Source organism: Pantherophis guttatus, chromosome 1, assembly GCF_059756535.1.
Source record: "Pantherophis guttatus breed Tessera chromosome 1, ASM5975653v1, whole genome shotgun sequence".
Lineage (NCBI taxonomy): Eukaryota > Metazoa > Chordata > Lepidosauria > Squamata > Colubridae > Pantherophis > Pantherophis guttatus.
In genome coordinates this window covers 44,788,006-44,909,901 of record NC_142063.1, presented here as the reverse complement: position 1 = coordinate 44,909,901, position 121,896 = coordinate 44,788,006, and the positions used below count along the sequence as shown (strand labels likewise).

Below are 121,896 nucleotides of genomic sequence, written 5' to 3'. Positions count from 1 at the left end.
TCTTGTCAGCGTCTCTTGAACTTTGTGGGGCTTTTGCCAAGAAAAGCCTTTGGCAGGTTGTCAAAGACATCAAAGGTTGGTGATAAGGCCAACGGACTAGTTATTAAGAATTTTGTTTTGGACTAAACTGAGAATGAATTAATTCTCAGTTGTTTTAATAAAATAAGTTTGTTGAGGACTGAATTGTGTTTGGTAATCACTACTTGGGCCTTCGTCACAAGAGGGCTGAGCAGACCCTTGGAGGGCTAGATCTATCCCCCAGAGGCTCCATTTTGGCCTGCAATGGGCCTGAGGAGACCCCTGGATGCCTGAAGGGGCTTCTGAGGGCTAGATCCGCCCCTCAGAAGCTCCATTTTGGCCGGCAACGTGCAGGACAAATGTTGCAGATCCTCTATGGTTGTTCGTAAGGGCGAACAACTGCTGTGGTGTTGCAAGATTCATAGTTTCGGGCCTTGTTTGCAAACGCTAGGGGGCACTTATCGCTTAGGTTTGAACCAGCAGTGAAATCTCCCCAGTTCTATCTGGCTCACCGAACTGGTAGCGCTGGTGGTGGGAGGCTCCGGCCATCTGCCAGCACGTCATTACTCCTGTTTTTTTACCATCTGCGCATGCGCAGAAGATTCTCTGCATATGCAGAAGAGGTGCGCGTGTGTTCCCATTCCCGAACTGGTAGCGAAAGTAAGTGGATTTCACCACTGGTTCAAAAATTCACTAAGGGAACAGTTGTAACCCAGGGATTACCTGTAGTGACTTTTGGTTCTACAGCAGTGGTGGGTTGCTACCGGTTCTCCCTGGTTCAGGAGAGCCGGTAGCGGAAATCTTGATGTGAGAGCGAACCAGATAGCTCCGACCATCAGCTGGGCCCTCCTGCCCGCCCCTGCGCTATACCTACCTTTATTCCTTCATTTTTAGCCCAGCTGTAAGGCACGGCGGAGTGGATTGCCATGCCTCAGATGCATTTTTATTCAATGTGCTTGCGCAAAGCACAAGTTCGGCGCACGTGCGAGTGAAACGAGCATGCACGCAGCGATCGCATGCAAAGCATGTGCACGAAGCGAACTGGTGGTAACACCGGTTAGAACCCACCACTGTTCTACAGGTACAGATAACTTAACATGGCCTGCTAAAGTAGTTTAGTCTTGTTCAGACTAATAATCAGGCTGATTATCTGATACTCTAATCAGCTGATAATCAGAGCATAGCAGTATGTAAGAAATTGTTCAGCATCAATTGGAAATCACTTACTTTATGTATCAGGAATGCACAATCATTAGCAAAGAGGGTTTCTTGAGTGACTCTATAGAAGCACTTTGTGCATTCAAGTGGTGAAGATCAAAGAGAGGGCCTCCAATTGGTACCTGATATACAGTACCACCTAGACAAAATGTGATAACATGCAAGTGAAGAACAGGTTGAATAGAACTGGGTTTAACACACAATCCTGTTTAACTCCATTGGAAATGATAAATGCAGCTGTTGTAGAGTAGCTGAATCAACCTCACAAATTTCCTTGGACATCCATAACATCTTAGGAAGATCCAGAGAGACTCCCTCTTTACAGTGTTTAATGCCTTTGTCAGATCAAGGAAAGCAGTAAAAAGGCGTGTTCTGCTCAGTGCATTTCTGGACACACCTCATGTCAAATATCATGCCTGCTGTACTCCATTCCTGCCGAAAGCCACACTGTACCTCTGGGATGTTCCTTTCCAAGACAATGACAAGTCCATACAAACAAATGTAGGCAAAGATCTTGCCTTGGTCGTATAGCAGTGAGATACCTCTGTAGTTTTCACAATCTGATTTACTTCCCCACCTCTGCCATCTCTCATTTTTCATGCTAACTGGTACATATAACTTTCCCTTCCCTTCTGCTGCTAAGTAGAGCATCCCCCTTGCAATAAGTGCAAAGTTCTTATTGTGAATCTGTACACTTCAAGCAAGACCAAGCTGATCAGAATAAACTCATGAAGGAGTTGAAATAGCTTTGATTGATTGCTTTCAGCAATTCCTCTGCCAGGCTGAAATAGTTAGATAAGCTCCAGAATGGATCATGATACCAGTGGTAACTATTCTCTCATGCTAATAAATATTTTTGATAGCAGCATTATCTTGTAGTACTATGCTGTGGCCTCAATTCTGATCAGCTCGCAGAAAACATTTGTAATTTCTTTATGTTGAGAAGCGGGCTCAACTACTTTTTAACAGCAATAAAGAAAAGTGCAGTAATTTGCAGCTATATTTAAAATGTAGTTCTCATGACCATAACATCTGAACAAATGATATTTTTTGTCTTCCTGCTCTCCCCAAAATCAGGTCCCTGCTTTTTATATATCTTGGATTAATAATTCTGGAGAACATGCCCATTATTTTTGACATATTGCTTTGTCTGAATGAAGATATTTCCTACACAATGGATGTGGGAGTTTCCCTTTTGACTATCCTCCTTTTTGCTATTTAGTGTTGAGTACTTTGGGAAAAGGAATTGTGTGAATGTAATTTCTTCCATTACATTTTTATTCTAATTCATTTTCCTGAAAGATACTGCTTGCTATATTTAACAGCATAAGAGAAAAACATTGTTTTGAGGAGGGAATTTTAAAATATTTTAAGAAGGAAAGTGTTTAGCTGCTTTCCACATACCTATCCTTTTCTCCTGAAAATTAAGAAGTGAGTGTGAAAGCATATTTAAAATGTGTTCTTAGTATAACATGAAGTTTGCTTGTGGTGTCACTAAAATAGGGTGAATAAAAAAGAAATTACTAGGTTTTGTTTATTTCACAGTTCTTTGGGGTTAGTTACTCTACCCAAAAACAATAAAACCTTGGTAATTTCTTCATATATCATAAAAATGAATGGTCGATTTATCCGCATAGTATTAGGCAAAGAGTATGCCATGATTTCTGATCCACTGACAGCTGCAGCTTCTGTTCCTTTCTCATTCACTTCAATGCTTGCTCTTTGAAGAATCTAAAAAGAGTTGAAATGTAGGGAGATTTTTAGCAAGATGCTCACATTTCCTATCAACCGGTCTGCATCTTCAATGCAGATTTCCACTTAACTTACTGAAAATTGAGCATGCATACATTTTTTTTCATTTATATGGAAGCAGCATTCTAAATCCACAGCTACAAACACTTTGTCTCAATAAGAACATATTGGGGATACATCAGCATTGAACTTCAAAAGATAAACATTCTGTAGAAGGGAGATTAGGAAAGGGGAAATTAAAAGGGGTAGTCAAAAAGATCAAATCTCTCCAGACTTCTGGAGATGACTGAGTCCCAAAAATCACTAGGCTAGTTAATGAACGCAGTCAAGGAAGTTATTAGCATGAAGTAGGTTTTCTCTAGGACAGAAGTCCCCAACCCTTGCGGTTGGTAGCCTGGCTGTGGGGGGTGGGGATGGGGGAGAGGAGATCTGGGCTGCATGAGTGGTGGGCTTGCACACGAGCATGTAGCTCAGTTTGCATAAATTGAGGGGTGTGTGTGTGTGTGTGTGTGTGCACAAGTGCATCCCAACCCACTGCTTGTGTGAGTCACGAGGGGAGAGGAGAACTGGGCTTGCATCCCCATCTGTGGGGATCTTCACGCCCAGAGGGGGCGTGGTTTCACGCCCCCTCCAGTCTGCAGAAAAACCTTTCCACAGAACCAGTCCCTGGTGCCCAAAAGATTGGGGGGGGGGGCTGTCACTGAACTATAAGATCCTGTTTCTTTTTTCTATTGCCTCCAGTTAAAGTAGCTAGCATGATGAAATTGAGAAACAAACTGTTTAGCAAGTGGGTCTCCAGTAAATGAATGGGTCTTCATGCTATTTGTTAAATATGTTTGGTTGAACAATATAGTAGAATTAACAAGTTATTTTTTTTACCTGTGATATTTTTACAAATTTATGATCTGTGAGATGGCTTAGGTCTGCTTTATAAGAGAAAAGATCTTTAATTCCCAAATCCTGAAGCAGCTGATCCATGTGATACGTCTGATCTAGTTTGAATCTTGGAAAGTAAATATCCATTTTCCTGTAATGTAAACAAATACAAATGCAAGTTGAAGGTAAATGAACATACACTGCCCTTTGCATAAACAAAATAATTGTGAAAATAAATAGCAGGCAGCAGAACATTTACATATTGTTCCTTTCTTTCTGGATGCTATGAAAATTTGAGCACCAATGATGCAAAGGCAATGCATGTGACAAGTCTTACTTGAATTAATTGGATAAGTATAACTTGTGGAAGAGGAAGCTATACGAAAATTTCAGACATCTGGAAGGCTTTCACAAAAACAGATGCAGAAGATCTTACAGAAGATATAGACCTTTCTAAATAAGTAAATAAGTCACTGGAGAAGAGCCTAATGCTGGGAACGATTGAGGGCAAAAGATGAAGGGGACGACAGAGAATGAGGTGGCTGGATGGAGTCACTGAAGTAGTAGGCATGAGCTTAAATGGACTCCAGAGGATGCTAGAGGACAGGAAGGCCTGGAGGAACATTGTCCATGGGGGTCACGATGGGTTGGACACGACTTCGTGACTAACAACAACAACTAAGTAAAAGCCAATTCTTTTTTCTTAGTAAACTCAGTAATAGGGAACTCAATGGCTTTTCTTTATTTTTGATGAATATTGTAAAGATCAAAAGGCTGTCTTTGGCAAATTTCAATGGCCTATTCCCAGTTACTCCCTTTTCTTCCTCTTGTCATTTCTCTTGCCATTTTTCTGTTTGGCCGTTTTAATTTGTACTACAGGATTTTGTATCCAGGATTTTAGGAATCAAAAATGTGATGTGATTGCTATGACTTGTACCTTGTCTTCATGGTCTGAAGCCAAGATTCCACAAGTTCATTGGTTAGATCGTCTTCAACAAACATGTAATCAGCTTCCTTCACAGGCATAACAATCACCATCTGCACACTTCCTTTGTATGGCAGCTTTAGCACATAACACTGCAAGGTCTGATCAAATGTGGAGGCAATCCTGTCTGTTTTGAACATCATTGGCACTTGAACAGTCCTGTAATTGTCTATGTAGAAAGTTTCCAGCTCTGTAAGTTTAGCAGAAAATGGATGTAGCCATTTGCCTGAGAATATAAAGACATGCAACATGTTATTTTATATTGTGATATAATCCAGAATTATTGAGGGAAAATTTAGTAATCAAATCAGCCTGATTTACTTCAATTTAAAGATTAATTTCTATTCTTCCATAGTATGGCTGAAACTTTAAATCTATATTGCACTCCTATGTTTGAATCTCTGATTCCAATCCAATTACAGGGGCTAATTTGACCATTTCAAATGAGATCCCTTTTCATGAATAGGAGCTGCACATTAACCAAATCTCTTGTTAGAGAAGTTGTGATTAATTATATGAATCACCAGTTCAATCTAGTCCCATGCCATTTTGAAAAGCCGATAAATGCTACTACTTACTTTTTCATACTGATTGGCTCCATGCATCAGTGTGCAGTTCTGCTTCACTGTCACAGATTAATACTGTAGTGTGAGTGAGCTCCATGATCAAATGGAGACTTAAATCTGGTCTTCCTACCACTTGAGAATAATCTTAGTACATTTAATCCAAAATTAATTCAGGGTAGGGTAGGGCTGAGGACAGTGGTGGGATTCAATTTTTTTAACAACCGGTTGTGTGGGCGTGGCTTAGTTGGGGGCGTGTGGCTTGGTGGTCATGTGACTGGGTGGGCGTGGCTAGCGGATCATGTGACCGGTGGGTGTGGCTATCTGCATAGGGACTACAGAGGGCTGAAAAAAGTCATTTCTGACTGGTCCTCGCACTTTTGACCGGTCCTCGCACTTATGACAATCCTCACATTTATGCCCGTTGCGGCATTCTTAACAACCATGTCACTCATTTCACAACTGCTTCTCTTCACCATGGTGACAAGATAGGGCAAAAACGTAAAATGTGAGGACAGTCGTAAGTTCGAGGACTGGTCAAAAGTGTGAGGACCAGTCAAAAATAACTTTTTCAGCCCTCTGAGTAGTCCATATGCACAAAAGGACTATCTAGAGGGCTGAAAAAAATGATTTCTGACAGGTCCTCGCACTTTTGACCGGTCTTCGCGCTTATGACTGGTCATCATTTATGCCCATTGTAGCATTCTTAACAACCGTGTCATTCATTTCACAACTGCTTCTCTTCACCAAGGTGACAAGATAGGGCAAAAACGTAAAATGTGAGGACAGTCGTAAGTTCGAGGACTGGTCAAAAGTGCGAGGACCAGTCAGAAATAACTTTTTCAGCCCTCTGAGTAGTCCATATGCATAAAAGGATACAGCAATAGAGAGGGATGAAGGAAGGGAAGGGAAATTAGAGTAGGAGTGAGGGTAAGAGAGGGAGGAAGAGAGGAGGAGAAGAAAGGAAGAGGAAGTAGGGAGGAGAAGAAGAGGGGGAGGAAGAGAAAGTAAGAAGGAAAGAAAAGAGAAAGGTGGTAGGTTTGAGGAGAAAGATTGCTGTACAATAAAAAAGATGAAAGGGAAGAAAGGCAACCCCAAACAAATATAAAGATATTAAGATAAAGAATGAATTGTTAAACTTTAAAGAATAAAAGAGAACAAATATGAATAAAAAACAATAATTAGAAACACACATACAAACATACAATGTATTTTCTTTGAACAGAATATTTGGCCAGTTCACAAATTTAAACAGTGTTTAGTCATTTCAATTAAATTTACAATTTCTATATTTCCTTTTTGCCATATTTATTCCTCATCTATTTTTTTAAAAAAACAATATTACCCTTCATCCTCATCTCTAATCTTAATCAAATTCAATTTTTCCCTTCTATTCTATATTTTACCCCTTCCCATTGTCATCTATTTTTATATCCATCCTCACATTGGTTAATTATGTAATATTACAGTTGTTTAATATAAATTCAACATTTTAATATAAATCAATTAGTTATATAACTACCTTTTTTGTATATTAATCATTATGAAGATGAATATACAAAAGTATGAAGGCTATTGCTTAACGCATTGTAAGCCGCCCTGAGTCTCCGGAGAAGGGCGGCATATAAATCAAATTTTTTTAAAAATAAAATATTCCAATTATTTCCATGCAATCCAATTTCTTACAAATCAATTAATTATATTTACCAATAATAATAAACCAAATAATTTCCCCCATATATTCCTCCAAACCACAACTTAACCATTTCTGCTTTCAACACAATATACAATTAATAGTATCTCAATTATTACAATTCCCTAGTTAAATAGAGCTTTTTTTCTTTTGTGTTTTAAAATCTTGAACTTTCCTCTTTTTCCCTAAATTTCCCATTGTTGGTATATTGGTATATTGCTTTCAACACAATATACAATTAATAGTATCTCAATTATTACAATTCCCTAGTTAAATAGAGCATTTTTTCTTTTGTGTTTTAAAATCTTGAACTCTCCTCTTTTTCCCTAAATTTCCCATTGTTTGCACCTACCTTTTTTTGGTGAGGAAAAAGAAAAAGAAATCTCTCTCTGCCTCATTTTGCCACGTTGCAGCAACAGCAAAGCCAACAGCCTGCTTTACTTTCAGTTTCGTTTTTCAGCATAGCTAGGGAAAAAAAAAATCTGCTCCAGCAAGCAGCAGAGCCCTGAGCAAAACAGCTGAGAGCAAATTAGCTGAGAGTCGGGAGCCGATCTAATCAAGGGCTAATTAGCGTATGCTGAAGCTCCGCGGGCCAATAAAATTACAAAAAAACACCGAACCGTTTGTTAAATTGCTGGCTCGCCCTCCCCTCACCCACCACTATTTATTGGCAATAAATAGTGGTGTGGAGGGGTGGGGCAAGGGGCGGGGTGAGCCAGCAATTTAACAAACGGTTCGGCCGAATCCCCCTAGAACCGGCAGAATCCCACCACTGGCTGAGGATTTTGTGCAATACCTGCATGACAAAATTGCTCAGATTCGGGAAGGCTTGGACTCCGACTGGGTAGGTTCAGATGGGATGACGGAGGTGGGTCTTGAGAGTGTTATCTGGGAGGAGTTTGATCCTGTGACCCCTGAGGACGTGGACAGGATTCTGGGTAGACTGAACGTGACCACTTGTTTATTGGACCCGTGTCCCTCCTGGTTGGTGCTGGCCTCCCAGGCGGTCACACCAGTCTGGCTCCAGGTGATTATTAATGCTTCTTTGAGTGAGGGTTTCTTCCGCTCCGCCCTGAAAAAGGCGGTGGTGAGGCCCCTCCTCAAGAAGGCTTCCCTGGACCCAGCTGTATTAGTGAACTATCATCCAGTCTCCAATCTTCGCTTTGTAGCGAAGGTTGTTGAGAGTGTGGTGGCGCGACAACTTCCCCAGTATCTGGATGAAGCTGTCTATCTAGATCTGTACCAGTCGGTCTTCAGGCCGGGGTACAGCACGGAAACGGCATTGGTCGCATTGGTTGATGATCTCTAGAGGGCTCAGGACAGGGGCTGTTCCTCTGTCCTGGTCCTATTAGATCTCTCAGCGGCTTTTGATACCATCGACTATGGTATCATGCTGTGCCGGTTGGAGGGGTTAGGAATGGGGGGCACTGTGTTGCGGTGGTTCTCCTCAGCTGTACATCTCCACCCCGGACCACCCCAATGATGCCCTTGACGTGATGTCCCAGTGCCTGGAGGCCGTGCGGATCTGGATGGGAAGAAACAAGCTCAGACTCAACCCTTCCAAGACCGAGTGGCTGTGGTTTCTGGTGTCCCGATATAGCCAGCTGGTTCCATCGCTGACTATTGGGGGTGAGATCTTGGCCCCCTCAGAGAGGGCTCACAACTTGGGTGTCCTCCTGGATGCATGGCTGTCTTTAGAGGATCATGTGACGGCTGTGGCCAGGGGGGCTCTTTATCAGGTTTGCCTGATTCACCAGTTGCATCCCTTTCTGGACTGGGATGCCTTGCGCACGGTCACTCATGCCCTTGTCACTTCCCATCTGGACTACTGTAAAGGTCTCTACATGGGGCTCCCCTTGAAGAGCACTCGGAGGCTCCAACTGGTCCATAATCACCCCGCGTGGGTGATTATGGGAGCAACATGGCGCACCCATGTAACACCTCTCCTGCGCAAGCTGCACTGACTCCTAGTGGTCTTCCAGATGCGATTCAAGGTGCTGGTTACCATCTTTAAAGCGCTCCATGGTTTAGGACCTGGGTACTTACAAGATCGCCTTCTGCCACCGATAGCCTCCCACCGGCCAATACGCTCCCACAGAGGGTGCCGTCGGTCGAACAATGTCGACTGGTGACCCCCAGGGGGAGAGCCTTCTCTGTGGGGGCACCTGCCCTCTGGAATGAATTGCCCCCGGAGATACGTATGATCCCTGACCTACGTACCTTTTGCCATGCCCTAAAGACTTTACTGTTTCAACAGGCTGGGCTGGCTTAAGAATGAATTTTAATGGGTGTTTTAGTTTTTTTTTTAATATAAGGGCCAAATTATTTAATATGTTTTAAACTGTTTTTAAACTTTATGGATATATGTGTTTTATAGTGGCTGTGCACTCTGAGTCTCTCGGGAGAAGGGCGGTATAAAAATTTAAATAATAAATAAAATAAATAAATAAATTCATATCTAACTACTCTGCTCTAACCATTTCTTAGTTCTGGCATCACCTATTTTGCTTGCAATGCCAAGGCAGAACATGGCCTCAAGTGAGAATTTTCCTTCCCTATTGGGGATTCAAAGGTCTCCCATTCCACTATCATTCCCAGCACAACTTTGTGGGATCAATAAGACTTATTTGAACAGCTATGGAGGCTGAACCAGAGGCTCCATCACAATACATTTTTGACTTTTAAAAGCTATTGCCTTACTATTCAATGTGATCATGCCAATTCTCGCCACCCCCATCCACCAAGAAATGTTTAGTTATCTCCTTGTAACCTCCCACTACAATGGGTGCCATCCTGCATGTTTTCCAATTGCTTAAAACTCACCGAACCCTCTAGGATTTAAACCGCCCCTTTATGTTCAAGATAGCAGATGTACTCATCCTCCCTCATCTCTCAGCAACACACTTTATTGCAACTTTGCAATTAAAAAAGAATCAGAGCAAGAGCTAAAAATAGAGAAGTGAAATTAGCAATATTTAATTGCAATACGCTTTTTAGTTGCCATGGTGCTCTTTTCAAATATTTGACAGGCAACAGCCTATGCTGGAAATATCTTTCTGGTCCCATTCACTCCCCGCTTTTTTGGCTATGAAAGTGATAGATAAATTAAATTCATGATATTCATTTAAAAAATTAGCAATTCAACAATGTACAGCCCATGTAAGGCAATACTTAATTAACCCTCCCATAAAAATTGCAAGAAGAGGCATAATGTATCTGCACATCTGTATGAAGCCTGGCCTTCCTTCAAAATCATATTCATTGAATATTTGGTAGGGGGAGAGAATTCACTTGGTAGTCTCACTACGTTCAGCGCAAAGTATATACAGAACTCTGTACATAGAACTTCTTCTGGAGTTACCATTGCATTCATAAAGATCAAAAATGGCATCAGGAGGCATTATCTCATTTCACTTTCACATATAATATTCTTCATCCCTACTATAGGTCTCTTAATACATTAGGGTGAGAGAAGGTGCCATTTGAATTTCTCTTAAATACTATTAAAAAAATAATTATTAACTGGAATTTTCCTTTCGCTATGACCTGGGTTTAGACATATAGGATAAGAAATATGGTCATGTGCTAAATGATTATGCAGCAATATTTGCAGATCCATATTTCCAGATCACTCCTTCCCCATCTGATGTCTTCTACTTCTGCTAGATTTCAGGTCACAAAAACCAGGAGCCATGCTGGCTGGAGGTTCTAGCAATCAATATCTTAAACAATTAGGAATCACCAGGTAGGGAATATTGTGCTCTATTTTATTATTGTAGAACTGTAGAAAATTTAATTTCTCAATCCTGGTTTATACAATAATTGTTTATTAAAACTTGGGGGATCTTTTATGTGTGCAGGGTCAACTTCAAAGAACTTTTGAAGAGTCATTTAGGTGAAATGGGTCATGTAAAAATGGTATCAATCAAATAATCAATCAATCAATCAACTTCCCCTTGAAATGATAACTTGGTATTCTGGTCCAATTAAAAAATAGAGTTCTGAATATTTCATGGGGTCATTCAGGGGCTTTGGTAATTTGAGGTTTTTCCAGCGACAAGTTCTATAAAACCATGAGGAATGATAAAGTAGTTCTCAATCATAAAGGTAGTCCTCAACTTATAACCAGTGGCCATTCAAAGTTATGACAAGACCCCCTATGCTGTGGTGGCACTGTGCTTAGAATGCAGTTTTGCAGGCTAACTCTGCCCACAATATGCAGTTCGATCCTAATGGGGTTCAAGGTTGACTCAGCCTTCCATCCTTCCGAGGTTGGTAAAGTGAGGACCCAGAATGTTGGGGGCAATATGCTGACATTGTAAATTGCCCAGAGAGGTCTGAAAAGCACTATGGAGCAGTAAGTCTAAGTACTCTTGCTATTGCTATTGCACCCCCTCTGTCATTCACCCTTAGGAACACTGCAGTACCCACCTGCCTCCCCACCCCCATCACCCTCTGTTGATCCCCCTGGGTCTCTGCAGGCCTTGGGCCTGCTTCCCAATCCACTAGGCCTCATATACTCTTGCTCGAGCTGCGGTGGCACAGTGGTTAGAATGCAGTACTGCAGGCTACTTCTGCTGATCACCAGCTGCCAGCAGTTTGGCAGATTGAATCTCATCAGGTTCAAGGTTGACTTAGCTTTCCATTCTTCTGAGGTGGGTAAAATGAGGACCCAGATTGTTGGGGGCAATATGCTGACTCTGTAAACTGCTTAGAGAGTGCTGTAAAGCACTGTGAAGCGGTATATAAGTCTAAGTGCTATTGCTATTGCTCACTTACCTTTGAACAAAAGGTAGAAAGCCACTTTGTTGTTGGGTCACGTGGTGTGATCCTGGTAGTGGCTGCCATTTTCTGAGTGGCTGCATTGAATTGTGGTTGCTCAGAAAATGGTGACCACATCCAGATTCATGTTACATCTCCCAGCAACGAAGTGAGGACCCCAAGGAATGGGAAGCAGATCATGGGATGTTTCAGAGGGTGGGTGATGGCTTAGGAGGCCTGTGATAGGCAGACATAGGCCTGTGGTAGACCTCCTAGGGCCTCCTAGGGCCTCCCCTCATCCCTGAGGCACCTATAGTTTGCTTAAGGACCCACATAGTCATTTAATGACTGCATCAAGGAGAACAGAGGGTAGTGGTCATTAAGCAAGGCTATCTCAGTAAATGGCTGTCATAACATGCAAGCATAATGGGCAGGTTCCATTATGGTTGTAGGTCAGGTACCTACTGTACCACTATATCTTGGATTTTTCACCTGTTATGAAGGCAGTGAATTGCCTTAAATTTTACATGAAATAGCTCTGTACATTCCTGAAGGTAAGTAATTTTCATAATGTATACACATTTCTCCCACCTAAATACCACTGGCAACATTTGCACTGCAAGTTCAAAATAAGAAAAGAGGATCAGAAATGATAATAGCCTTTACTGCGTGGAAATATCAGTGAAGTATGTCACATGAGAAGGATAATTGATGCGAACCAATTGGCCTTTCCACCCATAAACAAAACATATAGGACATATAGGAAAAGGAATAACAGCTTTGAGAATGGATCCTTCTGTTGGGATCACATTTTGGGAGACTATGTTAAGGACAGGTTCCCCACATTTTTACAGAGACACTCTTATAAAGCTACTGTAGCTGTTGACCTGAGCTCTTCTCTTTAAAACCATGAAAGAATCAATGAAAAAAACACTTACCTTGAAATAGTATGTAATTCAGTAGAATGATTTTAGCATGCTCATCAAAAGTGTGAAACAGTGTAGGGATCGCCCCTCTTGTGTTCTTTTTAATGTGCTCATTGACAATATTTTTGGCAAGAGTAGAGTTGCGGAAATCAACTGACAAAAATTCCATGTCAAAGTATTTCTTGGACAAGTTATGGAAAGCATCCTTGATCTGAAATTCTTCCTGGATGAAAGAGAAGCTATTCTGCGAAAGAGTGAACTCTTCATTTTGGGTGATGTTAAGCCTTAGTTGTTGGAACAAAGTCAGAAACTGTTCATCTTTTTCTTTCATAAATGGCAAATTTAAAGATTGACTTATTTGGTGGTGGGTTTCCCCTTCTGAAGCCAACATGAATATTGCTAGAGCAAAAGATAATGATAGTGGGGAGAAGAAGATATTGTTGTCATGCTGCAGTGCTATTTTCCTGTAGAGATTGAATCCAAAATTGTTAATCTTTTCTGTGAAATTGTGCAAAGAGACTAATGGTGAGGGGCTTTCTCTAGATGACTCTTGAGTAGTATCATCTGGATATTGTTTATCAGAATCATTGAAAGGGAAGAGATTTAACACTAAGTTCTGTGGTACCTCCACTCCTGAATTTTCTGCTATTCCATTCGATATGTACATTTCAGTAATCAGTCCAAAGAAGACCAGCAAAAAGTTAGTTTTCATTTTGCACTCCAGTTACTTCTTTCTGGTGAACAGAGTAAACATAAATTGATGACACAAGTTGATACTGTAATTAAAAAAGAGAGGATGTTTTGGCATTTGGGGGATGTAATAGAATCCCATCCAATTCATTTATCCCATTTATGCCAATATCTTTTCTAAAGGTAACATCAATGGGATTATCTCATGTTATTTTATTACTTTCACATTAAGCTAAACTAAGATTAGAGATCTTCCCAAATTCACTTAGTGATCATTCTTACACTGAAACAACACAACACAATAATGAAAATACTAAAGACGTTTCTACATTATTTCATATCTGAAAGGCCTTAATAAAGATGTAAACATTTATTAACAGAGTCCCCATTAAACATGGAGCTGATGGCAAGACAATTTTATGTAATTTAATAACTACATAAGCAACGGAAACTCCCTTGACCAGAAAGAAAGAGATTCTAGGCAAATTGACTTAGTCTTTCCAGTCTGATTAGATCATATTTTAAAAGAAGGACACTTTGAATGCATTTTAAAAAACCCTGATAACAATATATAAATCAATTCCACTTTGCAAGCCATAATACTTTTCATTATAATTTTAAATTAAATGCAAATGCTTCTATCTTACCTGCAGGACAGTTTCTTTTTTACCTTTCTGAAGCCTGAAAAAGGAAACAAGTTACAACATTAAGTGGAACGGTGAGGTAAATATTTGCTATTCCAAAGTGTAGCTCCATAATTTTGTCTGTTGTAGATTAACTGGATGACAAACAGGGATGCCTTTGTTTTGCCACAGAACAGAGTTAAAGATGAAATAACCAGATTCCAGTAAGTAGGGTCTCTTGAGTAGCTGGATTTAAAATTAAAGAAATAAACAATCATAAACAGAAGGATACTTGTCATATTAAAGGGCTGTTCACAAACTCTAATTGATATTAATCAATCATTGATTGCATTGTACCAAGTGCTGCAGGGGTGAAATCCAGCAGGTTCTGACAGGTTCTGGAGAACCAGTAGCGGAAATTTTGAGCAGTTCGGAGAACCAGTAGTAGAAATTTTGAGTAGTTCAGAGAACCGGCAAATTCCACCTTTGGCTGGCCCCAGAGTGGGGTGGGAATGAGGATTTTGCAGTATCCTTCCCCTGCCACGCCCACCAAGCCACGCCCACCAAGCCAAACCATGCCCAACAAGCCACGCCCACAGAACCGGTAGTAAAAAAAATTGGATTTCACCACTGAAGTGCTGCCCTTATTATATCCCTCCTAATTAAGAAAACAGCACTGTTTCTTCTTTGTTTTTCAAATGCTGAGTGGTCTTCTGACTGAAATTGTGTACTTTCAATCCATTTCAATGCACCGATGCCAAGATGTCAATATTTATATATTTGTTAAATTCATTTGCTGCCTATCTGGCTAAGAGGCTACTCTAGGTGGCAATATATAGTTGCTCCATTTCCTCTTTTGCTGTGCTGAGCTTTCCTGTGTTCAATGTTTCTTATGTTTCAGATTCCCACCGTAATTCTGTCTTTGTAGCTTCAAGTTTTCTTTCGATGTATGGAAACATCAGCAACTAAACATCCCAAAGATTTTAACCTAGTCACATCCTAAACACCATTAGTATTCCAAATATCCTCATCAATTATTCAATAGGATGTTGAATGCCATCCATTCTGAGACTACCATCATGGAGCAGGGATTAATACTAGACAAACCATCAGATAGAAAAAAAAATACTCTAATCAAGGAAAAGGGGGAAACCAGTAGTGAAATCCAATTTTTTTTACTATCGATTCTGTGGGCGTGGCTTGGTGGGCATGTCAGAGGAAGGATACTGCAAAATCTCCATTCCCACCCTATTCTGGGGCCAGCCAGAGGTATTTGCCGGTTCTCCGAACTACTCAAAATTTCCGCTACCGGTTCTCCAGAACCTGTCAGAACACACACACACACACACACACACACACACACACACACACACACCAAAACTGGCAGAGCAAACTACTGTAAGCAGACAGCAAACCCCATGCTCACTCATGTTCAATATTATCGAGTTGGGAAATGAAATGCCTGCAAGTAAATAATCAAGTTCAGAGGTGATCATGAACCCTAGTTTAATACACAGCTGAATTCTTAAGGCAGAGGAGACATAATCTAATTGCTCTGTTTTCATTAAATCTCTAGCAGCTTTATGTGGGGTGGAACTTAGCATATATACAACAGTGTGGCACTGTGAATATTGCCACTGGTACAAAAGAACATGCTGCCTTGGATGTATAATTGCTCTAGAAATATATTCCAATAGTAGGTTTTTGATATCTGAAAGAAAGAAAAAAATACAAGTATGCACTTGGAAGCTGAAGGTTTATGTATTAGAATTCCACACATTGAACTTTCCCTAATTTAAAAGTTTAAAATATGGGTGGGGGAGTATTTCTTTCAAAATAATGGCCTGAATAGTTCATAAAACAAATGGAGTGCAATGTCTCCCTGTGATTAAGAGTCTACAACAGCTAGTATCAAGAATATTTATTTATTTAGTGTTTGATGAGAACATGGCAGAAGATAGGTAAACATATACACACAATCCACATAATTATATATAAAACTTCTATGGGGATATGGCAGATGTCCAATTCAGCTATCCAGGTGATAAACCTCTGATGTTTCATGCAGATCTTCTATAGAACTAGAGAATGCACATTATGGGCAATGTTGCATAGTATGTTTAACAGTTTACATATCATCACCACAATCGTGATAAGGAGAATCTTTCCATTCACATTGATGAAGGGCAGAGGAACTTCTTCCAGTATCACACCTACCGTAATTCTGTTCAATTTCATCCAGACAGAGTGAGGCAGATCAAAACCAGGCGGTTTGGTAGAGCGATCATTAATGGTCAGGCCACAAGAAGATACTTTGGACCATTGCCCTCTGCAGGAATTCTCAAGGTGAAACTGGGAAGAAGTTAAATGAATAGCTGTTTTCCATGTTAGCCTACATGATTTCAATCTTGTGATGGACTGTGTATTGTTCTGGTGAATAGGGAGGGCCTTGTTGTTCAGCATCTTTGACCAAAGCTGAACAAGAACTTGTGGTCTTCTAATGTGGGGGATGATATTGCTAAGTACTAGTAATCAGGGCATAGGAGTGGGCTGCAATGTGCCAGAGATGGTATGCATTGTCTGGCAAAGTTGGACATGGACCATTTGGGCATGGGTGCTCTTAAACGAAATGCTAGCTCAATATTCAGCTCTGGAATAAACCAAAGCCAAGCCGTAGGGTGTTAGCATCAGCACCCAAGGATGCTTCAGCCAATCTGTTCAGTAAACATTTGTGGTTTTTCCATTTTGCAGCTGTTTTTTCCAGGTGCTGTCAGAAGGTGATCTGTCCAGTGTTACCCCTGAGTACTTTGTAGACTTGCTACATTGAAAAATATGGTTCCGGAACTTCACTGAAGGCTGGTAATCTTCATACCTATTGATGAGGTGGAATATGGCTACTTCTGTTTTTGTTAGGCTTAGTTGGAGGTGCCATTTTTTGAAGTAGTCATCCAGCTTCTGGAGATCTTGAGAAAGGATGCTCTCTGCATCACTGAAGTTGGTTCTTTGGGCTGTGGGAGTCATATCACTGGCATAAATAAATTTCTGAGAAACATTTCAGGCAGGTCGTAGATGTAAAGTTACAAAGAGCAGGGGATAGCACTGATCCTTGTGATAGTCCGTTGTTCATCTTATGATACCTGCTTTTATTGAATTAGACTTAGAATAACTTCATTGTCACTTTGAATGTACACTAATCGGCATACATTAAAATGAAATTTTGTTGCATACAGCTCTCAAAGGGTCACCACCTCCACTATACACTACCTAAACAGTAATAAATACGGTAAATAGATAAATACAAAATTATGCATATACCCATATATATTATATGACACAGAGAAACAACACAGTCTAGTCCGGATGTATACATGTACATGGCAAGAAAGATGAATCTTGCGAATTTACCAGACAGATGGCATAGGGAATAAAGCTATTACAGAGTCTGGTAGAAAACTTGAAATAACAAAATGTTGCTAATCAAGCAGAGGTGGTATTCAGTAGGTTCTGTCCAACTGGAGAACCGGTAGCGAAAATTTTGAGTAGTTCAGAGAACAGGTAAATACCACTTCTGACTGGCCCCACCCCTATCTATTCTCTGCCTCCCGAGTCCCAACTGATTGGGAGGGAATGGAGATTTTACAGCATCCTTCCCCTGGAGGTGGGTGGGAATGGAGATTTTACAGTATTCTTCCCCTGCCATGTCCACCAAGCCATGCCATGCCATGCCATGCCATGCCATGCCACGCCCACCAAGCCACGCCCACAGAACTGGTAGTAAAAAAATTTGAATCCCACCATTGGAATCAAGGCAATGGTGTTATGACAAGGTATAACCTTGATTAGTTGGAGGAGAAGTCCTTCTGTCCAGATTGTTTTGTAGGTCATCAAGAGATCAAGAAAAACAGAGACATTTTAAAATTTTCCTTTGGAATCCATTCTCCAGATAAGAAATTAGTGCAAGGACTTGATCATTGCAATCATGTTTGGGGCGAAATCCAGCTTGTTCTATTTGGAGTATAGATTTTACTGCTAGGGCTATTCTGTTTAACATAAGTCTTTCTAAAAGTTTGTAGGTGACACATAGAAGAGCAATTGGCTTGTAACTTCGGGGAAGGTTTGGAACTTTCCCTGGTTTCAAAATTGCAAGAATATAATGGCCCCAGATATTGGAAGCAATATGTAGTTATCAGGATCAGTGACACTTGTCAGGGAGAACATGATCCTATACAAGATGTTTGTATATTCTTGAATGTACCGCTACCAATTCTCCTCTTCTGACAACACTTAAATTTTTGCTCCCCTTTCTCAGGTTTTAAATTAACATAGGTATATTTTGTTCAACCAAACCCAGCTAGGCTGCAGAACCTGACTGACCTTGAAGTGATCTTGAAAGCTAAATACGTTCAGCCTAGGTGAAGTTAAGAAAAATCTCCCAGAAGAAGACAGTGAAAGGTCACATCTACATTATTACTAAGGAAAGGATATGGATATGTGCAGAATTTGGGCTCAACTCAGAAGCAACATTTTCCCCCCACCCTTTATTTAGCTAGTGATCTCTGGGACAGAGAAGCCAGGGACAGTGGTTGGATTGTCAACATCTTTGGACAAGTAGTGAAGAATTTGGGGTTCTTCCATGTCGCACATTCATAATCAGCATTTTGGAGTCAGTTTAGATACTAGAAACAAAAAGCAGCAGCATTTTTCCATAACCACTAGATGTCACAACAACCCTTTTTCTGTCAGTGGAAAGACAGTTTTGAAGCAAGCTCATTTTTTTTTTTTTCCTCTGCTCTTAATATTTTTATTAACTCGGCCTAACTATTAATCGATTTTGGATTCAGTAATGAAGAAATGAAACATCTGTCTTGGTCCTGGACATCCATTTTTCACAGACAGGGTATTTTGTTCCTCCCATTTTTAAAATGATTTTTCTTCTTCTTCTTTTTTTTTTAATTGCAAAAGTTTTACAATTACATTTTCACCCCCTTTTTCCCCCCCCCACCACCCACCCCAAACTTCCCAACCTCCCAAACCCTCCCTAACCCTCCCCTCCCCCCAGACTTCCCTATATTATACTCATAAAGAAAGAGAAAAAGAAAGAGAAAAAAAACCCCTTAATATAAAACTTGTGTAAAAACTTGAACCCCTCCCTCCCCTTTATAATTTTTCTTTTTACCCTCGTTCCATTAAAATATTTCTAATACATTATTTTCAAATAAAAGCTATTTGATACTTTCTAGTTTGATATTTGTTCTGAACATATTCTATCCACCTTTTCCATTCCCATTCATAAGTCTCTTGTGAACAGTCTTTTAAGTATGCTGAAATCTTCGCCATCTCTGCAAAACTGGCCATCTTCAAAGTCCATTCCTCAATAGTGGGCAAAGCTTCATTTTTCCAATATTTACCTATCAACAATCTTGCTGCTGTTATCATATACAATATCAGTTTTGTTTCTCCCGATGTAAAACCCTTAACTATACCCAATAAAAACAATTGTGGAGAGAATTGAATTTTTTTCTTCAAAACATTCTGCATGACCCACCAAATTTTTATCCAAAAAGCCTTAACTTTCCTACCACCAAACATGATAATACGTAGCATCCAAACATTCACATCTCCAACATTTTGGCTGAACATTAGGGTACATACATGACAACTTTTTGGGATCTAAATGCCATCTATAAAACATTTTATAAAAATTTTCCCTCAGGTTCTGCGACTGTGTAAATTTAACATTCTGAACCCAAATTTTTTCCCATGTTTCCAACATCACTGGTTCTTCAAAATTTTGTGCCCACTTAATCATACAATCTTTAACTAATTCAGTTTCTAATCCCTTTCTAGCAAAACATTATAAAGCCTTTTGATATGCATTGGACCTTTCTCTTTTATATGTCTAACCAATTCTTCCTCATGCAACATAATACCAGTTTTTTGGTCCTCTTTCCATCTCAATTGTAATTGATTATATTGTAACCAAGTTAAATTAATCCCTTCGTCCAACAGTGTCTGCAATGTCTTCAGCTGCCATCTGCCCGCATCTGTAAAAAGAACCTCTTTGTATAAAAACCCCCCGAGTGACATTATATTTGTATTCCACAAAATATGACCAAGATCCAGCCATAGCGGTATTTTATAATCCCATTTGAATCAGTGCTTCTTCCAAACTCTCATCAAAGAGTCTCTAAGTATATGACTTTTAAATACTTTATCAACTTTGTCATCATAAAATAAATAAGCATGCCATCCAAATTCAAGATCAAAACTTTCTGCATTCAATATTCCAGTCTTTTTCCTTCCAAACCAATCACTTATTAAAGTTAAAGCTGCTGCATCATAATATAACTGTAGGTTTGGAAGTTTAAGACCTCCTCTTTCTGGAACATCTTGCATAATTTTCAATTTCACTCTCGGCTTTTTCTCGTTCCAGACAAACTTATTCACTCCAGTTTGCCAGACTTTCAATTGTTTATCACTTTTGAGCACCGGAATCATTTGAAACAAAAAAAGAAATCTTGGCAAAATGTTCATCTTAACTGCTGCTATTCTTCCAAGTAGAGACAGCTGCAGGTTTTTCCAAGTCTCCATATCTTTCTGCACCTCTCGCCACAACACCTCATAATTATTTTGAAACAATTTCATGTTTGATTCTGCAACCTGAACTCCTAGATATTTTACCTTAGGTACAATCTCAAAACCTGCCCTCCTTTCAAGCTCATGTTTACGATCTTGTGTCATGTTTTTAGCTATCATTTTAGTCTTTTTTGGATTCAGTCTAAAACCTGAAACTTTACCATAGTCTTGTATAATGTCCTTCATCAGGATTATTGATTCCATTGGTTGTGATAGGGTAACAACCAGATCGTCTGCAAATGCCTTTATTCTGTAATCCTCTTGCCTAATCATTATACCTTTCAAGATATTAGAATCCCGTATTGTATTTAGCAAGACTTCTAGTGTTAAAATAAATAAAAGTGGGGACAACGGACATCCCTGTCTTGTTCCTTTTTCAATTTTGAACTCTGTTGTCAGACTTCCATTAATAATAATCTGTGCCTTTTGCTCTTGGTAAATTGCTGAAATCGCCTGTATAAATTGATCCCCAAAATCCATCTTTTTTAAAGTCTTTAGTAAAAAATTCCAATCCACTCTATCAAAGGCCTTCTCTGCATCCAAAAAGACCAGCACTGCAGGAATCTGTTTATTCTTCTCAAGATATTCCAATAAATCTATTACTTGCCTTACATTGTCCTTCATATATCTGCCCTCGATAAATCCCGCTTGATCATCATGAATCACCTTTTGGATTACTGGCATCAACCTGTTGGCTAATACTTTCGCATAGATTTTATAATCTGTATTCAAAAGAGATATTGGTCTATAGTTCTCTGGTTTTTTAGGACCGATTTGTTCTTTTGGTATCAAAGATATGTAAGCTGTTGTCCATGATGGGGGTATTTTACCCCCTTGTTGAATATTGCAAAATAAATCTCTGAGTTGTTCCACCATTTCAGCTTGCAAAGTTTTGTAATACACTGCGGTCAAACCATCCGTGCCAGAAGCTTTGGCTGTTTTTAACTGTTTAATTGCTACTATTATCTCCTCCTCTGTTATAGGATAATTCATTCTTTCCTTTTGTTGAACAGTAATTTTTGTAACTCTTTTATCGTTTAAATATTTTTCTATAAGTCCATTCTGCACCTCCTCTTTGGCATATAGTTTGGTATAATAGTCCACAAAAGCTTCTTTAATTAATTTTTGTTGAAAAATTTCTTTCCCTCCAATATCAATAGTATCAATAGTCCGTATGCTTTGTTTTTTCCTCAATGTGTAAGCCAACCATCTGCCTGGTTTATTAGCATTACAAAATGTATTGTGCTTCGCATATTGTAAGTTTGTTGCAACTTGTTCCGCCATAAGCATTTGGAATTGATCTTTCAAGAGTTTTATAGCACCGCATATTCTTTCATCTGTTGGATTTTTAATAAGTAACTGTTCTTTATTCTTAATTTCTATTTCCAATTCAGATCTTTTCTTTTGTCGAAACAGTCTATGTTTAGAGTTCATATGGATAAGCACCCCTCTCATATAGGCTTTGCTTGCATCCCACACAATTTCTATTGGGGTACCTTTATTCAAATTTATTTCGAAAAATTCTTTCAAATGCTTTTTAAGTTCTGTTGTGTTTTTTTCATATCTGAACAAGTTCTCATTTAATCTCCAAGAACGTCTCTCAATCTTATCCATCTCAATTTCTATCCATACTGGGCTATGGTCAGTCAAAGTTCTTGGAAAAATCTTTGTTCTTTTTGTCTTGACAAGTAGGTCATCTGACAACAAAATAAAATCAATCCTAGAGAAGGATCTATGTCTATCTGAATAAAAAGTATAGTCCAGTTCTTTTAGATTATGTATTCTCCAAATATCTTTTAGTTCCAAATCTTCTTTCATATCAAAAAAAGTCTGAGCTAACCTAATCCTAGATTTCGCTGAACTCCTTTTGTCTAATTTAGAGTCTATTACTCCATTCCAGTCTCCCATGATTAAAATAGATCTATAATCCCATTGTAGTATTTTAGTATGTAACATTTATAGAAATAATCCTGTTGTTGGTTGGGAGCATAAATTCCTATCAAAAGAATTTGGCCATATGTTGTTAGTAATTCAATTGCTACAAACCTACCATCTTCATCTGTTTCTATAACTTTAGCCGTAAATTTCTTATTTACATAGATAACCACACCATTCTTTTTTTGCAACGTTGAGGATATAAAATGTATTCCTAATTTGGAGTTTATCAAGTATTTTTGATCTTGAGCTGTAATATGCGTTTCTTGTAGACAAATTATATCATTATTAAATTGTTTCAAATATGTAAATAATTTCTTCCTTTTCTGTGCTGAATTCAACCCATTCACATTCCAAGATAAACACTTAAGCATCATCTTCATCTTTCTGGAGCAAAGAGCAGAATAACCGAATATCATCCAAAATCTTCGGAGTCACTCCCCCCATGGCTCCAGTCTCTTGTGTAATAGTCTTAGCTCCCTTCTTGTCTTGTCTTTCCTGTTGTTGTTGTTGCTTTTGTTTAAGTAATTTAGATTGAGCTCGAGTTATACGTTGATCCTTAACTTCGATCATCCGAACCGGGTCCAAGATTGGAGAAGATTCCAGCAGAGGCTCATCCAGAAAACCTCCTTCTGCGCCTTGCACTTCCTCTGGTTCCTGCTTAGACTGTTCTTGCAATTCTCGTTGAGGTTGCTTCTCATCACTCTCCTTAATCTCCAAAACTGTAGATGTACGTGGGGATGGTGTTCTTTCCTTAAGAATAGTAGTGTAGAAGTGCTCTGCCTTCTCCACGGTGTTCAAGCGATATCTTTCTCCCTTGTATCTCAAAATTATACCAACTGGGGCGTCCCACCGAAATGGTATCTGTAAATTCTGCAATTCTTTAACAAGAAAACCGAATTCTTTTCTGGTTTTCAACATTTTAGGAGGTAATTCTTTATAAATTCCAATTCGTGAGCCCCCCACTTGCACAGAGGTGTAAAAGGATTTTTGCAGGATATCATTTCTTATTTCTCTATCTGTAAAATATATGACCACATCTCTGGGCAATTGTCTTTGTCTGGCCACCCAAGAATTCACTCTGTAAATTTTATCTATTTTGTGAAAAACCACATCAGGATTAACTTGTAAGATCTTGGCCAGAGCCTCAGAACAAACTTGTCTCAAATCCTGTCTATCCTCTTCTCGAATTCCTCGAAGCCGAATTGCAAACTCCATTGCCCTGAATTGTACCATCACAATTTCGTTTTCAACTCTCTGCATTTTATTGTCAACATCAGCAATTTTATAATCATTGTCTTTCATCTTAACATTAACTTCTGATTTAAATTCTTCAACTTTAGAATCAACTTTAATAATAAATTCTGCCAGGCCAGACGCCACTTCTGATATTTTTTTGGTCACCTTATTTTGATTCTGTTTCACCATATCTTTAACTTCATTAATTTCCTGCATAAATTCCTGGTGTGACTTTTGAAGTTTATCATCTATCTCCTGTTGAGATTTTTGAAATTTATCATCCAGAATTTTAGAAATAAATTCTTTTAAATCTCCCACATCAAAATCTTTTTTCTGAGTCTGTGTCCGTTGTTCTGGGGGAGGCTGTGTTTTATGTGTGGGAGATCCACCCCCTGTTACCTTCGCTTCCTGCTTCTTTGAGGCCATCCTGCCACGTAGGCTAGTTTTACTAAAAAAGGAAGTTCTTCTTCCTCTCCCACCTCCACAAAGACTTCTAAAAAAGTCCCCCAGATTTATTCGAATAAAAACTAAAGTAAAGCAAAGTCCAGTATTGAAAAAGGAGAAATTTCTCTGTTATTCTCTTGTTACAAGCGAAGCAACTTTGTAGCAACTTGGTAATTTTGTAACAAAGCAAGATAACTTCACCAATCCACACTTGCTGGCTCGTTAACTCTAATGCTGAGCGCCATATTTTTTCAAGTCACTTTCACTCATTCGCATTTTTTCTTAAATTGAAAAGTCAACAAAGCGCTAATACTTGCGATTCCAAGTTTCAGGGTTCAAGTGTATATCGGCTGCTTGTTAAAGTTAGTTCCTTTCGCTTTAAATGTTTACTGCAGCCGGCTTGTTCTGTGGAAGCAGAATCGTCCCACGCCGCCCGGAGTCTCAGCAGGTTGGGAGGGAGCCGCGCCTGTTTCCTCCCCAGAAACAATTCCCTGGGGGGTTACAGGGGCTCGACCTGTGCCCTGCTATCTCTCCTCCAACAATCCTCAGGATTTTGAAGTTTTTGAGCCGCTTCTCGATCGCGAAGCGGCTCTACAGGCGGCGGGGCTGGCGGTCCTTAAAAAGGCACCGTCGTCGCCGAAGGCTAGCAAACCGGAAGTCTTGAAGCAAGCTCATTGCATGCCTTTCCCAACCCAAAACTGGGGGCAGCTTCTTTCAGCCCCGCCCTTTCTCTGTTTCCTGAACTATTGACTGTTACTAGGATGGCATGAAATACAGGCATAAGGAAATTACCCTTCTGATGCTCAGGAGTGCAAAATATTGAACCTAGAGGCTACAGTAAGGAAAAACCCACACTGGCTTTAAAGATTAAATTGGTCTTTCTCAAAGTGATGCCTTTTAATTGCCTTGAATTACAATGTCCACCAATCCCAGAGAACTTGGGTTTGGGTGGCAGAGTGCTATGTATTTTGAGAGTACTAGATTAGCAAGAGCCTCTTGATGCAGGTGAAGGAGGAGAGTGCCAAAGTTGGCTTGAAACTCAACATTAAGAAAACTAAGATCATGGCATCCAGCCCTCTCAATTCGTGGCAAATACAGTAGATAGGGAAGAAATGGAGGTAGTGACAGATTTTATTTTCCTGGGCTCCAAGATCACTGCAGATGGGGACTACAGCCATTAAAAGACACTTGCCCCTGGGGAGGAAAGCTATGGCAAATCTAGACAGCGTACTAAAAAGCAGAGACATTACCCTGCCAACAAAAGTGCATATAGTCAAGGCTATGGTGTTCCCAGTTGCAATGTATGGCTGTGAAAGTTGGACCATTACTAAGGCTCCTTACTAGGACTCCTTACGCACAGTCACTCAGGCACTCGTCACTTCCCGCCTGGACTACTGCAATGTTCTTTACATGGGGCTCCCCTTGAGGAGCACCCGGAGGCTCCAACTGTGCAGAATGCGGCCGCGCAGGGGATTATGAGAGCGAGGGGGCGCTCCCATGTGACACCTCGGGGTTCAGATGGGTTTGCTGATCACGTACCTGGCTCCCTGCCGTGTGGCAGCAGCCCTGCCCGAGCTACTCGGCGTTATCGCCGCGGTGGCGGTTGAGACCCCTAGTCTTATGGTCATGGGGGATTTCAACTTGCCGTCCATTGGTGAGGCATCAGAGGTGGCTCGGGAGTTCATGGCTTCCATGACAGCCATGGACCTGACCCAGTTAATTCATGGCCCTACCCACATGGGGGGAAACATGCTGGATCTGGTTTTTGTCTCTGGACAGTGGTTGAGTGATCTTGAGATAGGGGATATAGTTACCAAGCCCTTGTCATGGTCAGATCACTCTCTCCTTCGTCTTGACCTCCGAACCGCTGCACCCCACCGCAGGGAGGCGGAGCTGGTAAGATGGTTCCGCCCCAGGTGCCTGATGGAACCTGATAGGTTCCAGATGGAGCTTGGGCCATTTCCTGAGGCTCTGGCACACGCCTTGGCTGGAGACCTAGTGGCCGCTGGAGCTCTGGACCGGGTCGTGCCTTTGCGGCCTCTGACCCGGCGCTGATCTCATTTGGCTCCTTGGTTTACTGAGGAGCTAAGGGAGTTGAAGTGCCGGAAAAGACGCCTAGAGAGTAGTTGGAGGGCCAGTCTTTCAGAATTGGACCGGACATTGGTAAGATCTCATATTAGGAATTACCTAGTGGCGATAAAAGCAGCGAAATGTAGCTATTTTGCTGCTCTTATTGCATCATCAGATAACCGGCCGGCCGCCCTGTTTAGGGTGACCCGCTCCCTGCTCCACCAGGAAGCGCGGGAGGACTCCTTGGAGGGTAGAGCCGAGGATTTTGTTCAGTATCTGCATGACAAAATCACTCAGATCCGGGAAGATTTGGACTCTGACTGGGTAGTCTCAGGGGGAGAGACTGGGGCAGGTCTTGAGAATGTTATCTGGGATGAGTTTGATCCTGTGACCCCTGAGGACGTGGACAGGATTCTGGGTAGACTGAACGCGACCACTTGTTTATTGGATCCGTGCCCCTCCTGGTTAGTGCTGGCTTCCCAGGAGGTGATGCGAGGCTGGCTCCAGGGGATTATAAATGCTTTGTTGGGTGAGAGTGACTTCCCCACCACCTTGAAAGAGGCGGTGGTGAGGCCTCTCCTCAAGAAGCCTTGCCTGGACCCAGCAGTGTTGGCTAATTATCGTCCGGTCTCCAACCTTCGTTTTGTGGCGAAGGTTGTTGAGAGTGTGGTTGCGCGACAGCTCCCCCAGTACCTGGATGAAATGACGTATCTGGATCCGTTCCAGTCGGGCTTCAGGCCTGGGTACAGGCACGGAAATGGCATTGGTCGCGTTGGTTGATGATCTCTGGAGGGCTCAGGACAGGGGTTGCTCCTCTGTCCTGGTCCTATTAGATCTCTCAGTGGCTTTTGATACCATCGACCATGGTATCATGCTGCACCGGCTGGAAGAGTTAGGGGTGGGGGGCACTGTTCTACGGTGGTTCTCCTCTTTTCTCTCTGACCGGTTGCAGTCTGTGTTGGCAGGGGGACAGAGGTCGTCCCCGAGGCCCCTCGTATGTGGGGTGCCACAAGGGTCGGTCCTCTCGCCCCTTCTGTTCAACATTTATGTAAAGCCGCTGGGCGAGATCATCCGTGGTTTCAGGGTGAAGTTCCATCAGTATGCTGATGATACTCAGCTGTACATCTCCACCCCGGACCACCCCAACGATGCCCTTGAAGTGATGTCCCGGTGTCTGGAGGCCGTGTGGATCTGGATGGGGAGGAACAGGCTCAGGCTCAACCCACCCAAGACCAAGTGGCTGTGGTTTCCGACGTCCCGATATAGTCAGTTGACGCCATCGCTGACTATTGGGGGTGAATCGCTGGCCCCCACGGAGAGGGTTCGCAACTTGGGTGTCCTCCTGGATTCGCGGCTGTCTTTAGAAGAGCATCTGACAGCCGTGACCGGGAGGATTTTTCATCAGGTTCGCCTGATCCGCCAGTTGCATCCCTTTCTGGATTGGGACTCCCTACACACAGTCACTCATGCCCTCGTCACCTCCCACCTGGACTATTGTAATGCTCTCTACATGGGGCTCCCCTTGAGGAGCACGCGCAGGCTCCAACTGGCGCAGAATGCGGCCACGCGGGTGTTTATGGGAGCAACATGGCGCTCCCATGTAACACCACTCCTGCGCGAGCTGCACTGGCTCCGGTGGTTTTCCGTGCGCGCTTCAAGGTTTTGGTTACCACCTTTAAAGCGCTCCATGGCTTAGGACCTGGTTATTTACGGGACCGCCTACTACCACAAATAGCCTCCCACCGGCCGGTGCACTCTCATAGAGAGGGTCTCCTCCGGGTGCCGTCAGCCAAGCAGTGTCGACTGGCGGCCCCCAGGGGGAGAGCCTTCTCTGTGGGGGCACCCACTATCTGGAATGAGCTCCCCCCGGAGATACGGAGGATCCTGGATCTGCGCACCTTCCGCCGTGCTCTTAAGACCCTCTTATTCCAGCAAGCCGGCCTGGCCTAATTTTTCTCCCCTTTTTAAAATTTTAAATTGAAATTTTAATTGGTTTTAAATTTATTGGGATTTTAATTGTCGTGGGCCAATATTATTTAATTTGGTTTTAAATTGTTTTAACTTTTGTATTTCTGTATTTTATCTTGTGCCTGTTCACCGCTCTGAGTCCTTCGGGAGTAGGGCAGTATACAAATTTAATAAAACTAAACTAAAACTAAAACTAAACCTCTCCTGCGTGAGCTGCATTGGCTTCCAGTGGTCTTCCGGGTGCGCTTCAAGGTGTTGGTTACCACCTTTAAAGCGCTCCATGGCATAGGACCTGGGTATTTGCGGGACCGCCTTCTGCTGCCGATAGCCTCCCACCGACTAGTACGCTCCCACAGAGAGGGACTCCTCAGGGTGCCGTCCGCCAGGCAATGTCGGCTGGCGAGCCCCAGGGGGAGGGCCTTCTCTGTGGCAGCTCCTGCCCTCTGGAACGATTTGCCCCCGGAGATACGAAGGATATCGGATCTCCGTGTCTTTCGCCGTGCCCTGAAAACTTTTCTTTTCCATCAAGCAGGGCTCACGTGAACCCCTCCTTCTTTAGTCTTTTTTAGTTTTTTTAGCTTTTAAATTGTCAATGGGTTTTAATTTGAATTGTTTTAAATTTGGGCTAAAGTTATGTAATTCTTTTAATAATTTTAAATTTTGTATTGGTATGTGTTTTAGTTCTGGTTGTGCACCACCCTGAGTCCAGTAGGAGAAGGGCGGTATACAAATTGAATAAAATAAAAATAAAATAAAAATAAAAGGCTGAGCGCCAAAGAATTGAGGCCTTTGAACTATGGTGCTGGAGAAGACTCCTGTGAGTCTCTTGGACTGCAAGGTGATCAAACCAGTCAGTCCTAGAGGAGATCAACCCTGACTGCTCTTTAGAAGGCCAGATCCTGAAGATGAAACTCAAATACTTTGGCCACCTAATGAGAAGGAAGGACTCACTGGAGAAGAGCCTAATTCTGGGAAAAATTGAGGGCAAAAGAAGAAGAGCATGACAGAGATCGAGGTGGCTGGATGAAGTCACTGAAGCACTAGGCGTGAGCTTAAATGAACTCAGGGCGGTGGTGGTAGAGGACAGGAAGGCCTGGAGGAATATTGTCCATGGGGTCGCGTTGGGTTGGACACAACAACAAAGGTTAGCAAAGGATGGATAAGACCTGGGCCTTTTAATAGTTCCTGCACTTGAATGGCCAGTGAAACAACAACAACAAAAATCTTCAAACAGAGGAGGGATAGGCAATGTGAGTACTACTCGCTTGTGAATTTATTATGTTAAAAGATATACTATCTGCCATTTAGTGACTATTCTTATAAACTTGGTCTTTAAGGAATACCAGTCCTTTCCGGTTATTGCTATATTTCCCAAATTTGTCTTTCCCAGGATTACATTCAGTCTGTTCTCCCACACATGTAGTTCTTTTAAAAGCAAAAACCAGGGTGAGGCTCTCAAGATACCTAAAAAAGAAAGATGCTGAAGATCATCAATATAACGCCAATTCATTTTAAAACCATGTATGAAACGTTTAATAGCTTCATACATAGTAGATGTTTAATAACATGGAAGATGGAAGGCTGATCTCTGGCATCATTTCCTCTCCCCCTCTTGAAAAATTCCAAAAGCCTGAATATTCCTAATATTCCTAATATTACATTCAGATGGTATCCAGAAAAACAGTGGAAAAATCATTGCAATGTAATAGCCTTATCAGGAGGCTTGGGGGAGTTAAAGTCAGGTAGCTAGGCAGAGTTAAGAGCTTTCCACCTGGCTCAAACAAAAGAGTTGATTATCTAAAAAAAGATGTTCCAGATGTTGCTTTGTTAATGTAAGGGATCCAAGGAAGAGGATGAATAATTGAACAGCATATTTCTATTACTCTGTTCACAGTTCATTATCTGAGAACACAACTATATGCAAGTACCCTTTTCCTAAGGTGACCAGATTTTAACATTGGTAAAGAGGGACATTGTGGGCGTGGCTTATTTTGTGGGCGTGGCTATCTGGTCATGTGACTGGGTGGGCGTGGCTATCTGGTCATGTGACTGGGTGGGCGTGGCTAGCTGGTCATGTGACCGGGTGGCCATGGCTATGTGTATAGGGTAAGGTGAACAGATTTTAACATTGGTAAGAAGGACACCATTGTGGGCGTGGCTTATTGTGTGGGCGTGGCTTGGAGGCCATGTGACTGGGTGGGCGTGGCTAGCTGGTCATGTGACCGGGTGGCCATGGCTATGTGTATAGGGACTACTCAGAGGGCTGAAAAGTCATTTCTGACAGGTCCTCACACTTTTGACTGGTCCTCACACTTATGACCATCCTCACATTTATGCCCGTGCAGTATTCTTAACAACCATGTCACTCATTTCACAACTGCTTCTCTTCACCATGGTGACAAGATAGGGCAAAAATGTAAAATGTGAGGACAGTCGTAAGTTCGAGGACTGGTCAAAAGTGTGAGGACCAGTCAAAAATAACTTTTTCAGCCCTCTGAGTAGTCCATATGCATTAAAGGATACAGCAATAGAGAGGGATGAAGGAATGGAAATTAGAGTAGGAGTGAGGGTAAGAGAGGGAGGAAGAGAGGAGGAGAAGGAGAAAGGAAGAGGAAGTAGGGAGGAGAAAAAGAGGGTGGGGGGAAGAGAAAGTAAGAAGGAAAGAAAAGAGAGTGGTGGTAGGTTTGAGGAGAAAGATTGCTGTACAATAAAAAAGATGAAAGGGAAGAAAGCCAACCCCAAGCAAATATAAAGATATTAAGATTAAGAATGAATTGTTAAACTTTAAAGAATAAAAGAGAACAAATATGAATAAATAGCAATAATTAGAAACACACATACAAACATACAATGTATTTTCTTTGAACAGAATATTTGGCTGGTTCACAAATTTAAACAGTGTTTAGTCATTTCAATTAAATTTACAATTTCTATATTTCCTTTTTGCCATATTTATTCCTCATCTATTTTTTTAAAAAAACAATATTACCCTTCATCCTCATCTCTAATCTTAATCAAATTCAATTTTTCCCTTCTATTCTATATTATACCCCTTCCCATTGTCATCTATTTTTATATCCATCCTCACATTGGTTAATTATGTAATTATGTAATACAGTTGTTTAATACAAATTCAACATTTTAATATAAATCAATTAGTTATATAACTATCTTTTTTGTATATTAATCAATATGAACATGAATATTCCAATTATTTCCATGCAATCCAATTTCTTACAAATCAATTAATTATATTTACCAATAATAATAAACCAAATAATTTCCCCCATATATTCCTCCAAACCACAACTTAACCATTTCTGCTTTCAACACAATATACAATTATTAATAGTATCTCAATTATTACAATTCCCTAGTTAAATAGAGCTTTTTTTCTTTTGTGTTTTAAAATCTTGAACTCTCCTCTTTTGCCCAAAATTTCCCATTGTTTGCAGTTTTGTACCTACCTTTTTTGGTGAGGAAAAAGAAAAAGAAAAAGAAAGAAATCTCTCTCTGCCTCATTTTGTCACCTTGCAGGTTTAGTTTCGCTTTCGCCTTTGTTTTCAGTATAGCTAGGGGGGGAAAAATCTGCTCCAGGAACTTTTTGCAGCTTTTTGCAGCTAATTAACCTAGCGGAAGCTGTTAACAGGGGCTGTTTTTTCTATTTTTGCAGACATGGGTCTATTCATTTTTTTTTTAACACTGATCAGCTGTAGGTCGGCCCTTTGAAGCCCCGCGGCAAGAGTTTAAAGACTTTTTTTCCCTCTAGCCATCAGCGGGGATTCAGGAGGCAGCCGGGAGTCAGGAGCAGAATGAAAAATCGGGACTTTTTTAAAACGCCGCGGGACGCGGGACAAATTGCTCAAAAGCGGGACTGTCCCGCCAAAAGCGGGACGTCTGGTCACCTTACCTTTTCCCATATCTGCCATTGATGTTTGAAGACCCTACATGAAGATCCTATATAAAGACCAGAAGTGGGTTTTAGCAGGTTCTGACCAGTTCTGGAGAACTGGAAGCGGAAATTTTGAGTAGTTCGGAGAACTGGTAGTAAATATATATATATATATATATATATATATATATATATATATATGTATGTATGTATGTATGTATGTATGTATGTATGTATATCATATGATTTTATATATATTTCACACAGGAACCAATAGGTTTGTTAACTTTCCTTTGCAAAAAAAAACCACAATCCCAAATCCCTCTTTCTTGAAATTCATGTTCCAATAATATTTTATTTTTGAACTGTATTTAAAATCCAATACACTCTGGGATTTTGTTATTGTTTACGGCAGTGTTGGGTTTTTTATCTTGGCCACAAATAATGTCGCATTGGCCTTTCTATCAAAAGTGAGGAATAGAAAAGGATAGTTAAATTTATATTCTGGAGGCAACGACATAGGAACTGCTTCTGCAGCAGTAGCTCCTGCTGCCTCAGCTCCAGTTTCATCAACTGTCAGCACAGCTTTGTGGGTAACCTGAGAAGAAAGGAAGAAAAAGTTCAAAGTTTGGCGTAGAAAAAAATATTTCAGAAATGATGACAACTTGTTAGGCTGATCTGTGAGTTTGAACTACTAGGCCTATGTTAACTTTCTCTGTATTGTTCCAATTTTAGCCCATGCGCTGCTGAAGTGAGTGCTGGATTCTCCTTAGGGAAGATTTTAAACCGGTGCTCTTCAAACGTAACAACTTCTGAAAGTTGAAGTCCACACATCTTAAAGTTGCCAACTTTAAAAAATGCTGGATTGAACCATTGTGAAAGGAAAGAGGTAAAATATAGTCATTCAAGGAAAAAAGGAGAGAATGTTATTGGAACCCAACAGTATTGCAGATTTTTAAGTAGTTTTTAAAGTTCCAAAAGTAAATATTGTTGGTCAATGTTTTTGCTTAAACAAAGAAACGTCTATAACATGGGTCTCCAACCTTGGCAACTTTAAGATTTGTGGACTTCAAATCTCAAAGTTGCCAAGGGTGGAGATCCCTGGTCTATAACTAATGCCTGTTTTAATCAAATCACTTTCAACACCATCTTTCAAGTAGAGAAAGATCAGGGCAGAGCAATTTGCCATGGCCATCTTTGAAGCTTGGCATCCTCATGTACAGGTCAGAATTTGTGGGTCTAATGTTGTCCAGGGCTACTATTAGGCTTCCTCTAATTCAGCCACTGACAAACGAACGAAGATTAAAAAAGCTATTCTACACTATTTTCAACTTCCAAAAACATTTTCCCCTGAGCCTTTTCAGACCCAGAACTGAGTTTCTTGCATTGTTAAATTGGATCTCCACAATTCTGTGTTCTGTCCTTTCAAGCAAAAGTTTTAGAAGTATTTTGTGATGTGCAAATCTATTTATTTCATCACCTGGAATTGTGTAGTGTCCATGATCAATTTAATTCTCTGCAAATAAGGATCGATCAGGCAAATCTGCTGTTTATTTATATTGTAGTTCATTTTTCCGTTCAGTTTCTTAGTCTAGCAAATCCTTTTGATAACCACAAGAGAAATAGATGGAATGCATCCAAACACACTGGATTTCTCCCCTTAGATATGTTGCAGTTGCTGCAATTCCTGTTCTATACACTTTGTTGTTGCCACTTTTTTTCTGTATATTTTTTAAAAAGTCAATTTCACTTTCCCTGTCATGTTCCTGGGATTTTCAGAGTAAAGACAGATGCATCTTTCTAAATTGGCCAACGCTTTTCTTGAGGAGTTAGTTAGTTAGAAAAAAAGATGAGCATGAATAAGCTGCCATCTCAATCTTTATTCTTTTTGTAATGAGGAACAATTAGAAAGATAATCTGGTGCACGCATGTTGTTTACAAAACATCAATTGGAAGGCAAAGTTCTTTTTTTTTTTTTTGCAACGGTGAGACTTTTCATATACATCATTAACCACCATTAACATTGCTGCTGTGAAATATGCATTCATCTTGCTGAAAACCTGCCTGAAATGATGCAAACAATATAAAAGTTTTACTTACTTTAGACAGTTTCAAAGGGTGTCCAGTGACTCCAGTGAGATTGGCATGATCAGTAAAGATTTCAGTGATACCGATCTGGGAGAGGGGTTCCTTTAAGCTGTACGTGGCTGAAATACTAAACTTGGGGATGGAGACTGTTGCTCTACCCCTTCAGAAAGACAGAAAGACATTTTCATTCTAGACATCACAAAGTTAAGAAGTACACCCAGTAATATTTACTAAAATCAGTGAAACAATCACAAACAGAACAGACATAACAAAGCCATCATTGTAATATGGAAGCTGGACTTTTAACAGATAAATCCTTGGTATTAGTTGCTATCATAACAACCATTATGAATCTGTTTAAAATATTTGACTGGAACCAGCAGGCATTGTTGTCAAAATAAATACCATACTTGATTGACTGACTGACTGATTGAATGAATGAATTTATAGGCTGCTCAACCCTGCGTGATTCTAGGTGGCTTAAAACTAAACTAAAACATCAACCTATAAGAAGGTCAAGCAAACAAAATACCAAAAATAAATAAATAAAATAAAAAAAACCCATATCAGACAAAAATAAAACACAAGTTTCATTTTCATTACATCAGTTACTTCCAACAAGCTTGAAGAACTTTCATCCAATTGCTAATACAGGTAGTCCTCGACTTGTAACAATTTGTTTAGTGACCATTCAAAATTACAGCGGCATAGAAAAAAGTCACATGATTGTTTTCCACACTTATGGCCATTATAGCATCCCCATGGTCATGTGATCAAAATTCAGATGCTTGGTAACTATCTCATATTTATGACACTTACCCTGTCCTGGAGTCATGTGATCACATTTTGCGAACTTCTGACTAACAAATTTTATGGGGAAGTGAGATCCACTTAATGACCATGTTACTAACCTAACAATTGCAGTGATTCACTTAACAACTGTGGCAAAAAATGTCATAAAAAGTGGCAAAACTCAGCACTTCTCTTAGGAGCAGAAATTTTGGGCCCAATTGCAGTCGTAACTGCATTACAGGTAGGTACAGATTTTTGCTCGCACAATGTTACTCTTGTTCTGCTGTGCATTGTGGTCAGGCACAGAAATTTGGGTATATGTGCATTGGTAACGAACTATTTTTTTTAACCACTATTTATTACTGTTGTATTTCCACTTTCACTGTCCAAGGTAGTTAGTATACCAGGCCTGTCTGTATTAGGATATGTCTGCTGATTGCCTAAAGCAGGGGTCCCCAACACATGGGCCGTGACCCAGTACCAGACTGCGGCCCATTTAGAACTGAGCCGTGGAAGTGGTGGGCCAGTGCACATACATGTGCAGCTCCACTTGTATGAGTGGTGGGCGAGCAGGTACACACAACTCCATTTGTACGAGCAGAGGGCATACGTGCCACTGCTTGCGCAAATGGAGCTGGGTGCGCTTGCCCACTACTCATGTGGAATCATCCCCTCCCCCACTCCCTGCTGGTCCACAAAGCTTTTAGAAAGCTGGCCTAAAGAGATTTCTTGTGTGATCCCTCTCCCTCTTTCACAGTGTAGAAAGATTGCTTAAACAAGCAAAGGTGGTGGTGGGGGGAGTGATTTATAGTGATTGTCCTATGGTCATGTGATTGTCATTTGCAACCTTCACAGCCAGCTCCCAAAAAATAAAGTCAATGGGGAAGCTGGCAGGAGTCATAGTCATACACTGACTAGATTAATAGCTGCAGTTGGAATTGATGAACTGATGTTACTGGTATAAATCAAGCACAGTCTGATGTTTTACTTTACAATAGCGTTGCTGGTCCAAATTATGATCAGTAAGTCAGTACTAGCTCTAACTGCTGAACTGCTGACTTGATTCAGATTGTTGTTTTAATCCAGTTTCAGGTGATCTATTTGATCTGGGAAAGGGAATTAATTTGCAGTGTCTGCATGGAACATCAAAATCTACAAGATGGTAACCACATCAAGTGTCAAAGCCCCACCACTTTTCTAATGTGATGCCACACTCACCATCTTGCAGAACTTTACTTCTGTCTATGGCAGACCCAGATGTTGGCCTACCTGAGATTAATTAAGATACAGGAATAAAACTGAAGAGATTGCAAGAAACAAGCGGAGTATCAGACCATTATGAAGAGATCAAACACAACATTGTAAGGCCAAATGGGACTTGAGCAAATATATATTTATATTTTTTATGTAGAGTAGATAGGGAGCCACTGCCCACTGCTTTGTTCGTGGTGTGAGGCTTCTGAGGTGGATTTGGCATCTCCTCACCAAAGTTCCCCCTTCTACCATCATTCAGTCCCCTAGGATACTCTTTCACCACTTAGAACAATGGTGCAGAATTTTCCACAGGGACATATCAATTTCTGAACAGCATGTCTGGGGCTTTTTTGCAAAGAGATGAAGTAACATGACACAAACAGGAAGGAAGAATAATTATTAATATGATTAAGAACTAATGAGCAAATCTTCCACTCTCATATATGAGGGACAATACCAAGAGATAAACCTTTAATGTATGAACACTAAATTGTTTTTAGTTATCCTTTAAGAATATACTGTGGAGAAATATAGAAGCAGTAAAAAGAAGTGTTACCTTTCTGCATTTGCTGCCCATTTTTTCAGAGTAGCTATTGACAGATGCTCATCCAATTCCTTCTCTTTTTTAGGATCAGGCAAAACAAAAAATGTGGTGGCTGTACCATTGTAGTCTAACTGCACTACTGTGCAAGACAGCTGCCTATCAAAATAGTATTTGAACCAACCCGTCCTATGCATCATTTGGACTTTGACAGTTGTGTTATGATCCACAAAGAAATCTTCTTCCCATGTGAACTTTGGATCAAAAGGACTCTTCCAGTTGCCTAAAGAGAACAAAAAAGACCCACAGTAATATTTGGATAAGAGTATTAAACTTGCTTGAGGTGAATTAGGTTCCCCCTCAGGAAGATGCTGCGATCTTCTTTACTAAGGCAAAGAGGGGGTATAATTTAACTAGTAAGATGCTCTGGATTCACTTGCTTATGCTGACCAGCACTTGCAAAGGTGGGACTGATTTCTGCAAATTTGCAGCAAATGCTACTTAGTCAGTGAAGCAATGCAGCTGCTGTACTGCTGTCAGATGAAAATGGCCGTGTACCTTCTTTCATGATACCTTTTACTTAAATCTTGGTTGAAGATAAAACACCCATTCTAAATTCTGCACAGCCCTATGGACTTATACTCTATTCAGATAGAGAGATGCAGGGGTAGGCTTCAGATCAGTGGTGGGTTGCTCCTGGTTCGCACTGGTTCGCAAGAACCGGTAGTAAAAATTTGTAGTAGTTCGGAGAACCGGTAATAACATTGGCTGGCCACCCCCCTAAACCGGTCCCTGGCCTGGTCGTCACTCGCTTACCCTGCCCACCTCATCAGAGGCTTTTTAAAAAAAAAACATTTAAAAACATTTTTTTCTGCAACCTCTTTGGCCGAAGAGGTTGTAGGAAAAAAAATGCCTTTAAAAGCCTCTGGCAAACCCAGCTGAATTGCCTCATCGTAAGAGGCTTCTAAAAGCATTTTTTCCTGCCACCTCTTAAGGTTGTAGAAAAAATGCTTTTAAAAGTTTTTTTTAAAAAAGTTGGCCACGCCCATCCAGTCACATTAACCCCCCATCAAGCCACGCCCACAAAATGAGCCATGCGCACAGAACCAGTAGTAAAATTTTTTAGAACCCACCCCTGCTTCAGATCGTTTAGCAACAGGTTCACTGCTCCGTTGCTGGCTGGGCATGACCTTGTCAGCCATGTGTACCATGGCGAGGGGTGTTTTCCCCCTCCCCAGGCTCTGGAGGCTTTCCTCGAGCCTCCGAGAAGGTGAAAACTGCTTCCCCTGGGGTCCAGAGGCCCTCCGGAGGCCAGAAACAGGCCCACTTCCCGAACCTCTGTTAGGCCCGCTTTTTGCCCTCCCAGACCCTCCACGTGGCCCCTGCACTTACCTGGAATGATGAACAGGCCACGTGGAGACTCCTGGGAGGGGTGGGGGAGGGGAAGGGGTGGGCGTGGCCAACCAGGGGTGGCATTTGGGGGTTCACTGAACCCTGGCAATCCTTGGCTAGACGATCGCCCGAATCCTGCCGAACCCCCGGGAGCCCACCCCTGGAGAGATGTGCAGCCTGTAATCTTATATCAAGCAGAATTATTTAGAACAGTCAGTCCATTTCTCTTTTTGTTGTTTTTAAACTCTGCAAGGGTGCATTTTAGTGGCATTTATAATCCCGTTTTATGAATAACCCACTAGTCTGAGATAATATCAGTTATGCCACTTTGGGTATAAGAGCACCTTCCTCTTAGGTACTTTTAAAAAACTGGAACCACCATTCCTAAAATAGTTCCACAGAAGTGAAAAACCATGTAATGTAGTTTCAAACAGTACATAGCTTCTGTTTCGTACAACCCCCAGTAGTGAAGTAGTTATATGAGAGCTAAAGAATATACTTAAATTTCTGTACTGGGCTAGTTTTTTTAGTATATGTACTTTGCATTGATTAGAAATTATGTTTTCTTTTGTGGATTGGAGGAATTCCACCCCTCTTTCACTAAACTTAAAAAACTTTACAATGTCTCAAATAGCATATCTGGATATTTCCTTTAGCGAAGGAATCATCTCTTATCTCTTATAGAATTATCTCTTTTTGGACTTGCTGCTTGGAGCAATTCCACCCCTCTTTCACCAAACTCAAAAAGCTTTACTCTGTCTCAAATAGCATCTTTGCATATTTCCTTTAATGAAGGAATCATCCCTTTTCTCTATGAAGGTTACCTTTAAAGAACACGTAGTTTGTGAGAACAAAGGCTGTATCAGGGTCAAGATCCTTGACTAGTTCTGCAATTTTCCCATGTGTTTTTTCCTTTATATAATCATTGATCTGTTTTTCAGCTTCTCTTGGTTCCTGAAATTTTGTGGCTTGGATTTCTGCATCATAGAATTCCTTAATCTTATCTATAAATGTCTGCAATGGTTGTATATCTTCCTTTAAAAACAGGCCCTGTCCAATATCAATCTTGTAATCCTTCTCTGACTGCGTGAGCAGATGGTGAAGTTCATGGATCCCATGGTGGATCTCATCTTCCTGAATGTATGTCAAGTTAAAATCAAGGCCATTTAAAATCTCTGCATGGGTTTTTGATTTTGTCCCTAATAACAGAACTGAAAGCAATGTAAAAATGCTGCAGGGTGAGAAAACAATATTCTCTTCATGTGATCTTGCAGCCAGTATTTTGTAGAATTCAGTTGCAAGATGAACAATATTGTGCTGGATCTTGATAGAAGCTTTGGTGTCATGATGATCGTGGTGATGATCGACATCATGGTGGCCGTGGCTGACGAGGGAAAACACTATTAAGGCCAAAGACAGATGAATGATTCTGTTCATCTTGCCGATAATTTATTCTGCAAGGGAAAATGGCGATAAAGAAGAGGGATTTTATTTTATTATAAACTGTGTTTGTAAAGCAGCTTTTTCAGTTACAGTTTTATGGGTATTTTGGCTTCTAGCTGAAAGTCAGCATGAAAGGATGTTGAAGAAAAATTGTTTTTTTTTTCCAAGTCAAGAATGTGGTAATATAAGTTTATGCCCTACTTATTTCAAACCCATGTCATGTTATAGTCATGACCATTTTTGATACATTTTTGAGCTAATTATGTGTAACCAATCTGTAGTACAATATATACCTAGCTACTTGTAGGAGGAATTAAAGGTGAAGGCTACCATATATATATTGGTAACATCCAGCATTCAAACATATAAATAATCCATGTTGACTCTGGAAAAACCATATCCTTTCTGTATATTAAGAATAACAACCATAAGCACTTCCTCACACAATGACATGCAAATATATCTTTGGTAAATGTCTGTGGCAGGGGTGAAATCCAGCAGGTTCTGACAGGTTCTGGAGAACCGGTAGCGGAAATTTTCAGCAGTTCAGAGAACCGGTAGCGAAAACTTTGAGTAGTTTGGAGAACTGGCAAATACCACCTCTGGCTGGCCCCAGAGTAGGGTGGGAATGGAGATTTTGCAATATCCTTCCCCCAGGAGTGAGGAGGGAATGGGGATTTTGCAGTATCCTTCCCCTGGAGTGGGTGGCTATAGCCACCAAGCCACACCACACTACGCCCACCAAGCCATGCCCACAGAACCAGTAGTACAAAAAATTTGGATTTCACCACTGGTCTGTGAAGATTCTCAATCATCCAGGTCATGGTTGTCCCAAAAGTGCTTTTCCAAAGGCAACTGGCCTTCTTTGTTTTTTCCCTTGAAAACTTTTTGTTTTTCATCCAAGAAGCTTCTTCACAACAAAATATTTTCAAGGAGAAAACGAAGCAAGGCCAATTGCCTTTTTAAAAAAGCACCTTTGGGACATCAGTAAGGCCTCTGAGATTCATTCATTTTGGGTTAGGAGAGTCTGAATTTGTTGTAATACTTGTAGATTACTTGTAGATTGGGCTCAGTTTTTAAAAACCTGTCTTCATCTTTTTTTTAAAAAAAACTTCTACTGGTAATAGAATGTAAACCTTATATTTAATCGTTATAAGATTTGTTACCAATAAAATATGAAATGCTCAGTACCACAGGACCAGTATTCACACTGCAGTATTCACATTGCTGCAGATTTGAGTGACGAATAGAATTTTAACAACCTGATATCATATCTCTGGTTGGTTTTTTTTGTTTTATGTTTTTTTAAGGAAATACTCCCTTTCTTTTTCTTTTAATGGACTTCTTTAAAAGTGCAAGATCATTCAAGGATTTTTTTTTAAATTTTAATCCTAAAGAGGACAATTACAGTTAGAGGAAAAGCACCTTTTAGATCAATGAGAGTAAATTCCAGGCACCACTTAGTTAGCAGTGATCAGAACACATATTCGATTCAAGAGAAATGGCAGTTGGCCACCTGGACAAAGCCCTGACCTTTTCTGATGAATGCTGCGTATGGGCACCCATACTTTGTGAGTGCGTCTCACAAATTTATCAGATGCTGAATCTACACCTATATTTGGTTCACTTATGTACCTTACAAATAGGTGATGAGAGAGAAGGCCTGAGTTTCAACTCCAAATGAAAGGGCCTATACAGTTGCCATTCTGTATGCAAACCTGTTCTCCTTATTACCTTTCTGTATCTTACTTTTATTATTTTATTTTATTTTATTCTATTCTATTCTATTTTATTTTATTTTATTTTATTTGTCAAGCATATATAAGGTAACAGGTAAAAGTATAAACATAATTTGAATACATGAAAAGGGTAAGAGTAAAAAAATAAAAAGGAATATTAGGACAAGGATGGTAGGCATGCCGGAGCACTTATGCAGGCCCCTTACAGACTTCTTAGGAATGGGGTGAGGTCAACAGTAGACAGCTTAAGGTTAAAGTTTTGGGCGTTTGGGGAAGAAACCACAGAGTCAGGTAGTGCATTCTAGGCATTGCCCACTCTGTTACTTTATCTTGCCTTGTCCTGTTACTCTAGGGCAGTGATGGCTAACCTTTTTGCTGTCGCGTGCCAAAAGTGGGGGGAGTGTGGGAGGGGGTCAATGCATGTGCGTGCCCACACCCATAATTCAATCCCCCTTATGCCCCGCCCCCTGCGCATATACATGCGTCCCGCCATGCTCTCCCTGCTTTTGGCACATGATGGTTCAGTGGGCCCAGTAGGCCCATTTTTTGCCCTCCCCAGGCTCCAGAGGCTTTCTTGGCGCCTTGGGAGGGTGAAAACGGCCTTACCCACTCCCTGGAGGCCCCCTGGAGACCAGAAATGGCCCATTTCTTGACTTCTGGTGGGCCTGGAAGGCCCGAAAATCAGCTGGCCGGCGCGCACATGCACACTGGAGCTGAGCTAGGGCAAAGCTCACGTGCCCACAGATATGGCTCCACATGCCACCTGTGGTACACGTGCCATAGGTTCGCCATCACGGCCCTAGGGTGTGAAAATCTGTTTCACCCCTGAGCTCCCTCCCTCTTATTTTTTAGCCCTTGGGGATTTCTCCAAAATTTAGCATGTGATTGCTGAAAATCAAAAGAGTTGTTTTCCACAGTTTTGAGGTAGATAATGCAAAAAAATGAGAAAGGGGAGAACTTGACTTGGAAAGAAAATCTTATAATATACCTAAAGTAAAACTTCCTGCCTTGCAAAAAAAAGGTGTCTTGCTTTCTACGAATTGCTAGGACTACAAGTTTATCTCAGCTCATGGAAAGGTTTAATGGCAGGCTGGAATAGGAAAGGGGTTCATTTTAGCACTGGTTGTCTCTGAGGAAGCCCACACAAAACCAGCCATTGGTCGCCTGCCCCTCACTTTAACTTTACATGTTGCAGAGTACTTTAGACCAGAGGTGGGCAACTATGGCAACTTAGCTATATTTAATTTAATTTAATTAATTTAATTAATCATATTTCTATGCCGCCCAACTCCCAAGGGACTTTTGGGAGCATAGGTATGATAGCTCAGGAATTATGGGAGGGGAAGTCCACAGCTCATTAAGTTGCCATAGTTGTCTACCCCTGCTTTAGACTCTGTATTTATATTTTGCCAAATGAAAATGGTTTTCTTCTCCTGTCTTCTTAACTATAATTTTAAGTTTTATATAAAATCTTTTAATATGTAAATGCATCTGTTCTACTCTTTATTGACAATTAATATATAAAGTTCTACACTTCTTTGTTTTTAATGTAGACTTATGATGTAAAATGTATTAAATAAATATTTATTTTCTCTGCCACTTTCCATGTAAATAATTAGTTAATCTGCATTCCTTTACATACATCAGTTCAGAGGTTAAATTTACATTACAATGAAAATTGCACTGGGGTTTTGTTTTGGTTTTTTTTGTATCCTGAGAGACTCTTTCTCTCTCTCTCACACACACACACACATTCTCCACATATACCCCATATAATGATGTATGCAAATTTGAAATCTATTCGCTCTTTTTCTTGCTTCTTTTTAAATAATATTTTCTTTTCAGTTAATGCACGTATTTATTGTAGTGAAATGGTATAAGCAATTAAAATGCTATTTTATAGAATTCTAAATATAGAAATACAAACTATATGCATGATTACTACACTTATAACATTAGAAGTCTCTTCAAATTTATAAACTTTGTAAACTACATGAAAAGACAAACAAGCTTTATGCAGTGACTTTAAACCCGCATCTGCACCCCATGAGGTTACTCACTGTATATATGGAGAACTTTCATGCATTCAGTAGGTCTTTTGTCATTTTTCTTCTGCTATTTATATACATCAGATTGCAGAATGATGTGGAAATACTCATTTAAGCATTAACCAAAGGTTTGCAAACATGTTTATTTTAAGCATTGCCTAAAGATTGGCCAAAAAAAAAAAAAAAAGGCTTTTTCAACAATCGATATAAATGAAAAGTTCAGGAACTCATTTAATGTTGATTAGTGATAGCTATGGCTTTTAAAAATTTGGTACGTATGCTTTGTCTAACAGCTGGTCAAGTAGTTAGGATCAGGGACCACCCTATCCTGTTAGCTTTTCATAAGTCCTTGAAGACATGGCATTGTTCCCCGGTCCTGGGGCGCTGAGGATGTGAAGGCTCCTGTTTCCTGGCTACAATTAATATCTGTGATGGATTTTTCTCAGCAGCCATATATGTTTAATTTTTATTACACTGTAATTGTTTTAAACTGTTTTATGTTTGTTTGTGGCCCAGGATTACTTGCTTGAGATGGGCAGGCATAGATATTAGACAGAAATTAGATGATAGCTAGCTAGCTAGCTAGCTAGCTAGCTAGATGATTGATATAGCTAGCTAGCTAGCTAGCTAGCTAGCTAGCTAGAGACTTGCTTAGTTAAAAAAGTTGAACCATATCCCAATGTGGCAAAAATTGTGTCTATGGGGATGTGTATGTATTACAGACATGACACACGATGATGATAACAATGATGGTATGGAAATTCATTAGGTTTACTATGTTTAGTAAAACAGTATGCATTTGATCTACCTGTCTGACCATTACTCTCTCTTTTGACAGGGAACAAAAAATCCCCTCTTCTCCCTTTTTAATTTTTTCTTTTTTTCAAATTGGCTTGGATATTGTTGATAGTTTTTAAATGGAAGAGGAAACTTTCCATCATTCTCCTAACCTCTTGCCCAGGACTGGACATAAACTGCAGGGCATGGTCATACAAACTGAGCTTCCATAGGGTTGGATGTTCAGAAATGAATTGTTCGTGCATCTTACATGCGCTGCTACATACTACAATGCATGTGTAGTAATTGCTTGTTTAATAGATGTAAAATGTACTCAATCTGTACAAATGAAGAGGAATCCTGGGTCCTCATAAACACATTTTGCATGTACTTTCACGTCACAGAAATATTACCTGTATGGTTGCCAGAATGCATGGAACATGAACACAGCTCCAATTCGTTTTTTAAAGTTTACTTCACACAACAAGCATTTATCAGGATGGAAAAGAAAGAAATAATTCAATACGTTCAATGTTCCATTACAATTTTCCCCTAGTTAGAATGCTTCAGTTAGATCACAATTAAAAAAGAGAATAGAAACCATTGCATAGAATTTCTTTTAAATTTATAGCCACCAGCATGAATGGAACATTTAGAATCTTATTAAAGCATTAGAATCCTATTAAAAATTTACAAAAGCTTCAACTGAAGAAGAAAATCCTGAATTTATGAGTTAATATATAAATAAAAAAAAACCAATCAAATTTGTATCTGTGTGTGTTGCAATCCTATATTAAGATTTTGAATTGCACACCATCAAAACTATAATAACAATAATATTGAAAGTATAAAAACCCAATCATCAAAAAATGGGAAAATCTGCATTTCAGAATGCATTTGGAATTAGCCCCCAACTGATCAACCTATCAGAAAAAAATCATTTTAAGAGACTTCTGGAAGGTGACTATAGTTAGGGTCAAACACTTTAATAGGAGGCCATTCCACAAGACTGAGAAAATGTCATAAAAATAGCCTCCAATCTTCTGCTCCTCTGACATCTCAAAAACATAGCTGGAACAATAGCTTCTTCTCCTGAAAATGGAAGACAGCCAGCTCCTCTCTAAATGATAACTTATAATGTTCAATCATAAGAATGTTCCTGCAGGAAGAAAGCAAGGCCTGATAAGGATAGTAGTCTTTTTTACCGAGTAGCAACACCAGTAATGTATTGGAAGTGCAGAAGATGTTCCTTAGTGCAGCATTAATATTTTGTGCCTGTTTCTTAATCAGATTAGGATAACTCTGAACATGCAAACATTATTTAGCATCATGATAAATAATTATGGCTATGTTATGGATGAATTTGCTATGACTTAGTTTAACTGACTTGGGGCCACGATCATTCTACATGATACAATTGGGAAATTAAATCAATTAGAATCTTATAAATATTGGAAAAGTTTATATAGTACAGACTGGAGAAGCTCAATAGTGGAAGCATTTGAGGCACTTTTGTATATGTTATAAAGAAACTGCATTTAAAAATATTATTTGGTAAGACATATGACCATAAGAATTTAGACCAGCTGGATTATTTACTGAAAGCTGAACAAACAACTGTGAACTGTTACCAGTTCAACCAGCCATAGATATTTGTATAGTTGAGTAATAATTAGCAACTGAGTTACAGAATTCCAAGTAAGATAAAGAGAGCACTGAAAGATGTACAAATGGCAGGGCTCAACCGTAAATTATTTGGCCATATCATCAGAAATTCTATTAACAATAGTCCAAAGGTATCTGAAAGGCAGCAGAGTAGGAAAGACCCTAAAGGAGGAGAGATTTCAAGAAATCATCTAATCCAATCTCTTGCCCAGTACTAGAATTCACAATTACAGTATTGAGCACTGACAGGTATCTATCTAGGTTCTGTTGAAATAGATCCAGTGAAGGAGAGTCCATCATCTCCCAGGGCAAGCGGTTCCATTATTGAATAATTATTACCTTTAGGAATCATTTGTTATGTCCAACAGAAATCTATTTCTTATAGCTTAAAGTTATTATTTCTTTTTATTTCTTAAGGTGCAACTCTGAACAATTCTGCCCTGCTTCTACATTACAACTATTGAGATAAACGAAGACATACAATTTGGCTCCCAACATCTTCTCTATAATAAATATATGCAGTGTTTTCAACCAACCTTGAAACCATCATTCTAGACTCCTTATCAATAGAAGATAATATTTAACTTAGGGTTGAACTGTAGGGTTCATGGTGCTCACTGAGCTTGGTTGTTTGCCTGCAGATGTTTCATTAACCGATTAGGTAATGTCTTCAGTGCTAGTGAGTGCAAAGTTTGCCCCTTGTTTATAAACTTATCCTGACAATGTTGATGGGGATGTGATTTTCTTTCTGGTAGTGCCTTGATTAAAATATTGTTTTCTTCTTGATTGTTTGTTTAGTGTTAATCCCTGCTTATCTGGGTTTTTGTTACTGGAGAGGATGTATTTTTCTTTTTGTTTCCTTTTTTTTAAAAAAAACTTTTTAATAGTCTTTTTTGAATGATCTGTAAATTTAGTTTATTTCTATGTGTTTGTTGATGGCTAATTTGTCTGAGTGCCAAGCTTGCAGGAATTCCCTAGCATTTTTGGATTTAGCTTGTTCTAGGATATTCACAGTTTCCCAGCTGAAACTATGGTTGTGTCTGTTCATGTGTTTTGGAATTTACAGGCATATTTCTATTTATTATGACTTGTCTGCTACAGGTTTAGTCCTTGATTTTTTGTTTGTTTAAGCACTCCTTGGGCAAACTCAGTGAAGCTGAGAAGTAAGAAAGGAGTCATTTTTGAGGGGATACCTTGGGTAAAGAATCAGACTATATAAACTAAGGACAAAGGAGAGTATCAACAGCAGTGAGATCTTCTAGCTGTGTTGTGGCCGATCAGCGGCCTGTGTGGATTGTAGCTGATTCTGACAGCGAAGAGGCTGGTGTGGTGTTGCGTCAGCAGCCTGTGCAGCTGGCATTTGAGTGAGACAATGAGGAGGCTGGAGAAGATGTGGTGCCAGAGGCAGGGATTCAGCCAGGGCCTTCAGAAGCTCCAGAAGCTCCTCTAAGTGAAAAGGGCGAAGAGGAGGAGCCTCTTCTTAATGCACGGGCGTGCAGAGCGGCCAAAAGACAGGAGTGGCTCCTCAGGAGGAGATCTCCTCGAGAGTAAGGCTTGGGGCTAATTGGCCACTCTCTTAGCCTATTTAAGGAGGAATACCGACTGAAGCAATTTGTAGGGAACATCTTTAGTTCACTCTACTTCGCGTCTGGATTCTCTGCAAATTGCTTCTGGGCTTTCTACAACCTTCGTAAGATTGTGATTACTTTATCTTTGGTTTCTTGTAGGCTGTTAAGAAAGTTTATTAACAGCCTTTGTTTTGAAAAAGACTGAGTTATTTTAGTAAATTAAGTTTTGTATAAACTTTGTGTGTGCTGTGTTCTTTGGGATCCGTAGCTGGGGCAGAACAAGCTGGGGAAAGTCACCAACTGGAAGAGAACTTCAGCCAGGAAAAAGAACTGGTTGTTCCTCAGCAACAAATGCCAGAAATCCAATCCTAATATGAAATACTTCTTGGGAAGCCTCAGCTTGCCAATCTCCTCTTGAAATAGTGTGCTTGGCATCAATCCAAGAAGAGAGGCTGAAAAAAGTGAGGGAGTTCCTTATCTTATTCCTCTGAGTCACTTCTGAATATTATCTTGTTTCCCAGAGTTTAAATAACCTTTCAACTCCTTTTACCTAGGTAACAGACCCGGCATGTTTCCATCAAGCTCATCTTCCTTACAGGTAATCCTCATTTTACAACTACAATTGGGATCAGAATTTCCATTGTAAATCAGTACGGTTGTAAAGCAAGTCATCATGTGACTAGGCCTGATTTTACAGCCATTTTTACTACAGCCATTAAGTGAATCACCACATTCATCACATGACTGTGGAGGTGGTATGATGGTTGTAAGTGTAAGGATAGGCCATAAATCACAGTTTCCCCAGACCATCATAAGTTTGAACTGTTGCTGAACAAATATTTGTAAGCGGGGGACTACCTGTATTTTCTATGATAAGGCATCATTTGCAAAGAGTCATCTTATGTTGGTCTGAAGATACTTTTTTCTGTTGTTCCACCTCTCTTTTCACCCTTCGATCTTTTCTACTTCCCTACGCCTTAGTATGGCATTCTTTCAAAAGTTTTCCTTATTGTTTTAATGTAAAATGTTGATCATATTCTTGATCAGAAAGCTCAAACTGCCCAAGGAGCTGCTGATCCAGTTCTACAGAGGAATTATTGAGTCTGTCATCTGCACCTCTATAACTTTCTGGTTTGGCTCTGCAACCCAACAAGACAGACACAGACTTTAGAGGATAATTAGAACTGCAGAAAAAAACAATTGCTACCAACCTGCCTTTCATTGAGGACCTGTATACTGCACGAGTCAAAAAGAGGGCTGTGAAAATATTTACAGGCCCCTCACATCCTGGACATAAACTGTTTCAACTCCTACCCTCAAAAAGATGCTATAGAGCACTGCACACCACAACAACTAGACACAAGGATGGTTTTTTCCTGAACGTCCTCACTCTGCTAAACAAATAATTGCCTCAACACTGTTAAACTAGTTATTAAGTCTGCATTACTATAAATCTTCTCATCGTTCCCATCACCCATTTCCTCCTACTTATGACTGTATGACTGTAACCTTGTTGCTGGTATCCTTAGGATTTATATTGACTGTTTCCTAATATGATTTGATTGCTTAGTTGTTCCCTATGACTATCATTAAGCGATGTACCTTATGATTCTTGATGAATGTATCTTTTCTTTTATGTACACTGAGAGAATATGCACCAAAGACAAATTCCTTGTGTGTCCAATCACACTTGGCCAATAAAGAATTCTATATTTGTTATGCATTTTATGTTTTATTAATATTTTCTGTATTTTATTTTGCTATTATCAGGCCTGAACACGTTTTTTCAGACAAAAAACAATTTGCAGGAATAGCAGTAATGTCTGCCAATTGATTAGGTTAGTTACCAATTTCCAAGTATATGTCATTGGGTATGAATCCAATAACACAGGAACCTTAGCACCTCATAATCTATTGACCACAAGGTGTCAGACTAGATAAAATAGAGAGTTAAGGATTTCTTTGTGTCCCCTCTTAATCTATACTGTAATGATGCCTGTGTAGAAGAGCAAGAGAGCTGGCGGGTGGAGTTACAGTTTAGAATCCTTATGTTGCCACAAGAGATCCAAGTTAATTCTGACAGTTGATTAGATTCTTGTGTATAGGCTTGAATAAATCATTTATGCTGCAACCTTTATGAATAGTCCTGTTTATTTGCGCCTGGCAGCCTGCACTTTGTCCATTGGGTTATTAATGTGTTTCAGTAAATAAACCTCATTTCTCTAATAATTATAAAAACTGTTTCCCTAATCATTGCTCACATCAGATTCCCACTTTCAGGATTGTTATTTCTCTCTTTAAAATACAGACAGAATTTCATCGACTTCCACATAAAATTTAGCCATCATAAAGGACAAGAGTATGCTGCCAATGGGCAGTCCAGTCACCTGATATTTGAGGAAATGGTGTAGGAAAAGGCTTTAATTCAGTGATCCGACAAGACCAAGTCATAAGCAGCATTTTCCTCCAGAGCCACCTGATATCCATTTATGAAAAATGGGTAGTTCAGTCACAGATGTTGGGGAAATGGTGTAAGAAAGTCTTAGTGATGGATGGGTGGGTAGGTGGATGGATGGATGGATGGATTGATGGAGGAGGGAGGGAGGGAGAGAGGGAGGGAAGAAGGGAGGGGTTTTTAATATGATTTCATAACAAAATCTCATAGAGGAGATAAAGTAATTGAAAGGAATATTTAAATTTGTGTTGCTGTCTTTGACCTGTGATCAGCTGGTTCAACAATCTATAGCATTTATTTAAGAAAATGGAAAGGATTCTAATTATGTTGAGGGGTGTGACTGTTCATTTAAACAAATCTTTCAGTTAATTAGAGTGGAACTGTGTTCTCATTGTTTTATATGGGATTTATTTTATTTTAAAAACTTTTTTAAAAATCATGCCCATGGCCAAATTATCTGCATATTGGATTGTCAGCAGCATTTAGCTGGGATTATCCACCTTTCCACTCTTGCAATCCCATGGTGAAAAACAGTGGTGCAGGAATACAAAGTACAAAGATCATTCAAATTATTTCAAGTTTTGTTCCAAAGGAACAGTTACCTCAAAAACTTTTCTGTGAGACTATTTTGTTCTGGACTGAAAACATATTTTATGAACACCAATACTAATGCTCTGATAGCATCATATTTAGAACAGGAATGTGTATAGTTAAAGATCAGTTGCGACACAGAAATATTTACAGATGCCTTTTCTGCTGTTATTTATTTCTGAATATAAAAGAGTCATCATGCTTAAGCCAAAAATGTATTTATTTCCATATTATGTACAATGTATACACGTCTGTCATATTTCATATACCTGTATGTGCTTAAAGTATGTGCTTAGAGCCCTGGTAGCGCAGCAGACTAAAGCACTGTTATTAACATCAGCTGCCTGCAATTACTGCAAGTTCAAATCTCACCAGGCTCAAGGTTGACTCAGCCTTCCATCCTTTCTAAGGTAGGTAAAATGAGGACCCAGATTGTGGGGGCAATAAACTGACTTTGTATAAAATACACAAAAGTATGAAGGCTATTGCTTAACGCATTGTAAACCACCCTGAGTCTCCGGAGAAGGGCGGCATATAAATCAAATTAAAAAAAAAAAGGCTCATGGAAGAATTGTCCAATGCTTGTTCCCCCCCCCCCCCGCCAAACATTTCCTAACGGGAATATTGTACTGAGATGTGGCAATTAGAATTGCTCTTTCCCAACAGTAGAAATTAGCTTCAGATTTTCAAATGGTAATACAGAAGGTTAACCTACAAGATAACAGATTTTAACAAGAATTTTATTGTAAAAATATTTTGAAGATGTTTTCTTATTTCTCTCACAAAAAATTGGCTTCAATCAATTATAATGCAATTGCAGATTCTCTTCTGTTAGTCTAGACCTAGCCAATTGCTTTAGGGAGGTATTTTTATCATTACCTGAACAGAATGGCATATTCTAATATTTATTGTTCAGCCGGATTCATAATTCTCCCTAGAAAAATGATGCTGCCCGTTGGCTTAGCCATACCTATTATCAGGAAAGGTCTGTCAAATGTGATAAAAAGTGAAGATTTCATTTTAGCAGAACGTAGCATAAATTGTATAACAGTGACAGCTGCTGCCTCCGTACCACTCTCATGAATGTTCAGCATAGTTTTATGAATGGCCTGTAGGGAGAAAACAGCTTTAACCAATAAAAGCTTTACCTTACATTAGTTACAGTTGAATATTGTAATAATCTTTGTTTTAGGATTTTTTTTCCACCAAAGTTCCTTGAAATAACTATTCTGTTTGACACAATCATTTTCGGTATTAAGGCATCTCACCTTGTATATCCAAAACTCAAAAAAACTGGGGAGGAAAATGTATAGGTTAGAATATATCTGGTGAAAGAAATTAGCAGGGCCAATGCTTTGGCATCTTGGAAGGTCACCACATCCAATTTATGAGGGGAGTTTTGGGGAAAGAGTGGGAGATGTGTATTCATACATATGCGCATGACACAAACATATGTGCTGATATTTATTTTGATGACTTTGTTATGTTGGAAGCTGTTATATATAAGGGTTTTTGTGCTCATGTTCATGAGTTGAAGAGGATCTTTGTCAACTAGGTTGTCCTGAGATGAGTTGAGTATTGTTAGCACACGAGAGCAATTTGGTGTAGTAATTAAGGCATCAAATACTATTCAATTTAAATATAAATACTTGGATGTCTAATTTGCTCTGTATTTTTATGCTATTATTAGTACATGAATTAGAATGCAATTCTCTTTCTATTTTCACACAACTGTAATTTGAAATATATTTTTAAAAAGTAATATATATATACTTTCTGTCTGTCTGTCTGTCTGTCTGTCTGTCTATCTATCTATCTATCTATCTATCTATCTATCTATCTATCTATCTATCATCTCTCAGGAAAAGCATGCATAAGAGAATAGAATTTGAGTGAACTTCTTTTTTAAAATATAGTGATCAAGTAAGCATCTTTTAAAAACAAATTTAGAGCAAAACTACACCAAGGGTTTTTAATGAATGCATACAAAGCCAAACTCGCAATGGATTGATGTTCCTCTACCTATATTTAGCTGTGGAATTCCATTTGAGAGTGAGAAAAATTCTCTACTTTGGTTTCTCTCAGTTTCTCTCTTTCTCTCTTTCTCTCTCCCTGTCTCTCCTTAATAAATATAGGCTATTCTTTCTATGTCAATTTGAGCATTTAAAAAAAATAAGTTAGCCATACAATTTATATATATTTGAGGGCATATTACTCCAAATTTTTGTTTTCATATTACTTCAAACTTTTTGTTTGCAGCTTTGTCTAAATTGCTCATTTTTAACTTAAAAATGTATTTCTGTATTTTATGCATTTGTATGCATGTTGTTTTCAGGTGTATTTTTTTAATGGATAGCTGTATTGCTATCAGATCAGGGAAATGACTTGATTTTGGCTCATGGAATGAGTTAAAATTGTAAAATTGGAGAAGCTATCATTAAAATGTGAACTAATTTTATTTCCTGAGCAGGCGGTTGAACTAGAAACTCTCCAAGGTCCTTTCCAAATCTGTTATTCTGTTCTATTCCTTATTACTCACAAAAAGACTAAAAGCTGAGGAATTGTATATCAGTAACAGCTTCTTGAAAGAAGACCCCCCCCCTTTTTTTTTTTAAAGAAAGCCCATTTGGTATAGTGGTTAAGGCATCAGGCTAGAAAGCAGGGGACCCTGAATTCTTGGATATGATGTCAGCTGTGTGACCTTGGACCAATCACTTTCTCTCAGCTCTAGGAAGGAGGCAATAAAAAACTTTGCTAAGAAAACTGCAGGGACTTGCACAGACAGTCTCCAAAGAATGAGACAGCCTTTCTCAAGAGTTTTTCACATTTTTTTAGATGGAGGCTAGAACTAACTTTTTTTCAGATTCCTTGGCATAAAGCCTTACAAAGAAAGATTTTTGAAAATATTTGATTCAGGGAAAAGGGCAATCAGCCAGTCAACCACCAACCTCATTCCCATACGTACTTTTGAAACCTTCAGATTGCATTCTCCAGTGATTCCAGATAAGTCACTAGTGTCGTTGAAGACAGCCGTCATTCCCATTCTTTGTAACAAGTCTTTGACGTTGTAAGATGTAGAAATGGTAAATTTAGGAATGTGCAGATTTATATTTCTGGTTAACCAAAACAAAGAAAACAATCCAAATATTATATTTTCAGTTTTATTATGTTTCAGTTCCATTACACTGTATTGCATTCAAAGTTTAAAAGCAGTAGAGATGGATAGATATTATATATATATGAATATATTATTTATTTATTTATTTTGTATTTATCTTATTTTGTTTAAGAAGAAAAAAAGGAGAAAAAGAAATGAGAAAATTAAATAACACAATGAGCTGGCAATGCCTCTTTTTCAAGTTCCTTACATATAATATGTTGGGGAAAGTTCTTTATGAATTAAAAACTAATTAAATAAGAATACTTGGCCATGGGAATCATGTGGACACCCTGAACCAGTTCCAGCTCCTTTATTTAGAAAGGTTTGCAGGCAGAGATACCATGCAGAGAGATAGCTGCTTGGTTCCTCGCCCCTCTGTCTCTCTCTCTGTCTCTGTCTCTCTCCCTCCCTCCCTCCCTCTCTCTCCACATGAATATGGTCATCGCAATTATTGGTCAACCGTCAAGAAATTCCATAGCCATATCTCATTTAGGTGTAAATATATTTTTTAATTAAAATTATTTGGTGCTTACCCATACAAGTAGTCCTCGACTTACAATCACAACTGAGCCCAAAATTTCTGTTCCTAAGTGAGACATTTGTTAGGTGAATTTTGCCTCAATTTACAAACCTCCTTGTCACAATTGTTAAGTGAATCACTGCAGTTGGTAAGTTAGCAACACGGTTATTAAATGAATCTGTCTTCCCCATTGACATTGCTGGTCAGAAGGTCACAAAAGGTGATTATATTTATTTATTATTTTATTTTATTTATTAAATTTGTATACCGCCCTACTCCCGAAGGACTCAGGGCGGTGAACAGCCAAATAAAATACATATAATACAAATGTTAAAAAACCATTAAAATACAATTAAATAATTGGCCCAGAGAATGAAATTTAAAACACCCCAAATTCATAAGAAAAATTTAAAATTTAGAAATTTAAAATTTTTTAAAAAAAGTTTAAAAGAGAGGTTAGGCCAGGCCGGCCTGCTGGAAAAGAAATGTTTTGATGGCATGGCAGAAAGCGCGCAGGTCCGGGATCCTCCGTATCTCCGGGGGGAGCTCGTTCCAGATGGCAGGTGCCCCCACAGAGAAGGCTCTCCCCCTGGGGGCCGCCAGTCGACATTGTTTGGCCGACGGCACCCTGAGGACCCCCTCTCTATGGGAGCGTACTGGTCGGTGAGAGGCTACTGGTGGCAGAAGGCGGTCTCGTAGATACCCCAGTCCTAAGCCATATGATCCCAGGACACTGCAGCCATCTTAAATAGGAGTCAGTTGTCAGGCATCTGAATTTTGATCACATGGCTATGGTTGTAAGTGTGAAAAACAGTCATAAGTCACTTTTTTCAGTGGCATTTGAATGGTCACTAAAGGAACCGTTGTAAGTCAAAGACTATCTGTATTTAGTGTCATATCTAGATTGGCCCTTTTAGATAACTAGAAGGAATCAAAGAAATATTTTTCTGCTTAATATAGACTTGATAATTCAGTGGCCTGCTGTCAGAAATAATGTATTATTGTACAACATCAAAGTGTTTAATTTTATAACAAATTAATTCAAGAAATAAAAATTTAGAAGAAAAGGGATTGTAACAAGACTTACTTATACGTCAAGGAGGTGGTCCATTTTGACAGGGTTTCTGTCACCAAAGCTGCCTCCACCTGTTCTAACTTCCCTTTATCCGGTAGAATAAACAATGACGTAACATCTCCTTTATAAGGAATTTCTACCACCCAGCAAGAAAGATCTTCATCACGGAAAATGTTATAGTAGTCTAAGTGTCTCATCAAATCAATCTGCACTGTTGTGTTTGCATCTACAAAGAAGTCTTTTTTTCTGGTCAAACGAGTGTCAAAAGGTTTTTCCCAGGAAGCTCGAAAAAAGAAGAAAAAAAAAAACAGGGTAGTGATTGTGGGATGGGGGAAACACAGATTAGATAGGGGATAATCTGAATCAGGGATGACTCTCACCCTGGTCACCACTTCTTTACCCTCCTACCATTGGGAAGGAGATATAGAAGCATAGCCAGCTGCACAAGCAGGCTGAAGAACAGTTTTTATCCGTGGGCTGTCAGTCTCCTGAATGAGAAATAACATCATAACTACGTAGTATGATGAACTGCAGGGCCGGCGCAATGTGTAACATGTTCACACTGGTGCAATAGGACTGGGTGTTTTGTTAATATGATTTATTGGGTTAGGGATTTTCTGCCTTCACTGTGAGTTGTATTGTGTTGGGGTGTGTGTGCACCGAGGGAGCTCAACCAATCTCATTGTGCATATGTTGTGCACAGACAATAAAGATTTGAATTGAATTGAATAGAATAATTAATTCCCCCAAAGTAGGAATTAATTACTCACTAATATTTCATCTTTTTCAGTCAGCCAGTGTGTGGAAGGGCTACAACTGTGTGCTTTATCATCTTGTCTGATAGCCAGGAATTTTTCCAAAGCATTTAGGATTTCCTGAGATTTGTTGAGTCTCTGATTGCAGGGAGTTCTGATCATGGCATGCAACCAAATGTTTCCAGAAAATGAATTGGTCAAAACATAAAAGGTTTTCTCTAATGCTGGATTGAACATTAATTAATCCATATTCTCCACATTAACATATTGAACTCAGTGCAAATTTATTTCTGAGGAAACATGCAGAGCAAAGATGGCATGCTAATTTTTCAACATATTCTTTTTTTCCTCAGCAATCCTTGGAAACCTCCCTTAATATTATAAAGCAGAAATCCTTATAACTTCTTTCTTTCTTTCTTTCTTTCTTTCTTTCTTTCTTTCTTTCTTTCTTTCTTTCTTTCTTTCTTCCTTCCTTCCTTCCTTCCTTCCTTCCTTCCTTCCTTTCTTTCTTTCTTTCTTTCTTTCTTTCTTTCTTTCTTGGTTCGATTTATATGCCACCCTTTTCCAGAGACTCAGGGCGGCTTACAATGCCTTAAGCAATAGCCTTCATACTTTTGTATATACCTGCTTAGTAGGGCTTTCCCCCCCTCCCAAGCGGTGTTCTTTTTTATACAAAGTCAGCTTATTGCCCCCACAAACCGGGTCCTCATTTTACCTACCTCGAAAGGATGGAAGGCTGAGTCAACCTTGAGCCTGGTGAGATTGAACTTGCAGTAATTGCAGGCAGCTGGTGTTACTTAACAGTGCTTTAGTCTGCTGCGCCACCAAGGCTCTTATTTATTCAACTTGTATGGCCACACATCTCAATTGCATGACTCTGGGCAGCTAATAATTAAAAACAAAGTAAAAAACAATAATCCCAAACCATAGTGAACATAAAATAGCAGCCAGCAACAACACATAACAAACACTGTTGAAGAAATCACTCACTTTAACAAAACTGTAAAAAAATATTTTAACTATTCCCTTCCTAACTTCAAAAACTTGAAATTTTTCAGTTGCTAGCACTACAGGTATTTCTCATTTAATAATTGCAATCAGGACTTGCAACTGCATTGTTAAGTGCTGTGGTTGCTATGCGAATCATCACATGTCCATGACAGATTTACAGCTTCACTTCTGCTTTGGTTGTTAAGTGAATCACCACAACTATTAGATGAGATATCATGAGTTTGAGACTTGTAATTTCGTTCCCATGTTCTCCATTAACTCTGCTTGTCAGAAGCTGGTTATGAAGCATGCAAATGGTAATTGTAATCACAAGATCACCATTGTAAATTTGAGGATTGATTGCTAAGCTTTCCCCCACCCCAACTGTTGTAACTTTGAATGGTATTTAAATGAGGCAGCCAGAAAGAGAGAATTACCTGTACCAAAAAGCTCCTGTTCCATAACTTGAAATCACATAGAAGATTACTTTTCTAAGGCAGTACATGATGCTGTAACATTGGGCTTTCACATCCTGCTAACTTCCCCTAATACAAAAAGGTGAATAGCAAACATTTGGGAATAAACTAAAGGGATTTCTGCAAAACATTCAAAGAACTGAATGTTCAAAGGGAGTCAAGCTGTTCTCCAAAGCACCTGAGGGCAGAACAAGAAGCAATGCATGGAAACTAATCAAGGAGAGAAGCAACCTAGAACTAAGGAGAAATTTCCTGACAGTTAGAACAATTAATCAGTGGAACAACTTGCCTCCAGAAATCGTGAATGCTCCAACACTGGAAGTTTTTAAGAAGAAGTTGGATAACCATTTGTCTCAAATGGTATAAGGTTTCCTGCCTAAGCAGGGGGTTGGACTAGAAGACCTCCAAGGTCTATTCTATTCTATTCTATTCTATTCTATTCTATTCTATTCTATTCTATTCTATTCTATTCCATTCCATTCCATTCCATTCCATTCCATTCCTAACATGCAAAGATACATAGTTTTTGAAGTTTAAAGGGTTTTTTTTAAAAAAAAAAAACTTGTCTAATAAGAACCAATTTGATTACAGCTTGAGACAGCAAGTGAATTTATAAAAAAGCAGCTCGTGTGTGTCCGGGGGCTGAGAGGGTGGAGTAAAAGTGATGTGGGGGGTAGATAGAATCTATAAATCAGCGACAATATATATCTCTAACAGTTAAATCTAGGTTTGGAAGTGTGTTATGCAAAATTCACATACAATTTTCAAATAAAGAAATAAACAGAGGCAGGTAAGTAATGGGAAAACGATATTCAAGCCTCTGAAAACTTTAAGAAATTAGAATTGGAGGGGAGGGCAGTTGGAAGAGAAAATGATACAAGAAAATAAAATTATAGATTGACAACTATTGAATTCCCTCTTTAAGAGATATGGGAGATTCAGAAATGTGATAGATGAGAGATGAGAGTGAGAGAAGAGAGAGAGTGAGAGAGAGAGATGATAGATGATATAGATCACGAGTGTCAACCTCGCAGCATCCCGTTGCCGTCACATGACGTATCGTGACATTTTCCCCCTTCGTGGGGCTGAGGTGGGTATGGCCTGCACATGACGCATCCGGCCCGCGGACTGCCAGTTTGACACTCCTGAATGATAGACAGACAGACAGATAAAGATAGATAGATAGATAGTTCAGAAAATGTTCAGGAAAAGGAAAACAGTATTCTTTTCTCCCCCCAGATACTTGAATTTTATTACTACATTTCTATAAAATTCTCAGTACAAGACTGGCAGCCTTTTAGTAATATGTAGTCCAGCAGACAAAGGCTTCCCCATTCCTATAGCTTACTATTGTAAGTCATCCTCTTATAGGATGACCGGAAAGATATAAAGGAAAGGTGGATCCATTTATAAATAACTGTTCTTCTACCTACCTTTGAAGAAGATGTAATTCACAAGGACCATCACAGTACCTGGCTCTAGATGTTCAACGGCATGAGGTATTTTCCCATGAGTTTTGTTTCTCACATAGTCATTGATCTGCTTTTTAACCAGTCTGGGAACACTGAAATTGGTAGAGAATCCCTCAGCTTTATAAAAGGTTTTGGCATCTTCCAAAAATGTAGCCAATAATTTCAAGGATTCTTCAATGAACAGGACATTGCCTATGTTCAGCTGGACTTTATGGCTCGTATGGCTAAGTCCATGGATGAGCTGTTGGAATCCTTCATGTATCTCTCTCTCTTCAATGTCTGAGAGATTAAAAGCAAGTGTTTTGTGAATCTGATTCTTGGTTTCTGATTTGGCACCTAATGTCAACAGTGCAAAAGCTGTCAAGATGCTGAAGGGAGAGAAGAAAATATTTTTGTCAGCTGCATCTGAAGCAATTTCTTGGTAGAATCTGAATGCAAATTCAGAATTACTGGAAACTATCTTATGATAGTTTAGGTATTTCTCCCCTTCTTCTGCCAAAGGAAGTTCGTGATGTCTGTGTAGATTTTTATCTTTATGAACATGGTCGTGATCAGGATATTCTGGAAATTGATGGCAACAGACTTGAAGACTAATCAGTAACAAGAAATTGATGATGGACTTCATTGTACATCTTCTGCTAATAGTCCCTATAGAAGATATTAGAGGAACAATCCAGAAATACATAGGAATTCTGTAAGAATGGTAGATTTTGCCCTATAGCTATATATTTACATAGCATAATTAATTTAGCTTTCCTGAAATTAGTATAAGAAAGAATTTTAGAAGTTAATTTCACAAATTTGCATATATACACATTTGTGAAATTAACTTCTAATACACACACATATATAATATGTCCAAAATGATGCTTTCAGCATTTTAATAGCAGCGGTTTCAAAAAACAAAACAAAACAAAAAACTGCATTGTTCTAAATATTTTTAAAAATTTGCACATTTTATCATTTTCTTTAAAGCAATAATATACATTTTTGACCAGATAGTTGGGTTTTTATAACAGTTTGAAATTCTAAAGGCTCATTTTATATTTATCTTGTTGTTTATGAGGATTCTAATCCTCATTTTTCAGGCAACTTTAATGCTGACTACTTTCCATTTCTTAAGGCTACTGGCAAATTGTGCTCCAGCACTTCCCCCCATATGGTGTCTACTAAAAGAAAGCCTACTAAAATACTAGGAAACTCTGCTTTTTCTCTTATAATAGAGGGGGGGGGAATCTATGATTAGCTTGCTATTAATTTAAGCACTCTATCTGAAAAATTCTTTTTGGTTTTCAGAAGCCAGCATTAAGCCTTCATTCAGGATAGCCTGATAGCCTGCCTTTTTATGCAGGAGAAGGGACTTCTGCTCTGACTCAAGATTGAATAGTGCTGCATTGGCATCAGGTTCTCCCAAACTCACGTTTTTTGGGAAATTTCTCACCATCTATTGGGTAAGAAGTGTTGCACTGGGAGTAGGTGACATGAGCGTCATGCAACTGCACTTTTCTGAGATAATACAATTGAATTTTGTCTGCATTCTGAATCACATGAGAAGATATCTCTCATTCTGATTAATGTTGCTTACATGCATTTCCACTTATGGAATGTGATGGCCTCTGTTTTCTTTTCTTGAGACTTGATGACCTATTCCTAACTGCTATGCAGGATATATGCAACCTTCTGAAATATATTTTAAGGGCATATACTGTATGCGGTTGCAGGAAGGAAAGGGAGTAAATTTGTCCTCCATCCTATAAACAGAAATCATTATCCTGGCAGGGAGGTTAATTGGATGTCACCTAGGGTTTTTAAATGGGATGCGGTGGCTCAGTGGTTAAGATGCTAAGCTTGTCAATCGAAAAGTCGGCAGTTCAGCAGTTCAAATCCCTAGTACCACATAACGGGATGAGCTCCTTTTACTTGTCCCAGCTTCTGTCAACCTAGCAGTTTGAAAGCACGTAAAAAATGCAAGTAGAAAAATAGGGACCACCTTTGGTGGGAAGGTAACAGAGTTCCGTGCACCTTTGGCGTTTAGTCATGCTGGCCACATGACCACGGAGACGTCTTCGGACAACACTGGCTCTTTGGCTTTGAAATGAGTCCGACCATAGGGTCGGGAACAACTAGCACATATGTGCAAGGGGAACCTTTACCTTTAACTAGGGTTTTTAATCCACAGCAGAAAGCAGACATCTTGCAGGAAGCATTAATAAACTAAGATACAGGAAAATTGCATATGATACTTACAATTCTCCAAAAGTATTTTATGGCACTCTGCTGAATTACAAATATCTTTGAAATTTATATACAGCTCTTGGAGTTAGAATTCATTATTAATCATTAAACAGAGTAAATAAGGATTAGCAAAGGGAGTCTGATTGCAAAATGTGATGCAATCTATTTGTAGCTTAGCTGACCTTTGCAAAATATTATCAGCAACCAAAAAGGGGCTAGGAATTAAGTACATGGATGGGAATAGTTCCCAGTCTCAAACTAGTAATCTCAAACTATTCAGTCCATGTAGTTTAATTTTATTCTTTCTAAACCAATGAAATATTGGAAAATAATTTTATAAAGGGACCAAGGACTCTGTCCATCTGTTTGTCCATCAGCAAGAGAGCTCTCCAAAACTAGACTAGTTGTCTTCTGAAAGGCTGTACATTTCAAATTCCGTTTATAAAGATCAGATTCTGCTATTTGCAATTTGTGATGTATGTTATTCATTTTATCTTCTGAATTCTTTGTTCCATAATATGCAGTGATGATATCTAGTCATAATACTACTGAAATAAAGATGATAAGATGCTGCTTTAATTCACTTCACTAATCCCAACAATCAAAATATATTTACTTGCATTATCAAAGTCAAAGAGCAAAAAACAATCTATTTTCGTTGCTTCCTTCTGTTATATCCAAATCTACATCACAGGTGTTGTCAGGTGGCAGAGGCTGGCATAAGAAAGATCAAGTTAAAAATGGGTTAAACCAGGTGGGGCTGTGGAAGAAAGCATTCTAGAAAAGAAAATAGTTTGCAATTCTATTAGAGCAGCAGCTGACCAATAGCTTGGAACAGGGGTGGGTTCTACTTACCTTTACTACCGGTTCGCAACGGGGCTGCATGCGCAGAAGCGTTTTGATGATGTCAGGGTCAGTGGGCGGAGCCTCCTGCTGGTTTTACTACCAGTTCTATAGAACCGGTGTGAACCGGTGGCAACCCACCACTGGCTTGGAATGTTACCAGTGATTCCATTGTTATCCTCCTTTTTCTTCCTTCCCTCACTTTAAGCAGAGCTATTTTTAAGGAGTTAAAAAAATTCCAGAAGCCCTGCTCTGCACGATTTCCCTAATTTTTTTTACTCTTTCCAGTCCAGCAGAATGTTATAAAAAGCTATGTAAGGAACCTTAGGACTTTGTCCATCTGCTTGTCCATCCACCCACCCAGAAAGTATACTCCACAAAGAATTAAATCTGGTTTGGGAGGAACTGGGAGTTTCCTCCTATAGGAAATGAGTTTGAAAATGGGCAAGATCCAAATCCACAGCCTGCAGAGAGGGGGAAAAAAATCCTGCCAAATTCTCCAAGGGCAACGGAAAATGGGTGGCAACTTGGAATGCTGCCAACTGCTCCATTCTAAGACCACCTCCCTTTTGGTTACATGACCCAGGGGTGTTTCTCAGTACACGCATGTATGCACAACCAATAGAAGAGGAGCTCCAAACCATTTATATACAAAGTAATACCATTCTGATTAGATTGTCTCTGTTATTATTACACATACCAGATTGGCCCCAATCGTATTCCATAAGGTCTTAAAAGATATAGCTGTACCCCTGTGGCTGGGGATCTGAATGTGCAGTAGAGCCTACGGTGTGGTTGTTATGAATGTAGATTGTTTTAATTTCCAATTTAATTTTTTACTTTACTATTATTCCTCTAGTATTCCTGTACATTTTTTAATCAATCCATGTATCATGAAATTGGAAATGAAGACGTATGTAAATAGAAATCGGGTCTGCTCAAATACCATCTCAGATTGAATTAAAAAAGGAAACAACAAGGGAATGGAAAAGAGGGGAGGAGCAGAGAGTGGAAAGTAGGGGAGTTTGGAGGTGAGAAGAAAAGAAAAGAAGAATGGGAAAAGGAGAGGAAGAGGAAGGGGAAAGAAGAGCAGGAGAGAGGGTAAGAAAGGGAGGAAGAAGAGAGGAGAGGGGAAAGAGGAAAGGAAGTAGGAAAGTAGGTTGTAGTAAAACAAAAGAAGGAAATGGTAAAAGAGCAGACCCGAACAAATAATTAATTAATTACCTAATGGAAGTTAAAGAAGAAGAAGAACGAACAATGGATAAGGATGGATAAAAGATTGTACATTTAAACATGTTGATGAAAAATAAAAATAAAAAACTTTTTTCAAAAAAAAGAAAAGAATGTAGATTGTTTTAGACTTCAGTTGCGGGTTTTATCACACACACACACACACACACACACACACACACACACACATATATATATATATATATATATATATATATATATATATATATATAATTAAATATGGTTTTATATATATATTTAAATATGTTTTAAGCAGGGCTGGGTTCTACTTACCTTTACTACCGGTTCGCAAAGGGGCCATGCACGCTCGCTTGCTTCGCGTGTATGCACACTCTTCTGCACATGCGGAGAAGCATTTTGATGACATTGGGGTTGGTGGGCGGAGCCTCCCATTGATTTTACTACCAGTTCTATAGAACTGGTGCGAACCAGGGGCAATCCACCACTGGTTTTAAGGTTGCAGTAATTCTGTTTGTAGTTTTTAATAGCTTTAAGCCGCCCAGTCATGCAATTGTGGCTATATTGAATGAATGAATGAATGAATAAATGAATGGCAATAGCAATTAGACTTATATACTGCTTCACAGTACTTTTACAGCCCTCTCTAAGCAGTTTACAGAGTCAGCATATTGCCCCCAACAATCTGGGTCCTCATTTTACTCCCCTCAGAAGGATAGAAAGCTGAGTCAACTTTGAGCCTGGTGAGATTCAAATTGCCAAATTGCAGTCAGCCGGCAGTCAGCAGAAGTAGTCTGCAGTACTGTATTCTAACCCAGGGGTGAAATCTACATTTTTTTGCTACCAGTTCTGTGGGCATGGCTTGGTGTGGCGTGGCTTGGTGGTCATGTGACTAGGTGGGCATGGCCAGTTTGACGTCATTCACGTCACTCACCATTAGAGCCAGGAGCTCCACATTCTGACACAGAACAGCAGCACATTCTGTCTTTCACAGAATGTCACAGAAGCCAGGAGCTGCACAAAAGCACATTCTGTCTTTCTGAAGCCCCCAGTGCTTTGAGTTTCCCTCTGGCTTGACTGCCCAGGCGAACCTTGGAGCCTTCTCTTGCCCTGCTCTTCATCCCAGAGGGCCACGCATCCCCCCCCACCAATCCTCCATACAAACCGCCCATCCCGTTTCTGCAAAGGCAGAGCCTCCCCCTTGCAGGGCGATCCAAAGAGGGGAGGGGGATGCTGCTGAAAAAGCCGCCTTCCACCTGGGCCTCCTCCTGCAGCCAAATGTGCCCAGCCTTGCTTTCCCTTTCCTCAAATGGGCTGTGCATGGGGCGCTTGGAGAGCGAGCGAGCAAGACAGTTCTCCAACCTCTGTTTGTGTGTGTTTGTGTGTGTGCGTGTGTGTGTGTGTGAGGGAGGGAGGGAGCAATCTGAAGCTGAGGCACCCAAACTTCTGGCAGTGGTGGGGGCAGTTTCTGAGCAGCCAGCTCCACTTGACCTACTCCCTGAGTCTCGCCGTTCTCCTCTCCCCCACCCCCACCCCATTCAAGCAGTGGCTTCCCTGCTCAGCCCCAACAAATTATGCATCCATGGTGCAGCACCAGCATCCCGAGAGAAGCAGAGAAGATCATTGCTTGCAAGCAGACAAGCAGAGGTAGCAAGCGTATGCCATGCTGTGGGAAAAATGAGAGGTCCTGTTGTCCCGCAGAGCCTGCTGCTGTTTGAGGCGGGAGGGCGAGGAGAACGGCGAGACTCAGGGAGTAGGTCAGGTGGAGCTAGCTGACTCAGGACTGCTCAGAAGCTGCCTGCGCTGCTGCCAGAAGTTTGGGTGCTTCGGCTTCAGATCACTCCCTCCCTTCCTCCCTCCCTCCCTCCCTCACACACACACACACACACACACACACACACACACAGAGGTTGGAGCTCTTGCTCTCTCTCTCTCTCTCTCTCTCCAAGCGCCCCATGCACAGCCCATTTGAGGAAAGGGCATGCACGGCTGGGCGCGTTTGGCTGCAGAAGGAGGCGCAGCACAATGGGGTTGTTTTGTTCACTGAGGTGGTACTTCGGGTGGGCAGGCGGACATCTGCAGCTGACAACTATAATGAATATGTTCCTTGTCCTCCCGGAGCACCACCGTGGCGAACAAAACAACTCCATTGCTATGGATGCATAGCTTGTCAGGGCTGAGCAGGGAAGCCGCTGCTTGAGTGGGATGGGGGGGTGAGTAAACTGCATGCTCCTTCCCTGCAGCCGTGCCATGCTTGCCTGCCTTCCACGTGGGCTTCTGCTTGCCTGCCTTCGCAAGCTGGCCACCGGGATGCCAGGAAGGCAGCATGGAAGGCAGGCAAGCATGGCAGGACTGTGGGCCATGGACCGGTTCAGGGGCGTGGCCAGCCAACCATTTCTCCCGGTTTGGCGAACTAGCCCCAATCTCACTACCTACTCGCCCAAGCTGGTCTGAACCGGGAGCATTTCACCCCTGCTCTAACCACTGTGCTACCTCAGCACTTCATGAATGAATGAATTAATTAATAAAATAACTCAAAGGAATGGCTTGCCTTCAGAAGTTGTGGGTGCCCCATCACTGGAGACTTTTAAGAAGAGACTGGACAGCCGTTTATCTGAAATTGTATAGGGTCTCCTGCTTGAGCAGGGGAGTCGGACTAGATGACCTCCAAAGCCCTTTCCAACTCTGTTATTCTATGTTAACCCTTAGAGTTTATGCTTGGATGACATTCTCTGAAGATGTGATCCTTTTCTGTACTTCAACTTTCTACCTTCTGAAGGACATGTCCGTTGCTGCATTTCTTCTCCTCCCTGACCCACACTGAACCCTCCGGAACAGACAAGCCATCAGCGGCCAAGGGTACCAATTCATCTTGGTTTGCCATGCATCTTCTCTTTTCCCAAACTACAATACTAGGAGTAGCTAGCAGTCTCTTTTTCTACCAGTTCATCCACCCTCTTTTTACTTTTTAGTAATTTCCTATAGGAAAGTTTCTGTTTGTATGAAAAAGTTATTATCTGTTATACATTCAGCCTGAGCCTATCATAGCAGAAGAAAAGCAGGAATGTGTAGTGAATATGTGACAGGACATCAGATAATGAGTTGATATATTCTATTTCACTGTAATTTATTTGTAGCTGCTTTATAAAACTGAAAATACAAAGTTTAGACTAGCTGTCCAGCAAAGGAGTACAGGAAGATTCCATTTATAATAAGAGGGTAATATGGATGAAGACAATCTTGATCAGATAGAGAAATTTGGCAACATTTTGGAGGTATTCAGTCCAGACTGTAGGTTACACAATACAGATATCTACACATTTATAGAGACATTTATTTTTATATAGAAGATTAAAACATCAAAATGCAGATGTGTGCAGATGTAATCAGCATCTTAAAAACTATTTCCAGCATGCACTCTTATAATTTCCATACATGTTGTGGTCCTGCTAGAGAAATGTCTTCAGATGAAAAGGAAGTGAAGTCACAAGCATCAATTGGCAACAGTCCTGGAGTCTCTGGAGCTCCCAGCAGTAGTAGACCTGGTGATCTCCTTTATATATAAATACTAGCTGTTAACCCGGCATTGCCCTGTTATTTATTTATCCCAATCCTATATTAGACAGGAAGAGAAACTTCACTCTGAGCCCTGATTTCGGCGAGAATTAAATTAGTTAAAAATGTTTTCCCTATGCCCCCAGAAGCGTCAAGTAAAATGATACCACCTTGTTGTTTTGCTAGCTGATCTATGATCATTTGGTGTGCTTTTTTCTGATCTTGATTTAGAAATGGCTTCTTGTCCGTGATATATACACTAAGGTTTTTGATGTTGTAGTTCTTTTCTCATATGTAATCTATGTGAAGTATGTCGTGTCGGTCTCGTAGTGATGCAGGCAGGCCAAGTTGCAGTAATGTTTTATTGATCATGGCCATACATTTGTCCTCAAGAATAATCAAAGCCAAACGTAATTTCTAATGTTGGATTTTCCCTCTTACCAGAGGGAGGCCCCTTGTGGAGTACTGTGAAGCCGTTACCATGGCAACTCCACTGTGCTGTTCAGTAGAAGCCATTTTAAGGCAGTACAGTAGAAGCAATTTTAGAGTATAACAGGCTGTATCTTAACAGAACACACACCCCGAGGAGTGTTAGGAGTGTCTGACTCCTACAGTCTTTTTTTCCAGAGAGCTTATTCTCTGTGTACCAAGTTTGGCTGAAATTGCTTGAGGCGTTCTAGAGTTATGCTAGAACATACACACACAAACACACACACAGCCATATATTTATAGATAGATAGATAGATAGATAGATAGATAGATAGATAGATAGATAGGTTTAGTTCAAATGGCAAACAATGAACAGTTAATTCTGCAGCAATATCCCAAAAGAGCCTGTAGTACAGTGGACTAAAGCACTGTTATTAACAGATTAACATCTGCTGCTTGCAATTACTGCAAGTTCAAATCCCACCAGGCTCAAGGTTGACTCAGCCTTCCATCCTTTCAAAGGTAGGTGAAATGAGGACCCAGATTGTGGGGGAATAAGCTGACTTTGTATAAATATACAAAAGTATGAAGGCTATTGCTTAACGCATTGTAAGCCGCCCTGAGTCTCCGGAGAAGGGCGGCATATAAATTAAAGAAAAAAAAAAAAGAGGCTAGTTTTTAATATTTTGGCACTTCTCCTAATAAATTGCCTTTTGCTATAAATAGTGGTATGCCAAGATATAAGAAAAGGAAAGGTTGCATCTTAACTATTATAAAGGGGAGATGCCCATAGGAAGAAAATTCTGGATTTTGCCTTTTGGAATCCCCTTGGTTCTTGCTTTCCCAGGCAACCTCTTCTCCATCTCCATATTTCCTTTGTTATTGCAAAGCAAACTACTGCATTTTGTAGTGCATGGTGAGAACTTTAACATTGGTGTAACACCTTAAATAGTAATAGCAATAGCGCTTATATTTATACCTCTTCACAATGCTTTACAGACCTCTCTTAAGCAGTTTATAGAATAAGCATATTGCCCCCAACAATCTGGGTCCTTATTTTACTGACCTCAGAAGGATGGAAGGCTGAGTCAACCGTGAGCCTGGTGAGAATCGAACTGCCAAACTGCTGGCAGCTGGCAGTCAGCAGAAGTAGCCTGCAATACTGCATTCTAACCACTGAGCCACCATGGCACATGTTCTAAATACCCTTTCCTTTTCCTCTTCTTTCACTTTGATTAGTGTCATGCCCCTGCTGGAGTCTGACTCTGAGATGGAAGAGAAACAGCTGACAGAGAGCGAGAAGTGGCTCCATTGGCTGTGGAGGAAACTGGGGAAGGGCAAAGTCAGGCTGGGCAGTGCAGGGGAGAGGTAGAACAAGGGAGAGGGGGTTCTGATGAAGACCAAGGCCCACCCCCCCGCATTCTAGGGCATGCAGGGAAGAATGGAGAAGAGAGCAACATGGGTTGCATAGCTTATGAGGGAGGAGAGGGCCCCGACTCCCTTCACAAGATACACCTGGAGATGGAGTTTAAAAGGGAGGCAAATGGGAGGAGCGGTTGTCGGGAACAAATACTGAGTTCATCTTGTGTTTATCTGAGTTCCTGGCATCCTCCCAACTGGTTTGATTTACTTCCATGGTACTTCACTTCTGGAATTCCTTATCTTGCTTGCCTTGCCCGATTAATTACCTTATCTTGCCCTGTTGGATTTATGGTAGGGAGTTTGTCTGCTTACAGGTTTGTGGAAGAGTTTTTCTCTAGACCGGAGTGAAAAGGGACATTGGGAACAAAGTTTGGAGCTAATAAAGAGACTTGTACTTATTTTCTGACTGTATTGCCTTTGGGCCATGCCCCAGGTCATCACAATTAGGATACTGAATTTCGTACAGGTCGTCCTCAATTTACAACCACAATTGAGCCCAGAATTTATGTTGCTAAGTGGAAAATTTGTTAAGTGAGTTTTGTCCCAAATTACGACTTTTCTTGCAGCGTTTGTTAAGAGAATCACTGCAGTTGTTAAATTAGTAACATGGTTGTTGTGAATCTGGCTTCCACATTGACGTTGCTTGTAACTTGTTTAAAGTTACAATGGCCCTGAAAAAAGTTATTTATGACCATTTTTCACACTTCTGACCATTGCAGCATCCCCATGGTCACATGATCAGAATTCGGACACTTGGCAACTGGTTCATATTTATGATGGCTGCAGTGTCCTAGGGTCATGTGATCAGCTTTTGCAACTTTCTGACAAACAAAATCAATGGGAATTCTAGATTCACTTAACAAACATGCTACTAACTTAACAAATGCAATGATTCACTTAACAACTGTGGCAAGAAAAGTCGTAAATTGAGGCAAACTCACTTAACAAATGTTTCACTTAGCAACATGTATTTTGGGCTCAATTGTGGTCATAATCCGAGGACTACCTGTATTTATCAAATTAAGTAAATAAACTATAAAGGAATACAATTTGGTCTGATTTGTAGGCCACATGCATAGAGCACACTCAAAGAATGCAGTGGGCATAATCTGAGTGAGGATTGGCATCATGGACATAAATGAGACATGTCTTAAGATACTTGGTGGTGAAATCTTGATAGAACTACTCTTGGGAATCCCTGGGACCAAGGATAATTCAAATAATTCTGATGAGGGATAAAAAAAATGCTGGCTATTTTGAAGATCAGCAATACTGAGGGAGTAGATTTGGGAGAGATTTTTCTAGTGAAAGATGAAAAAAATACACAATATCTTGGGATCAGTTTGTTGGAAAGAGATTGTGGATATCTGAAAGAATAGCCCCTGAAATATTCCTCAAAAGTAACTCTATTGTAGCATGGAAAAAAGCAATAAATAGAGACTAGCGCCATCTGGTGTTCTCAGCTAAAAACATTTAACTGTTCTGTGTTGTGACTGTCTTTGCTTGTGTGTACTTGCTACTTCTTCTTCTCTCTGCCACGTTGCAAGAGCTGCATGGGTATTGTATACATGCATCATATTTTATATTTTTGTATATAAAGAAGTTTCTTCTATATAATGAAACCTGCTGAATTATTTGCTTGTGTGCTGGCTGGATCGCTACAAACTCCGACAAAGCCCTGTGAAGTGGTATATACTGTATTTTTCGGAGTATAAGACACACCTTTCCCCCCCTAAAAGTGGGTGAAAATTTAGGTGCCTCTTATAGACCATATATGGGTGTTTTTGGCCTCCTGAACCAATGGTGGTATTCAGCCGATTCTATCCGGATCGGGCGAACTGGTAGCAGTGGCTGCAGGAGGCTCCACCCACCCGCCAAGACATAATCATGTCCCATTTTTGATTCTCTGTGCATTCACAGAAGGCCCTGTGCATGCACAGAGGTGGCACATGCAAGAGAAGCGAGCGTGCGAGTGCTCACATTTGTGAACCGGTAACGAAGGTAAGTGAATACCACCTGTTAGATGGAGCAAATGAGCAGACGGGAGCCAGAGTACAATCAACAGCTCTTTATTAACTATGTACAGAATCTAGCAGCCTACCGTCTGACAGCTCTCCTTATATAGAGAGCTGTCAGGCATCTTAGCCAATCCGCTTTAAGTATTTTCCCGCTTCTTTTTCCCTCCAAATTCACATAGCCAGTACATAACACCACCCCTGTTCCGAACCCTCCACACATCACGATTTTGCCCTCCCTGGCCCCTGCATGGCCCTGTTTTCATCAAAAATGGGCCCATTTTTGCCAAAGATGGGCTGGTTTTTGGACTCCCAAGCCCTTGCGCATTGCATTTTAACCCTCCCCAGCCCCCAGAAGCACTCTGTAGGGCAGAAACAGGCCAGTTTTTGGCAGAAATGGGCCATGCAAAGCACTGCAGTGTGCTTCTGGGGGCCTGGGAGGGCGAAAATCCGATGCGCGGAGGCAAAAAACTATTTTTTTCTTGTTTTCCTCCTGTAAATTTAGGTGCGTCTTACAGTCCAAAAAATATGGTAAACCTAAGTGCTATTGCTATTGCTTTTTAATATGCGCTGTTAATAGTCAAGTGCATTCTGACCTATTTCTCAGCAGCATTTACAATTTTTCCCATGAATATTATATTATTTTGTTCTTCAATTACTATTAGGAATGGCCTATTAAATGTTATTACAATAGGTGCAGACAGGGGCACCATGTCCATGGAAGTGGCAGCTGAAGCTTCTGTTCCTTTTTCATCAATCATGATCACAGCTTTATGAATGGCCTAGAGAAAAAAATACAGGGAGAGAAAGATCATATCATTTTGCTTTTAGATGAATATAAATCTATTTTAGACTGCTATTTCCAGAATTCTAAAGTTATTGTAAAGAAGACAAATGAATGAATGGGGAAGGTCTAAGAAAGCCTTTTTGAGTTACAGAAACACCATCTCCCCATCCACCTAAGTTCTCTAAAAGAGATGATCCCACTTATGTTGAATTGTCTTCAGTCTTTCAGAGAGGATATTTAGAAGAAACAGGACTTCATAGGAAAAGTAAAGCGGAGGGTAGGTACACATCATGAGTAGAGTTAGTTTCTATGGAACATAGAGTCCAAATTATAATTGTCCCTTGATAATTATGTATTTCCTGAACGTATTTATGCATCATTTTTCTATACTCAAAAGTGGTGTATGTGTTGCAATATTTTCAGGATCAGACTCAATAAGATCAACAAGAGTTAAAGATTTAACTATATATTCTTTATTTACATTAGGCATTCTATATTCACTGGATATTCACAGATAGAAGCAAGGGAAATGGTGTAGGTAGCTCCTTATATATACAATGGGTGGAGCTATATGTGGGAGTGGTGAATTATGAATACATTAAGAAGTGAAGAATAAGTTAACCCCTGATACCCTGTCTGTACACTATTTACACATTGGAGAATAAGGCATTTACATCTGACAAATCCCCCTCTAAATGCCGATTCGTTATACAACACCAGTTACATTCAGATTCAGGACAATACAAAACATACAACTTAGAGGTTAAGTATTTATGCTGTTTAGAAGGTAAAGGCTTCGTTAATATATCAGCTAATTGTTCTGAAGTGTCGCAATGCACTGCTTTAATAAATCCATCCTGAGATAATTGTCTCACATGTTTAAATTTTATATCTATATGTCTGGACCTTTGTCCAATGGCATCAGATCTAGATATTTCAATGGCTGCTTTATTGTCTTCATGCATAACAAAAGGCAGAGCAGGTTTTTTCCAGACATCTGAAATTAAATCATTAAACCATACAAGATTATTTGCGGCCTTGGATAAACAAACATATTCCGCTTCTGTTGTTGAAGTAGCCACTAGTTCTTGTTTACCAGTGTACCAGTAAACTGGACAGTCATTTAAGAGAAATACATAACCAGATGTGCTTTTTCTGCATGAGGTGTCTCCAGCCCAATCTGCATCTGCATAACACGTAAGCTTTGGTTCTTTAATATCATTAGGTTCTAACATTAAACAAAAGTCTAGTGTACTTTTTAAATATCTTAAAATTCTTTTAACAGCTTCCCAGTGGTACATTGTTGGTTTGCTGACATGCCTAGATAATAAATTGAGTGGTAAAGCGATGTCCGGTCTAGTCCAATTAGATATGTAAAGGAGTGAACCTATGATTGATCTATAGAATGTATTATCCTTGAACTCGGGAGAAGATTCATCAGAATTCCTTAGAAAGTCAGTTTGCATAGGGGTATCACAAGGTTTGGCATTGTTTAAGTTGCATTTATTTAAAAGATCTATGATCTTATCTCTCTGGGTAAGTTTGAATCCCCTTTTTGTCTTATTAATTTGGACACCAAGGTATTTGTTTACCTTGCCTAAAGATTTCAATGAGAAATGTTCATTTAGTTTAGTTACAAAAGTTTCTCTTCTTTCTTTATGTTTTCCTATGTATAAAATGTCATCCACATAAATCAATACAAATTCAATGTAATCATCACCCCTCTTGACAAAGAAACAATTATCAGCAGTGGTAGCGTTGAAGTCCATGGTCTTAAGTACTTTTACTAAACAATCATACCACCGTTTACCAGATTGTTTTAGCCCGTATAAACTCTTGTTTAACAACCAAGTCTCATTTTTGTTTGTGTATGGACTATGAGGTGCTCTCACGTATATTTCTTTATCTAATTTTGCGTGTAGGTACGCAGTCTGTATGTCATATTGGAATACATCTAGATTGAGTGCTGAAGCTACCACTAGAGCTGTTTTGACACTCTCTGTTCTTACGGTGGGGGAATACGTGTCAGTATAGTCCTCTGGATATTTCTGTGCATAACCCTGTGCAACCAATCTAGCTTTGTATAGAATATTTCCTCCCTCTAAATTCTTAATTTTATATATCCATCTGGTACCAATAATTGTCTTATCTTTAGGTGCAGATGCAGGTGTAAATACATTTAGTCCTTGTAAACTTTCCATCTCTTTCTTCATTGCTAATTCCCATTTTTCTTTTTCTTCGTGAGGAAGTTTTAACACTTCCTCGTATGTATTGGGTGTTGTTGGTTCACCATTCATGTGCATTACATAATCCTTGTATTTATTTGGCATTTGATTTCTGGTGTTTCTAATGATTTTCTCGGGTTTACTATCGTTATCATGCAAATATCTTGCTTCCTTTTTTGTTAGTGTGTCTGTCTTTATTTTGAGTTGGCTATTTGTCCAAGTTTTAGTTTTGTTTCTATATTTGTCGATATTTTGTTTTTCTATAGTCCCTCTCTCATGAGATTTTGTATCTTCATGTTTATTTGGGAATATCTCATTAAGATGTAATTTAGACCAGTTAGCTTGTTCATGGAACACAGCTGTTCTGGAGACTATAAATTTGTTGTTACTATCAATGAATCTGTATCCTTTAGTGCCAGTCTCATATCCCATAAATCTGAGTCTCCTGGACACATTTTCTCCCTTTCTTCTTAATTGTTTAGGTATGTGTACGTCTGCTGTGACTCCAAATATATGCATGTGTGCTAATTTTGGTTTTCTATTATACATCACTTCATATGGTGTCTTATTTATAATGCTGGACCATGTTCTATTTTGTGTGTAATTTGAATAATGTAAGGCTTCTGACCAGAATTGTTTGCTTAAGCCAGCATCTTCCAATGTGCATCTAATCATGGTTTGTAATGTGGAATTTTTTCTCTCTGCAATCCCGTTTTGGAACGGAGAAAATGGACTAGATGTGTAATGTAACATTCCTTTGTCTTTTAACCATTGTGAGAATTCTTTAGACATGAATTCGCATCCTCTGTCTGTCATAATTTGTTTTATTTTGATGTTGTGTTGTGTTTCTATGCGTTTGTAAAATTCTTTAAATTTTTGAAATGTTTCATCTTTGTGTTTTAATGTGTAAACAAATCCATAGCGGCTATAATCGTCCACTATTGTCAGGAAGTAACGTTTCCTATAAGTGATTGATGGGGTTAATGGACCAACTAAGTCCATGTGTACTAAATCAAAAATTTTGTTAGTTGATCTGGTAGATTTTTTTGGCCTGGGACTAGTTTTTAGTTTTGTAGATTTACATACTGAGCATTCCAGATAATTTTCACAATTTTTTATTTTGACACCTTCTGCGTGTTCAGTCATTTTTTGCACTACAGGAAAACTGGCATGTCCTAACTTCCTATGCAATATGTGAGCACACTCATCATGAATTGGTTTGCCTATCTTTGGCTTCTTATCGTTGTGTGCATCTGTGTGATCATGAGATATTTTACATTCATCATTGTCACTGTTGCTAACATTCTCATCATCTATCTCAATACAATCTTCCATATTTGAATCAATGTTATGTAACCATTTTTCTTTTGTTATTAGGTAAGGTAGTCCTCCTTTAGTCACCACAGTGCCTACATTTATTTTATTCTTTTCCAAAGTTGCCTTTCCTTTTGAAAAGACAATGTTAATGTCAGAATCTCTGCTTAGTTTTATGGCACTTAATATGTTATGAGGTATTTCAGGTATTAGTAATACCCCCTCTATTTTTCCTAAACCAGGTAAGGTTACATTTCCTCTACCTAATACTTGAACCTTTTCTTGGTTAGCTACCTTAATTATAAATTTATCTTCTGCAAATGAAGACAATATACTTTTGTTATTAGTGGTGTGATTAGTTGCTCCAGAATCAATAAGCCAATTATTGTTCTCACTTTGTTGTGTGTTAGTGTTGTCTTGTTTATTTAATCCATTCAGTGAACCAGACTTTCTATCCTTTGAATTGTCTCTGCCCCCTCTATTCTCTCTGTGATTTGGTGGGCTCCTATATCTATGCCTTTCTATGGAAGGCTGTCTATAATCGTATTTGTTTCTGTATTCTGATCTATATCTTTCTTTTAAGAATTTTGGGCAATCTCTTCTATTGTGTTCCCTGGATCCACAATTATGACATTTAAATGTTCCACTATATTTTTCTTGGAAAGCTACTTTCCTATATGGTTTATGTTCTGTGTGATTGTTAGAACGATTCCTTCTAGAATTATCTTCTGTTATCAATTTGTTAGATAGACTTTCTATGGATAAATACCCTAGATTGATTGTGTCTAAATGTGACATAAAATTGTCCCATGATGGATCAAGTGAGTTGATAATGACACTTTTCATTGTTTGGTCTGAAATCACCTCCCCCCTCAAATGCAGTTCAGCTCTTATTTTGTTCAAAGATATTAAATGTTCACTTATGGAAACCCCTGGTTTTATCCTAGATGAAAAGAAGTCTTTAGATATCCTTGTGGTGGTGGCTACACTGTCACTGTGAAACAAATTAAACATGCATTGAATAATTTCTGAAACAGTCAAATTTGGCTTAATGCTGTGATACATTGCAGGAGACACACTAGATATTATTAAGAAAAAAGCTCTATGGTGTAAACAATCTATTTTTAGTGTCCAAGGTCTTTTTGGGGGACTAGTGATAAAAAATAGTAAGTTCTCCTTCATAAAGGCAACCTGGAGTTGCTGATACCACTCTTGCAAATTAATGCCATCAATTCTAAGTTTTGGAAAATCGTTAGGTAAGTCCCCAGTATTATTATCCCCACTACTCACAACTGAGGGTAGTCCATGGTCTCGTAGGTGTTGAAAGTCACAGGATGGAGTGGGTATTCTGTGCATTAGTCTGAGTGGTCTTTCATCTTCATAATGTTCTCTGTAGTTCTCTGTATGCATCTGCGCGTGCGCGTTGTTCATATCTCTGTCGGAGCTGCTATAGGAAGCCTCTGTCGCTGCAATTCCTTCGTAAGATTCCTCCTCCGACGATTCGGTCTCCGTCTCTACCTTGATCTTCTTGCTGATAGCTGACGCTTGCCTCCTTTCGCCAAAGCCGCTCCGCTTGAAGCTCTCCACCTCTGGAACCGTCTGCGGCGTGGGATAAAACCTGCAGGGTCCTCTGGGCTCAGGTGTTGTCATCCTTTCTGCACGAGTTGATCTGGATATGTTCTGGTTTGTCTGTTTGCTTGCTTGTCTTTTTGTTTTTGGGTCATTGACTTCCGTTGATTTTTTTGCCATTTTTAAATCTGGATCAAAAGTTTTAAATAGTTGTTTCTTGATTGCTTCGACTTTCAGTTTGATAGATGTTTCTTCTGCGTCCGTATTTGATTCTTCTGAAGAATAAAGATTTTCTTTACTATTTTTTGTACTGTGTGATTCTTTTCGCGCCAGAGATTTTGAATGGTGTATCGTGATTGGCTCTGCTTTGCTTGCCTCAGTGGCCGGTTGAAGACAAGATGGCTGCCATTCAAAATTTTGAGCGGGATCTCTGTTCTTTCTTCTTGTTATTTTTTCTTTTATAGATGGGTCGCTCACCGTTTTTGTTTCTTTGGATTCAGTTGTCTCGATGCTATTTTCTCTCGCTGCTTCGTTTTCTTTCAAGAAATTTTGAAGGTCCGCGATGAGATCGTAGTCATCCTTTTGTCTTTTTAGTATTCTCAGTATCTCTGATCTGAGATTGTTGCTTTCTATTTCTTTTTTATACATGTTTATTTTATTGAGTCAATTAACCATCCTCTGCTACCAGCTTGTTGCAATATTTTCAGGATCAGACTCAATAAGATCAACAAGAGTTAAAGATTTAACTATATATTCTTTATTTACATTAGGCATTCTATATTCACTGGATATTCACAGATAGAAGCAAGGGAAATGGTGTAGGTAGCTCCTTATATATACAATGGGTGGAGCTATATGTGGGAGTGGTGAATTATGAATACATTAAGAAGTGAAGAATAAGTTAACCCCTGATACCCTGTCTGTACACTATTTACACATTGGAGAATAAGGCATTTACATCTGACAGTATGCTTTTTAAAAATGCATTAAACATAAAATACCAATATGCTACACTTATGCATTTTGAAATACATTATAATAAAATATCTGCATACCATTAAGAGAGACTTCTTTCTAGACTTACAGTAGTCAAATAAACAAACACAGATGGTTGTTTTTAACAGGAAGTACTGTCACCTTTACCAAAGTATAATTCCTAAGATGATTTTGAGCAGTTATCATGTTTCAATTGATATAAACCAGCAGTGCAGGTCTACACATACTGTATGCTAAATTTTGAAGCAGGTATATCTATCTAATGTCTCTTACAGGAAAGGGGAGAACTGTATCTTACCTCTGAGAGCCTGTGCTGGGGCTGTCCTGTGACTCCGGATAGATCTGCTTTGTCAGTGAATATGTCAGCCACACCCAGAGAGTACATTATATTCTTCAGCTTAATCTCTCCACTTACCTGGCATTTTGGTATATACAAATTTATAGAGCTGTCGAAGAAAGATTTCTGAATTACATTAAGAATGCAATGCAAACCTGGCTTATCTGATGAAAAAGAGGTAGAAGGGACTTTCACAAGATTAGGCTATAGTTAGATGATTATCAAACTTTGAAACTACTAAGCTAAAATCTTTGTCCTGGCCCATTTGTAAATATTTTCATATAATGATTTTTCTCTCCCTATTTTCTCTCCCTATGACCATATCAACTGAACAAAATCTGTGAACAATACTGACACAAATATCTACAAGTTCAATTTCTGTGGCATTTCAGAAAACCCATTTGATTTTTTCCTGCCTTGCTTAAGAATCCTGCAAGTTGACAAGTTGATCCTTTATTTAGGGATAGCTGCTTTCCTGTTGGAGTTAATGCCTATTGTGACCATCTCCCAGCTCAAATTAGTATTCAGAGTAGCCAGTGGTGGGACTTGAATAACTTAACAACCGGTTCTCTAGCTGGGTCAGCGTGGCCATGTGACTGGGTGGGTGACGTCACTCATCATACCCAGCCCTGCCCCCTGGCCACTCAAAGGCAGAGGTAGGATTCAACCAGTTGGGGATAATCCCATCACTGGCTGACCCTGCCCCGGCCCATTTTTCGGTCTGGTTTTTTTGGTCATTCTCAGGCCGTTTTTTGGGTGGTTTTCAGGCCATTTTTCGGGGCGGTTTTGGCCCAAAAAATGGCCTGAAAACAGGCCAAAAAAAGAGCAGGAATGGGGTCAGCCAGTGGTCGGATTTGCTGGTTCGTCAAACTGTGCAGAATATTAACTACCGGTTCACTTGAACCGGTGCAAACTGGCAGCAGCCCACCTCTCAGTGTAGTTACTTATAATATTATGCTATCATCATCATCAGTGATCACTGTTATCGAAGAAGAGCTGCTGGCTGCAATTTTGCTGAACTGTTATCTTCACAGGCTTACTAAAATACTACCTTCATGGGACCTTCTGTGAAATTCAGATAAAAGCTACAAATAGCTTTTAAAAATATATTGCCACAAGCTTATCGAATGGAAAGGCTTGCCTCGGCTGTGGGTCTTCCTGCAGTCTGCCAAAGTCATTCCCACATATCAACACACTTTGGATACCTTTAGCCCTGTCAGATTTTTGGATAAGTTTATTTACTTGTGTTATTTAATTACTAGGCCTCTGTTGTATTTTTAAAATAAAGGATGGAGCAGAAAATACAACTCAAAAGATTGATAATTTTTTCTTATCTTGATTCTTCAGCAAATTGCTTTTTTAAACCTTACAGTATATTTTTGATTTATAGAAAACATATGTTTTAAGTCAAGCTATGGGCAATTTACAAATGTGTTAAGAATTGGAAAAACTTTCAGTGGCAGCCATTTTGACAACATGCCCCAAACATTTTCAGAACTTCAAATGTAATCACCAGCCCAAAAGAATAAGTACCCCAATTATTCTAGCTTCAGCAGTTGCATGAATTATAAGTGCTGAACTCAGTAATATGACTTTTAATTTGAAGCCTTGTTCATAAGAAGCAAGTGGTTGGTAATTAGTCTTCAGTTGGCTTATGCCAATCACTATTTTGGTTTGGTTTCGTGTGGTCTGACTTTGTGTTTACTTTGACTTCTCTCCCCCACCTCCTCCCAGAGACAGAGGGAGATCTTTCTTTCACTATGTAGATAGGAAATTTGTGTCCCTTCAGATGTTGTTGAATGACTTCCAGGATCTGTCATTAGTGGGCAAGCAGTCTGGAAGGACACAGATTGTATATCTAAAAACATCCTTGCTTTTAGAGGCTCATCCCACCATTGTTGGGCTTAATCTATCTTTCTTACCTTTTCACAAGTATATTTTTCCATTTCTGTAAAATTCCACGTGACAAGCTGCTGGCCACGCTCTCAAGCTGCCCTTTGTCAGGCAGGATAAAATATGCAGCAGTGTGACCTTCATAGGGCATTTTCAAAATCGTACAGAATTTCTCATCATCGCGTCCAATTTCAAACATGCCCATTTGGAACATCATTGGCACTTTCACAACCATGTAGGTATTCACATAGAAGTTGTGCTTCTCTGTGTACTTTGGATTAAAAGGCTTCTTCCATTTAGCTTAGAAAAGAATATATATATTAGTAAGTAATTTTGAACTGTGGGCCATACAATTGGGGAGTTAAGAGAAATTGGTGTGATAAGTTATGGAAGAGAGGGAGGGAATCTTAATTTAGTGTTTACTGACTGGGTAGGTTCTGTGTGCCAGGAAAATACAGCCTTGGATACTTATTCAACCCTTGTAGGGCTGCTTCTGAAATAGAGGATGTGGATGTCTGAATTGTGATAAAGCACAGTCTTTTGAAAGAATTGTGTATTTAAGTGACTGTGAGTATAGCTTCCCTTCTGACGCAGTTCTTCAAGAGAAGGAGCTGAAAGAATATCAGCAGTAAGATGACTACCAAAAGGGAAGCATGGACTTAAGAGTGCATCCATCTTGTGCAATCCCATCCTCTATCCAGAGATCTCTGTAAGGACTTTCTTATTGAGATTTTGATTCATTTATCATGCTGTTACAAAGCAAAGTGAAAACTGCCATGCCTATAAAGAGACCTTCTAGTTTTGTAGCACCTCAAGATACAAGATTATCAGCCAATTAGAACTTCAATAAAAAAAAAATCAAGCCTAAGTTCAAGTTCAAAACTCAAAATGGGTTTTTGCCCTTTCAGGCTGCAGGCAGGGTGGGAGTAACATAACTGAATTTTTTTTTTTGCATACTTACATCCACTTAATTGAAAAAATTTCACTTTACATAGAAAGTTAGCACCAATAAAGAAAGTGTTTCTTGCGTATAAGGAAATTTTTCATTCCTTCATGAAAATGCATTATAAAAACAACTCATAGCAAGAAATGTTCCCTGTGCTGCTGTTAGATTTAGATCTTAAGGTGGCTCTTCCTACATTTGAGCCATTTTAGTGCAGTGGTTAAGAGACTGGTCAAGAAGCCAGAAGTTAATGAGTTCCTGGCCTCTCTTAGGCATGAAAGCTAGATTGGTGATTTTGCACCAATAATCCTCTCATCCCAATCAACATCCTAGGTTTATTTCTCAATACTCAATATACTGTGTATATAGCCAAGATATTGCAATGGTGTTTGGGCTAGATAAATGTGCTCTCTGTACCATCAACAGGGGGAAAATAGTGAACACTGAATGGTTCGAGATGCCGTATGGAATCTGGATTCTTGTGTATCTTCAAGCTGATAAAATCAAGCACACTGAAGTCAAGAGGTTAGAGGTGAATACATCATGTGAGTGAACAAGATCTTAAAGCCAAGTCCAAGTTCATTGGAGTGAATACCATCAAGGAAATTAACACCTGGGCAATTTAGGTATTAGATACACAGCTGGAATAATGGACTTGACTCAAGCAGAACTAAAAACCCTGAGTAGGAAGACAAGAAAAATAATGACAATGAATCAAACTGGCTGAGTGGTTGGTTTCAATTTTTTTACCGGTTCTGTGGGCGTGGCTTATTTGTGGTGTGCCTTATTTGTGGGTGTGGCTTGGCAGTCATGTGACTGGTGGGCATGGCTTGGCAGTCATGTGACTGAGTGGGCTGGCTTGGCGATCATGTAACTGGGCGTGGCTTGGTGGTCATGTGACTGGGTGGATGTGGCTAGGTGGTCACGATCCTAGTTCCCCCTAAGAGGATTTCCCCCATACGAACCTTTTGCAATCCCCCAAAGGGTCAAAGGAAACCAGATTCCATGCAGCTCTGAATCCTTAAGGCAAACCAAATACAAGTGGTCCTCGCTTAATGGCTGGTTGCTTAGCAAGTGTTCTACTTTACGACTGACCTCCCCAGAGCTATTTGACCTGTTTTTGGAGTTTTGACAGTCATCCGCGCGCACACACATGCACACACACACACACACACACACTTATGACCAGTTACAACATCCCACACAGTCATGTGACTGAGGTTTTCTATGTTTTTTGCCAGTTTCCCACAATTCCTTCTGGTTTAACAACCATGGTATTTGCTCAACCCAGGGGTCTGCAAATTTAAACACTCAAAGAGCCATTTTTCTATTTTCTTTTAAACAGGTATCTCTCTCTCTCTCTCTCTCTCTCTCTCTTTTCTCCCTCTCTCCCTCTCTCATCTCTCATCTCTCTTTTACTCATTTTTCTCATCTCTTTCTTTCTCCCTCCCTCCCTCTCTTTCTCATCTCTCTCTCATCTTTTTCTTTCATTTCTCTCATCTCTTCTTTCTTTCTCTTTCTTTCTTTCTCTTTCTTTCTTTCTTTCTTTCTTTCTTTCTTTCTTTCTTTCTTTCTTTCTTTCTTTCTTTCTTTCTTTCTTTCTCCCTATCTCTCCCTATCTCATCTCCTCTCACTCATCTCTCTCATCTCTTTCTTTCTCTCTCTCTTTTCCTCCCCCCTCTCTCTGTGTCTCTTGTCTCTCTCTCTCTCTTTCCCTCCCTCTCTCCCTCTCTGTCAGGGAGTGGGGGAGGGAAAGGAACCCTGAACTGGTGCTGGGTGTTGGGAATCTGACATCCAGAGACCGACCAGCCACGTACTGAAGACTAGTTGGGGGCAATCTCGCAAAATTAACACATCTCTTGTCGCTTGAGAGCTTCTGGTTAGGAGGAAGTGTATGTGCCAGAGTTGATGTAATGCTATGAATGAGTTGCACAATACTCCAAAAAGCTAAAGAAAGTGGTTTTTCTTAACTTTTTGCACAAAATTTTAGTATGAACCACCAATACTAAATCATTCTTTTAATAAACGGGGAAGCCCAAAACTTAAGAGAGAATTTTTATAAAATGTTTTATAGATGGCATCTAGATCCTAAAAAACTAGCCTGTATGTATCCAAGTGTGCAACCCAAGTGTTGGAGATGTGAATGTGATGATGCCACGTATTATCATATATCATATATTATAATTTAAAAAAATTAAGGCATTTTGGATAAAAATATGGTGGATTATTCAAAATATTCTCAAAAAGAAGATAAAATTTACTCCACAGTTTTCTTGTTAGGTATAATTACAGATTGTACTGTTATAGAGACTAAGTTGATTTTAAATTTAATAACAGCAGCCAGACTTTTGGTGGCGCAGTATTGGAAGAAGGAAGACTTGCCTACTATTGAAGAATGGACACTAAAAGTAGTGAACTTAGCAGAGATGGCCAAAATTTCAACGTATTTGAAGGACCATTCAAATGAAAGATAAACATCAGAATGGAGAAGATGGATTGACTATATTCAAAACAAATATCGGACTAAAAAGCTTCAAATAGCTTATGAATGAAATCAACTTTTTCTTTTTGAATTATGTTTTGTTAGTTGAAAGGGGAGTTAGAGAGCAAGAGGGAATTAAGTGCCTACAGAAAGTTAGCATATTTTAGTTTGTGTTTGTTAAATGTTATACCCTGTATTTGCTCTGGGAAGTCCGGGGTGGGGGGAGGGGGGGTGGAGGGAGAGGGGGGATGGGGGATGGGTGGTGGGTGGAGGAGGGGAGGGGGGGAGGAGGGACAGGGAAAAAATGTTGTAATATTTGATAAATCTTTTTAATAAAAAAATAAATAAACGGGGAACTTCTATTTTTATAGCTATTAGAGCAGACAAGGCAAGAAATCCTGAATAACATGGGTAATTGTCTGCTTTAGTTCACATTCTTTGCTATTTTTTTAAAAAAATAAAAAGGTTACATAGCAACACCTCTGCCACAATTAACATTCCTAAATATATTTTCTTGATTTCCTCCTAGAGAGGCTCTGGAGGCTGGGGACCCCAAAAAATGTCACTTCCTGTCCCACCGGAAGTTGGGAAATGGGCCCTTTCAGGCCTCTGAGGGAGTGGGAAAGGCTGTTTTCGCCCTTCCCAGATGCATAAAGAGGATCTGGAGCCAGGTAAGAAAGAAAAATGGGCCTACCAGGCCATCGCATGCCAGGAGCAGGGAGGGGGGTGTTGCACGCGCAGGGCAGGGCACATAGAATTATGGGTGTGGGCACATGCGTGTGAACTTCCCCCGCCCCCCTCTCCTGGCATGCGATGGCAAAAAGGTTAGCCATCACTCCTGCTTGAACAGGGGTTGGATTAGAAGACCTCCAAGAACCCTTCCAACTCAATTCTGATTCTGATTCTGATTCTGAAGCCAGATATTGCTTTGGAACCTGACTGCTGGGAGAATATAACTTTAATCACAATGCATAACTAAATAGCTTGAATTTATAGTTTCTAAAGAGTCAGCGGTACTAACTCCTGAATGGCTGTTTCACACAAACTATGTGTGTGTAATGTCAGAGTAAGATCCTTGCTGAGCAGAAATCAGTTGGCAGAACAAAGGTTTGTGTGAGTAGGAGGAAGGGTTGGCAAGCAAAAAGCAAAAAAAAAAAAGGTTAAGGCAAAGCAGAACTACATACAGAATGAACTTCAGCTTGAATACAATTATTATCCTTTGTTTTTTGATGTTATCTAGCAAAGTCAGTGTGGTGCTAGGAATATTGGAGACAGAGATTGTTGTGTACCCTCCACGCCTCCAGTTTCATAATTCCATTGAATTATGCCTAGACCATAATATAATATGTGACAGGAAACTGAGGTCAGCTATGATTGAAAAAAAACCTCCAAAAGCCTGTTCCCCTCTCACATATGTGCTAGTTGTTCCCGACTCTAGGGGGAGGAGCTCATCTCCGTTTCAAAGCCAAAGAGCCAGCGCTGCCCGATGATGTCTCCGTGGTCATGTGGCCAGCATGACTAAACGCCAAAGGTGCACGGAACACTGTTACCTTCCCACCAAAGGTTGTCCCTATTTTTCTACTTGCATTTTTTATATGCTTTCGAACTGCTAGGTTGGCAGAAGCTGGGACAAGTAACAGGAGCTCACTCCGTTACGCAGCACTAGGGATTTGAACCGCTGAACTGTCAACCTTTCGATCGACAAGCTCAGCATCTTAGCCACTGAGCCACCACATCCCTTTCATATAAACATAGCTAATTCATATAATATATATATTATATAAATTCATATGAAATTTATATATATACATAATTATATATATAATTATATTATATATATATAATTCATATTCATATATACCTTTCATATAAATATAGCTAATTAGCAGAATTTCAGTGTTGGGATCGACTTCATCGACAAGCTTAGAAATCTTCCCACGGGTTTTCCTTTTGATGTAGCTGTTGATGTGCTGCTCAGTTGCTGCAGCATTCTTAAAATTTTCCCAAAAGATGTCTCCGCCATAGAAGTTTTTGAGGCCACTTAAGAACTGTTCTTCAGGATATAGCTGGTTTTGCACAAAGAGACATTTCCCGATTTCCATCTGGTGTCCAGCTCCTCCATTATTTAGCATATGTGTGAGTTCACAGAAGCCTTCATGAATCATCCTCTCCTGGATCTCTGATGGCCTAAAATCAAGGCCTTTCAAAATCTGATCTAAAGTGTTATCCTTTGCACCCAAGGCCAGCATTGCAAAGGCAGAGGAGATGCATAAGGGAGATAAGACAACATTGCTCTTGCTTCTGCCACCTTGATGGCTTTCACTGGAAGAGACCTTCCGGAAGAGCTTGAAGGCAAAATCAGAATTACTGTCGATTAATACTTGCATTGGTGTCCGGGCACCTCCTGGGTTAGGTTCATACTGGTAATTGTCACAATTATTCTCGTTAGGATGGATATAAATTTGTGAGTAAGAATTGTCAGCAAGGATTCCAGCAATAAACAACAAGAGAAAGATGGTTTTCATTTTCCTCCTCTAAGAAATTGTGAAAAAGAAAATGTGTTTGTTCATTTAGAGGATTATTTTTGATTTGATTCATTTAAGAGACAATTCAATTAAATTTTGGTATGTTATAGGTATAAATAAATATTGCATACAATACTGTATTTCCAGTTCTTAGCTACAATGCTATACTAGTTCCCACCAGCGGATGCCACTATTTCTCAACATAAATCACTATTTCTCAAATGAAAATATCAGTTGAATTTAATGATATAGTTAAACTGGCAATATTTACCCTAGTCTCATTTGTTAAAAGTTCCACACTGATTATAGGGAAATAATTATTACTATATTATATCCAATTTTATTTATTTCTACCTCTTTACTACTTTCAGCATCTTTCTCTAGATTGTCCTAAGAATGAGCATTTATAGCACAACCATCCCTTAGGCTCGTGATGGCGAACCTATGGCAGATGTGCCACAGCTGGCATGTGGAGCCCTTTCTGCAGGCATGCGAGCTGTCGCCCACCTCAGGTCCACCATGCATGTGCACACGCCTCCCACCAGCCAGCTGGTTTTTGGGATGTGAGGGGACGGGCTGCATGCAGGAGATGCATGTGCATGCACAGGGGGTGGAGGGAAGCATGTGGGTGTGTGGCGTGCCCCCCAGCCCATTTTTGGGCCCAGGGGGCTGCAGGGAGACCTACTAGGCCCAAAACAGGGCATGGGGTTGTGTGCAGTGCCCCCCCCCATGGCCCGTTTTTGGGGCCAGGAAGTTGCAGGGAGGCCTACTAGGCCCAAAATGGGGAACCGGGAGATCGCATGCACATGCGTGGGGGGGGAGCATGGGGGTCATGTGCGCATGCATGGGGACATGGGCAGAGCATGGTGGATCGTGTGCTCATGCACAGGGGGGCCTGCATTGCATTATGGGTGCCGGCACCATGCGCGCTTTTGGCACACGATGAGAAAAAGGTTAGCCATCACTGCCTTAGGCATTATTCTAACTCCTTAGTTCTAGGTTGATTCTCTCCCTGCAAATGTTTCTTATATTGCCCCACATATTTGCCCAGCTGTTTCTTATATTTGTGTGGAGACCTTGGTGTTTCGGAGATGGATGTTTGCTTGCAGACATTTCATTAGCCAAATTAGATGGCATCAGAGGTGGGTTTCAGCAGGTTCTGACCAGTTCTGAAGAACCCGTAGCGGAAATTTTGAGTAGTTCGGAGAACCGATAGTAAAAATTCTGATTGGCCCCACCCCCATCTATTCTCTGCCTCCCAAGTCCCAGCTGATCAGGAGGAAATGGGGATTTTGCAGTAACCTTCCACTGGATTGGGGAGGGAATGGAGATTTTACAGTATCCTTCCCCTGCCACGCCCACCAAGCCACGCCCACCAAGCCGCACCATGCCCACCAAGCACACCCACAGAACCGGTAGTAAAAAAATTTGAAACCCACCACTGGATGGCATCATTAGTACTAGTGAGTGTGCAGTTTGCTCCCACATACAGTGGCTTGCCCTAGCAATGTTGTTGGTGGCGTGGCTTTATATTTTATATATTTATTATATTTTTATCACCCATGGGCACAATAATCCTTCTTTTTCTTTTTTAATGTTTGAAAGCAATTATCCATAACAGCGATATATTTCCTCAGCATTACAGGTCGTGCCCTGGTGGTGCAGAAGTTAAAATGCAGTACTGCAGGCTAAATTCTGCCAACTGTCAGCAGTTTGATCCTGACAGGTTCAAGGTTGACTCAGCCTTGCATCCTTCCGAGGTTGGTAAAATGAGGATCCAGATTGTTGGGGGCAATAGGCTGACTCTGTAAACCGCTTAGAGTAAAGCACTGTGAAGCAGTATATAAAACTAAATGCTATTGGTCATTATGCTATTATCAACATATCTGGGTGAGTACAGAGTGTTGTTGAGCTCATGTGTTGCCGAGGGTTGGTGTTATTGAGGTCATGTAATGTATTTGAGTTTCACCAAGGAAGTAGATTATAAACTAGTTAGGACTTTGGTCTGATCTAGCATGCTACTTCTTATATATACGATATCTATCCTTAAACTTCTTTTCTCAATTTGAGACATTCTTAATTTTCATATATTTCATGCATATGAAATGATTTCATATATTTCATGCTTATAGAAAAACTAAGATGAATGACTCGGGATAATAACTTACAGTGTACCCTATTTCTACATAACTACTACCGATAGTTAATATTTTATGTAATTCTACTGGAGTCCTTCCTTATTCATAGTTGTAGAATAGTTGTTGTCTGGTTTGTTTGTTTTTTTGTCAGTCAACTTGTACAGTTGTTCTCCTGGTAATGCAGTAATCTCTTTTTGCTGATTTCTTATTCTCAAATAATCTTTCTCTTAAAATGTCATATCAAGTCCTGCTTAGTCTGTTTTCTTGCTCTCTAACTTCACTTTCAGATATTTTAGTTGCTTGAATTGCTATCACTGCTTACATGCCGTATTATTTATATCTATACTGTATTAGTTATATCTTTTGAAGAAACGCATTAGAATTGTTTAAGAATGGTACAATTCCAATAAAATATTGGGATAGTTTAGATGAAAAGATTTTTTTTCCCTAATAGGACTCTTAGGACTAGATTCCCCAAAGAATTGTGATGTTTTAATTTGAGACCTCTCCAAGAAAAGCTGTAGCTTTGTTTGAGAGCTGTAGTTATCAAACAAAGCCCCAATCAGCTAAACAGAAAATATATTTAATTTTTTGCATTTATTTTTTGCATTTTTACTACATATGAAATGGTAGTTTGGATGAGGTCTTCCATCATTTTATTGATTTATTAGTAGTAGTTATGTGTGTATGGATGTATGGATGTATGTTATGCCTTTGATTCAATCTTGAGGTAACCATGGATAAATCCAGGGGTGGGATTCAGTCAGTTCAGACCGGATCGGGCAAACCGGATGTTAATTTTAATGGATAGTTACAAGGACCGGCTGACCCAGCCCACCCTGCCCCTCCCCTCCCAGGACTCTCCACGCAACCCGTTTTGGGTGCCAGGTAAGTGCAGGGCCTACGTGGAGGCTCTGGAAGGGCAAAAAATGGGTGACAGTCCTGGTTTTGAACCTTCTGCGCATGCTCAGAGGGTCAAAACCACGATGTGATGACGGCACATGCACACTTCCGAGCCAGTAAGGAAGCCGGCTGCATTTTCCCACTGAACCACACAGTACATCAAGCTGCCTTTCTAACAGTAATAATGTATGTATTTACTTATTGCATTTGTCAACTTTTTCTTTGGAAGTTCAAGGCTGAATGTAAAATTGTCTCCCTTCATTTTATCCCTACCATAAAATTACAACTAGTAGTAATGTAGAAATAGGGTAGATTGTATTACTATCCCAAGTCATCCATCTTAGTTTTTCCAAGCTCAGTTCAACATTTTATCCACTCTAACAAAATACATAATGAAAGAGAAAAGATTTTAGCAATAGCATCAAGTGCAATAAATGCTCACTTAGAAGGGAGTGGCAAAAGGAAGGAAGGAATTAAAAAAAAAAATTTTTTTTTTGGTAAATAGATGAAGGAACAGTAACAGTACTTTAGGGGATGGGACAGCATTATATTCTTCCATTCTTATTGTATATACTGCCCAGAATCCCCCAATCTTGACACTACCTCTAAATTTCAAAATACTTAAGGATACCATGAAATATATAGACAAGCTAACATATCAAAAAAAATATTTTCATGGTTTTTTAGTTAGCAACAGCTTACTTAATAGCAAATGTAACAAAAATGGTATTTGGTAAAAGAACTGTACTTACTGTATTGGTTTGTTCTCTCTGTATCTGTTCCTTCTTTGATTTCTTTGAACCCTGAAATAAAATGTAGAATCTCCAATTACTGGCCAGCTAAGTCCTCTGGCTCATAAGTGGAAGGGTAACTAGTTCTACCAGACTTTCAGCCTATCCTATATGTACATGTGACTTCATTTTTATCCTCTCTCTCTCTCTCTCCCTCCCTCCCTCCAAATGGGTGACATATATGTAATAAATAAATGAATATCTAACTAAATAACTAACACCTCAAGCTTTTTATTTATGTCAAAGAAAGGGAGAGATTATTTTCTGATCTCCTTTCTCTCCCTTGAGATTTCACAGTATCTTAATTCTTAGTTGATCAGATCAGATCAATACGCACACACACATTTTATGGATATAGGAAAGTTGTATGATCCTCTCATCACCTGACATCTTGGAGAGATTTAGACAAGATTTTATGGTGCATCCAAAATTAAAGCCTGCAAAGATGCATTGGGAATGTTGCTTTTTACAAATAGAAATATTTAAGAACTTGCATTCTTGTTAAATGCTTCAAGTTACCCATTTCAAAAATTTGGGTGGTGTAAGAAAATGTAAAATGGTTGATCATATTGGACTAAAAGACTCCAAGGTCCCTTCCAGATCTCTTCTGACTGAGTTAAGAAATGGAGTTGTCGAAGAAAGGAACCAAAATGTTATGACAGGTGGCACAGGATCATAATTTGTAACTCTGGGAACTTTGAAGTGAAGATTTCATTCCGTGAAATAGAAAGCCTTCCCTTTAAGCATGCCAAACCCAAGGGAATCTCATTATTATGCCTTCCCACAGAAGCTGTAACTTCGCCTCAGAGCTCTATGGTAATTAAAGAGGGAGGCAACAGCTTCTGACAAACCAAGTGGTGGTAAGTTATAGTTTGGAAGAAGTATGTTTTCTGAATGGTCTAAAGAGAGGCTGATCCAGAGGTGGCATTCAGCAGGTTCTGACCAGTTCTGGAGAACTGGTAGTGGAAATTTTAAGTAGTTCGGAGAACCAGTAAACACCACCTCTGACTGGCCCTACCCCCATCTATTCTCTGCCTCCCAAGTCCCAGTTGATTGGGAGGAAATGGGGATTTTACAGTATCCTTCCCCTGCCACGCCCACCAAGCCATGCCACACCCACCAAGCCATACCCACAGAACCGGTAGTAAGAAAATTTGGATTTCACTTTCAATTTGCATCTCTAGCACAGGGAAGCACTATGTGCTTTGAGTGTAATGCACACAAGCCATTCCACGGGGTCCGTGAAATTTTCAAGATAAAACTGCTGATTTGAAGAATAGCTTAGAGAATAATAAATGAATAAAGAATAACCAACTTCCGAGATCAACAACCTTTTCCCTAGAATAATCAATTTGAGGTTCATATTTAAAACCAGACAAATACTTATTAGTCTAAGGCATTGATCTGATTTGTGATATCTTTTCATTGTATTTAGCTGTAGCTGCCTGATTAACGTAGGGGTTATTAGATGCATACTTTTTTTACAGCCTCTCTATTGACGTCGGTATGATTTTGAGAATACTTTTTTGCAGCTACCCTTACTCATGTTTTCCTAATCGCATATGTAAATTTTTTCCTGCATTTCTCCCCCTCTTTTCCCTTTAACTGGTATTACAGTAGAAGGGACAGATTCGTCTGAACTGAGGAGGTCAGTGTAAGAAGTGATTTGGGGCTGGGACACTATGCAGGTTAAATCTCTCCTTGATCAGTTTCCATTATTCCTTGTCTGGCCTTCTGGTGCTTTGAAAAGTAGGTTGACTCCCTCCTGTCTGTAACAGCCCCTCAAGTATTAGAATACTGGTATCATGTCTCCCCTGGTCCTTCTCTTCACTAGACTAGCCATGCTCAGTTCCTGCAATCGTTCTTCATATATTTTAGTCTCCAGTCCCCTAATCATCCTGGTTGCTCTTCTCTGCACTTTTTCTAGAGTCTCAACATCTTTTTTTTATAATGTGGTGACCAAAATTGGATGCAGTATTCTAGGTGTGGATTTACTAAGGCTTTATAGAGTGGCATTACTATCTCATGTGATCTTGGTTAGATTAGAAGGAGCAATTTCTGAAACACTATTCCTGACCCCTAAAAGGATTTGCCATATGTGAGTAAGGCCTGAGTCTTGATGTCTCCCAAGTAAGCAGACATTTTGTGAAGAAAGTTGGAATGAGAAAAAGTTGTAGCTATTGAATAAACTGGAAGAAAATAGTTCAGCACAAGAAAAGGTGCACAAGCAAATGATTGTTTCTTCTGCTATAGTTCAGGCTCTTGAGGGCTACTCAGAAGGCTCATGTTGTTACTCTTATACCTTATTATACCTACTGGTGACTGCCTCCCACTTTCTACTCTTGTAAGAAATCAGTAGGCAATCCATGATGAAATAATGACTGAATGCCTCTGAAGTGGAACTTCTTCATTCCTCTAAAGTAACTTCACTGAGATTCAGTAATCATGATTAGTATGAGAGATTTGGCTACCTTAATCTTTGGCTAGGAACATGCTACTCTGTAAACTAGTGAATAATGTAAAATAAAGCAACTCTTTTCTCCCTGTCTTCTTCTTCATCAACTTCTTTTCTTCCATAGCTTCCATCTGATTTCATAAACACTGCAATAATGAAATACACCTCCCCTATTTTCCATACAGATTGACTAAGAAAAAACAAAGACAGTTTCCAATGAGGTGTGTTACTAAACTTGATGGCTGTGCACCACGAAGGAATTTTCTTATTGCTGAAATCATTAAATTCTCCTAAAGTCTTGCATATGTCTATGAATTGCAGGTAAAACCCTTGCTGTGTTATGTTTTTCCTATCCTTCAAAAGCTGCTGGAGGTATGTGAATGACATGCAGACAAATGTTGAATATTTCTCCCGCAAGAGCTCCAAAGAGATGGTTTTGTTAATTTAAATATTTCAGTGTCAGCATGTGGATCAATATACTTTTCTTGAAAACTCTGCTTGATTGTAAACTACATTACAATTTATCATACACAGCAGGGAAGACTAGCAATGGCTTACTGCTGTGAACTACCCATTTCTGACTGCTTAAGGCTAGATTTGCTAGAGGCTTTCTTTCCAGTTCTATGTTTAATTTTAATACATTACTCCAAATTATATATTTACATAAAACATATCTTCCGGTCTATCTCATGGTTTAAATTTTTTTATCCTCAGCTATTCTCAGCATTCCTCTCATGAAATGAAACTTATAAAGGAACTAGCTGGATACCTGTGCTTCGCTACGAAACGATGTGATCGGACTTGATAAATTGACACGTATCTGGAGAAATGAAGGCTGCTGCTGAGGCCCTGCCATGATACTCCCTATCCTGAGGTAGACCTGCCCCTGCACTTTGAATGTTGGCATAAAATTTCCCTCCTTCAGCTCTCTGGCTCCAAAGACGTCATTTGGAAGCATCCGTTGTACTTCTGGGCAGTGGAAAGGAAGTGCTCTGCCATTGGATGCTGGTGGGTGAGAATGCTGTGTAAGAGTTCAGGGTGGGGCTCAAGGGGAGGGAGCTGGACTTTACCATCACTGCAGTACATCCCGGGAGTCTCATCCTGCCGCTTCAGGGCACGGCACCAGGCACAGGGTAACCAAGGTCCGAGATCAACAACCTTTTCCCTAGAATAATTAATCTGAGGTTCATATTTAAAACCAGACAAATACTTATTAGTCCAAGGCATTGATCTGATTTGTGATATCTTTTCATTGTATTTAGCTGTAGCTGCCTGATTAACGTAGGGGTTACTAGGTGCATACTTTTTTACAGCCTCTCTATTGACTTCAAGATGACTTTGACAATATTTTTTTGCAGCTTCCCTTACTCGCGTTTTCCTAATTGCATCTGTAAATCTTTTCCTGAGGTTCTTCCCTCTTTCCCCTTTAACTGGTGTTACAGTAGAAGGAACAGATTCGTCTGAACTGAGGAGGTCAGTGTAAGAAGTGATTTGGGGCTGAGACACTATGCAGGAGAAATTCGGTTCACAAAGCTTCTTCCAACATATTAAAAACAAGAAAAAAGTCAAGGAAACAATTGGCCCATTGCTGGGAGAAAGTGGCAAGAAAGAGACAAGCAACAGGGAGAAAGCAGAACTATTTAACTCATTTTTTGCATCTGTTTTTACACAAAAGGAAAAAACAGTCCAACCTACCAAAAACAGCACCACAAAAAACAGATTAGGAACACAAGGTAAAATAGGGAAGAAAATAGTAAGTGAACACCTGTCTACCCTAGATGAGTTCAAATCACCAGGACCAGATGGATTACACTCCAAGGTTCTGAAGGAACTGGCAGATGAGATCTCAGAACCACTGAACTATATCTTTCAAAGATCCTGGAGCACAGGGGAACTGCCAGAGGATTGGAAAAGAGCTGATGGAGTTCCCATTTTCAAAAAAGGAAAAAAAATAGATCCAGGAAACTATAGACCTATCAGCCTGACCTCAATACCAGGGAAGATTCTGGAAAAGATAATCAAACAACGAATCACCGAACACCTAGAAGCAAACCAAGTAATAACCAAAAGCCAACATGGGTTTGTCAAAAACAGATCATGCCAGACTAATTTTATTGCATTCTTTGACAAAGTAACAAAATTAGTGGACCAGAGGAATGCTGTCGATATAATTTACTTGGACTTTAGTAAAGCATTTGATAAAGTAGACCATAACCTACTACTAGATAAAGTAGAAAAATGTGGGTTAGACAGCATCACTACCAGATGGATTCGTAACTGGCTGACCAACCACACTCAATGTGTAGTCCTCAATGGAACTGCATCTACCTGGAGGGAAGTATGCAGTGGAGTACCCCAAGGCTCTGTTTTAGACCCAGTGCTCTTCAACATCTTCTTCAATGACTTGGACGAGGAGATAGATGTGGAACTCATCAAATTTGCAGATGACACCAAGCTGGCCGGAATAGCCAACACTCCAGAAGATAGGCTCAAGATACAGAAGGATCTTGACAGACTTGAACATTGGACGCTATCTAACAAAATGAAATTCAACAGTGAAAAGAGCAAGGTTCTACATTTAGGGAAAAAAAACAAAATGCACTGGTACCGTATATGTGGTACCTTGCTCAATAGTAGTAACTGTGAGAGGGATCTTGGAGTCCTAGTGGACAATCATTTAGATATGAGCCAGCAGTGTGCAGCAGCTGCCAAAAAAGCCAACACAGTTCTGGGCTGCATAAACAGAGGGATAAAATCAAGATGACATGAAGTATTAATACCCCTTTATAATGCCTTGGTAAGGCCACACTTGGAATATTGCATCCAGTTTTGGTCACCACGATGTAAAAAAGATGTTGAGACTCTAGAAAGAGATCTGCATGTGCAGATCGCCGATGACGATATCCGGAGCAGTGGGTGGGGCACACATGTATGTTATGTATGTATATACACACATATATATGCACACACACACACACACACACACACACACACACACACAGAGAGACACACACACATATATACACACACATACCTGTTCTCTGCATTTGCTGCATACAGTCTGGTCCTCATTTGCTAAGCCTCTAATGCAGGTGTGTCAAACTGGCGGCACGCAGACCGGATGCATCATATGCAGGCCATGCCCACCCAAAACAATCCTTCCCCATTCTTTCTCTAAGTCTTAATAGGACCCAAACCAACTACCTGCCCACATACATACCTGTGTCTTGCAACTTTTTCTTTTTGGGATGTGAGCCAGTCAATTTGATCCCTATGTTTCTTAATTAATGGCTACAGCATAGAAGATAATATATGGCTTGCTGTAATTGCTCTTTCACAGGCAAGCTGAAAGAACATTTGCTGCATTCTGGATCAGGTCACCTGGCTTATTCAATCAGTTGTAATAAAACAAAAATATAGCTTATTGCAACATATGAAGCCAACCCTACTATCATTCTTAACCTGAGCTGATATTAGCTCTAAATTTATGATCTTACATTCTGGGCTCCTGGGCTAAACAATATGTGTCACACATTGTTTCAATTAAAGCATTTTGTTTCCATACTGTAGGCAACAATAACTTGGGTCTGGGTTATTGTAAGTCTGCCTTCTCCACACAAAGCAATCTATCAAACACATTCATTCATTCGTTCGTTCATACATATAGTACATACATACATACATATAACCTGTTTATTAAATTTATATTCTGCTTTTCCTCCAGTATGTCAAGATACCATACACAGTACTTCCTCCTCTCATTTTCCCTTTCCTATGATGTAGGCCAGGTTGAGAAATAGAGACTATTTCTCAGTATCACTCTGTGACCTCCTGCAGCTGAAGGTGGGCCTTAATCTAAATGTTCTCAGTCAATAATCCAACACTTTGACAATCTCACAGTACTATTTTTTCTCTTACTTTTACATAGAGATTAGATTTTGGCAGTGCTGTGCAGCATTTAAATAGAAACACAAGGGAAGAACAATAGATTCTTTCCCTATTTAGCTTTGCATCTCTTTTTTTCCTGTTTCTCAGTTGTTTCCCAGGTAGCATTATTTGTTTGTTTGAGCAAATAATGAAACCAGTCTTTGGAAACAGAATGAGAAACTGCAGTCTGTAAAACTCACGTTCAGGTTTGCAGTGAGTCCATCCCTTGTCCTGGATTCCTCCTTGTTCCCCTTGTTCCCCTCCCATCTCCTTACTTACTGCTTACTTCTCATGGGAATGTTTTCAGCAGTAGGTGGAGTGGTTTTTAATTTGGGGAAGAAAATTAAATGCTAATTTAAAGCCTTCGTCCTAAAATTGTCACACACATTTCCAGTTCTAAAATATTTGGCCTTAATCATGCTGTCATATCAGTGGTGAAATCCAATTTCTTTTACAATTGGTTCTGTGGGCGTGGCTTGGCGGGCTTGGCAGGAGAAGGATACTGCAAAATCCCCATTCCCTGCCCACTCCTGGGGGAAGGATATTGCAAAATCTCCATTCCCATCCCACTCTGGGGCCAGCCAGAGATGGCATTTGCGGGTTCTCCGAACTGCTCAAAATTTCCACTACTGGTTCTCCAGAACCTGTCAGAACCTGCTGGTTTCACCCCTGTGTCATATCACTTATTATCATGATTTAGGTCATACCACCAGCGGTAGCTGAAATATTTAGGAAATACCTACTTTGCTCAGACAAAAATGCTGCCTGCTCTTGACATAAGTGGATATTTGACAATAACAGCTTTGGCCACAATGAATGTATTAGAGTTGAAGTGCTACAAGGCTGGTGATGTCCGCCCTTGTGTATGTGGGAATCTCAGTGACATTGACAGAGAGCAATGCATAGCTATTAGCATGTCCAAGCCTTTGACAAAACACAAGAAAATCAATTTTATTTTATTGATAGAATCAAGATCACATGAAGTGTTATTACCACTTTATAATGCCTTGGTAAGGCCACACTTGGAATACTGCATTCAGTTTTGGTCGCCACGATGTAAAAAAGATGTTGAGACTCTAGAAAGAGTGCAGAGAAGAGCAACAAAGATGATTAGGGGACTGGAGGCTAAAACATATGAAGAACGTTTGCAAGAACTGGGTATGTCTAGTTTAATGAAATGAAGGACTAGGGGAGACATGATAGCAGTGTTCCAATATCTCAGGTGTTGCAACAAAAGAGAGGGAGTCAAACTATTCTCCAAAGCATCTGAGGATAGAACAAGAAGCAATGAGTGGAAACTAATCAAGGAGAGATGCAATTTAGAACTAAGGAGACATTTCCTGACAGTTAGAACAATTAATCAGTGGAACAACTTGCCTGCAGAAGTTGTGAATGCTCCAACACTGGAAGTTTTTAAGAAGATGTTGGATAACTATTTGTCTGAAGTGGTGTAGAGTTTCCTGCCTGGGCAGGGAGTTGGACTAGAAGACCTCCAAGGTCCCTTCCTTCTGTTATTCTATTCTATTCTAATTACTCCAAAATGGGAAGTTGCATTCTTTACTTTGGACTGGTTCCTTAGGAATTAACAGATGTTTGACAAGTGCAAAGGGAAGAATTTGGAAATGGAAAAACGTAAATTAGCCTCTTGTTAGAATAACCACAGTTGGCTTCCTCTGCTACAAAATTCCTTCACTGTACTTCTTGGTACTTCACCTCATATGATTTTGGCACTTCTCCCATACTTCTCACTGATTACAAAAAAAGTCTGCTACTAACTTCTGCTCTTGATTTGGATGGATGGATCCATACCACATGTGGTGCAATGCTGATCCAGAGCATCTGTTATGGAACTTTGGCCAGGAGTTCATCAAAGGAGTTGGTAGGCATCCTTTTCACAGAAGCTGCACCAGTAACTTTTTCAGGGACCATCAACCATTTTCAGAAATGGTTTACCGTTTCCTCCTACCTTGGGCTCAGAGAAAGTAACAAAGGATGTTTTTGCTTTGTTAAGAATTAAAGTGTTTGTCAATACATACAGATAGGCCTCAATTTATGACCACAACTGAGCCCAAAATTTCCATGGCTAAGCAAGGCAACTGTTAAGTGAGTTAACAGCTGCCTTGCTGTTAACAACATTTTTTGCCATGGCTGTAAGTCAAGGATTATCCATATACCAGAAGGGATTTTATTGATCCGTCTGTTTGTCAATTTGTTTATCAGCAAAAATTCTCCAAATAAGCAGAATAGAACTGGATCACTTTTGGTGTGGTGGGAGAAGTAGGCAAAAGAAAGAAAAGGTTTGAAAATGGACTGGATCAGGCGAGGCAGTTTGGAGGGAAAAGAGCCAGAAAAAATTCGTCAGTGAATTCTTATGGCTGTCGAACAGGGAGTTAACCTCCATTCTAAGTTGACTAAGAGATTCGAAAGAAGTCCAGAAACCGCCTCGCATACTTTCTGTTTTTTAAAAGTTTACAAAAGGGAGAAATTAGAACTAGGGAACTATGGGAATGCATAGGATGTGAACCTAACTATTTGTCTGCAAATAATCCAGTCTCTCAGCAAGCAGAGATTTACTGTAAAAATTAAGCACTGATGCACAGCATACGAACTGAGATCAATCTGAATTTAATTCCTATACCAAATGTAATTTGGAACCATTGAATTTGTACAGGCAGTCCTCGACTTACAATGGTTCATTTAGTGACCGTTCAAAGTTACAACGGCACTGAAAAAAGTGACTTAGGACTGTTTTTCACACTTACGACCGTTGTGGGATCCCCTTGATCACATGATCAAAATTCAGATTCTTGGCAAGTGGTTCATATTTATGATGGTTGCAGTGTCCTGGGGTCATGTGATCAGTTTTTGCGACCTTCTGACAAGCAAAGTCAATGGGGAATCCTGATTTACTTAACAACCATGTTGCTAACTTAATAAATGCAATGTCTCACTTAACAACTGTGGCAAGAAAAGTCGTAAAATGGGGCAAACTGACTTAACAAATGTTTTACTTAGCAACATAATTTTGGGCTCAAGGACTATCTGTATTTCACCCTTTCCCATACATTCAGAATGACTTACAAATATTTGGTCAAATTTATTGATGGCATCTTTGGCTTTGAATTTCTCTCGAATTATCACTCCAATGAATTTGTACACTCATTCTGTCAACTCGCAAAGCATCCCTGGCCTGCTCTCGAGTTTTTGGTGATTTGGTTTTAAATGAAGTCAGATTGTTCAATTAATTAGTCATGATAGAACCTCTTTCCACATGAGGGCTTCAGCACACTTTCCAAACTAAGAACTCTCAAATCCAAAGAGAATACTTTTATTTATACCATCCACATTCTTAAGACCTCGGGGACTTGCTGATAGATCTGAGATCATTTCATATCTTTTGAACCCCCTTTTTCAAAAGTGCCCTATTAAGAACTCAACCCCTGTTGCAGCTTTTGTGGATTTCAAAGCAAGCACTGTCTGCAGCTTTCTTCTCAGTATGCCACCTATCCTAGGTCCAGATGTATTCAAAAGTGAATGTGTTGGATTAAAAAAAAATAGCTGACATTCAGGTCTCTACCACTTCATTATTTTTGTTTTGTTAACTGTAAGCCAGGAGATGAAGCATAAAGCACATTAGGCTAAGAAAGAACAAATGGCAGAATTTCTTTAAGCATACTTTATAAAAGAAATTTGGCATTTTACATCTCAAACTATTATAATGTCTTTTTATTGTGTGGAGATAAAGCAAAGGGTGAAGAGCTAGAAGGCTAGAACACAAATAGATGTGCAAACAAAAGTATATGGTTTGCATAAAAAGGCATGTGACTGTGCACAAATACACATACACACACTGTGTGCATGAGTGTATGTGTGTGTAAATGGACATTTCAAGATCCTATGAGCTTCAAAACAGTATTTTTAAATATCACCCATTCCACCAAGGTTAAATTGAAATGCAGTTATCAGGACCAATCTCTTTTTATCCTTCCTGAAATGATTTTGTCAGTACTGGTAGAATGAATGAAGAACCAGAATTTCACCATTCCTTGAGTGCATACAATCTAGTTAATTCTCTAAAATGAGAGCTGTAAAAGCTCTATTGCCCTAAGGCAGGGCTGTCAAACTCCTGGCCTGCGGGCCGGATGCATCATATGCTGGCCACACCCACGCCCAGTTTAGCGAAGGGGGAAAAAGTCCCAATACTTCACGAGATGCCGCAATGACAACATGAATTTGACACCCCTACCCTTAGGTGTCATAATAAACTCATGGATTTACATTTGAATGGGAAGTGTGGCAAGAAGAAACTGTAACCTTGCCATTCCTGAGTCTTACAAGTCTTCCTACTCTTCTTCTCACTCATTTAATTTCACTTTTGAGGTTCTGGATTTCTTTGTTGCTTCTGCTCACCCTTTCCCATACTTTTCTTTTTAGGCTTCAACACCTGGAACTCCCTAAGACATTCATTCCATGCCAAACTTTGCCCATACTTAGCCTCTCCCAAGATGTGTTGCATTAAATACTATTATGCAACCAAGAAAGAAAATGAAAAGGATTCTTTATTCTACCTTGATAATCATCAGGGGATATTTAACAAGGATATCTGGCTCTTGGCCACCTGCAGGGCTGAGCACATTGAATTAGCTGTGCCATACAAACATGATCATATTATGCTAATCACTCTATGAACAAGAAAATGGGAATGATGAAAGCAGCTAGTAGAGTGGTCCTTAATTAGTATTCGATACAATAGGCTTTACAAAATGGAAATAAATGGAAAAGTAAGCCCACATACCCTGATTGCCTCCATAACTATTTCTCTCCATTTTTAATTAAGGTGTTATTTTAAAAAATGGACCCTTTCCCTCACTCATCGTTATAATTCAGGAACCAGTTGGGCCCCATAATTCTCACCTGGCTTTCATCTGGTAAGGTTGGAAATCATAATTCTATTTGTATAAGATTACTTGTTTTCTCAGGAAATTCAGGCAAACTCAAAATATTGAAAACACACTTCTGCCTTAACAGAAGGGCCTTGCTTGCACTTGGCATCCATCTTTGTTTATTTCTTTAAAGCATTTCTGCCATGCTCTTCAGCCAAAACAGGTCTGCAGAACAGTTTATCAAAACCAATAGCTAGACCAGAAATCAACAGCAACATAATCCCAACTGGCAATATCAACATTCCTGGATCACATTTGCAGAATCTCAACATTAAATAAAAATTAATCAAAAATTAAAATAGATGATTTTTTTTTTTTGCAAATATCCCAAATCTCTCAAAATTACAGGGCTGTCACATGATACGTCTCCTGATTTCAAACAAAAACACCAAAGCCCCAAATATTTCTGATGAGAATGTCAACATTTCATAAAACACCAGCATTCTTCAATGAGTTTATGTGAAATTCCATGCTAGATCCTGGAAACGAGATTGCCAAAAGCTTGCACAACAGATGTATTTATTAGCCCCAGGTACTTACGTTTGCTGGTTCCTGAATTACAGGTTCATGCTCTTAGGATGATACTTTCCAAAGATATGAGACATCCAGAAAGGGGGGGGGGCGGAGGGAGAATGGAAAGGATGAAAAGCATGAAAATGGTGGTTAGATTGGTTGCCTAGATGAATGACATCTGGATCACATTCCACCCTGCTTTGCATTACTTCTATTTTCCACTTTAGCTAACGTGGTCTTTACTATCCTATTCCACTTTCCTTTAGCTGCTTTTCCTCTTCTCCTCTTGCTCTCTCTTTGTGGAACTGGCTTAATCTGATTCTCTTTATTTTTCCTTCTCCCAGGGCAAAATCGTTCCCCAGAAACCCTTCTGGTGCTCATTATTGGAAGGAGAAGCCCCCATAGGAAGCAGTTGATCAAGTTGCTTGTGAATGTAATTCCTGTTCCCCTTAATAAGATATTCAAAGATACTGACAGCACAGCCAAACACACTGTATACATGATGAACTTCTTCTCAGGATCCCTATGAAGCTGCCATCTACTAGGTCACATTATTTAATTATCTGAACTGGTATTGCTTCCTCCAACAGGCAGCCTCAGGTAGAAATATTTCATAGCCCCCCTTTCTCCCCAAAGAAGATACTAGATGTTTTATCATGGCTCCTCTTAAGGCGACTGATGTGGAAAACTAGCAGAAAATTCGTAGTACCGGGTAGCCCTCCACTTATGACCACAATTGAGCCCAACATTTTCAATGCTAAGCAAGGCAGTTGTTAAGTGAGTCATGCCCCATTTTACAACCTTTTTGCCATGGTTGTTAAATAAATCACTTCAGCTGTTAAGTGAATCATGTGGCCATTATGCAAATTTGGCTTCCCCCACCGATTTTGTTTCTCAGAGACTGGCTGGAAAGTTTGCAAATGGTAATCACATGACACCCCACCCTCCTGCAAGACAGTGCAGCTGTCACCAATACATGCCAGGTGCCAAGTGGTCAAATTTTGATCATGTGACCAGGGGGATACTGCAACAGTCATAAGTGTAAAACTCATCATTTTTTTCAGTACCGCTGTAACTTCGAACAGTCACTAAATTAACAAAATAGAATAGAATAACAGAGTTGGAAGGGCCCTTGGAGGTCTTCTAGTCCAACCTCCTGCCCAGGCAGGAAACCCTACACCATTTCAGACAAATGGTTATCCAACATCTTCTTAAAAACTTCCAGTGTTGGGGCATTCACAACTTCTGCAGGCAAGTTGTTCCACTTATTAATTGTTCTAACTGTCAGGAAATTTCTCCTTAGTTCTAAATTGCTTCTCTCCTTAGTTTCCACCCATTGCTTCTTGTTCTACCCTCAGGTGCTTTGAAGAATAGTTTGACTCCCTCTTCTTTGTGGCAACCCCTGAGTTATAATAGTTATAAGTCGAGGACTACCTGTAATAATTTAGATAGTATTTAGGTACATCCAGTGGTGGGTTGCTACCGGTTCACCCCAGGTCTGGCGAACCAGTAGCGGCAGTGGCGGGAGGCTCCGCCCACCCACCCGGACGTACACGCATCATGTACACGCACAAGCACATGCACTCCCACGAGCAAACCTGTAGTGACAGGTTTTGAAACCCGTCCCTGGGTACATCAAATTCTCACTTTAAAAATAACCCCTCTGTTCCAGGCAGCACAAAATGTTTCTTGCATTCTTTGCTCAACCAGCCTCAGTACTGAACTGTGCTTACTTATCTATGCCTGACAATTATTTCTTTTTATATTTGACTACTAATCAGGAGTAGGGTGAGATTTTCTAAAAGTTTTAGATTCAGTGTTCATGATCCAATGTTCAAAAATTACATTACAGGAATTCTAATGGAAAAATCAGGTTGTCTACTTCTAAGTATTACAGTGATCCTGCATTACAGCTGGTTTGGGAGTAGATTGGCTCCAATACACAGCATAATTAGTTGGAATTTTGAACGTCCAACAGACCTTCTGTCAAATCTCTAAAGAGAAACTTTGGAAGAAAGAAGCACAATAACAGAAGGAGTTTTATTTCTGAAATTCTTTCCATAATCCCAAATAAAAGTTTGGGCCACTTTGGTTAGCAACATATACCTACAATATGTGCCATCAATTACTCCCTTCATTTATGAGCATACATGTTTACTCATAAGGTCTGTTGAGTAAGCTCCAATTATTTTGCTTGATGACATACTATACATCATGGATTTTGTTATCTTAAAGCTGCACGATGGAGTGATTTTTATACGGTATGTATCTCAAAAGTATGGTGATATTTTTGTCTGTGTGTGACAGACGTTTTAATATTTGATTATTGCCCATTCCTGCTTTTGATACTGGTTGTAGCAACAAATGAAAGCATTCAGTAAATGTATTATGCTTACATGAAATAGATACCCATATTTATCATAAGATTCTCCATCATGTCTCATACTATTTGGAAAAAACCTTTTGAAGGAATACAATCTAAACATAGCAAGCCTGAATATTATAGCTATTTTTTTTAATAAACCTGAATAATTATAGTGCAAGTATACAGTTGATACCTTCTATAGATTTTTAAATGAAGTTTCAGTGAGTCAGATATCACAAACAGTTGTCAGGGTTAATAGAAGTTGCAGTCCAAAATACTTGGAGGATATTAAATTACTATCCCATTTTCATCACTTGTGATTCATTTATTTATTATTCATGATTGATTTAGGCTGAATTTTTGTATCATGCCCAGAGTTGTTGAAACTGAGTGATGGGTGCATACTGGTATATGCATAAAATAAATGTTGGCAATTTATAAGAATATATTTGATCATCCATCAGAGGATTTATTCTATGAAGAGATTAGGTTTATTAGGTGCAGAGAGTTGGTTTTATTTTTAATGACCCTGTAATCCCTTTTCATTGGGGTGGAGTCAAGGCAACTGAATGGAGCTGAGCATTTACTGACTGGGTGCCCTTCCTGATGCCTACGCAGAGTTCACAGCAGTTATTTTCTTTTTGCACCTTAAAATAGAGAAACATCTGTTGCTGCCTAGGAGTGTGAGGGCAGTGACGTCACCTCTAGGCCATTGAGCTGCTTCCATAGATTATTTAACTATATTTAAATTACAGTTTCTGTTGAAATATTGACTGAATTAACTTATTTTGTATTTTTAAGTTTTTCCCATGTAAATTAATCACCAAGTTTCTGGCTGCATTTTGGATTAACATAACAAGGGAACCCTCTGGGCAATACCACCAGAGGAGGGTAGGTGCTAATTCTTTAAGAGGGAGATGCCAAAAAGAATTATGCAATTTGAAAACATCAAACGCAATGCAGCTATGTAACTCTGATTTCTGTAGAAGAGATTTTCTCCGTTTTGTTGCTTGAGCTCTTTTAAAATATATATTCTCTCCAGGGAGGTACTTTTTAAAAAAGATTTTATTATTTTACTTGATGTTGACCAAAACATTAGGAGCAAATAATGAGAAGCACATGTGCTGGAATCATTAAGAATGAAAGGGAGGTTATCAGTAATTGAAATCTAAGCGGGCTTATAATGTGGCCTAAATCAGTAGTGGGTTCCACTTACCTTCACTACTGGTTCGGAACTGTGAGCTCACGTGCGGTGCTTCTGCGCATGTGCAGAACCTTCTGTGCATGCACAGAGCATCCGTGAAGATGTCCAGGTGGGTGGGCGGAGCCTCCCATCGCTGCCACTACCAGTTTGCCCAAACTGGGGTGAACCGGTAGAAACTCACCACTGGCCTAAATCATAATCCTTGGGGGTGGAAAGCAAGAACACAGGATTCTTTGCAGGAGCAAATTCTTTGATCAGTTCTTTGAAGATAGTCAGAGATAGCTTTCTTTGATTGAGACTCATTGTAATGCACATTTACCTCATTTATAGGGACATTCTGAACTACCTGAAAACTTAAATAATACTGCACTCTAAAACCTGCACTTTTCTAAATTGCGCAAGGCAGTTGTTCAGTAACTCACCTTAACTTGGTTCTATGATTCTAAAAGGCCACAAAACAGTATCATACAGTGGTTAAGGTATAATTACTGTAGTTGTTATTACTGATTTGATTTGTATGGCTACCATATCATCTACGTAATCCTGGGAGACTCACAACAGATACAAACAATAACCTAATAAAAAAGCACGTTAAAAATCCCAATATACACACATATAAAACACATCAATAGTCATTTTAAAACAAAAGTAATCAAGGTCAGCAACATAAATTATAATTTGCAATTAGAATTTTTTTCTAAAATTTGATTTATATGCCGCCCTTCTCCGGAGACTCAGGGCGGCTTACAATGCATTAAGCAATAGCCTTCATACTTTTGTATATTTATATAAAGTCAGCTTATTGCCTCCACAAACTGGGTCCTCATTTAACCTACCTTAGAAAGGATGGAAGGCTGAGTCAACCTTGAGCCTGGTGAGATTCGAACTTACAGTAATTGCAGACAGCAGTTGTTAATCACAATGCTTTTTTTAGTCTGCCGAGCCACCAGGCCCTTCATTGGAGAGAGCCAGGGACAAATCGTCCCTATGAAAACTTACTGGGTTCCCTGACTGTCCAACCTACTTCATAAGGTTGTTAGTAAATTAAGGGAGGCCTTCAAGTAAATTACTTTGAATTCTTGAAGAAAAGGCAGGGAATAAAAATCTAACAACATTGAATTTTGTTTGGGGGTGGGAATATCAATTCTGAATATTAAGCTTTTTGAATAATATGCTTAACATATATTTTTTAAGTAGAACATGCACTCTGGTGCGTTTATGAGTCAATTCAATTTATTATGGTCCGAAGGCCCAAATAGAAAGTTTCAAGTATAATTAAAAATTTGGAGTTAGATAAAACAGTTAAACAATTTAACAGGTAAAATATTTGATAAAATAAGGTTTGTAATTCTATTTATGAGGGAAGGCTATTATGAAGGAGATGCATGGATGTTAAAAACTGTTAGCTGTATGACTAGAAAACATTGCCATCTGCTGGCAAAATTTAAGATGTACATCATAAAGATGAAATACTGGATGTGTTTAGCTTCATTCTTCCTTCATTCCATTGTTCCTGGCAATAATTGAACCATAGTATTTATTTTATTTACTACTGGTATTTCTGTGCTGCTCTGTTCCAAACTAGCTCAGCACAAATGATATTCTGAGCTATATCAGAGCTATATGTATCTGTAAATACATCCTACCAATCAGTATAATTTTGTATAGGCTTTATTATCCATGCTGCATTTGGAATCCTGCCAAGATTGCTTGCTTAGGAAGCAAAATAGTTGTCATGGAAATTCTCTGGAGATATTATTGCAATCTGTGACATCTCCCTTTACTTAGGAAATCTCCAGTACTGATAAATAACTAATTTCACCCAAGATTCTTCCTCAAGTTATTTTTACTGCCAGCAATCCTTATTTATCCATTTTCTTAGCCAAACCAGTGACATCCTTGTTTTATACAGTAAGACATGATAATAAATAATAAGACATGGGAGGCCTATTAGGATCATGCCAATGAATTTGCTAAGCATTAAAAGTGCAATATATTTTGTAGGAACATAGAGCAGGAAAAAAGAGAAAAATGCCATCCATGCCACCCCTCACCATCTATTCCCCTACTTGTCCAGACAAAGAGCTTTCTCCTTACCAAATTGGTAAATAGTATGGTAAACATTTGTCTGCTGTTGAAGAGGAAGCTCTTTTATGTATTCTAAGAGATTTTAACCTCTCGAGGGGCGTTGCTTTCTTATGATTAAGAAATTGGTATTCAGATAAACCAAACCACTAGATAAAGACATAAGTATTATCATACCCTGCGGAGACCGAAAGACAGTAGTGAAATCCTACCGGTTCGCACTGATTCGGGCAAACCAGTAGTGATAAAAGCTACAGGTTCGGTTAAAAAAAAAGCTACCGGTTGATCTGAACCAGTATTTCCCATGATCAGCTGTGCCATGCAATTTATATTTATAAATAGTGCGGCACAGCTGTTCCCCCCCGCTGAGCATGTGCATGCAGCATATGTTTGGCATGCACTGCGCAAGCACAGGCAGCGAACCGGTGGCAAACTGCGGAGGATTTCACTACTGCCGAAAGATGGTATTTCCTCCAGGGCCGTCTTAACAGCATTATGGGCCCTGGGCAAAGCAGTGTACTGGGGCCCTTATGACAACTACTCACAGGAATAAAAATGTATAAATAAATAAGAATAAAAAAAAATGACGAGCCCTCACAGAATAATGTGAGGGGTCATCTCATCATCTACGGAAAAAAATCAGGGTTAATTTCTATTAATGCATGTTAGTATTAATAAAAAAAATGCAGTAAAATGAAATTAATATGTTGCTGTATTTATATGATACAAGGTGCGTTGAAGGGTTAACATACACAGGTTAGTAGGGGGCCCCTATGCTCGTGGGACCCACTGGCAAGTGCCCATCAGACCCATATGTTAAGACAGCCCTGATTTCCTCTCTGCCAGACTTCACACATTTCCCGGAGCGAACACCCTAATCAATACATCCACGCACTTTTCAAACATCAGGACAACTTTATGATAAATACTACTGCTCTTAGTCTTTTGCTTGTGGGCGCCTTCGAGAGCTGTGTCACACGTTATGCTGTTGAACAAACTATCCTCCACTTTAAGCAGTTACCCAGTGTGCTCATTCGGGACCTGGATTGGACTCCGACCCAGAATTTTTCATCTAACAATTTATTTTAGGTATTTAAAGAAGCGGCAGAAGAGATCAGCACTATACACAATCAAGGAAAGAAATACATTTGCTTCTTTTGTGACTGCAATAACTAAAATTTATTTATTTGTTTAAATTTAATATACAAGACCACTAGTGGATTCTGGGTGGCTTACAAAATTTGGGGATATGCACGTAATAATTCTATTTCACATGGGCCTCTCTGTGTTTGCCTACACAGCCAAGGATTGGCTTAGAATACATCATCTTTACAATCTCAGTTTTTGTTTTTTATTGGACTTTCCTAATTGCCACTTCCAGTTGTATCACCGTCTTTTTCAAATTTGGCAACTTTAAGATATGTGGGCTTCAATCCCCAGAATTCTCTAGTGAGCATCTTGGGAATTTTGGGAGTTGAAATCTACACATCTTAAAATTACTAAATTTGAAGAACACTGCAGCATCACATGGAAACACCTTCACTGTAACCTTTTCTTATAACCATCTTCTATCCTAACTCTAAATGTCTGTCTGTGTGTGTGTGTGAGAGAGAGAAATAAAATAGCTGTCAATACTACGTGATTTTGGAAAAAATAAATATTTGTATTCATAGCTAAGTGCTTACTTTCAGTATAAATGAAAATATTTCAATTAAATATTAATACGAAAATATGTTTTGGCTTGTAGCACTATCTTTTTGAGATCCAAATTAGCCTCTGTCGTAGAATAAGTTATTGATGGCATTTAAAGAGCACTTAAATTTTAAATTATTACAGCAGGAATAATTCATATCTAATGGATCCTTTCTAATAATAAAAGGCTGCCACTTCTGAAACATAGTTTATAGAATGTTCAGTATTCTTCTGCAAAAAATGCCACCTCAATTCATACCCAAAGAAGCTTCTTGGATGAAAAGTGAAACGTCTCAAAGAAAAACCAGAAAGTCCAGTTGCCTCTTGAAAAAGCACCTTTAGGGCAGAGGTGGGTTTCAGCAGGTTCTGACCAGTTCTGGAGAACCAGTAGCAGAAATTTTGAGTAATTCTGAGAACTGGTAGTAAAAATTCTGACTGGCCCCGCCCCCATCTATTCTCTGCCTCCCAAGTCCCAGCTGTGATCGGGAGGAAATGGGGATTTTGCAGTAACCTTCCCCGGGAGTGGGGTGGGAATGGAGATTTTACAGTATCCTTCCCCTGCCACGCCCACCAAGCCACACCCACAGAACCGGTAGTAAAAAAAATTGAAACCCACCACTGCTTTAGGGCCACCTCACTTCAGTTAAAGATCAATCAGAGATGAGTAACTCATGCTCTTCCCAGTATCCCAGGATCTTGCTGCCCAAATTCTATTGAAAAAAATTTAGGGTGGACCTTCCTTCCTTCCTTCCTTCCTTCCTTCCTTCCTTCCTTCCTTCCTTCCTTCCGTCCCTTCCTCCCTCCCTCCCTCCCTCCCTCCTTCCTTCCTTTTCTCAGATGTAGGGATGGGAAAGGGGAGAGGCCAGTTTTGAGGATCGACTAAATCTAGCCAGAGGTGCGGTACCTCAGTGGCTTAATGATGCTGGAGATGGTCTCTGCTCTGGCAGTTCAAGTCCCAGCACTCTTTGGTGGGGTGAGCTCCTATCACTCACCTCATCTTCTGTTCCCCTAACAGTTTGAAAGCATGTTCTATGCAAGTAGATAGACAGATACTACTTTGGTGGATAGACGAGTTGGTGCTCTGTGCAGGCAGTCACATTCCTGATGGCTCTGGACTTTCCTGGTTGCAGTGCCCATTTGTGAGACAGTTCTGGGAAGGGAGGGGGCTTTGGGTGGCACTGCAGAAAGAGCTGTTCGTCTTTCTCTCTGGTGCAAAGCCAGCTTGCCCTCCTGTGGTGCACTTGGGAAGTTATAAGATAGCAAGTTAAACTACTACTCTGCAATTGTATTGTGATCTCCTGGCTACTTTAACAATGCCATATGCTAATAATAATAAGAGTAACCAAATCTAGCATACAGTCAATGCAAATTTGTTGAGTTCACTGGAGTCTACTTTTTCATAGGCAACATTTTGATAGTTATGGCCAATGTAAAAGCTATCTTTGTAATGAACTGTTCGCTTAATTATTGCTATGGAAACAGCAAAAATCTTGTAAGAATATAATATATGCATCTGTACATATTCAACATTACTGTTTCTCATGCTGCTTCTTTCTATGTAAAGATGTGCATAATGGCACCAAGATATGTCTGGAAGATTATCTGGTGACAGAAATGCATAGAAATGTAGATTATGGCAAAAAAGGCTTTAAAGTGTCCTCAGTGATCTTGGAATTCTGTTTTTCATTTCCCTAACCAGTTTTGGTTTTCTGTTCATTTTACTAAGCATTCTTCATGTAATACTTTAGAAGATATATTTAAGTCTTCGGGATTGAGGCTCCTTATGCCACATCACTTGCTTTGCTGAGGTCAAAATTACATGTCGTTTGGAAATATGTGGCAAACAAATTATACCATTCTGGGCATAATCGTTTGTTAGATTTGCTTCTGATGTTCTCTAGCCTTTCATATAAATCACCTCCAACCACTCTGATATCTTTAATCTGTGCCCATTATGTGGCATTTTTTCCATCTTTAATAATCCAGATTTAGCTCACTGATAATTTTGAATTGGTTTTTTTAATGTGTGCACAACTCAGCATTATCAAATTTCTTGTTAGAGATGTAAAGTTGTGACCTTGTGTAATTTATGTCAAGGCAGCAGTTTTAGCAAAAGCTTTGCTAATTATATGTTAACATTCTCTTCTCTTCTCTTCTCTTCTCTTCTCTTCTCTTCTCTTCTCTTCTCTTCTCTTCTCTTCTCTTCTCTTCTCTTCTTTCCTCTCCTCTCCTCTCTTCTCTCTTCTCTCTTCCCCTTCCCCTTCCCCCTCTCTTCCCCTTCCCTACATTACTATAACTATCCATTTTGTAGCTAAATTTCTTTCATAGAATATAGATAATTCTACAATTAGAAAACTGGTTCAATGCAGTTTTTCAGGTATACCAATGTCATATTTATCACTAATCCAACACTTAGAGCCAATTTGTGTGAGACTGGCAGCCATGAAAATTTGATAAATATTTTTATTGGGTTTGGTTGTTTTTTTAAGTGTGTTTCTTGTGTATTTATACCAAAGTATATCTTGGTCTAGAACAAGCAAAAATAAGGCTCCTTCAAGCAAAGGAGCAAAATTTTGCTATTTGCTTAATAGCAAAACACTATTTTTCATTTTTTTTCCTCACTGCATATGAATTTACTATTAAGCTGTTTTAGGTAGAAATGGGGCAATTAGGTATATACATGGAGGATAGCTCATATCTGAAGTATGGTTCAGTATGTGAAATGATTGAATAAGATGATATGTTTTGTGTGGGGATTAAAATTATGGAAACATAGACAGCAAAGGGAAATATTATCACACACACTCTGACATTAACATGAGAGAAATTTACATTCTTCATAGCAGTCTGGGTCCTGCAAAGCAACTATCAAGAGATCGAAGTTATGTTCTTACTGTTTCTTCATGAGCCTGACAGATAACCACTGAAGGTCTTGGGGCATTACCCCATGTCATAAATCCAGAAATAAGACTTGTAAGGATGATCCTCATGAGATACTATAGGAGAGTCAATTAACTATGTTCAACCACCATTTGTAATCTTTGTCACCTCAAAAAGTATTTCTCCAACACCATCTGCCACTGTCATCATTAATGTTTTCTATCCAAAAGGACAGAAAATTACTGATTGCTCTTGCAGGAACATTGGCCATGGCAAGAAAACAGGTAACCGTAACATGGCTACCTGGGAAGTTTACCAGATGATTTATTCTGAAGAATTTACCAGAATAAGGAACTGTGGGCAAGACCTAGGCACTTTCTGTACTGCATGCGTGGATGTCTGCTGGGAGGACCAGTGATGAAATATACATTGCAATTTTGTAAGGCAATCTGTCTCTTTATGTAGTTGTGTTTGAAATTGCGACACAAGGCCATTGTTTGTATTGTAATGTCAAAATGCATATGTATTCATTTTGGCAGCATCCATGATTAGGAATAAGTATCTTTGTAGATAGCCATCTAATAGGTTTTAAATAATACTTATTACTATTACAATATTGCAATAAATGGCATATGATCTCCTGACTTTGCCTTGCCCAGAAGTCTATACATTTAGTAAGAAATCCCTTTCATTGTCAGCCTTAGAATTTGTTTATTGATAGACTTTTTTTAGAAGAAGGCAGTGGCAAACTATTTCATATTGCCAAGAAACCACATGGATGTCTCAATGAAGTCATTAGGAACTGAGCTTGACATGAAAAAGACCTAATTTTTTTGTAACTTGTGCAAATTGTATGACATATTTAATTCAGAGGATTTTTCCTTCTACATGGATAGAAAAGTTATCCATGAAGTTGTAAGACAAGGACCCAGGTTTTACAAACTTTGACTCAAATGATTTGGTTGACTTCAATAAAGAGAAAAGCACAGACAAACCTACTTCCACATCAATTTCGTTGTATACATGATGTACAATGACAATAAAGGCTATGCTATACTATCATGGAGTCCTGGACAAGATGGTTTGGCAAATTCACTTCCCGCCTCGACTACTGCAACGCTCTCTACATGGGGCTCCCCTTGAGGAGCACTCGGAGGCTCCAACTGGTGCAGAATGTGGCCGCATGGGTACTTATGGGGACGACATGGTGCTCCCACGTGACACCTCTCCTGCGCGAGCTGCATTGGCTTCCAGTGGTCTTCCGAGTGCGCTTCAAGGTGTTGGTTTTCATCTTCAAAGCGCTCCATGGCTTAGGACCCAGTTACTTACGAGACCACCTTCTGCCTCCGATAACCTCCCACCGGCCAACACGCTCCCACAGAGAGGGCCTCCTCGGGGTGCCGTCTGTCAGGCAATGTCGGCTGGCAACCCCCCGGGGAAGAGCCTTCTCTGTGGGGGCACCCGCCCTCTGGAATGAGCTACCCCCAGGGATACGACTAATCCCGGACCTCCGGACCTTCCGCCGGGCCCTGAAGACTTTTTTATTTCAGCAAGCTGGGCTGGGTTAAAAAATTTTTAATTAGGGAATTTTATGGGTAAGGGGTTTTAAATTGGAGAAGCCAAAGTTAATTTAATTTCATTTTAATGTATTTTAATATTTGTATTGTGTGTTTTTAATTCTGGCTGTTCACCGCCCCGAGTCCCTCGGGAGAGGGGGCGGTATAAAAATTTAATAAATAAATAAAAATAAAATAAATAAATAAATATTTTTGATCTTCTTCCAGACATGTAGAAAGCAGAAATTAACTGAGAAAGCACAATTGAAGTCAATAAAAAGGGTCAGTATATTGCACTAGTGAATTTACATAATCTCCAGTTGGATTGAAACATAAGCAAGGGGTAAAATCAAGATCACGTAAACCATTAATACCACTTTATAATGCCTTGGTAAGGCCACACTTGGAATACTGCATCCACTTTTGGTTGCCACGATATCAAAAAGATGTTGAGGCTCTAGAAAGAGTGCAAAGAAGAGCAAGAAATATGATTAGGGAACTGGAGCCTAAAACATATAAGGAACAGTTGCTGGAATTGAGTATGTCTAGCTTAATGAAAAGGACTAGGGGTGACATGATAGAAGTATTCTGATATCTCAAGGGTTGTGATAAAGAAGAGGGGGTCAAGCTATTCTCCAAAGCACCTGAGGTCAGGACAAGAAGCAATGGGTGGAAACTAATCAAGGAGAGAAGCAACCTAGAACTAAAAAGAAATTTCCTGACAGTGAGAACAATTAAACAGGGGAACAACTTCCCTCCAGAAGTTGTGAGTGCTCCAACACTGGAAGTTTTTAAGAAGAGATTGGACAATCATTTGTCTGAAATGGTATAGGGTTTTCTGCCTGAGCAGGGGGTTGGACTAGAAGACCTCCAAGATCCCTTCCAATTCTGTTATTCTATTCTATGTTTATAAGTATAAATTAGGACCTATTTCAACCTCTAGCTACAGTTTCAAAATAAAGTTTGCCAATTCAAAGCTGGTCAGGCCCCATGGTAATCTTCCTTTGCTATAAGAAAACTTTGTAAGTGGAACACATTGATGTTTCCCTCCACATATTTTCTGTTGTCAACTTTTAACAACTTTCCCCATGTAAAGTATTATAAGCTCTGTTATGCTTTAACAGTAGAAAACACCCAAGGGGTCAATTTGGATTCAAATCTCCAATAAACTGTAAAGTTCACTCGATAACTTTGGGTCTTTCACCCACAGTGACTGTGTAACTTATTGCTACTTGTTCATACTTTAACTGATTTTTGGTGAGAATAAAGTAGGACAATAAACTTGATACATTGGAAGAAAAGTGTGATAGAAAATAAATGAAGGAAAGAAAAAGTAAAGAAAATATCCCAGTTTCTCTTTATCTCTATTTTTCTGCGTGAAGAAATACATAAATGAAAGCAGAAAGATATCGGAGGTACAGTTGTGGCTTCCCAACACCTGCAGTTCTATAAATTGGGGGGAAGTCAGTGAAAAGGACTACCACCTCCCTTCAGTTTATGTGGGTTGGGACCTCAATATCCCCTCTTGGGGAGGACACAAGCCAGGATGACTCCAACAGGGAAAGATGCCAAGTTTTATTTCCCAATTGTATGCTTCCTAATACAATCTTGGCTAACTCTACTGTAAATAGTCTCCTTAGATGCCAAGGTCGTTTTAGATTACATGTTCGCTTTACCCAAGGGTTATTACATAAAGAAGTAAGCCATGATTGATCTCTACTTAAAGAAAAAAAACTTAGAAAAAGCCGGAAGAGGGAGAGAATAGAGGGAGAAGGTGCATAAAAGAGGTGGCAGGAACAATTTAGTTTGCCTTTTGATAAATGGGTGTTTTGTGATATACCATAATTAGCTATGTTGTAAATAGGCAAGTCCAATGTGATGGCCACTTCATAAGAAGACTCATAATATCAGATGTGTGAATCAGCCTCCAAAGGTTTTGAATCCCATATCTCGTATCTGCCAATAAAAAGGTAAAGGTTCCCCTTGAACATATGTACTAGTCTTTCCCAACTCTAGGGGGCGGTGTTAATCTCCTATTCAAAGCTGAAGAGCCAGCGCTGTCTGAAGACGTCTCAGTGGTCATGTGGCCGGCAGGACTAAATGCCAAAGGTGCACAGAACGCTGTTACCTTCCCACCAAAGGTGGTCCCTATTTTTCTACTTGCATTTTTTACGTGCTTTTGAACTGCTAGGTTGGCAGAAGCTGGGGCAAGTAACGGGAGCTCACCCCATTACACGACACTAGGGATTCGAACCGCTGAACTGCCGACCTTTTGACTGACAAGCTCAGCATCTTAATCACTGAGCCACCATGTCCCCTTATCTGCCTATACATTCACTTTATAGTAGCCATCTGTGCCATTTAGCCATGCAAAGAGATGAAATTACCAGACCTTGAAGTGTATGCAAAGAAATTAAATTACAATGCTTTAATATATGGATTCATTTGTAAGTAGGCCTGTCTTAGGGTGTTCAAATTATTCATTAGAATAAATATGTTATCCCCAGAGTGATCCATTCTTCCTCGGGAATGCAGTGAGCCGGAAGCCGCTGCTGATCATGAACCCCAGATCCATGTGGTTTTGAGAAAGAAAAGATTTCCCAAAAGTTTCCACCTCCAGAGCAGCACCTTGGCTCATTCCTACATAAAAGCTATAATTAATCACGGTGACACTTTCAATTGCCACAACTAAAATTACAGACCCAACAAAGAGATGCAGACAGTTAAGACACAGTGATGCAACAGGCTCCTTGGGCTACTCAATAATTATTTGCACGAGGAGTGTCAGAAAAATTCTAATTCCTTCCAAGCTTCTGCTTGTCATTGCTTTTTAGAGGGCTCGGTTGCCCTACAATAGAAACAACCATAGAACCATAAATTAACATCCAAGGAATGTGTCAGTGATAGAACATAATTGCAAAAACAGTTTGCTAGAGATAAACAAGCAGCTGGGATGAAATACTTCTAATACAAGGCAATTCATTCCTCCTCAAAAGTTCTGAATTCATCAGAACTTGTCCTAGTGCTACCTATGATAATAAAGCAAGGCTGGGAAAACCAACAGCCCATGGGTCGTTGCTTGACTCCATCTGACTCTCAGAGGCTAACAGGAAGCCCTAGACCTGTGTTTCTCAACCTTGATAGCTTGAAGATGGGTGGACTTCAACTCCCAGAATCCCCCAGCCAGCAGCCAGCAGGCCCCAGTGGTGGGTTCCTCCCGGTTTGGTCCGGTTCTCCCGAGCCAGTAGCGGTGACCATATGATGTCACCAAACCGGTTCTGCCCCCCCCCACCCCGCCCCACCCCACCCCACCCCCCACCGCGTTATTCTTACCTTTTATTTGGCCCCACTCCCAATCTATTGCTGCCTCCTGAGTCCCAGCTGATCGGCTAGAGGGAAAAAAAACTGTTTAAACTCTTGCTGGGGGCTTCAAAGGGCCGCCCTACAGCTGATCAGTGTTAAAGAAAACAAAGGAGTAGACCAGTGCCTGCAAAAATACATGAGTAGATCAGTGCCTGCAAAAATAAATGGGTAGACCAGGGCCTGCAAAAATAAATGGGTAGACCAGTGCCTGCAAAAAATAAATGGGTAGATCGGTACAGCTGTGCAAGCAGTTAAAAGCCTGGTAGACCAGTACCTCTGCTAAATCCTAAATAATTGTCACATGACCATCAAGCCATGCCCACAAAATAAGCCATGCCCAGAGAACTGGTAGTAAAAAAATTTAGAACCCACCCCTGACTGGCCCATCTCTTGCATGGCCGAATAGGGTTCCAAATAGGCCATGGCCCAGGAGTTGAGAATCCATGGACTAAAAGATCTTTAGAGTCTCTTTTAACTAACAATTTTGATACCATGATTCTATGAATGGCTGCAGACTTCAAAGAGCAGAAGACAAACTGTCCCTACATTGGAACTCTTACCTGTGACATAACCAACGTAAGCAAGCAAGCATAATAAATAGATAATTAGGTGGCCACACATAGCTCCATTTTGCATATTTATTGCATTATACTTGCAGTCAGTGAATCTGAGCACAAGACAGAATTGCAACCTGAATCAATAAGATAATTATAGTGGACTGGATATATTAACTGACTGAGCTAACCAGTCAGTCTTTGTGTAGCAAAGTGTTTTCTTCTCATGTAAAATTCTTTGGTATTTTTTTTAAAAAAATAAATTTTGTGTTGCATAGTATTGTGTGACCCACTGAATCTTTATTTCTGATTGAAAATTACTTCATTAATTGAAATGTATGATGAAGAGATGATGATTGAAATAAAGATGTTGATTATAACACAGATATGCTATGCAATGTAATGTCCCATTGGTGCTTTTTCAGAAGGCAACTGGACTTGTTTTTTTCCTTGAAGATGTTTCGCTTCTCATTCAAGCGATTTAGCTCACCTTTCTAAATAAATAAAGAAAAAAGTCAACTAAGCAAAAATTTAAAAATACCATTTCTGTTGGGACCTTTACTAGAACACTTTCTAAGTTTGCTAGCAGTCTATTATGTTTTCTATATACTTTCTGTAGGTTTGGTTTCTACACTGTATCCTGGGACATTTATATGTATAAACAACTAGCATTAAAAGATAAGAGATCTTGTCCTTTGACTGAATAAGAAACAGATCTGAATTATTGATAGCCTTTATGCTTTCAGAAATAGTGTGTGGGAAGGGGAGGTGTTGCTTGATATCAGCCCTGATATCTTTAATTGAAGTGGACAAATAAGTGGACCCACCCACTTAATAAAGAGAAAAATGATAACATTTGTATTTTACTCTCCTATCTCCTGGGGAAAAAGAGAAATTGCCATTTGACTTTTTTCTAATCTTGCCATTTAGCATTAAATATTTTGACTGCATTGAAAAAAAGCAAAATATATGGAGGGTTGGAAAAAAGCTGTTGATTCATTACCAAAATATATAAAGTTACCAAAATATATATTCATTAAAAAGCAGATTAGAGCTTATTGCCTGCCAAGAAGTTTCTCTTCCAGCTCTTTAGGGTCAGCATAAATCATATGAGCCTCGACTGGTTTTGACCACTTGTAATAATTTCATAGAAAATCTAGTTACCAAAATGAGAAGGGGGGAGGGAGGGAGAGGGGGAGGAGAGGGGGGGGCAACATTCTGCTCAGTAAAGAAACCATTATTAACTTTTAAAAGTCAAATTTCCTGGTTTATTTAACTGCATATTTTGAAATATGGAAAAAGCTGCAATATTATTTTATTTGTGAAATACTGTAACGAAGAAAATTTGGGTCAGAAATGCAAGCTTGCTTACAAGTTTTGAAAAGTGATTGAGGCCTTCTTCATTTAATACTTTTAATAAAGTATTAACAAAGCTAAGAATTACAAAAAAAAAAACAAAAACAAAAACAAACAAACACCACCCATTAGTCATATATAACTACTATGGAACCTGTATGGAACTAAGTCTGCTAAGCTTAAATTCAGACTTATACAGTATATAATAGATTCACTCCCCAATTAAGGAACTTTTCTAATTATTATAGAGACTAAGCAAATGGCGATATTCAAGCCTGGTCCATCAAATAAACACAAAACATATATATTAACTACTATTCTTACAAGAGGTAGTCAGGAGCCAATAATTGGAAACTAATGTCCTTAAGCCATCAGTGAATAACAAAGGAGTTTGCCAACCATCGGTTTCCATATGTACATTCTTATTTTACCAAAATCAAAACAAGCCATGAAGTTAATGCTGTGTGTCAGGCTTGCCTCTGTTCAAAGCTCAAGGAAAAAAAAAACCAACTCCATGTTTGTAGAGAAAAGTACTTTTACTGAGTATGAACTGAATGCAGTGAAAGAAAAGCAAAGTCTGAGGCAATAGGCGCGAAAATTACATATTGAAAGCATCCCCCAAATCCTCCCCCCACAGTCCCAAGGCAAATGTCCAATCCACATCTCCCCAAAGTGTCATGTGGGGTACTTCTTTAGGCGGCCCCATCTATCTGGTATGCCGGGACAGTGGACCTTTTTTTTTTTTTTTAATTTGATTTATATGCCGCCCTTCTCTGGAGACTCAGGGCGGCTTACAATGCGTTAAGCAATAGCCTTCATACTTTTGTATATTTTTACAAAGTCAGCTGGGTCCTCAATTTACTTACCTTAGAAAGGATGGAAGGCTGAGTCAACCTTGAGCCTGGCAAGATTCGAACTTACTAATTGCAGACAGCTGGAGTTAAATTACAATGCATTAGTCTGCTGAGCTATCCAGGCTCCTTGATAGTTATCAACTCTCTCCGCAGCTGCTAAAAAGACAGCGAGAATTTTCCTTCCTTTTTCGAGACATCTCCACCAGCTCGCTTCCCCCCCTCCCAAATACCTACAATACCTCCCCACTCCCGTTACAATGGCAGCCGAAAGCAAGCAAGCATTATGAGGCTGACACTGTGTTCTCTAGGCTTATCACTCAAATTGTTAACAATATCTATGAAGCAAAAATTTGAGGATATTGATGTTTAGCAATATCTTATCTGGTGGAATCATAGATTGGATAATTCACACTAGAAGAAAGCCTGCTTTGTATGTAAACAAAGGAGAGTAGGGGAAACAAGACTGGGTATCTTTCCATTGACAATTCTGCAGGGCAAATAGAAAGAAATTCTCTGTCCTTGCAGATCAGGAGCCATTGAAAATGCAATCTATGTGCTTTTATATTAAGGGTTTATATTTAGATTGAGACGTGATGGCTCAATGGCTTAAAGATGCTCGAGATGGTCTTTGCTCCAGCGGTTCAAGTCCAGCGGTTCACCACATGGCAGAATGAGCTTCTGTCACTTGCCTCAACTTCTGCCCATCTAGCAGTTTGAACGTTTGCTACATACAAGTAGATAAATAGGTACCACTTTGGTAGGAAACATGGTGGCGTTTTGTGCAGACAAATGGACCCCTGTGGTTTTGGACCTGCCTGGATATGACACTCAACTGCGAGGCAACATTGGTGATGAGAGAAGGCCTTGGATGATGCCGTAGGATATCACCCATCTTTCTGATGCAGAAATAGTTCACCCTGTGTTGCCCACTGGAAATAATAATAATAATAATAATAATAATAATAATAATAATAATAATAATAATAATTTTATTTCTATACCGCCCTTCTCCCAAAGGACTCAGGGCAGTGTACAGCCTATTAAAAACACAAAACAACATCAGTTAAAATAGTTTAAAATTATTAAATGAATTCGGCTAAATTTTAAAACCCCAGAAATTTAAAACCCAATCTAAAATTGTTATGTTGATAGCCCAGCCTGGCAGAACAACAGGGTCTTGAGTGCACAACGAAATACCCGGAGGTCGGAGATCTTACATATTTCTGGGGGCAGTTCATTCCACAGGGCTGGGGCTCCCACAGAGAAGGCCCTCCCCCTGGGTGTCGCCAGCCGACATAACTTGGTCGATGGCACCCTGAGGAGGCCCTCTCTGTGGGAGCGAACTGGCCGGTGGGAGGCTATTGGTGGCAGAAGTCGGTCTCGAAGGTACCTGGGTCCTATGCCATGAGTGCACATGAGTGCAAACAAGACAAACTAGGACATGAACTTTGGCAGCCAAACAACTACTTTGTAGTAACTCTGTAGTCTCCTGGCTGATTGCACCATCACCATATACTAAATACATAAAATATGTTTAACTTGCCTATGTTTAAGAACATTACTCAATTCTATTGAATTTTCCAGGCTATTCAAATCTATCTTATTTTATATCATTAGAAAATGATTTTATTTAGGTATTCATTCAATTTGTATAGCCACCCATTTCATACTGTAACTCTGGGTGCCTCCCATAATTAAATGAACACAATCAATGAACAAAATATAAAAGCTGATGAAAAACATTAACTCCTTTAAAACCAATTAAAACCCATTTAAACCCGAAATTTTAAACCAGAAAACTTAGTAACCAGGCAAGTGCAAGTGAATCAATACTAGCAGGCGCCAAACCATATCTGGTATGTTCCCCAGAGATACTGCAACATCATTTCTGCCATTTGTCAAAAATGGTGTAGGGTCTCCTGCTTGGGAAGGAGATTGGACTGGATGACCTACAAGGTCCCTTCCAACTCTGTTAATCTGTAATCTTCTGCCCAGATGCAGGCCAGGGAATTCTGGGAGTTGAAGTCCACATATCTTAAAGCTGCTGAGTTGCTTTAAGAACTGTTTTGGAGCCTTTCAGAAGTCAAGCAGTATTAGAGCCTGTCTAACTTCCAGGGGAAGGATAGGCACTATGGCTGCAAAAGCCCTCCTCCTCCTGTAAGAATATTATGCACTCTGTTATTCTATTCTATTCTATTCTATTCTATTCTATTCTATTCTATTCTATTCTATTCTATTCTATTCTATTCTATTCTATTCTATTCTATACATTCAGCATTAGATCTTGTCCAAATCTTTGGTACTTCTGAACTATAAGAGTTCTCAATGATCGCAGTCAGTAGTTTTGAGATCACATCCACCAGTTGCTTTAGCATCCTAGGATGTAATCCACTAGGTCTTACTCTTGAATGAACTTCAGTTCATTCAAGGCATCTAGGTATTCTTTCA

At 39.6% G+C, this 121,896-nt stretch overlaps 4 protein-coding genes and 1 long non-coding RNA gene across 6 annotated transcripts; 1 reads left to right on the top strand and 4 right to left on the bottom strand.

The window, feature by feature from the left end:
• Positions 1 to 2,752: 2,752 nt before the first annotated feature.
• On the bottom strand, positions 2,753 to 14,218 carry SERPINA10 (serpin family A member 10). Its single transcript, XM_034418401.2, has 5 exons — positions 14,130 to 14,218; positions 12,805 to 13,526; positions 4,802 to 5,075; positions 3,868 to 4,015; positions 2,753 to 2,967 (listed from the first exon to the last, which is right to left on the bottom strand). The coding sequence occupies exons 2-5, from the start codon at positions 13,502 to 13,504 to the stop codon at positions 2,776 to 2,778; spliced, it is 1,314 nt and encodes a 437-aa protein (XP_034274292.2). The 5' UTR covers positions 13,505 to 13,526; positions 14,130 to 14,218; the 3' UTR covers positions 2,753 to 2,775.
• Positions 14,219 to 32,614: 18,396 nt separating this feature from the next.
• On the bottom strand, positions 32,615 to 43,885 carry LOC117665949 (alpha-1-antitrypsin-like). The gene is made up of 5 exons (XM_034418402.3): positions 43,599 to 43,885; positions 39,181 to 39,810; positions 36,980 to 37,247; positions 34,390 to 34,537; positions 32,615 to 32,887 (listed from the first exon to the last, which is right to left on the bottom strand). Exons 2-5 carry the CDS (start codon positions 39,791 to 39,793, stop codon positions 32,696 to 32,698), a joined length of 1,221 nt encoding a protein of 406 aa, XP_034274293.1. The 5' UTR covers positions 39,794 to 39,810; positions 43,599 to 43,885; the 3' UTR covers positions 32,615 to 32,695.
• LOC132710672 (uncharacterized) lies at positions 43,767 to 49,729 on the top strand. Its single transcript, XR_009621364.2, has 2 exons — positions 43,767 to 48,057; positions 48,151 to 49,729. It is a non-coding gene; the product is annotated as an uncharacterized LOC132710672 (long non-coding RNA).
• A 1,115-nt stretch (positions 49,730 to 50,844) lies between these two features.
• LOC117665951 (alpha-1-antitrypsin-like) lies at positions 50,845 to 62,594 on the bottom strand. Of its 2 annotated transcripts, none has more exons than XM_034418404.3 (5): positions 62,181 to 62,594; positions 59,052 to 59,738; positions 55,410 to 55,680; positions 53,608 to 53,755; positions 50,845 to 51,751 (listed from the first exon to the last, which is right to left on the bottom strand). In XM_034418404.3, the coding sequence occupies exons 2-5, from the start codon at positions 59,713 to 59,715 to the stop codon at positions 51,548 to 51,550; spliced, it is 1,287 nt and encodes a 428-aa protein (XP_034274295.2). In that variant the 5' UTR covers positions 59,716 to 59,738; positions 62,181 to 62,594; the 3' UTR covers positions 50,845 to 51,547. The 2 variants fall into 2 exon arrangements, with proteins under 2 accessions (XP_034274295.2, XP_087728743.1); XM_087872617.1 differs by lacking the exon at positions 62,181 to 62,594 and adding an exon at positions 61,338 to 62,146.
• An 8,242-nt stretch (positions 62,595 to 70,836) lies between these two features.
• On the bottom strand, positions 70,837 to 95,268 carry LOC117666139 (alpha-1-antitrypsin-like). Its single transcript, XM_034418638.3, has 6 exons — positions 95,191 to 95,268; positions 89,663 to 89,713; positions 85,206 to 85,878; positions 79,949 to 80,219; positions 77,988 to 78,135; positions 70,837 to 71,580 (listed from the first exon to the last, which is right to left on the bottom strand). The coding sequence occupies exons 3-6, from the start codon at positions 85,867 to 85,869 to the stop codon at positions 71,395 to 71,397; spliced, it is 1,269 nt and encodes a 422-aa protein (XP_034274529.2). The 5' UTR covers positions 85,870 to 85,878; positions 89,663 to 89,713; positions 95,191 to 95,268; the 3' UTR covers positions 70,837 to 71,394.
• Between the last annotated feature and the right edge of the window lie 26,628 nt (positions 95,269 to 121,896).

Excerpts from the sequence above, each read along its gene's own strand:
- SERPINA10 (XM_034418401.2), bottom strand. The coding sequence starts at position 13,504 with ATGAAAACTAACTTTTTGCTGGTCTTCTTTGGACTGATTACTGAAATG. Across the intron at positions 5,076-12,804 it reads GAATTACATACTATTTCAAG|GCAAATGGCTACATCCATTT; the intron begins GTAAGTGTTTTT and ends TTATATTCTCAG. Across the intron at positions 4,016-4,801 it reads CTTCAGACCATGAAGACAAG|GAAAATGGATATTTACTTTC; the intron begins GTACAAGTCATA and ends TTTACATTACAG.
- LOC117665951 (XM_034418404.3), bottom strand. The coding sequence starts at position 59,715 with ATGAAGTCCATCATCAATTTCTTGTTACTGATTAGTCTTCAAGTCTGT. Across the intron at positions 55,681-59,051 it reads GAATTACATCTTCTTCAAAG|CTTCCTGGGAAAAACCTTTT; the intron begins GTAGGTAGAAGA and ends TCTTTTTTCGAG. Across the intron at positions 53,756-55,409 it reads ACCACCTCCTTGACGTATAA|AAATATAAATCTGCACATTC; the intron begins GTAAGTCTTGTT and ends TTGGTTAACCAG.
- LOC117665949 (XM_034418402.3), bottom strand. The coding sequence starts at position 39,793 with ATGAACAGAATCATTCATCTGTCTTTGGCCTTAATAGTGTTTTCCCTC. Across the intron at positions 37,248-39,180 it reads AAACTACGTGTTCTTTAAAG|GCAACTGGAAGAGTCCTTTT; the intron begins GTAACCTTCATA and ends TGTTCTCTTTAG. Across the intron at positions 34,538-36,979 it reads TGGGCAGCAAATGCAGAAAG|GGGTAGAGCAACAGTCTCCA; the intron begins GTAACACTTCTT and ends GTCTTTCTGAAG.
- LOC117666139 (XM_034418638.3), bottom strand. The coding sequence starts at position 85,869 with ATGAAAACCATCTTTCTCTTGTTGTTTATTGCTGGAATCCTTGCTGAC. Across the intron at positions 78,136-79,948 it reads AAAAATATACTTGTGAAAAG|CTCTATAAATTTGTATATAC; the intron begins GTAAGAAAGATA and ends TTTCTTCGACAG. Across the intron at positions 71,581-77,987 it reads CCCAGCACAGGCTCTCAGAG|GCCATTCATAAAGCTGTGAT; the intron begins GTAAGATACAGT and ends TTTTTTCTCTAG.